A 144179-nucleotide genomic window follows, 5' to 3' on the forward strand; every position below is an offset into this window, starting at 1 on the left:
AATAAGGAGCTCACAGTGGAAAGAGGGAGGGAACACGTGTTGATGGGTGCAGGAATAAGGAGCACACAGTGGAAAGAGGGAGGGGAACACGTGTTGATGGGTGCAGGAATAAGGAGCTCACAGTGGAAAGAGGGAGGGGAACACGTGTTGATGGGTGCAGGAATAAGGAGCTCACAGTGGAAAGAGGGAGGGAACACGTGTTGATGGGTGCAGGAATAAGGAGCACACAGTGGAAAGAGGGAGGGGAACACGTGTTGATGGGTGCAGGAATAAGGAGCACACAGTGGAAAGAGGGAGGGGAACACGTGTTGATGGGTGCAGGAATAAGGAGCTCACAGTGGAAAGAGGGAGGGGAACACGTGTTGATGGGTGCAGGAATAAGGAGCTCACAGTGGAAAGAGGGAGGGGAACACGTGTTGATGGGTGCAGGAATAAGGAGCACACAGTGGAAAGAGGGAGAGGAACACGTGTTGATGGGTGCAGGAATAAGGAGCACACAGTGGAAAGAGGGAGGGGAACACGTGTTGATGGGTGCAGGAATAAGGAGCTCACAGTGGAAAGAGGGAGGGGAACACGTGTTGATGGGTGCAGGAATAAGGAGCACACAGTGGAAAGAGGGAGGGAACACGTGTTGATGGGTGCAGGAATAAGGAGCACACAGTGGAAAGAGGGAGGGGAACACGTGTTGATGGGTGCAGGAATAAGGAGCACATAGTGGAAAGAGGGAGGGGAACACGTGTTGATGGGTGCAGGAAGAAGGAGCACATAGTGGAAAGAGGGAGGGGAACACGTGTTGATGGGTGCAGGAATAAGGAGCTCACAGTGGAAAGAGGGAGGGGAACACGTGTTGATGGGTGCAGGAATAAGGAGCTCACAGTGGAAAGAGGGAGAGGAACACGTGTTGATGGGTGCAGGAATAAGGAGCTCACAGTGGAAAGAGGGAGGGGAACACGTGTTGATGGGTGCAGGAATAAGGAGCACATAGTGGAAAGAGGGAGGGGAACACGTGTTGATGGGTGCAGGAATAAGGAGCACATAGTGGAAAGAGGGAGGGAACACATGTTGATGGGTGCAGGAATAAGGAGCTCACAGTGGAAAGACGGAGGGGTGGAAGGAGATAGCAAAGGGTTAGAAGCGGGAGAACAAGTAACATCAAGGGGAAGGATAGAGAGGCTGTGGGAAAGAGGAGCACGAAGATGAACACCTCAAAGTCACAGGAGGAAGCCAAAAGGAGCCAACAGAGAAAGCTAAAGTTGTCAAACTGTTCATTACAAACACTACTTAGGAGGTGGATAAATGCACGCTGACACTGCATAGCATCAGGAGATGAGCATACTCCTCTGGGCTGATCCAAGCAGTAATTGACAAGTTCTCAGGCCAATAACTGAAAAAGGCTGGTCAAATAAGCCCGTGGTTGAAGGGGGTAGAAAAAAGGTTTTGTTTGAGAGCGGAGTTTTCTACACAGATTAAAACGTTCATAGCACAATGCAAAAGGGACAGAGGAATGAACATGCAAAAGTTGAAAGGCCCATCATCTAAGACATCCGATTTCCACAGCAGCTATGTGCGAGTGGAAGCTGACACTTACGGAAGTCAGTGACCTTTCAATGCTTAGCAGCTGCACATCGGCGCAGGTTGCTAGGAGTGGAGGATACCCATTTCCCTTCCCTTTACCTTCTGACTTTTGATGCTGAAAGTTATAATGTCACGTCTGTACATTGCATTGTGGGTTTTTGCAAACTCATGCTCATGGGGAAATCCGGGCCACAAACCTTTATTAAAATGCTAGAGGGTGAAAGACTGCCTTCAAATTTCATTAAGTTGGTCCATTTTTTCTTTTTAGTACTCGTACTTCATAAATCCATTTACCACATCTTGGGACGAAATCTTAGTAAACAGGAAACCAATGGGTGTTAGCTTCTACCAGGCCTCTTCAAGAGCAACGGTATGTTTCTGTTAGAATTGCATTGATTGAGGCAGGTGATTTTGAATGATCCCTCCAATAGAGCCCCGCGATGCTGCTCCCAGGTCTGTGGGGACTGAGTCAAGAGATTAGAATACAGAGCAGTGTACGCCATCCGGCTCTCAAAACATGTCTTAGGCAGCGTGTGACATTAACAGATCTCCTGGGATTCATAAGAAAACCGAAGTCATCATAGAACATCAAACTGTGATTTACAGGCAATGCAGACATGCAGTAAGTGTTACCGCTGTCGAAGGCAGCCTGATTGATGGCAATACGGACCAGATTTCGCCACCCATGGAAGGGATACAGGACTGGCAGATTCAGAGTCGGATCAGACGTCATAGCACGCTCATGCCAAGATGCTATCTTGTCTGTGACTATGTTAATTACTTTGAAATCTGTTTATCTATCAGTTTGACTGTTGCATAGGGTGTTTGCTAATATACAAGATGCATGTGGCTTCACCCTCCTAAATTAAATTGTTTAACCTGCTACAGATTGACACAAGCCGAAAACATACAAAATACACGAGTGGTATGACAGTCTATGGGACATATTTAAAAGGCATTTTCAGCCGTAATGATACATTTACAGCCGAAAATACCCCATTAACATCTGGCAGGAATTCACAAAAGGATTACTGGCAGACGTAAATGAATTTACAACCGCGCTTTTCTCTGCCTTGAGTGAAGAGAAATCTGCAGTTGTAAATCCCATACATGAGAAGGGAAGTGCAGGGATTGTTTTGTAAGTTTTGTAACTGCCCACACACTTATACATTTGTGGGCAGTCACAATCTCCGTTCGAACCGTTTTCCTCCCTGCAATTATTTTGGTGAGAAAGATACTCCAGCCCCCGACAGAAGAAAGTCCTCTTCTAGGATGGTAAAGGGAAAAGGGTCACCAACATGTTTGTTCGGAGTGTGGGGGAAGGGCTTTATTACAGGAAAAATGATTTTCCCCGCAGAGAAAAAAAAAAAGAAACAAGCATTTGCAATGCAATTGGTCTCACCTTTGGGACCTTATATGTATTTAGCTATGCAGCACATTAGCCTGGGTGATGAAACATCCACTGTTCTTTAACATGGAGGGAAAGTAAGCACCAAACTGCATGACACACCAGGTATGGGAACACATGGAGAGAAATATTGCCTTTCAGCGGAAAATGGTATAGTCCAAAGCGCCTTTTTTTAATATAAAAGCAGGGCCTTCGGTGGTCATATCACTGAAAATACAAGATTTGAAAAAAATATTATTGTCTATGGGTGCTTGTGGAAGACAATTTCTATGGACTGGAATCTAGAGAATGCTAAAGTGAATCTGGTATTTTACTGACCTCTACTGGTCGTTTTCTATCAACAAAGTTATATAGATGCAGTTGCCAGAAAAATAAAAAAAATAAAGTCCCTTAGCAGAAAGCAATTCTCACATTTTACTGACCTCTACTGGTCGTTTTTTATCAGGACAGTTAAATAGAGGTAGTTGAACAGAAAAAAAAGTCCCTAAGCGGAAGCAGACAAATCCTAGGGCTGATCTCCAGAGCCCACATAGTACATACACATATAAGTATATGCTAAAGTATATACTAAAGTATACATATACTAAAGTATATACTAAAGTATTTACAAGTGGTCTTGAATGCTCACCCTAAAAATGCATTTGTACAGCATAATGAAACGTGCTGTGTAGTTTTCTACTCAGCGGGAACAGGAACCTATGGGAGAGGTGACATGGCATACCTTACTTTTCCGGCTTATTTCTGGGAATGCTTTCCCATTGAAAATAAAAACGTAAAAGTTTGTTCAGGTGGAGACGAAAATATGATGCACTCATACGTTTATGTTTTTTTTTTCTTGGGAATCAGTCCCAATGATTGTCTGGACACAAGAACACAGCAGAGAATATTTGTATAAGGAACAATGCAAAACTCATTAGCGCTTCTTGGACCAAGCTTAGAAAATGTATGATTATTTTGTTAAATGCTGTACTTGTTATAAATATTACATTCTGTAAATTTTTGTAGGCGTCCTCATTTATATAAGCATGCCAGGGTATTAATCATTCAAACTGTAACAACGAGAAGTTTGCAACAATTGGATTTTATGGCATAGATGACTTCAAAAAGGAATTTCTCAGAATCTTTGACAGATGAAAAGCATTGCAAGCAACGGATAATGAACTGTTGGAGATTAGACAGGGCAATCGGGATCTAATTGCATACTTGGCCCACTTCAACAACTTAGTAGTAGAAACAGAATGGTCAGAGAATAAACAAGCAGTGGATTTAAAGAAGAGTTAAAGGATGTTTTGGCCCAAGTACCAAATAGATCCACAGCGATTTCAGCAATAATCGCTTTAGTTCTTGAAATTGACTTTTCAACAGAATGAAAGAAGAGGAGAGAATAGGAGAAATTTCCGCCCAAGTATACCAAGATTCGATCGAGTGGAAACAAAAGGTACGAAAGGAAATGATTCCCAAAATGGTGTTGAGCCCATGCAAATTGGTACAATACGAGGACCGCTATCTAAAAAAGATAAGGAAAGGCGGAGAGTTAACAAGCAATGCCTTTATTGCGGTAGCAGTGGCCATTTCGTTCGAAACTGTCTGAAGAAACCCAAGCAGACACTGTCGGAAAACTATCAGCACCATCAGTAAATGGAGTTGGACTGGTGGTTGCAGAATTTGAAAAAACTCCAAAAAATCAATAATTGCCGTCCTCTTCACCACATCTTGTAATGTTTATGACCCTTACGTTCAGAGACACAACCTTGAAAAGGAAAGCACTTATGGTAGTTTCTGGACCAACGGGCAAGTTTTGCGGCCTAAAGTTTGCCGAGAAAATTGGGTTTAATGTAATAAAAATGGAAAATAGCGAAGCAGTACAAGCAGTGGGTGGGAGAAATCTTTTATCTGGGCCCATTGTAAGCCATACAGAGCCAGTGGAATTGGAATCTGTGGAAGGACATCATGAAACCTTACAATTTAATTTAACTGATGCTCCACAGTTTCAATTGATATTGGGTTTGCCTTTGCTTACAGAGCATAATCCTACCATCGATTGGAGTGCTCAATCAATTGTACTGAATTCAGGGTATTGCAAGGAGAAATGTTTCAAGAACAACAAAAAGGACCACATGAAGACACCAGCATTTCATTTATGTGAAGGAGGATCAACGATCTGTGTGATTCTCACCACAGAATTGCCTTCAGTTTACGCATAGTATCAAGATGTTTTTAGTGAGACAGAGGCAGAAAAACTTCCTCCACATTGAGAGTTTGATTGTAAAATTGAGTTGGAACCCGGTTCCAATCTCCCCTGCAGCAGAATATATGCATTAACCTAGAAAGAAGACAAACATTTTAAAGAGTACATACAGAAATACCTTAGTAATGGATTCATCAGACCCTAGCAATCCCCGGTGTCTTTGCCACTTTTCTTCATTCCTAGGAAGGATGGGAATTAAGAACTTGCATTGATTATAGGGCAATTAATCGGATATTTTTTTATAAACAATATGATTCTACCCTATATAAATGACGAGTATAATTGTTTATTACTTTTTAGTTTTTCTAGTGATTCTAAATAAGGTGTATTAGTGATCCATGAAATGTCACGGAAAAGCACTAAGTGTTTTTAAAATACCCCTCATACACTATGAATCCCATAGTGTCATGCTTCATCATAGGGGTATTCCTGTCCCTCTGCCGGGCGGGGCGTGCTACAACCTGCAGATATGCGGGAGCACTTTCATTGTGAAAAAATAGGCCATGTGTAGTGTAGGAATGAGGGTGGTAGGATTAGTGAAAGGTACAAAAAAATAAAAATTCCCTGGCTAGTGGAAAAAACTATTTTATTCATTTCCCTGGCTGGGAACGTTAAGAAAGGGGATGTGTAGGGGGTGTACCTTAATGTGATACCCCATACTGGGTCAACATGTTTCGTAAGCAGTCCCCACTGCTTTACCCATCAGGACCTAGTGTGATCCCTACTGCACTCAAAATATAATACTTGTTTATATAGATTGCATGCCTATTTTTCAGAATCCAAATTGCAAAAATGTGCAAGTCTGGAAAAAGATTATAAGGGGTACAATGGCCCCTATTGTTTTCTATAACCGAATATGTATCTAAAATGATAAGAAAACATGGAGTAAACAACCATCACCATACTGTGGAATCGCATTGTTAAACTACATTTCGTGATATATATCTTTCACAGATTCAGCAGCATTGGTCTCTATTCTGAAAACCAGCGATTTGCTGCCTGCTCATTGTGGAACTTAATGTCAGTTTGTTATAAACATGTACTTAAATAGACAAAAACAGTCACACACACTCACACATATGATCCCGTTTTGTTCCGCATTGTTTAAGATATAATGAGTCATACATCCGGAAACGCAGACATGCTGGAAAAGATAGGCTTGTACTTGCTTGTTTCAGTCGTAATGGAAAATACTAATCACGTAAGAATGACTTTGTACATACACTATTTGGAATGATAGTCAGGCTTCATGAGCTTGCACCGGAGGGGAGGATGCCTTGAATTAATCACTGTTGGTAAAGTAAGAAAGCACATAGCGTTAGCGTTTAGCGATCGTGCCGTGTCTTCATGGCGGGATCGCAAAGACTTCTGTGTGTTAGGTAAGCGAGCCCGGTTTAAAGACTTGGCTTCAGTCTTACTCACATAAAGATGGATCTGTCCTCACCTCTGTATGCCTCTGTGCTGCTCCGTGGAACGTACTAAATGCATTGGCACAGAGTATTTAACTGATGTGAAATTGGAAAAAAACCATGAACCGGCTTTTCTCAAAAAAGAGACTAGAGCGTTGAATTACTTCAAAATGGCTACTCTCTTTGTGCCGAGGTACAGATACGAGAAGCGTTACTTCCTGGTTTGCCGGGGAATGGTCAATCAGATTAAAAAAAAGGGGTTCACCTGAAAAGCGTAAAACTGAGGTCTGTGTGAAGACCAGATTAATTATTTAAAAAGCTGTTCATTATATACAAAAAATATCAAATACATAAAAAACAGACCTTCTTGATGGTTGAGAAAAAAAGGAATGAGTTATCTTCCATAGTTCTTACACCTCATAGCTGAAAATGTGTGCAATGGCAACAGGCTGCCACATATATTTTCTTCAGATTCAATCAGTTATTCCTCCACAGCGTTGTTAGCGTTATTAGCGACACACCAAACGATGTTAATTATGGTAGTCTCTAACCGAGGTTAACAAAGTGCAATAGCCAGGCAAGTTAGGTATATATAAAAATTATATATATGAACATAGAAGGAGAATAAAAGCAAGCCCCTGTTCTATAAAAACGAGGTTCCTAAATGTTCAATGGAAGGAAGAGATAAAGAAACAGCAATTTTGTATTATATTATGATCATAATTGACCCCATGGGATTTCATCGTTCAAGCCTCCGATATTTGTCCTTAGACAGAACACCCATCTCTGTTCTTTTTCGAAGAGGTACCTCTCGTTTAGGACTTGTTCAATCACTGTCCAGGAGATATCCTCTGGTGTATGTCCTTTTTCTAGGAAATGCGATGCAATTTTTGTGGTGCTTTTTTTGCCACTAGCCAGGCAATTTTAACTTTTTTTGCAACTTTTACTAACCCTACCACTCTCACTCCTACACTACACAACGAAAGTGCTCCCACGTTTCTGCAGGTTGAGGCACACCCGCCCTGTCGAGGAATGGGAAGATCCCTATGAAGCATCACACTATAGGATTCATAGTGTGTGAGGGGTATTTTAACACACTTAGTGCTTTTCCGTGACATTTCATGGATCACTAATACACCTTTTTTAGAATCACTAGAAAAACTAAAAAATAATAAACAATTTTACTGGTCATTTTTATAGGGTAGAATCATCTTGTTTATAAAAAGTTGAACAGGAGGTAGATTCTATCTGTATACCTCTCTACTCCCTCCCCCTTTTGTTATCTTTTTTCTCAATAAATCGTATAACCATCAAAAAACGTTATACTTTTTTCTTAATCTTGGTTCTTTTGGATCAAGTAAAAGGATCACAAACCTACACCAAACTAGATTTGAGAGGGGCATATCATCTTGTTCGAGTCAAGGAAGGCGATGAATGGAAGACGGGTTTCAGAACCAAACAAGGGCTTTTTGAATATCAGGTGATGCTCTATGGGCTCTGTAATGCTCCAGCTGCGTTTCAACATTCCATCAACGATGTATTGAAGGAATATATCGATCAAAGCGCAATAGTTTACATTGATGACATATTGATATATTCCAACTCAGTGAAGGAGCATGGAGAACACGTGATGGGAGTTTTACAGAAATTACGAGAAAACTGTTAATTTGTCAAACTGGAAAAAGGTGCCTTTAATGTATCAACAGTAGAATTCTTAGGATTTGTGCTGTCACCAAATAGAATTACCATGGATGAAAATAAGATAAAGGCAGTAAAAGAGTTGAAATCTCCAAAGACTGTAAAAGAAGTCTACAGTTGCATAGGATAAGACGTTCATCCAAGATTTTTCTAAAAAGTTGATTCCCTTAACAAGATTACTAAAAATAGGGGTCAGTTTCTATTGGTCCAACAAAGCGGAAGAAGCCCTTATGAAATTAAAGGAGGATTTCACCACAGCTCTGATTTTGCTGCATCCAGATCCCTCCGAGCCTTTCTTTGTTGAGACCGACGCATCTAATGTGGCTTTGGGAGGAGTCTTGTCTCAAAGACACAAGACTACGGGTCAATTGCATCCAGTGGCTTCTGTTCATGGAAGTTAACGCCAGCCGAGGTCAAATATACCATAACGGAGAAGGAGTTGTTGGCGATAAAGGACACATTCAAGGAGTGGAGGGATTAGTTGATGGGTGCCAGACATACAGTCACTGTCTATACAGACCATTGGAGCCTGACATTTTTAAAGTCTGTAAGAACATTGACTCCAAGGCAATTTCACTGGTCCTTGTATTTCACTGACTATGACTTTGTCATCACATATAGGCCAAGAGCTCAGAATGGTAAGGCAGAAGCTTTATCCAGATTGGGTACCAGAAGGGATCAAAAATCAAAATATCATAGCGGGGGGAATGGTCATTGGAGCAGTGGTGATAGAATCCATGGAAGGAACGGCACAAGATTCAATGGGTCTGGAAGAAATGAAAAAGTGGGCAAAACAAGATTCCAGACGGGAAATTAGTTGGAATTTACCATATCATGCCGAGCTCTCCATTTACTGACCCAAGTGTTGCAGCAGAAGGCCTTAAAAGAGTGTCATGATAATATATTGGCAGGTCATAAAGGAATCCTGAAAACAGAAGACCATTTAAAACATATTTTTTGGTGGCCAAATATGACCCAGGGTATTCATCAGTATGTGGTCACTTGCAAAGTTTACCCTAGGGGAAAACCGGAGAGACAAGCTCCTAAGGGCCTATTGCAACACTTGCCCACTCCACCTTACCCATGGCATACAGTAACATTAGATTTAATAGTGAAATTACCATCTTGGTCAAGGGTTTGATACAATATTAGTTTATGTGGGTGCATTTACAAAAATGGCCCATTTTGTTCCTTTAAAAGGGGTGCAAACAGCGAGAAAATTAGCACACACCTTTAGTCAGACCATAGTACGAGATCATGGGATTCCCAAGGTGCTAGTGTCCAATCAGGGTTCTCATTTTTTATCTCATTTTTGTAGAGTCTTCACAAAGAAATGTAATATAGAGACAAGGTACACAGCTATTTATCACCCAGAATCAGATGCCCAAACTGAAAGAACAAATCAAGAGCTTGAACAATATCTCAGATTATATCTATTAGATCAAGAGGGAGACTGTCCTGAATACCTTTGGGCGTCAGAGTTTGCACATAATAATGCAAAAGAAGTACCCACTGGATATTCCCCATTTTATCTAAATACAGGTAGACATCCAAATCAATCCATAAACTTTCAAAAAGTAGAGGTCCCTGCAGTAAAAGATTTAGTAGAACATATGACTAGGGTTCATATTATAGCAGCAGAGAATCTAAAAAGAGCTAAGAAAAGTTTCAAGCAATATGCAGACAAGAGTAAAAGAAAATAACCGTATCTCCAGGTTGGAGAAAAGGTTTGGTTAAACACCAAGAATCTTAGACTCAAGGGAAACAGGACTTGTCGGCCCCTATTCAATTGACAGAAAGTTGAGCACTTTGACTTATCAATCAAAGCTACCAAAGAGTTTGAGAATACATCCAGTATTTCGTGTTTCACTATTAAAAAAGGCACCAGGAGAATTAAGAATAGTCAACCCCCCAAAACCAATTCAAACTGAGAGAGGAGCAGAATTTGAGGTAAAACAAATACAAGAACTAAGGGTCAGGTTTACTACTTGTTAGACTGGAAAGGTTATGGTCCTCAACAAAGATCGTGGGAGTTGTTCTCAGAAGTACATGCTCCTTGATTTTCTCTATTAGCCTAATTAGCCTCAAGTCAAACATGAAGGCTAGGAATGGCCACTACAGGCATAAGTACTGGACGAGGAGAGTATCTTAGATGGCCACCTGGAAGCGACCTTTTGAGGAGCATGCTAGTGTTTATGCAAACCAAGGCAGTTTAGAATGTCCAGGTGAAGCTCGCGCTTTAGTGTGCACTTCACCTGAAGAAATCTGAGGAGGACGTACCTGCACACGGCGGCGTGAGAATTTAGTCAGGGAATATTCGGTGCACTGTTAATCGACGTATTTCTCGTTACGCTTTCATTTCCAGCCCGGGGGAGTAGTGTTCAATTACGGAGCAAGTCAGTAAGCCTAATTTATTTCTTGTGAGCCTTGAGCATGCGTTGAAGAGGGACGTGAAGCCTTATCGATTCCTGGGTTTGCGCATGACTGTAGAGGAGACTGAGCATTCAAACTACTGAGGGGTAGTGTTAAAAAATCAAGGGTAGAGTCAGCACAAGTTGCGCTAGGTATTTTGTTTAACACTCGTGAATTACTTCATAGTTTTGTTCCTGAAAATTAACAAGAAGTGTTTCTGATTTTAGAACTAGCAGTCTGGCAGACAAATACCAATTTTCTGTAAATACTTAGTGAATTGTTGTACAGGTGAAGAAGGTTGATGGCCAGTTAAAACTACACAATAGATCTTCAAGAGAAACCAGATTAATACTTACCAGAGCCAAAGTGGGTGTTTCTTGGAGTTAGCTGCTGTACTGGAAAAGGTGAGAACACTAAAACAGAAGAGAGAGAAGACATTTAATGATTTTAGAGAAAGAAAGAAAAGGTATAGCTGCATAGTAATAGTATTATAAGTATTGTTATACAGTTACAGCAAGCAAGAAAATAAACCACAAAAGAAGAGGGGCATAGGTTACAAGAGACTTGGGTAGGTACAATTAGAGAAGTGTGGTGATAATCAAGAAGAAAAGAATTGACAATACATTTAGAGTAAATGTTAAGAAGTTTAATATCATTTTTCTTGCAGTTCAGCTTCCAGTAAAACTTGATCTCACAAGAAAAGAACACGCAAGAAGAGTGAAAATATCAGAGGAGGGACCAGAGAAATAAGAATGACTGTATCTTCTCTGTCACATCCCCTTTCTCCCCTGTGGGTTCTGCAGCGATTCACGTGTTTACAACTACTTGTTGACTGGGAAATTGTAGTGGGGCATTGGGAACTGACGCTGTTCTGCTCCTGTGCATATCAGTGGATTGCACCTTGACACCTCCTTAAGGTCCTCCTCGCTCTAAATTTAATGATCTTGTGAAACAACCAGAACCCTGTGTCTGCCCTTCACCCTGAAAAGAATGGCCAGGACCCTCGATTCAATGTGTTTCACTACCCAATCAAGGACATGAAGCCCTATTTAATAGCAAAAAAACAATGCAATACAGGAACAGGAAATGATTTGTTTTGGCTGTTATTTCTCATTCATACTCTTACTCAGCAAAAATGAAAAAGGTCTTATATCACAGGGATTTATAGCAACTCTCAAAGGTCTCATACAGGTCGTCTGTGACTATCTTTATCCATTTGTTATAACTCCTTCTAGGTTTGGACTTTTCTACATAACTTTTTCAGCACAATGGTACATTCTCAATCTAAAGATCCTCATAGACAAATCCTGTGAAAACGTCTGCATGTCCTTGTACTCTAGCACCGCTAAGTTATCCTGGAGAGATTGACTCAGAAGTGAATACTTAGACAGGAAACAACAATGTTAAGTTTTGAGGAATTTAATTGGAGAGAGAGTTCAGGCTCGGGTAGAATTACAAAAGGAATTTTTGGGTTAGATGATGTGTAAACGCATTTCCAGATGTTTAAATTTCAATACTGGAGTTTCCAGCCAGCTTTAGAGTGGTTCTTGGGACTCACACATGCTGGAATGTCTGTAATGCATCTACATACAGCTCAACTTTTTGAAGTCAAAGTGATAAGCACTTGGTGAAAGGTTGATATGGGTTATATTTCGAGATTGCTATTGCTTGACTCTGCCTCCTTAATATGCTTATGTGGTCTTGTTGTTAGAATCAAGGATGGAAGTGGGGCCTTGGGTGAACTGAGTCTTTTCCTTCTGGCCATCAATGAAAAGAAACGGGTTCATGGTCCAGTTCTTCAGTGTTTTAGAGTGATAATGATGTCCTTTTACATGTTAGGTGACTGATAATTTCAAGACGTTGGTACCCTGGAAATGAGAAAATGACCCTTAGTAAAAGTAAAGATCTAACAAATTTGACCCAAGTACCCTTCTTACTTACCAAGATGTTATCAGTACTGCTCACGATAGGGTAGCTTGACTGATCTCAGTGACTAATAGTGAAAGAGATTAGGGTGATGCAAGCCAAATAATAAATTGCTATTAATAGCCACCCCTTTTGTCAATAATGTCATCCCACACAGCTATACATAAAATACCATTTGGAACTGAAGGCTAAAGGCTCAGAGCCTGATTTAGACTTTGGCAGATCGGAAGTCTGTCACAAACATAATGGATATCTTGTCTGACATATTACTCATGCCATAAGATATAATGCAGTTGTATTAAGGAGGACGGGGTATCCGTCACATTTGTGACAGTGTATCCCATTCACCAAATCTAAATCAGGCCCTAGAATGCTGTTGATTCTAGAGAACTGATTAATTAGTTGGGAAAAACACTTGAAAGATCTTGATGAAAGTCCTTAGTGGGTGACAGCTTTAGGAAACAGCCTGTCTGCCAGGTGGAGCTACATAGGTTGTGCCAGCAATAGGTGAACAGAATTACATTCTCACATAACTGTTTTCATTAGAAAGTTTGCATCTAGGTGGGTTGATGTGATAGGGGAGCATGCAAATATTGTGCAATCTTTTAGGATGTGCTTGGTATTCATTCTTATCATGCAAGTTGAGACATAGATTTTTCTTCAGTCTTGCCACATTGCAGAGAATGTTCATCCTCGGTTTGATGAGCAAAAGGCAATCAGTCAAATCTACATTCAGATTTAGTTTGTGGCATGGAAGTTTCTCACACTGAATTCAAATCCTCAACATTTTAGTGAATAATTGTAACAATTATACTATGAAATATAGCTTTTCCCTGGATTTAGACATGTTGTATGGAGTGGTACTCACATATAGATTTATTAGAAATATGTGTGCCTCCAACTTCCTCATCTCCTTGTTTCAAAAGATGAGTTCCTCCCTTTTTACTTCATTTGCTCGTCTTCTAGCTGTTGCTAACGTGCCTTCAGTGTACTCCATTTGCTTGAACCTTGCATCTAGCTCACTCAGTGCTGAGACTGTTTCTCCTACCATGCTATAGTTTCTCTTTATTATGAGGTTTTCTCGGTAAGGGATGCTATTTTGCAAACCAACTGGGTGGCTACTCGTAGCACGAAGGACTGAGGTTCCTGCTGTAGGCTTTCAAAAAATCCTACTATGCAGCCTACCATTTTTTAAATATGCAGTTAAATCCAAGAAGTCAACCTCTGTTTTACTTATAGTATCTGTCAGTCTGATATTGAGGTTATTTATGTTCAATTATTTTACAAACTTTTAAACACTTTCAACCGTATCTCTTCAAATAGTAAACAAATCATCAATAAAACAAAGCCATAAAAAAAATATTCTCTGACCACTCTTTCCCGAACTTTTGATGTAGCACCTGTTCCTCTCACCAGCCCATATACAGATTAGGAAGGCTGGAGGCAAAGACCATGCCCATCACAGTTCTGGTAACCTTTTGAAAGATTTCAAGATTAAACATAAACTAGTTATTTCTGAGGCATCACTCTGTCATTTCCACTATCGTTCTATTGTGCTTCAACAGACTCATTGGGCATGCTCCTGAAATGTGTTCAATAGCATTCAAACGATCCTTGTGTACAGTGATGTTATGTCTAATGTCATCAGCACATTTTCTTTATCCTATGTCACATCATAAATCTTCTACAAGAAATATCCAATCTCCTTAACATATGAAGGTTAATGCCTTAACATCATCCTGTAAAAAGTGGCCAACATATCATGATGTGTTCTGATAGGGGCCATCACCAGGTGATATTATAGGGCGTCCAGCGGCATGATTTCATTTAGATGTATTTTGCAATGCAGGTATTCTTGCAAAATCCTTTTCCCCAAAAAATATTCCTCTTGGCTTAGCAGTCCTTGTTTTTTCCAGTTGTTGAGTGCTATTATCTACTTTTCTTTTATTGTCTATATGTTTTGGACTGTGCTCCTTCCGTAAAATTACACATCATTGAACTGTTTATAGGCTTCTTCATTATACATACTCCAGGGCCATAGCACCATATTACCTCCCTTCTCACAATGACATCATTCTTGTCGTGGAATTTGTTAATGGGATTATATTATGCCTATTGTCTCTCTTCATGTTTGTAGGATATTTCATGCCCTACCCTATAGTATAACTTCTTGATTTTCTGAATGACTAAATCTAAGAACACATAAATATTGTCTCTAGGTAGTATCGGATAGAAAGTCAATGCAGATGTAAATTTGGCAGGGGCTTCCCCATACACTTCTAATCCATTTCTTCAATCAGTTCATTTTCAGTGAATAGCTGAGATATCCCACTACTCTTATCTTCAAGCTCTTTAAGGTTCCTCAGCAGTTCACTATCAGGGACTAACATATATATATATATCACTGAAAAAAACACAGGTTTCATGGACGTTATAGTTAGAAAGTAGCATTTAAAAAACCTTAGAAATTTACAGAAAAAACACAGATTACAGGAACATTATAGTTAGGCTGACATTTCACTCGTACAAAACCTGTGCAATTCAGCCGTTATAGGTAGCTGAGCTAACTATAACTCACACCACTGCAATGCACTGCTGATGATGTCACACATTATATCACTCATGATATGGTCAGTGACATCACTCATGACATCACTGATGACATCTCAGATGACATCACTGATGACATCATCCAGTGACTGTGAGTGTTTCTAGAAATTTTAAAAATGTTATATATTTATCAGCCAAGGTGTATTGAAGAATGAGTGGGTGTATGAGTGTCTGTATGAATGATTCAGTGGGTGCGTGACTGACTGTATAAGTGAGTGATTAATTGGGTCTCAGTGAATGAATGGGTAAGTGAATAATCTGCGTGTATGTCTATATCAGTCTGTCGGTTGGTGAGTGTCTATATGGGTTATTGATTGGTTGTCTGAGTACCTTTATTGGTGCTTGAGTGTCTGTGTGGTTGGGGGTATGTGTGACTCCCTGCATGGATGTGTGAGTGGGTGATTCACTGGGTGTATGGGTTCATGAGTGTGCCTGAGAGTTGATGTATGGGTGATTGAGTCTGTGTATGGCTGTGTCGGTCAGTGAATGGATGTCTCAGTGATATATAGATGAGAAACTGCATATGTGAAAGGCACTATATGTGAGTGTTGGAGTTAACAAGTGACTGTATGGGAGAGTGAGTGATTGTGAGGGTAGCTGTATGGATGAGTGTGAACTTGTGTCAGTGATTGTATAAGAGAGTAAGTACGTGTAAGTATCTGTATGAATCAGTGAGGCAGTGTGTGCATAACTGTATACATGAGTAAATGGCAGTGTGATTTACTCTTTGGGTGACCGACTAGGTGTGTGAGTAGCTCTATGGGTAAGTGGTGGTATGTGAGTTTTTGTATGGGTGTATGAGTAGATATATCAGTGGCTGTATTGGTGAATGACAAGGTGTATGAGTGGCTGTATGGATGAGTGACTGGATGTGTGTGGAGACCTATGAATCAGTGAGTGGGCATTTATGTACTGTTATTGGTATGTCTATGGTTTCGAGAATGGTAGTCTGAAATTTGGATTGGGTGTATGAAAGATTATATTGGGGTGCGATTAGGTGCATCAGAGATTATTTGGATAATGTCACCAGTGATGTCATCCGTGATGTCATTTGAGATGTCATCAGTGATGTCATCAATGAGGTCACTGACCATGTCATGAGTGATGTGACATCATCAGCAGTGCATGGCGGGGGCACGAGTTATAGTTAGCTCAGCTATCTATAACAGCTGTGTTTCACAGGTTTTGTACGAGTGATATGTCAGCCTGGTTTTTTCCATGAATTTCTAAGGTTTTTTAAGTGCTAATTCCTAACTATAAAGTCCCTGAAACATGTAGTTTCTTCAGCAAATTTCTAAGGTTTTTTAAATGCTAATTCCTAACTATAACGTTCCTGAATCCTGTTGTTTTTTCAGTGAATTTCTAAGGTTTTTTAAATGCTAATTCCTAACTATAATGTCCCTGTAACCTTAAGCTTTTTCTGTGAACCTCTTAGTTTCTTTTAAGTAGTAGTCACATTTGCAAACTGATAGAGAAAGGGGGCTGGGCCTCCGACCAGCTCTTAGGAATTCCGTTGTGTAAGAATTACAGGAGGTACCAGGAGGGCTTCTTGGCCCCAAGGTCCCTCAGAGGTAAAGTGTACTTCATCCCCCAACCAGTAGTGTGCCAGAGAGAGCGTTTGCAGAGTGGGATAGTAGCATAGGCATGGCCTCTGACGACCTCCTAGTAATCCCACTATGTGGGACTTACTGGAGGGAAGAAGAGGGGTAGTTGGCCCCAAGGACATCCTTGTGGGCCAACAACCCATCCTGTTACCTCCAATAAGTCCCACACAGAAGGATTGCTGAGTTCTGATAGCAGGCCTTGCCCCCTTTCTCCACCAGTGTGCAAATGCACCTTCTGGTATGCTCTTGGTTGGGGGATAAAATCCCCTTCACTGCTGGAGGTCCTTAGGGGCCAACCACACCTCTTGTTAACTTCAGTAAGTCCTTCACAGTGGGATTGCTAAGAGGTTGTGAGAGGCCACGTTCCCCTTTCTCCACACCTCCTGGCACACTACTGGTTGGGGGATAAAGTCCACTTTACTCCTGAGGGACCTTGGGGGCCAAGAAGCCCTTCTGCTACCTCATGTAAGTCCTACACAGTGGAATTCCTGAGCGCTGGTTAGAGTCCCAGTCCCCTTTCTGCACCACTCTGCAAACAGGTCTGCTAGTTAAAAAACCATAGAAATTCACTGAAAAAACCACAGGTGTCAGGGATGTTATACTTAGAAGTTAGCATTTAAAAAACCTTAGAAATTTACAGAAGAAAAACACAGGTTTCAGGAATGTTATCATTGGGAATATGCATTTACAAATCCTTAGAAATTCACATAAAAACAAAGGTTACAGGGACATTATAGTTAGACTGACATTTCACTCATAAAAAAACAAAGAATTTCAGCTGTTATGAGCTAACTATAACTTGTACCCCTGCAATTCACTGCTTATTACCCCACATATTATATCACTCATGACATGGTCAGTAACATCACTGATGACATTTCAAATGACACCACTGATGACATTACTGATGACATCATCTACAGCACCTCTGATGCACCCACTCATACCCCTATAGAAACTTTTAACCACTGTTGGAAGGCGAACCCCGAGGAGTCGGTGAGACCACCAAGGGGGGCCCTCTCACTGCACGAAGTAGCCGAGCGCTGCCGAGAAGTCTCCTGAGAGATCCTTCTCCTATCACGTACTAGCACAGTAACACCACCACACCGGACTCAAGGAGGTTGTCTTGTGACAAGCAATTCTTTATCAGCAATAAAAAGGTTACGAGGTCAATATTTACACGAAGGGATCAAGGGATCCACCAAAAGTCTCAGTGTCTCTTTGGAAGGGTCGGGGTAGCGGGACAGTCTTTGGCAGGAATGCGGTACGAGGGTACCTGGGGCCCAGTTCTTATCCTCAAGCTGGAGGACCTCCGGATCTCGGAGGGGTCGAGCCGCGACGGCGTCAGCAGGGCTCTGGTGTACAGTTCGTGGAGAGCCGCGATTCAATCAGCAGGGCTCTCAAGATGGTTTCTGCTCAGCTCGAGCCGCGACGTCGTCAGCAGGGCTCCGAGGAAGGTTTCAGCGAGGTTGGGCCGCGACAGCGTCAGCAGGGCTCCGATGTTCCAGGTGGTTCAGAAAGGGTTCACAAGAGGGAGCCGCGACGCAGTCAGCAGGGCTCGTGATGGTTCCGACAAGAGTTCTTCTCCGTAGGGTCAGCCGCGATTCAATCAGCAGGGCTCTCGACTCCGGGATACAACTGCCGAGCTGTGGTGGGGTCGCCCCAGATATAGGTCTGGAGCCCTTTGATGTCCGGACCTATGCGCCCGAGGGGGCGGAGTGGCCGGGTGGAGGTGGCCAGACGCCCAGCAGGAGAGGCGCCAGGCCCATGGGAGTTGCAGGGCGATCACACCTCGAGAGGGGAGGACAGTTGGGGGTCCCATCGATACTGTCCTCCGCCGGGGGCGATGAATGGTTCCTGCGGCACCCCCTGGCTAGTTCGTGGTGCCTCGATGTCGGGGCTTCGCTGGGGTCGAGGCCGGGTTGAGCGGGGTCGCGCCGGCTGGTGCACGGTGTGACGTGGATGCCAACAAGATGGCGGAGCCACGAGGAGTATGCGACCACGTGCAGCTCCGGGTGAAGGGCCTTGGTGCAGTTCAGACGGGTGGCCCGTGACGGCCGGGGCGGGGAACGGGCACAATCCATGGGGTTAAGGACCACGCCACGAGGCCGGGTCCAACAGGCGTCCCCCCCAGCCGAAGGCATGGAGAGTCACCCATCTCCTTGGGGATTCTCCTCGTCAAGGCGGAAGAAGCGGAACAGGCCGTCGGCGTTGGCGTGGTCATTGCCGGGCCGGTGTTCGACATCAAAGTCCATCCCTTGTAGCGAGATGGACCATCGCAGCAGCTTGGGGTTCTCGCCCCGCATTCGCATTAACCATTGCAAGGGCCGGTGGTCGGTCTGGACCCGGAAGTGGGCGCCAAAGAGGTAGGGCCGGAGCTTCTTGAGGGCCCACACCACAGCGAAGGCCTCGCGCTCAATAGTGCTCCAGCGTTGCTCTCGGGGCAGTAGTCGTCGGCTGATGAAGGCCACTGGTCGGTCGAGCCCCTTTTCGTCGGCTTGGGATAGGACGGCCCCGATCCCATACTCGGAGGCATCCGTCTGTACCACGAACTCCTTCTGGTAGTCCGGGGCCTGCAGCACCGGAGCAGTGCACATGGCTGTTTTTAGGGTGTCGAAGGCTGTTTGGCAGCGGGGTGTCCAGTGTACCTTCTTGGGCTGCTTTTTGGACGTTAACTCTGTGAGGGGGCCAACAATGCTCCCATAGTCCCGGATAAACCGCCGGTAGTATCCGGTGAGGCCCAGGAAGGCCCGGACAGCGGTCTGGGTAGTGGGGGGTTCCCAGGTCTGGATGGCATCTATCTTCGCTTGGAGGGGGGCCACCTGCCCGCTCCCCACTTGATGGCCCAGGTAGGTCACGGATCCGTGGCCGATTTGACATTTGCTGGCCTTGATTGTGAGCCCGGCCTGCTGGAGGGCGGCCAGGACGGCCTTCAGGTGGAGGAGGTGCTCGGCCCAGTGGTTGCTGTACACGGCAATGTCATCTAAGTAGGCCGCGCTGAAGGCCTCAAGCCCGGCCAAAACCTTGTTCACCAGTCTTTGGAAGGTGGCCGGGGCGTTCTTCATTCCGAAGGGCATCACCCGAAAGTGGTAATGCCCATCCGGAGTCGAAAAGGCGGATCTTTCTTGGGTGCCGAGGGTGAGCTGGATTTGCCAGTACCCGGCGGTGAGGTCCAGCGTGCTCAAGTAGCGAGCGGCCCCTAGGCGGTCGATGAGTTCGTCGGCCCGGGGTATCAGGTGTGCGTCTGTCTTGGTTACTGCATTCAGGGCTCGGTAGTCCACGCAGAATCGCAACTCCGGGGGGTGACCGGGAGCTGCGGCCTTGGGCACCAGGACGACAGGGCTGGCCCACGGGCTGTCGGAAGGCTCGATGACCCCCAGGGCCAGCATCTTCGCTACTTCGGCCTGGATGCAGGTCCGCACTCGGTCAGGCACCCGGTAGGCGTAGTCCCGCAGTAATTGCTGGCAGTCGTTGCGCTGTTCCGGGGTCAGGGACGAGGCGAGTTGGACCCCTTCGATCGATCCATCGTGAATGTCGGATTGCAAGAGGTCGGGCCAGGGCTCGGAGTCGTCCTCGCCCCCCTCGTCGGTCGCCAGCAGCAGGCTCAGTTCGGTCCGGGCGAAGTGGGGTTTTAGCCTGTTAGCATGTAGGACCCGGAGGGGGTTCCGGGGGGACTCCAGATCGACCAGGTAGGTGACGGGACTTTTCTTCTCCACCACCTTGAAGGGCCCGGTCCACTTGTCCTGGAGGGCGCTGGGTTCGACCAGGGCCATGACCCACACTTCCTGACCTGGCTCGAATTCTACAGTGGAGGTGTTGCGATCGTACCACCGCTTCATGTCCTCCTGGCTGGCCTCGAGGTTGGCTTCGGCCATAGCTCGGAACTTGCGGGTCTGGTTTCGGAGGGTCAGGAGGTATCGGTAGACGTCAGGAGGGGCGCCTCGGGGCTTCATCTCCCAGCTCTCCTTGACCAGGCTGAGCGGTCCGCGGACCGGGTGTCCATATAATAGTTCAAACGGGCTGAACCCCAGGGACTTCTGCGGGACCTCCCGATAGGCAAACAGGAGGCAGGGCAGCAGGACATCCCATTTCCGCCTGAGGGGCTCTTCCAGGCCCTGGATCATCCCTTTTAATGTTCGGTTGAACCGCTCAACCAGTCCGTTCCCCTGAGGGTGATAGGGGGTCGTGAACTTGTATGTGACCCCGCACTGTTGCCACAGGGACCGCATGTACCTGGAGATAAAGTTCGTGCCGCGGTCGCTCACCACTTCGCTGGGGAATCCCACTCGGGAGAAGATCCCCATCAAGGCCCGGCCTACCACCGGGGCCGTTATAGTTCTTAGCGGGACCGCCTCCGGGTACCTGGTGGCGTGGTCCACGAGGACCAGGATGAAGCGGTGGCCCAGGGCGGTTTGGGGGTCCAGGGGTCCCACAATATCGATTCCGACCCGTTCGAACGGGGTGCTGACGGCGGGAAAGGGCTGGAGGGGGGCCTTGACCCGACCCCCCGTCTTTCCGCTGGCTTGGCAGGTCTGGCAGGACCGGCAGTGGTTGTCCACATCTCTCCGCATCCGGGGCCAGTAGAAGTGGGTCACCAGACGACTGTACGTTTTGTCTTGCCCCAAGTGTCCGGCGAGGGGCACATCATGGGCCAGGTTGAGAAGGAACTCCCGGAAGCGGAGGGGGACCACCAACACGCGGCTGGCCCCGAGTTCTGCTACTTTCTGTTCACTGTACAACAGGCCCTCGGCCCAGTAGATCCAGTGGGTGCCGGTCTGGTCACCGTTGGCTTGCGCGGTCGCCTGTTGTCGGACCCCTTCGAGAGAGGGACAGGACTGTTGTTCTTGCTGGAACTGCTCTCGGGTGGGGCCCCCTTCGTGTCGCCATTGCGTCAGCTCTGGTAGGGCGCTCGGAGAAGCCATCTCTTCGGGTGAGGATTCGCTGGGCCCAGGGTCGGTGTCCGCCTCCTCCTCGCTGCTGGTGGGAGGGGGTGTGAGCCCCTCGGGTTGGGCGGTCCCGGAGGTCGAGGATGAGCGGGGGGCCTGGGCGGTCATGGACCGGGTGATGGCGCAGGCCCAATCAGCCAGTCCCAACATTCGGAGGTGCTCTCGTCGCTCTACTTGAGCCCAGGGGGAACTTTCCAAGTCGTTCCCCAGGAGGCAGTCGACCGGGGCGTCGTCGCGCACTGTCACCTTCAGCAGGCCCGTCACCCCTCCCCACTCGAAGGGGACCAGGGCCATCTGGCATAGGCTTTCACTGTTGTCGGCCGTCCGTACGGGGCACAGCACATTCGGTAGAATCTGTTCAGGGGTCACCAGGTGGCAGCGGACAGCGGTGATGCTGGCGCCTGTGTCGCGAAGGGCTTCGGCCCGTTGTCCGTTGACCGTGACCTGCTGCCGGTACTTCTGGGTGTTGGTTGGGATGGGGGTGCAGGGTACCATCTCTCGGCTACCCAGGCAGACCAGGGACATGGCTGCCGGCTCCCACTCAGTGTTCTCTCGGTCGAGGGCCTCCTCTTCCTCTTCTCCTCCCCCCAAGGCGGCGGCTGTCAGCTGCCGGGGCGGGGGCCCGCCAGCCCCGTTTCTTCGGTTCAGAGGGCAGGCCGGATCGCTAAGTGGGCGCGCACGCTACGAATGGCGTAAAGTAACTTAGCATTTAAAAAAACGTACAAATTCACTGAAAAAACCATAGGTTTCACACACGTTATAGTTAGGAATTAGCATTTAAAAAACCTTGCAAATTCACTGAAAAAACCATAGGTTTCACACATGTTATAGTTAGCGGATATTTTACTGATAAAAAACCAATGAAATTCCCCCGTTATAGTTAGTGCAGGCAACTATAACTCACGCGACCGCAATCTTCTGCTGATGACATATGTGTCTTTATGAAAAAAAAATATTTGTAATATATGTATAGCTAAAAATGTATGGAAGAAGACATGGGCAAATAAGTGCCTAAATACAGTATTAGCATCAGCAGAGGATTGCGGTCGCGTGAGTTATAGTTGCCTGCACTAACTATAACGGGGGAATTTCATTGGTTTTTTATCAGTAAAATTTCCGCTAACTATAACATGTGTGAAACCTATGTTTTTTTCAGTGAATTTGCAAGGTTTTTTAAATGCTAATTCCTAACTATAGCGTGTGTGAAACCTATGGTTTTTTCAGTGAATATATATATATATATACCCGCTCCACTTGCACCAATTTCTCGCACTCACGAACGGGTGCTGTTCGGCGGGGGGTGCTCCCGCCAATATTCACGCTGCACGCCTCCTCTCACTCCAGAAAAGACACAGCACTCACGGGGGAGAGTCAATAGATTTATTTTGACTCACAACGCTCCAACCGACGCGTTTCGGCAACGCCTTCCTCGGTGGTATAAGGGCGCGCCAGAAACTGCCATTTTTTATATATTTGCATCTGACCACATTTCCTGTTTAACAACATCAACAAAGGACTAATTCATACATGTTGTTCATCAGCGCCATATTGGAATGGTATATACATCGTTTTGTCGATTGTAGTTAAATGCTTCAGGTAAATTCCCCGATAATAGCATAAATGTTTGTACTCATATAATTCATATTTCCAAACATACATACACTGTATCACGCCCTCGATGGGCCATTGTACCTACATATACATACATGGGATTATCAAAGCAATCTGTTTCGTACCCCTTCTGCCCTGAATGGGCCCAAGCGCTATAATTACATGTAGTCCTCCTAGATTTTAGGATAATTAACACCATCACTTAAATCATAATCTCTTTCATGATGACAAAAATGACAAGAAAATGACAAAAAAAGGACAAAAGTCCACCAGGGGTCTTAGTACTAAGATCTATGATGTACCTTGACTCTAACTTTCTCAATTTTGCTACTCTATCCCCTCCTCTTATGTTTACAGGCACATGATCTAATGCAAAAAAAGTTAATAGATCACTGTTACAGTTATGATGTGCTTGAAAGTGTCTTGCAACGGGATACGTTGTATCCCGATTTTTTATTGCTCGTGTGTGTTCTAAGATGCGGATTTTTGTTTGGTGAATGGTACTTCCAATGTATCTTAAACCGCATGGACATACCAGACAATATACCGTGTATGGGGTGCTGCAAGTTAAGAACTTTCTAATCCACCATGGCTTTTTAGTTCCTGTAACTTCATATGACAGGACCTTCTTGCTGTTCCTACATGATTTACATCTACCACAAGGGTAGAAACCATGCGGTGCCTCCCCAAATGGTCTAGGGACTGTTCGTATAAAATGGCTTTTAGTTAAAGTGTCCCTCAATGCTCTCGCTCTTCTAAAAGTAAGCATAGGATGTCTAGGTATATCCATCCTAATGATGGTATCTGTTCTCAACAAGTTCCAGTTTTTCTTTAGTATTGTTCTTAGCTCTCCTGCTCCACTAGAAAAGGTTGTTATCATTCTAAACTGGTCTTTTTTCTCTACAGTCTTTTTTTGTTTTAAAAGATCTTCTCTGGACTTGGACTGCACTTTTGCGAGGGATTCCAAAAATGATTGTTCACCGTATCCTCGTGCTTTGAATCTCCCTATACTAGCTTCTGCACTGGAAATAAAATCTGCCTCACTAGTGCAGTTTCTCTTTATCCTGAGCAATTCACCATAGGGAATGCTCAGGACCAATCTAGGAGGATGACTGCTTGTCGAGTGTAAAATAGAATTCCCAGCCGTTGGCTTTCGAAATAATCGTGTATTTATCTTCCCCGCATCAATAAAAACCTCTAAATCAAGGAAATTCACACTTACAGAGCTTATTTCAACTGTAAAGCGCAGATTATTCTCATTGTCATTTAAGATATCTGTGTACATCAAAGCTGATTCTTGTGACCCTCTCCAAACTAGGAAAAGATCATCTATATACCTGTACCAGGCTACTATATTCTGTGTCCATTCCCCATTGGTGGACGTCCAGGCCACCTGCTCCTCCCACCAGCCCACGAAAAGATTTGCGTAGCTGGGGGCGAAGCAGGTGCCCATAGCTGTAGCTGTAAGTTGTTTGTAGAACTGATCCTGGTATAGAAAAATGTTGTTTTCAAGACAGAAGGTAAGAAATTCCAACAGCATGGTGCTATGTTCCGTGAATTTCACCGAACGTGTGTCTAAAAAAGATTTTACAGCTTGAATCCCATCAGTGTGCGAAATATTGGTATACAAGCTAGCTATATCCATAACTAGCATGCAATCGCCTTCCCGCCAATTAATCTGTTCCACATGTCCCTGAAAATCCTTAGTGTCTCTAATATAACTGCGTAGATTCTTCACAAAATCAGTTAAAAAATAATCAATGTATACAGACATATGTTCAAGCAGGCTACCTTGCGAACTCACTATGGGTCTACCTGGTGGCCTATTCCTGTCTTTATGCACTTTCGGTAAATGGTAAAAACTAGGAATCACCGGATTCAAACACCTCAAGTACAAATATTCTTCAGATTCCACCAATCCTTGCTCATACCATTTTCTAAGTAATTGGTGGCACTTTGATATACTTTCAAGGTAGATTTTCTTATCAATTTTCTCATAACAACAGGGGTATGCTAGTTGTCATAGTGCCTCCTCATTATAAGCCTCATAGGTTTGGAGCACTACATTACCCCCCTTGTCCGAGGGTTTCACAATTACATTAGTGTCTGCTTTGATGTTTGCTACAGCCTTAATCGGATCTTGAGTCAAATTCGATGTGTTTCCCATGAGTCTCGTTCGCCGCTTCATCAATTCCTTAGACACTATCTCCACAAACATGTCAATATTGTCATTGGGCATCTGGGGTAGAAATGTTGACACTGGTTTAAATGGACTGCCACCTTCAATTTGTTCTATTCCTGTTAATGCAGAAATATCACTTACACCTACACCATCATTCTCCATTCCCAGTTCTTTCAGGGTCTGTAATACTGGTAAGTCTCGTCCAGTTAAGATGTCCGTTTGCAGTTCTGTTTGATTAATTGCTGTTTGTTTCTTTGGCCTTAGCTTGTAAAATTTGTGTAGTTTTAGTTTGCGGGCAAATTTAAACAAATCGATTCTCGTCTGTGTATACTCTAGATGTTTCTGAGGACAAAAGGATGATCCCAATTTTAATACTGATTCTTCATTCTTCGTTAGATTCTTGGGGGTTAGATTTATGATTGTTAAGTTGTTATCCATCTCTGAACTCATTTCCGTTTGTTGTAATGTTTTCTCCTGGTTGTGGGTGGTGAGTATTTGCTTTTTGCGCCACTCACCTCCCCTCCGCGTTGGCCGCCTCTTTGATTCTCGGGTGGCTTGCCTCTTGCGCCCTTTTGCCACGATTGCCTGATTAATTAGAATTCCTCGTGAAAGGGGTCTTCCTCATTGTTGCTGGACCTGGAGCACCTCCCTTATCCGACAGTTCTGTTTCTGATACTTCTGATTCCGTTGTATCCCCTTGATCGCTCACTAATGGCAAACTCTTCTTGTTTTCAAATGCTCGCCTTGGCGCTTCATATCTCTTGGCAAAAGTCAATACTCTTCCCAATGTGTAATCGCGTTCATCGCGCTCAAACTTTTCCTGCTTTCGCTGTCTTATTTTGCCTTCCTATGCCTTTAATCTTTTTATCATTATTGTTCTTAGTTCCTCCTGTTTCTTTTTGTCATCATCTTTATTAATTTCTTTCTCCAATTCATCAATAGCCTTGTGAGCCTTTTCATGGTCACTCCATGCGAATTTTATCAAAATCATCAGCATCCCTTTGCATGAACCCGCAGTGTATTCAGCCCATTCCTCTAGAAGCTGGGGATCAGGGTTTTCATATGCAGGGATCGGATATATGCGGAGGCCTCTGGGAACTCTGTTGACCTCCACATAATTCTGTAGGGAAGTTGCTTCCCACCATTTGCGTACTTTGCGTTCGTGCAGTTTCTCAAGGCTTGTGAATTGCGCATGCAGTGTTGTTCCTTCTTTTAACTCGCTAGATCTACTAGTTGTTCCACTGGATGGTCGTTTTTTAAATACTTCTAAGGCCGCCTCTTGACGATCAGTATCGCTATACATCGTATAGCGTTGCCCAGTTTGCGATCCTCAGGAACCCAATCGAGCTCCTGAGTACCCCCTCGTTCATGATCTTTTTTTGCATGTGCCTGTAAACATAAGAGGAGGGGATAGAGTAGCAAAATTGAGAAGGTTAGAGTCAAGGTACATCATAGATCTTAGTACTAAGACCCCTGGTGGACTTAATAGTAACGAGGAACTTACTGTGCATCTAGGGTAGAGGGCTCTCTACCATAGGAATGGTCACATCCTATAGGTTACTCCACTATATTCAGAAATTCAGAAATATGGATATATTTTAGAAATGAATTTGGGTCTATATGAAATTGTTGAAAATTTACTAAAGAGGTATTGAGGAATATCCAATTATGACTTTGATGATAAATGCTCTATAATTTCTCTGAAGAGTGCTTAATTAATTAATTAATCAATTAATTAATTTTTAATTTAATTCTTATGAGGTTTCATTTTTTTGTCATTTTCTTGTCATTTTTGTCATCATGAAAGAGATTATGATTTAAGTGATGGTGTTGATTATCCTAAAATCTAGGAGGACTACATGTAATTATAGCGCTTGGGCCCATTCAGGGCAGAAGGGGTACGAAACAGATTGCTTTGATAATCCCATGTATGTATATGTAGGTACAATGGCCCATCGAGGGCGTGATACAGTGTATGTATGTTTGGAAATATGAATTATATGAGTACAAACATTTAGGCTATTATCGGGGAATTTACCTGAAGCATTTAACTACAATCGACACAACGATGTATATACCATTCCAATATGGCGCTGATGAACAACATGTATGAATTAGTCCTTTGTTGATGTTGTTAAACAGGAAATGTGGTCAGATGCAAATATATAAAAAATGGCAGTTTCTGGCGCGCCCTTATACCACCGAGGAAGGCATTGCCGAAACGCGTCGGTTGGAGCGTTGTGAGTCAAAATAAATCTATTGCTTCGCCCCCGTGAGTGCTGTGTCTTTTCTGGAGTGAGAGGAGGCGTGCAGCGTGAATATATATATATATAGATATATATATATCTACTGGCAGTCGCCAGTAGGTAGTTATAGTTAGGACCTATTTTCCATAGCAAATCTGCAACATTCTATTTGGAATAACGTTGGTGCCAATTGACGAATCTTCGCGAATTTTCCAAACTTTTGGCCACCTGCAGTCGGCTCCTATCCTGAAAATTTCACGGGGATTCGCCAAGCTCAGGCTGACAAAAAAGGGGGTCCCAAAACGCGTTTTCCCCATGCATTTTCCAATAGGACCTGTTGACGCAGCTACAGCCCGAACTGCTGAACGGAATTACACCAAATTTGGCAAAGAGGTAGTCCATTGATGTATTTGAAAGAGGGGTAATGCAAGAATTTTCGAAATTATCCAGAAAACGTTGGCATGGTAACAATAATTTATCTGACACCCAAATGAATGCTATTGTAAACCTTAGAAATGATCGCACCATTGTCATAAAGAAAGCTGACAAGGGTGGAAATGTGGTTGTTTTATCACGTGAGATGTATGTTAATGAAGGTTTGAAACAGTTGATGGACCCAGAGAAATATGAGGCAAGCAGTAAAAAATAATATGAGAACTCTGTTCATTCTTATCAAACACTATTATCAGTCTGGTATGAGAGAGGTATTCTAGAGAAAGATGAGTACAATTTTCTGGTCTGTAAACATCCCAAATTACCGGCATTGTACCTGCTCCCCAAAATTCATAAGGACAAATCAAATCCCCCGGGCAGACCTATCGTTTCATCTAGGGGAAGCTTTCTGGAGAACACATCTAAATATGTTGATTTTTTTCTCCAGCCTTTCGTGCAGAAATTGCCATCCTACGTCAAGGACACAGGGGATTTCCTTAGACTCCTTAGTACAATACAATGGGAAACTCGTTATAACCTTTTATCCCTTGACGTTGCAAGTCTTTATACCTGCATCCCCCATGATTGGGGTATAAGAGCTTGCGAACACTTCTTGAAAGAGAGATCAGACTCATTTACTTCACACACTGAAATGTTAACCTCAATGATGCTCAGTTTTTTAACACGGAATTTTTTCATATTTGAGGAGAAAATCTATAGGCAAACCCTAGGAACTTCTATGGGTAGTTGCTTTGCTCCTTGCTTTGCGGGTCTCTACCTAGGATTTTGGGAAGAGACCATAGTGAATAAAATGGAAACCAGAAAGAGAAATGTAATTGTCTGGGCACGCTACATAGACGACATTTTTGTTGTCTGGGATGGCAGCGAAGAAGAGGCTATGAATTTTGTTGAAGAGTTGAATAGTAATGATTTCAACTTGAATTTTACTAGTCAATTCTCAAGCTCAACACTAGAGTTTCTTGACCTCAAACTGACGGTGGTAGAAGGCAAATTAGAAAGTATGCTGTTTCGTAAAGAAACAGCAGGCAATAGCCTTCTACACGCAAGAAGCTGCCACCCAAGAAATCTGATCCACAGCATCCCCTTGGGGGAATTTTTGCGCGCAAAACGCAATTGCAGCACAGACTATAGCTATCACCTGGAAGAGGAGGCTATGACTAAACGTTTTCTTGAGAGAGGTTACACCAAGACAGTCATTAGAAAAGCTAAAACTGAAGTCAGGGCCCGCAACAGAACTGATCTTTTGACTGAAGCCAATGTAGAAGCTGTCATCCCTGATGATAAGATCAGATTTATAACCACGTTTAGCAGACAGGCCCAGCAAGTAAGACAGAGTCTCAACAAATTTTGGAATGTACTTTCCACTGACAAAGACCTGGTTTCACAAGTGGAAACCTACCCACAGATCACGTGTAGAAAGGCTAAGTCTTTAAAGGACACTATTTGCAAAACATTAGAGCCATCTAAAGAGAAAGGTTTCAATATCAAGGGTTTTTTCACTTGTCGCAATTGCAAAGCATGCAAATACAGCAAAAACTGCAAAGAATGCAAATTATCACCTTCATGCAAACCATTCACAATCCAAAAACTTCTATCCTGCAACACAGATCACGTAGTGTATGCTCTGCAATGTCCATGCAAAAAGACGTACATAGGAAGCACACTACATAAAGCCAAGAAACGAGTACTAGAACACTTGAGAGCCATAAGAAATGGCGACAAACAATACCCCATGGCTAGACATTTTCAGGCAGCCCACAACAAAGATGAAAGATTATTATCCTTCGTGGTGTTGGATTCGGTTAATGTGAACATAAGAGGAGGCAATCGTGTACAAGATCTAAGACGGTTAGAATCAAGGCTTATTATCCAATACCACACGATGGCCCCTGAAGGGCATAATTGTGACGAAGAATTGTCTGTGCATTTAGGATAGAAGTCCACATCACTCTCGCCTTTTATTCCTGCTAGTTTTTTCTGCATCCATGCCTCCACAATTGTCAATGTTTTAAGTAACTAAATGTGATAGGTATTTTCACAAACTTTAATGAGCTGTATTTACTAGACTTTTCCAATAGTACAACAAACTTTCCTTAGGGATTGTATTTAACACTGTTTTTTTAGCATTCTTATTCTAAGTAGCAAGATCTTTTTTATAGCCTGTAACATCACACATTTTTGTATGTTTATGTGTATCTGTTTGACATGTGTAATTTATGAAACTTATTGATCATTGTTGGTTTTTGTTTAGATCACAGATTTGTTGGATTAGGAAGCAGTCATGAAAAGGATGGAGTTCTGTTCAGTGTTATAGAAGATCAGCCGATTTTCCGTCCAAAACCCTTATATATAATCATTTTGAGAAAGATAATGATTGCCCACTGGGGCTTTATTATTTTCTTGAGCATGACTCAAGTTATGATTCATTAATTTAAGAGAGGAACAATAAAGTTTTCCTAGGGTTCTATCGAATGGACAGATAGCTAATAATGACATGTTTAATGAATTTCAGACCTATCCTTGAGACTATTTATCTTTCCATTGTGAAGTTAACACTGTGAAAAACAATTTAAATCAGCAATTATTTTGTTTCCAATGCTTTGAAGAACATTTCATGTTTTTGTCACATTTATTTAATTTTAAAACAACTTTTGGAGTGATGGTAACTCTTCAAGTCTGTTTTCCATTATTATTTGTCACATGATGGTTTGTTTATTTCAAGTAGATTGGCCAAACGATACCTGTTACTCGTGATCAAGGGGTTGTCCCCGAAACGCGTTGGGTTGAGTGCGAAGCGACAATAAATCACCGCTTTCTGCAACAATATGGTCTTCGGCTGTTGATTGAATGAAGAAAAATCGACAATTGTTTGGATATATATATATATATATATATTACCTACTGGCGGTCGCCAGTAGGTAGTTATAGCTAGGACCCCTTTTCCATAGGAAATTCGCAACATTCTATTTTGAATAACTTTGGCGCCGGTCGATGAATCCTCGCGAATTTCTCAAAATAGGTGGGGCGCTATGCTCCGCTCCTACCCTGAAAGTCTCGGGGGGATTCGTCAAGCGGGGGCTGAGATAAAAGGGGGGTCCCAAAATGCGTTTTTCCCATGCATTTTTCCATAGGACCTTTAGACAGGGCTACAGCCCGAACGGCTGAACAGAATTACTAGAAATTTGGCAGAGAGTTAGTCCCTAGGTCAAGGAAGTGCCTTTTGTAGGTTTGGTGTAAATCTGTTCAGTAGATTATGCGAAAATAGCCTTTAAATCAATATATATATCTGAGCCAGCTTACGGTACGCTTACCGTAAGCTTACCGTACGCGTACGGTGGCGTGCGCGAGCGCGATTCTGATTGGCTGTTAGATCTTAGTAAACATTCGAATTGGCCGAAACCAGGAAGCGGCGGCCGCCATTTTGTGTGTTTCACTCAGAAAAAAAAGAGTGAAAACAAGAAAAGGGGGCAAGGAGGAGAGTTACAGACCCCCTTACATTTGTGAGGGGGTCAAAGAAGGACTGTAAAGTACAAAGAAAACATTTATTGATTTTTAAAAAAATCACGGGGTACGCGTACGGTAAGCTTACGGTAAGCGTACGGAAGAAAAAAAAAATTAAAAAAGAAATGAAATGCAGATTTAAGAGTTTAGATATTAGGGGGCTCTAAAAAGAGCCGTTGTGTTTATGAAGTGATTTTTTAAGTGGTACCTACAAGTAAGTACCGATGCAGAGTCTAAGGTTCAAGAGGAAGACTCTGTTCCCTTCATCATTGAAGTGCACACCATCTCCTCTATAAATGTCTTGCATGTCATAACGCAAGTTGTTGTGGTAAATGGCACCCATACCATAGTCACGGAGGAAAGCAGAAACAGATTTGTTGACGTGCTTTCTTGCTTTGTCAATTTGCGGACAGAAATGATTGGACCAGTTCCATTTTTGCCTTTGGCATATGTTGGAAAACACAAAGGCAGTTTTAGGGAAAAGTGAAAACAGTTGTGCAAAGGTGTCCTTCATAAGCATTTCCAGACCTACCCCAGTCAAAGTGCCTAGGTCATTGCCACCACAGTGCACTATTATGAGGTCAGGGTGTTGGATTTGCATGAAGGATTTCACCAATGGCATCAATTGGTGCCACTTTAACCCTCTCTGACCAATCCATTTAATGTCTACATTTGGCAAAGCAAGGTCTCTCACCATACCTGTTTTCTCTGCAAACTTTTCACTCCAGAAGACATAGCTGTGCCCTACAATCCACACTGTGAACATCTTCAAAGGAGAACTGGATGCACTCAGGAGGTGTCTTTCAGTAGAATGGCAATATGAAAAGAAAGACAGTTTGGAAATGGAGGCATACATATTTTTTTCAAAACAAAAAGAACTGATTGGCTGTTTCATACCATTCTAGAATAAAAACTAGGCTGTATGTGTAAATTAATAGAAGCATGTTTTGTATTGGTACAAAAAAATGTGTTACCAAAGAACAGTACTATGGATTTGCTGTTAGGTTTGAAAAGTCAAGCACTCTTGCTCTGTGGAATTGAAACATTGTGTGGCGAACTTCTGACCTAACTCCACACAGCAGTGTTCCATGAGCTGTTGCTATGGTAGCAGGCAGAAGTCAAGTTGGGGGAAGGGTACTAGGCAGAAGTCAAGTTGGGGGCAGGGTACTTTTGGAAAAGGGTTGGTTTTCAACCAATAGAAATGTGTGATTACATTTGAAAAAAAGGGGGAAGCACTGAGATTTGAAACTTACATGTATATGTGTGGAAAAATAGAGGGAAACTTTGCCATTTTCTGGTTCTGCTGAGAGGAGAGAGGTGTAGAGAACAGAGATCCTGGCTCTGATAATCTGCTGTTTGAGTGCCACATTTCTTTCACAACTAACTAATTTTAAAGGTGAGTTATGAGTTTGAGAGGGGATGTATATGGTAAATTAAGAAATGAATAATAGAATTGGAATTCCTTTTTTAGAAGTTGTGTTTATTATTTTCTGTTTTGGGAGAAATTTAAATGTGAGGAACATGTAAAATAATATGGACTATTTTTTCATGATAAATTAAGGTGTACTGGTAAAAATAAGGAATACTTTAAGGGTTTGAGGTTGCAGTCAGTAATGCAAATACATTCAGCATCACTAAGGCTGGTTGCCCTTGCTGGAGCGTAGGCAGTCACCGAGGATACACATGGTGGTGGTCTGAAAAAGCAGTTTGGACATGGGCTTTTTAAAAAAAATCTAAAAAGTGGATTCATAATGTGTCAGTCTGTAAAAGTGATTTTCACTTGCCACAAAAAAAGAGCAGTAAGTGTGCATTTAAATTGGCAAAGAAATTTCGTTTTGTGACTAATGTGAAAACATGACTCTGTGTGCAAATAGGAATTACAGGCAGAGATTTATTGTGTTTTGCTCTGGTGATTTCACAGTTGCATTAGTAGGAAAAAGGGGGAGCGATTTTTTGGGGGAAGAAGCAGACTCTTAGTACACACCCAGCTCCTTTCCATGTATAATCATGCACAGTATTTAGAAGCGAGTGGGGTTTTCAGGTTTCAGTCTGTAATGCAAATACATTCAGCATCACTAAGGCTGGTTGCCCTTGCTGGAGTGTAGGCAGTCACCGAGGTTACACATGGTGGTGGTCTGAAAAAGCAGTCTGGACATGTGCAATTAAAAAAATCTAAAAAGTGGATTCATAATGTGTCAGTCTGTAAAAGTGATTTTCACTTGCCAAAAAAAAAGAGCAGTAAGTGTGCATTTAAATTGGCAAAGAAATTTCGTTTTGGGACTAATGTGAAAACATGACTCTGTGTGCAAATAGGAATTACAGGCAGAGATTTATTGCGTTTTGCTCTGGTGATTTCACAGTTGCATTAGTAGGAAAAAGGGGGAGCGATTTTTTGGGGGAAGAAGCAGACTCTTAGCACACACCCAGCTCCTTTCCATGTATAATCATGCACAGTATTTAGAAGCGAGTGGGGTTTTGAGGTTTCAGTCTGTAATGCAAATACATTCAGCATCACTAAGGCTGGTTGCCCTTGCTGGAGTGTAGGCAGTCACCGAGGATACACATGGTGGTGGTCTGAAAAAGCAGTCTGGACATGGGCTTTTTTTAAAAAATCTGAAAAGTGGTGTCATAATGTGTCAGTCTGTAAAAGTGATTTTCACTTGCCAAAAAAAAAGAGCAGTAAGTGTGCATTCAAATTGGCAAAGAAATTTCGTTTTAGGACTAATGTGAAAACATGACTCTGTGTGCAAATAGGATTTACAGGCAGGGATTTATTGCGTTTTGTTCTGGTGATTTCACAGTTGCATTAGTAGGAAAAAGGGGGAGCGATTTTTTGGGGGAAGAAGCAGACTCATAGCACACACCCAGCTGCTTGCCATGTGGAATCATGCACAGTATTTACAAGCGAGTGGGGTTTTCAGGTTTCAGTCTGTAATGCAAATACATTCAGCATCACTAAGGCTGGTTGCCCTTGCTGGAGTGTAGGCAGTCACCGAGGATATACATGGTGGTGGTCTGAAAAAGCAGTCTGGACATGGGCTTTTTTTTAAAAAATCTGAAAAGTGGTTTCATAATGTGTCAGTCTGTAAAAGATAAATTTTACTTGCCAAAAAAAAAGAGCAGTAAGTGTGCATTCAAATTGGCAAAGAAATTTCGTTTTGGGACTAATGTGAAAACATGACTCTGTGTGCAAATAGGATTTACAGGCAGAGATTTATTGCGTTTTGCTCTGGTGATTTCACAGTTGCATTAGTAGGAAAAAGGGGGAGCGATTTTTTGGGGGAAGAAGCAGACTCTTAGCACACACCCAGCTGCTTGCCATGTATAATCATGCACAGTATTTACAAGCGAGTGGGGTTTTCAGGTTTCAGTCTGTAATGCAAATACATTCAGCATCACTAAGGCTGGTTGCCCTTGCTGGAGTGTAGGCAGTCACCGAGGATACACATGGTGGTGGTCTGAAAAAGCAGTCTGGACATGGGCTTTTTTAAAAAAATCTGAAAAGTGGTTTCATAATGTGTCAGTCTGTAAAAGTGATTTTCACTTGTCAAAAAAAAAGAGCAGTAAGTGTGCATTCAAATTGGCAAAGAAATTTCGTTTTGGGACTAATGTGAAAACATGACTCAGTGTGCAAATAGGAATTACAGGCAGAGATTTATTGCGTTTTGCTCTGGTGATTTCACAGTTGCATTAGTAGGAAAAAGGGGGAGCGATTTTTGGGGGGAAGAAGCAGACTCTTAGCACACACCCAGCTGCTTGCCATGTGGAATCATGCACAGTATTTACAAGCGAGTGGGGTTTTCAGGTTTCAGTCTGTAATGCAAATACATTCAGCATCACTAAGGCTGGTTGCCCTTGCTGGAGTGTAGGCAGTCACCCAGGATACACATGGTGGTGGTCTGAAAAAGCAGTCTGGACATGGGCTTTTTAAAAAAACTGAAAAGTGGTTTCATAATGTGTCAGTCTGTAAAAGTGATTTTAACTTGCCAAAAAAAAAGAGCAGTAAGTGTGCATTCAAATTGGCAAAGAAATTACGTTTTGTGACTATTGTGAAAAGAAATGTAGTAACATATTTAAATAAAATAAAGGAATTTTTTTTTAGTTTTTTTCAGGTATTGCTGAAGAGCAGTGGACAAAATTTAAGATGCCTACAAAATCCAGAGTTCAAAAAACGCACACAAAAAAACCTATATTTGAAGACAACTAGAGGACCAAAGTTAGTAGAAGATGCTCATGTTGGGAAAAAGAAAAAATCTTCTGGTAAGCAGAAAAAACAATATATAAAAAATATATTCAAAAGAATGAAAAATGTACAAAATGTCTGTACTCGAAAGGATGTTTTGAACAAAAAAGGAGAGGAAAAAATTGACAATTTAGTTAATGCAAATATACCTTCAGCAACTGAAAAGATTTATATAAATAGGAAAACAGCGTTTAAAGAGATACGTAGAAAAATGTTTCAGAGAAGAGTTATGTCCAATTTGATGAAGGATGTGAAGAAATATAAGAAAAAGACAAAGTTTTATAAAAGAAAAAAAGAAATAGAAGCCATTGCAGCAAAGGCATTAGAATTAAAAAGGAAACTATTCATTTTAATTTTGAATGGGATGCGTACATTAGACAAAATGGTTAATGTACTGAAATCACATAGCAAAAGGAAAAGAGTAGTGAACAGAACAAACTTTTGTAAAGTGTTTTTAGGAAAGTGGATGCATAGTTCAAGTAGTGAACCTTTTTTAATGAAGAGAGCTATTTTCAAAGTAATAGTTTGCTGCATGCAGTTGACACCAGAGGTCGTTCTTACGAAGTAAAAAATGGTTGGATAATGGAGAAGGAGATAATGGTTCCAAGAGATGAGGTACAAGTGATGGCAGATGAGGCTATGGGGAGACGTCCTAAAGCCCCAGTGTACACTTGGAATTGTAGTAGTATTTGCACTGTGCGTCAGGAATCTATTGACAAATTTCGAGAGTTTCTAAGAGAATATAGTAAAAAAAGTATAAAACAGAAGATTAAGGTGCTTCAAAGTCTGGATCCATGCAGAGTGAGAGAGAATACTGGTTTGCAGGGTCATTCTCTGGCTTGTCTATCTAGAAAAGTGTGCAATAGTGTTTTCCATCATTTTAGGATGCTGGCTGTTCATCATACTGAAATGAGAAAGTTTGTGAGACGGTTGTATTTAGTGCCAAAAGTCCAGCAATAAAGTTAAATGAATTGAATAGGGCTCTGTTCCGAGGAACGGTATCAGATGTAGAGAAGGTTGTTGATGAAATTCAGTTTTGTTACTTTGGTCCTGAACAAAACAGTGCAGAGAAGGACACAGTAAATGAGGAAGAAGTGGAAGAGAATGTAGAACCCTCTGTAAGTAACACATTTAATGATCACATAACAAAATTTGCAATAGTCTCTAATGAAAGACCAAATTTTACTTGTATTTGTTGCCGCAGAACTCATTATAGAAAACAAACTAGGAATGTTGATCTCTACAGAAAGAGTGAAAATGAAGATAATTATAAGTGGAAGGATTTTGCCACATATATATTTCTAGAAAATTGTTTTGATTTGGGTGAAGATCAGCGTATTTGTAAATACTGTTACAACACGTTAGAGGAAAATAGAATGCCGACCAGAGCTGTACATAATAATTTAGAATTGGATGCTATTCCTGCTGAACTTTCTGAATTAAATACATATGAGTCTATACTCATTCAATGTGTTCATCCGTTCCAGACCATAGTACGTATGGAGCCCAAAACTGGTAAATTACCTCCTTCTGATTTACTGAGAGGTTTAAAAGGAAGAGTGGTGTATTTGCCCTTGGATTTGAAAAAAAATATGGAAACTATTGATGCGGATACTTTGGAAACTGAACCATTAGTTATTCTGGTTAATGGTGTACCTACAAAGAATAAGAAGATTTGGCAGGAGCTGGTAGATGTGCGGAAAGTACAAAGAGCAAATTTGTATTTGAAAAGGAATAACAAATGGTATGAATCAATTTATATAGAAGAAGAAGAAGAAGAAGATTTACAAGAAGACACAGAAACACCAACTGGACAAATTGAAAAAGTGGACTAGTCAAAGGAAGAAGAAATTTATGAACATTTTAGCATACATCCTCTTCATTCAAAAGAAGTTATGGGAGATAATATTGATCTCTTTCAGATGAAGAAAGCAAAAGGAACTCCCGTGAGTGTATGGGAGGAGAGCTTGGAAGCTCGATGTTTTCCCCAGCTGTTTCCTAAAGGAAAAGGAGGACGATACGATGAACGTCCAGAACAGATTCCAGCTTCTGAGTATCGGACTACAAGACTATATGCTGAAGATCCCAGATTTCGACAAAGTATTCCTTATTTGTTCCATCTTTTATTTGAAAGCGACTTTTCTGCACTGTCTTATGCAGTAAATCACATTTTAAAAAGTGGAGTACATTTACAAAATGTGTCTGCTAAGGATTTTATGGAGAAAGTGCAGCACCGAGATGATCATTTGGAAACACAACTGATCAATCTGATGGCTTGTCAGCGTGGGACAAATGAATATTGGTACCGACGCCATGGTGAACTAAAATGCATGTTACGGAATTTAGGAACACCAACATGGTTCGTTACCCTAAGCTGTGCGGAGTACGCTTGGGATGATTTACTGGATTTTCTACGAGAGGCAAATTCAAACATTAAAAACATCGAATACAAGACAGCAGGAGAACTGTGCTCATTGGATCCGGTTAATGTTTGCAGATATTTCAATCATAGATTTGAGGCTATGATGTCCTTCATCTGCAATAAAAAAAATCCACCTCTTGGAGAAGTAGTAGATTTCTTTTGGAGAAAAGAGTACCAGGCAAGAGGTGCTCCTCATATTCATATGCTGTTGTGGATCAAGGATGCCCCAAAGTTTGGAACAGATACTGATGAAGCAGTGTTATCTTTCATTGAAGAATATGCAACATGTGCTATACCAAAAAGCACAGAAGAGAAAAAGTTAAAGGAGCAAGTTTTACGTTTCCAAAGTCATCGGTGTGGAAAATACTGTCGACGGAAATACAAGAGCAAAGATAAATACTACACTAAATGTCGATTTGGATTTCCTAGACCTGTTCTTTCAAATGGAAGAGTCAACAGTTTTATGTCAGCTGTGAGACATACTATCACAAGAAAATCACCTAAGAATACCTACAACCTAAAAAGAAAAGAAGAATCAAAAAATATAAATGACTACAACCCAGTCATTTTATCCATGTGGAACGCTAACATGGATATACAGTATGTAGCTGACAATTCCATTGCTGTTGCTCGATATGTAACGTCTTACATTACGAAATCAGAAAAATCAGAATTGAAGGAAATGTGGGAAGAGATTTCTCACGAGAAGACTGTCAGTAAGAAGCTGTACAGTTTCAGTTTGAAGATGTTATCGCATCGAGAAATTGGATCCTACGAATGTTCAGATAGGTTATCTTCTGCAAGTCTCTACTCGAAGTCAAGAAGAATAATTTGGGCAAGTTTAGGCCTTGCAGCAATGAGAAATCGGGTACTGAAATCTGTTGGAGAAATTGAATATTTGGCCGAGAATGACCCAGAAAGTACAGATATTTTGAAATCAAACATGTTGGACACATATTATCCCAAGAGAAGTCAACATCTGGAGAACATGTGTCTCTATGAAGTGCTGCAGAACTACATTTATTCACGGAAAGCCGCAGAAGACATCAACAATGGAAAATATAAAGTCGTTGGTGAGGAAGGATGTTTGGTGAAGCAAACAAAAGGAAGTTTGATAAATCACAGGAAGCTGAGTTGCGACACTACTGACAAGAAGGAATTTTACTACTTGGCTCTTTTACAGTTGTTTAAACCATGGCGTACAGAGGATGAACTACTGGGAGAATTTCAAAGCTATGAAGATTCTTTTAATGCTTGCAAAGACAGCATACAATGCAGTACATTCTCAAGTTATCTGGAAATGTTAAATGAAGAAATTGAACAGGAAACTACAATTGCAGCAGAAATAGCTAGAGACAGTTCTCAGGACAGCCAAAGTTCAGGAACACTCAGTCAAGATCCCCTAGGACAACCAATCGTTGAAAATGAAGCATCAATAGCCATGAATGAAGTGGAAACGGCTATGAATCAAGCTCAAGAAGAATTTATAGACTTAGAAAATTTGGAAAGACAACTGAATCAAGAGCAGCAACAAATTTATGAAGAGATCAGAAACAAAATTGATCACGGATTTCTACATGAAAAAAAAGAGTGCTCATGCACATCATTTCATCCAATCAGGATGTATGTAAGCGGACAAGCTGGAACTGGAAAAAGTTTCCTTATAAAAGTCATCAGAAGCTACCTACAGCAAAAAACAGATTCTACTTTGTCTTGTGTGGTTACTGCTCCAACTGGGTTAGCAGCATATAACATAAAAGGAATCACTTTACATCGTTTGCTAATGTTACCAGTGGAGCATGAGAACAAAATACAATACAACACGCTAACTGGAGAAGCATCCTTGGAAGTTTCAAGAGTATTGAAGAAGATGCAAGTTCTCATTATTGATGAGGTGAGCATGGTATCAAACTTAATGCTTGCCTTTGTGCATTTAAGAATGCAGCAAATTTTGAAGACAGACTATGACATGTTATTTGGTGGAAAACACGTCATAGTTTTTGGAGATCTTTTGCAACTTACTCCAGTTAAAGGACAACCAGTGTTTAATACTGTCACACATGAAGACACGAAGAAGTCATTGGGAAGCATCGGAAATACAAATATTTGGTCCTTCTTTGAGTACAAGGAACTTACTACTAATATGAGGCAAGCTAGCGATGAAGAATATGGAAGTATTCTGAAAGATATCAGAATTGGACTACTCACAGAAGTTGGCAAAAAAGCATTACAGAGTCGGCTGCTACATAATTTATTTCCAAAGGAAGAAATAGTTGCAGAGAAAATATACAAGAACATTGCAGAAAACAAAAGTGTCATCTGCTTAATGCCAACTCTACGTGAATGCTCAATATTTAATGAGGAGCTTTTGAAATTGGAAAAGGAAGAGATCAGGAAATTGGAAGCAGTGGACAAAATTGAGGATGGAAGAATTACTGTCACAGTAACAGGCAAACTGAAAAATAAATTGGACTCACTAGAGAAGAACATCTCCAAAACAGCTGGATTAGAAAAAAATCTATATGTTTGCATGAACTGTAGAGTATTTTTAAGAAGAAATTTGGATGTTGAAAAAGGTTTAGTTAATGGAGCTAATGGAAGAGTTGTGGGTTTTATTAATTATCAGAAAAAAGATGGAATTGAATGTTTAAAAATAAAATTTGATCAGATAGAAGAAGTTAAAGATATTTGTCGTTGTACAGTTCGTTTCATGCTTGTGAAAGACTTATATGTACGTAGGAAGCAGTTTCCATTTTCTCTAGCATATGCTGTAACTATTCACAAGTCTCAAGGATTGACTGTAGATTGTGCATTTGTGAACATTGGTTCAACTGTGTTCAAAGAAGGTATGGCATATGTTGCTTTGTCACGAGTGAAAACATTATCAGGTTTATTCATGATAGACTTTGATGATTCAAAAGTTAGTGCTGATACAAACTGTGTAAAGGAGTATAATAGATTAAGAAGAAGCTATGCTCCTCATTTAGGTCAGTATCCTGTGTTGGAGAAACGTGTAGTTTCTCGTAAAAGAATAAATGAGAATATCTGTAATGAAGATGTAGAGAAGAGGAAAAAAAAGAGGAGTGATGTAATTGCAAGCAAAAAGAAAAAGGAAAATGAAGAACAGATTGTAGGATGTCATTTTGAAAATAGCTCTGGTGTCAACTGCTACGCAAATGTAGTGCTGAATGTTGCATTTTATCTGGAAAGTTTGCAAGAGCAGATAATAGTAAATCAGGGAAAAAGATTTTGTTCTGAGCTGAGTCTCCTTTTTCAAAAGGTGAGTAAAGATAAAACTCAAATAGAAAGTGCTACTGAAATTAGAAAACTTTTAGATATATGTTCAGGACGAACACAGTTTTCTCAAAATGAACAGCAAGATGCACACGAATTTTTGATGTATTTTCTTCAAGTACTGGAAGTAGAAGAAGTTGCAATTGATATTTTATGTGGTCTCTCTTATAAATGGGAACATAGTTGTGAAAACTGTTATAATATATGTGGCTCTAATGTTGATAATGAAAGGTTTATTTATTTGACATTGCCAGAGAGTAAAACAGTCACTTTTGCAAAATTAGTTAAAGATGCTAATCATAGCATGAAATGCGGTGAGTGTAAATCTGACATGTTTTCAACATTAATTTTAAAGGAATAAGGACAGTATGTAATTTTAATGATGCAACAATGTAGAGCTGATGGTTCAAAATTGGATACTTTAATAAAGAAGTTTACAGGACAGCAATTATCAATTTCAGGAAAAACTTTTGTAACTGTTGCAATAATTTTCCATGATGGACCTACTGTTACTTCTGGACATTACACAGTTTATCTTAAATGTGAAAAAGGCTGGACACTGTGTAATGATTCCCAATTGATTTTCAAACAACGTTTGCCTTTTGATTTAGCAAATTCCTATCTAATCTTCCTGAAACCTAAATTTTAGAGAGACTTGGCAAGATCTGGACAAAATAATTTTACCATTTTACTGGATTACCATTGGAATTTTCTAAAAAAAAGATTTTTTAAATTATCATTTGGCCTAATGGAAAGATAACCAATTGTAATGTGGACTTTTTTAATTTTTAATGAAACTTTCAAAAACCAATAATTTAGAGATAATCGGTAACATCTGCACAATTTAAATTTTGGAATGTTATTGGAGTGCCATTGGAAATTTTTTCAAAAATGATTTTAAAAATTACTATTTGGCCATGCAGAAAAGTAACCAATTCTATTGTGGACTTAATAAATTATTCAAAAATTTTTCGTGAACCAAAATGTTACAGAGAATCGGTGAGATCTGGACAAATTAAACTTTAGAATTTTATTGGATTACCGTTGGAAATTTAATCCAAATTTTTTTTTTAAATTACTATTTGGCCTAAAGGAAATGGAATCAGATGTATTGTGGAGTTATTTGAGATATAATATTGTGATTATACTTCTGAAACAAACATATCAGACGGTATTTTAAAGAAATAAGTATTGGTATTAGATGATATTTTTTTAGAATATTATGTATTTTTTATAATGTTAAGTTTAAGTAAAACGAGATTCTGGGCTTTTTTAATACAATCTTTGAGATTGTTATTTTTTTTTGCCCGCTGTAAAATGATGAATGCAATTGCTTTCACAATTTATAGTGAAATGCAATATATTCTGAAAACAGCAAAAATAAGGCAAAAAATTTTTTTGATAAATATGTAAATATGTGTACTGTATTATAAAATGTTTTAAAAATATTAATACTTTTTTCTTTTTTTTCAGATTGATATAGAAAATTTTCGAAAACTAGAACCATTTTTAAAGCAAAAGTTGTGTTTCATGATCACATGACCTACCGTACGCTTACGGTACGCTTACGGTACGCTTACGGTACGCTTACGGCAAAAGTGCGCATGCGCGTAAAAAAGACACGCGCTTGCGCGCATGCGCATAACAGTCACTACCCCACACTTCCGTGTAACTATACGCAAACAGCGTAGATAAATTACGGGCGTTGCGTAAACCGTACGCTTACCGTAAGCTTATGGTACGCGTACTAAAAAAAAAGGAAAAAATGTACTGGAAAAAATTATAACATGTTTATTTTATGAAATATATTTAAAAAAACATATTAAAGAATTTTAAAAATTTAACCATAGTCTTTATAAAAGGTTAGAACATTAAATTAAAAATATGTTTAAAAAAATAGAAGAAAAAAAAAAATTAGCATTTAAAAAACCTTGCAAATTCACTGAAAAAACCATGGGTTTCACACACGTTATAGTTAGGAATTAGCATTTAAAAAACCTTGCTAATTCAATGAAAAAACCATAGGTTTCACACACGTTATAGTTAGGAATTAGAATTTAAAAAACCTTAGAAATTCATTGAAAAAACCAAAGGTTTCACACACGTTATAGTTAGCTGGACATTTTACTCGTAAAAAACCATTGAAATTCCCCCGTTATAGTTAGTTAAGCTAACTATAACTCGCGCGCCCGCAATGCACTGCTGATGACGTCACATATTACATCACTCATGACATGGTCAGTGACATCACTCATGACATCACTGATGACATCTCAAATGACATCACTGATGACATCACTGATGACATCATCCTTGTGATAGAGTGGCAGACCTCCTCTCACCCTAATATAACCTTTGATACACACATTTATAAATAGAGACTACAATTTTCAAAACAGTGGACATACCAATACCAGTTACAACAACCTCTTCAGTAATTCTAAGATCCACATACACATCCACTCATTCACCAACAGTCCTATACAGTCACTCATACATGTACTCACTCATCATATGTATTCATACACCTATACATCCTGTTACACAATGCTACTCATCCGTAGAGTTACTCACACACATAGTCACTCATGCTAATAAAGAATCAAACATCCATTTACTTGCATATACAGTTATACACACACCACCACACTTACTTCTACGGACACTTGCACATACTTAGTCTTTTAAACAATCACTTATAGAAACACATACTTATTCACACAGGAACTCTTTCAATCTCTCACTCTCACATATACTCACTTATATACACCAATAGTCACATATACTAGTTTAAAACATATGTAGTTACTCATAAAGACACTGTAGAGACAGTCATTCACTCACTAACACACCCATACACACACTCATCCACCCATGCAGTCCTGCATACATACTATCTTCAACACATACAAAAAGTGAGTCACTCATTCATGCACCTATGCACTACGTAATACCCCCCACCGAACCATATAGACACTCAGACTCATACTCAAAAAAACAACTAATAACCTATATAGACACCCATGTAGCTGCTCACCAACCCATGCAGCCACTTATACACAAAGTGAGAGACTGATACAGATATATACATATTTAAACATTACTCACTAAGCCATGTATTCACTATGATACACCTAATCAGTCAGTTACACAATCAATTTTTCAAAAACAAATCATCCATTTAGACACTTATATACCCATTTATTCTTCCATCGACCTTGAGATATACATATATAAAACATATTTAATTTTCAGAAAAACACACATTCACGGGATGATGTCATCAGTGATGTCATCAGTGATATCATTTGAGATGTCATCAGTGATGTCATGAGTGATGTCACTGACCATGTCATGAGTGATGTAATATGTGACGTCATCAGCAGTGCATTGCGGGCGCGCGAGTTATAGTTAGCTTAACTAACTATAACGGGGGAATTTCAATATTTTTTTACGAGTAAAATGTCCAGCTAACTATAACGTGTGTGAAACCTTTGGTTTTTTCATTGAATATATATATATATATATATATTATCTATCTACTGGCAGTCGCCAGTAGGTAGTTATAGTTAGGACCTATTTTCCATAGCAAATCTGCAACATTCTATTTGGAATAACGTTGGTGCCAATTGACGAATCTTCGCAAATTTTCCAAACTTTTGGCCACCTGCAGTCGGCTCCTATCCTGAAAATTTCACGGGGATTCGCCAAGCTCAGGCTGACAAAAAAGGGGGTCCCAAAACGCGTTTTCCCCATGCATTTTCCAAGAGGACCTGTTGACGCAGCTACAGCCCGAACTGCTGAACGGAATTGCACCAAATTTGGCAAAGAGGTAGTCCTCAGTTCAGACTCATGCCTTTTGCTTAAATGGTGTAAATCCGTTCAGTAGTTCCTGAGAAAATTAGAGTTAAAAAGATATCTGGGCGGAGCCTAACCACACATCTCATCGTGAGATCTAATTGGCTGTCAGTACTTCATCCAAGAAGTGTTGGCAGCCATCTTGGGACCAATATACATGATAGCACCTCATTAAAAAGCATTGCAGTTAATAGAAGGTTTTAAGACTTTAGTTACATTATAAATCATTTGTTGATGGTACCATACTCATTTTAGGAGTTGTGGTGTGTTCTAAGGTGATTTTACCATGTGAAAAAGCCTTCTGCTGTGATATCATGAATCATGTTTGAGAGAAAACTATTTTCTCATGCTTTTTCCACAGAGGTTTGGAAGGTGATCTATAAGCTAAACTGAGAGCATATTTTCTGTAAATTCACATTATCTTTCTCAGTCATGTGAGAATGAAGTCTGACATTCTCAGTAAAACATGTACATCCAACAAGGGCAGAGACTGTCAGTTGATTCCTTGGTGTTCTACTGCAGCTTCCCAGAGTGTTCTAAAGAACAACTAGAGCGCTAACAGTCCTACTTATGACAAACGTATTGCACACCTGAAGCCATCTTGATTGGAATAAAGTGGTAACTCTTAAAACATTTAATCTAAAAAGAAACAAAATGAGGGGATTCATTTTGCCACAGAAAGTATGATTCGTGCTGCAGAAAGAAAAATTAGGGCACATTTTGAGTGACTTCTCAAATCCTCTTCAATTTCATTAAAAAATTCTGACATGCAGACTGAAACATGCACTTTCAATACCAGCAGCAGACTTTCCTGGTGAGCAGTAGCTTTACTACAGTGATCTAATGAGCAACTAGAGTGCTAACATTCTGAATTTATGGCAAATGTGTGACACATCTGAATGCCTTCTTGAGGGAATCAAAGTAAAAAACTGAAAGTATATCCTACTGAGGAGACTGTAGTAAATGAGGAAATTAGGAAACTTCATAACAAATAAGTCTCCCAAAATGGCCACCAGAGACAAAAGAGCCCAAATGTAGCACAAATATCACCCAGATGTAGCCCAAATGTAGCCCAATGACAGAATGTCCCAGAGTGTTCTAACAAACAACTAGAGCGCTAACAGTCTTACTTATGACAAACGTATGGCACACCTGAAGCCATCTTGATTGGAATAAAGTGGTAACAATTAAAACATTTAATTTACAAAGGAACAAAATGAGGAGGTTCATTTTGCCATAGAAATTATGATTAGTGCTGCAGAAAGAAAAATTAGGGCACATTTTGACTTCTCAAATCCTCTTCTATTTCATAAAAAAAATTCTGACATGCAGACTGAAACATGCACTTTGAATACCAGCAGCAGACTTCCCTGGTGAACAGTGGCTTTACTACAGTGATCTAATGAGCAACTAGAGTGCTAACATTCAGAATTTATGGCAAATGTGTGACACATCTGAATGCCTTCTTGATGGAACCAAAGTAAAAAACTGAAAGTATTTCCTACTGAGGAGACTGCAGTAAATGAGGAAATTAGGAAACTTCATAACAAATAAATCTCCCAAGATGGCCACCAGAGACAAAAGAGCCCAAATGCAGAACAAATATCACCCAGATGTAGCCCACATGTAGCCCAATGACAGAAGTGTGTAAAACACTTATGTTTTGTGTAATTGCAGTTTTATATAGTGCAGACTTGTCAGGTATTGGAGTGCTTTACATGAGCATTGGTTACATGACACAATATCAAATTCATTTTGGTTGTAGACATGGGGAGATTAAGTGATTTGACCAGAATCACAGAATGTTGAGCTGAAGCAGAAACTCCAACCTGGTTCCCCAGTTGCAAAGTCTGCAGCTCTGGAAGTAACACCACATCCTCTCCCCTAAGTGCAACATTTAATCAAGTGGTCAACTGGATAAAAATAATTAAAAAGTTCTTTGTCGCTATTTGAAAACTCAGAAAATATGTCCTCATTTTAGTTTTTTAGAGCACTAACCATAATTTTGATGCAAATAAGACCCTCTCATATATGTAATTTCGAAAGGAAATGCTCTAGGTATTTCAGTTTTGATTACATCAAGATGACGTCAGGCGTTCCACACTTTTGTAATAAATATAGAATGTTAGCAATCTAGTTGTTCATTGGGATACTGTTGAGAGGCAGAGGCCAGGGGTACGGACTCTGAAATTGAAGGCAGGTAGGAGAGTGCAGAGGCAACACATTGACCACACTGGGCAGGCAGGAAGGACAGTGGCAGCACAACAGACTATGGAGGGCAATGGAAAGAGGGGCAGGGGCAACAAACCAACAATACAGGACTGGCAAGAGAGGCTGTGGCAATATCATAGACCATTGTGGGCAGAAGGAAGAGGCAGTGGTAGTTCAACTATACATGCCAACAGACCCGTTTCAGCCAGGAAACGTCCAATGTTTTTAATTTAAAAAAATGGGCTTTATTTGATCTGTCTCCTGTCTACAATCTCCTCTTTTTCAATGTAACTCAAAGGGGAAAATCAATACCCCAGTTTTTTTTCAAAATCTCCCTCTTACCAAGTTCAAAATGTTCGCAAGTATGGTACATTGGATCACGGTAGGCAGGAGGAATTGGGGTAGGGACATGGACTCAGATAACAGAGGACAGGAGGGACATGGAGAGGTGCACCTAACCAACCCTACAGGGCAGGCATCAGGGTTTGCAGCAGCACAATACACCACACAGGGCATGTGGGACAGAGTGCAGCACAACAATCCATAGAAAGCAATAGGGAGGGGACAGGACCATGCACATGGACAACAGAGAACAGAGGGGAAAGAGGCAATGGTAGCTAGCTGACCATAATGGGCAGACAGGAGAGAAAGCTGCAGCATAACAGACCATAAAGGGCAGGAGGGACGGATCTGGGGCATTACAATGGAACATACAAGCCAGGAGGGAGGGAATAGGGGTCTGCACATAGAAACAGAGGGCTGGGGGCAATGGGGCAGGACAGGAGCAGCAAGATGACCATGGAGGTCAGGCAGGATGGGCACTAGAAACAAGACACGCCATGGAGAGCAACAGTGAGACTATGATGGCATACACACAGACCATGGAGGAAAGGTGGGAGGGGGCCAGGGGCAGCTAGCTGACCACACAGGGAAGGTGGGAGGGGCCATGGCAGCACAGAAGACCATGCATGGCAAGCGGGAGGGTTAGTGGCAGCACAATGGCTATGATGGGCAAGAAGGAGGGTGCAGGGGCATGCACAAAGGACCATGGAGGATAGAAGGGAGGGCCAGGACCTGGGCACCAACAAGAGAGTTCAGGGGAAGGGGCCTCATAACAGACCGCGCGGGGCAGGCAGGAGGAGCAGTTGCAGCACAACAGACCAGGGAGGGCAGAAGGGTGTGGCAGTAAAATGGAGGACAGAAGGAAGGGGATGGGGCATTTCATGTGGACAGGCAGGGTGGAGGTGGCAGGGACAGGTTACAGTCATCTGACAATGCTAGGCAGGTGGGAGGGGAGTGGCAGCTCAACAGAACATTCAGAGTAGATAGGAGTAGCAGGTCCGTGGAACATTGTGGGCAAAAAGGATGGAGCAGGGGCATGCACAAAGACATCGGAGGGCAGGGGGAAGGAGAATAGGGGCAGCAAGCTAAGCACAGAGGCTAAGGCGGAGGTCAATGATGGGCCATAGAATTGGGCAATGGAGGGCAGGAGGAGTGGACTGGTACATCATGCTAAATGGAGGGCAGTGGCAGCACATCAGACCATGCATGGCAGGAGGGAGGAGGCTAGTCCATGGATTCAGACAACAGAGGATAGGGAGGAGGTGGATGGGGCAGCAAGCTAACTGTTCAGAGAAGGTGGGTATTAGGAACTTTATTGTTTTTAAAATGTGTGTCTGTGCGAACTACTTAAAATATGAACAAGTATGCAGCATAATCTCACTTTTATTCACAAAGAAGAGGACGTTTGTGATTGTGACTCCGTGCTCACTTGGCAGAAACACCCCCTGACCCTCCACCCCCATCGCAAAATGTAATGCCCGTGAAAAGGGTAGGTGGATACAGTGTTATATAGAACATAGTCCTGAGAGCACGATTGAAAATGAAAACTAGATATAGTATATGGTATAAACTATGCACCAAAAAGTGTGATATAAGATGAACTGCGGAGTGAAATATAATATGCAATACATTGTGCACAATGACAGATTCATTGGAGAGCGCAAGGTAGCACAGGCACTAGCGCGTGCTATGGGATATGCGCCTTGGAGTGTAATATGCACAGGGCAGTGTTGTGTAACCTAACTAGTCTCTAAAGTTGTAATATAAAATATGTGCTGGGGAGTGTAACATTGCATATGCACTGTGACAAAGATATGGATCCCAGATTGTAATATGTATGGCATAGCGCTGTTCGTTATAACATAGGCATCGAGGAAGGCACGTTAGATGGGGCAATATAACCCGTGCAAAGGCAAGTGTGGCATGACATATTCACGGGTGGTGTTACAGTGCACATGGGCTAGAGAGTGTCATAGCATACGCAGTAGCTGGTGGAATACAACACAGAGGTGTGTGGCACTCAGCGGGCACTGGTGGGTATAACACAGCATTGGGCTCAGCCAGGAGCACGCTGTGACTCTCAAGTGAGGTTCGTCTCCTTTCCAGAGATTAAAATAAAAGGTATTACACATCCGGCGGTGGGTGTGTGTTTTATTAACCGTGAGGGGGGTTTCTTGCATAGTTTGGTCGAATTTTTGTTGAATCCCCTTTGAATGGCTTGGTGTGCGTGTGTATTAAATGTGCCCGTCAATAGCTACCCATGTTTGTATAAATAAACAACAAGGGTGTCTACTTGGAGAGTACCTACCGGCGGGGGTGCCGGGATTAGGCCCGGTAGGGCGTCAGACACGTCAGAGCTTCACTATCGGTGTAAATACAGTCCACGTGGATTCATTGTATGCATAGTCGCCTTTTAATGAATATCACGCAAATCGTCGTGGTGATAGGTACATACGGTTTGTCCAGCATGTCCTAGTTGTTTCTATAAATATATATTTTTAAAAATAATAAACAACAAAGGCCGGCCCCGGGGGATGGGGTCCCCGGGGCCAATAAATTAGAAAAAGAATGGGGGGCCACACAGCCCTCCTTCTTAAAAAAATAAAATAAATAAAAGACCGGCATCGTGCCGGAGGCCACACCCCCTCCTTGCTGCACTCCGCAAACGCGCCCCCTGGCCAGTTGCAAGTTGGGGAATTAATTCCCCTTCAATACTGAGGGTCCCTGAGGGCCAACTAGCCCAACAGGTATCTCCAGTATGCGCCAGGGAGCTGAGTTGCAGACAGGTGTTCTGAGGCCACGCCCCTTTTTACACCTCTATGCAACGCAGCTCTGTGGTGCTTACTGGAGGTACCTAGTGGGCTAGTTTGACCCTAGGGACCCTTAGGATTCAAGAGGACTTAATCTCTCAACTTAGAACGGCCACAGGGCGCGTTTACACAGTGGTGAAGGGAGGGGACGGGGCCTGAGGTGACGTGTGCAAACACGCCCTGTGGCACGTTTTAAGTTGTGGAAATAATTTCCCTTCAATCCTGAGGGACCCTGGGGACCAACTAGCCCACCAGGTGCTTCCAGTAAGCGCCACTGCGCTGCGTTGCAGAGGTGGTCTAGGCCGTGCCCCTTTTTACATCTCTCTGCAACGCAACTCTGTGGCGCTTACTGGAGGTACCTAGTAACCCTGGGCGTAGTTCGCGAAGTAGCACTTCGTGAAGCTACGCAAAGTGCACTTCGCACTACGCGAACTACGCGTAGCACTTCGCGAGCTGCGTAGTACCTTGTTCGCACTGTGGTAGATGTCGTTTTCAATGATTGCACAGTGCGGACAAGCAACCGGCACTGTGCAATCATTGAAAATGGCATCTTGCACAGTGCGAGCTGTAGTTTTCTGCTGCTCGAGTAGATTTTTACTCGAGCGGCAGCTTTCTCAACGCGAACTGGTAGTTTCTCATCGCGAGCGGTCGCGAGCATACGCGACCACTCGCAATGAGAAACCTGACCTCCTTGCGTTGGGAATCTCGCCGGGAGGTTGATTTTCCATGCTCGCGATCGCCAACTTGATGTTGCTGATCGCGAACAAGGAAAAAGTCTCGCCGGGATGTCATTTTCCTTGCTCGCGTAGTACGAAGTAGCGCGAACTTCGCAAACTACGCGAGCGTAGCGTAGTGCTTTGCCCAGGCTTAGTACCTAGTGGTCTAGTTGGACCCTAGGGACCCTCAGGATTCAAGGGGACTTAATCTCCCAACTTAAAATGGCCACAGGGCGTGTTTACACAGTGAGGAAGGGAGGGGACGGGGCCTGAGGTGACGTGTTCAAACACGCCCTGTGGCGCGTTTTAAGAGGTAGTTTTAATCCCTTGCCCTATTATATACTAGGGGCTTACAGAGGAGGTCATGCTAATCACAGGGGGACCCCAACTCATAGTGTTCCCTAGTGTATGTAGGTGTTTTCACTGTATTCTGAGTGTCTTTTAACATAGCAATGGCTCTAGGACTGGTTAGTCAGACTCAGTTACCACCAGTATCCGTCTGAAAAAGTTGAGGGTACAGGATGATTTTGCAAAAAGGCTTCTTTCTGCTCTTCTTTTTGTTCTTTCTGCACGTTATCCTTCTTCCTGCACTTTTCTTCGTCTTTGAGGACTTCTGTTGCTTCTTTCTGGATTTCTTTTTTTTCTTTCTCTGCGTTTTTTCTTCTTTCTTCACATGTCCTATCTCTGTAGGCATAGTTAGAAATTAGCATTTAAAAAACCTTAGAAATTCACTGAAGAAACCATAGGTTTCAGGGGCGTTATAGTTAGCTGGACTTTTCACTCGTACAAAACCATTGAAATTCCCCCGTTATAGTTAGTTCAGCTAACTATAACTCGCGCCCCCGCAATGCACTGCTGATGACGTCACATATTACATCACTCATGACATGGTCAGTGACATCACTCATGACATCACTGATGACATGCCAAAGTGGCAATAAAAATATTTTTTAGGAGCAGACTGTGATCGCATGAACAACTGCCTACTCTTAAAAACTGAAACTGGAAAGTTTCAATTTTCTTTTTTAAATGCCTCCGTTTTCCTTTAAGGACTGCATTTAAAAAAATAGACTACTGCTTTATTTAAAAAGGAGTCACAGACATGGTGGTCTGCTGACCCAAGCAGTGCACCATTCCTAAGAGTGCGAGCCATTCCCAATGAGGCCGTATATTGCACCTGCCTCATGAATATTAATGAGGCAGGCAATTTGTCTCTCCATTTGGAATCACAAACAGTGTCTGACACAGTGTTGTAAATTTCAATTTGCGAGTCGCAAATTGCGACTTGCAAAATGATGCAATTTGCATCTCGCAAATTGGAATGGTCGTACATCTGGCCCTTGGAGTTCTTTTCCAGCCCTGCGATGAACTGTATGGTTTTGTATGAACTGAAGTCACAGCAGTTCATAGAAAGCGATTTAAAACGTTGGTGTGCATCCGCCATTGGAGACTGGCGCTTCAACCAAACTTTTTCTCTTCCAAAAATAAACCTTCAAAGCTAGAGTTTGTTGTTGGGAAAGAAAACAGAACATCGTATGAGTTTTCTCCCATGGTGTGGGGTTCTTTTTTTTAAACAGTACCTCACCATCTGTAAATACCTGCCAGTGATGAATAGTAAAAAAAAAGCCATCTGACTGCCCATTCTAAATAGGGTAGCTGGCTGGCCGACTTACTGCCAATGACTCATACTCCCTCAGGCCACCAGAAGAAGATTTACACTGATGACTAACAATCAGGGAGGCTTACTGAGAGTTTGTCAGACATGATACTTTCCATTGCTCCTGTGATGGTGTACACAATCTGCCAAACTCTAAATCAGGTTCTTAGTTATGAAGAAATAACCTTATAAATTCATTTAGAAACTGGTAAGATTTGTGTGGTTTTTGTACTTTCACATAATTGATGAGCGTTTTACTCATGTGAAAGATATCTATTAATCACTCAGAGTAGTTTGGAATATGTTGCAGTTTGCACAGTGTACCATACAGTTCAAGTCTAGGTGATGCACATGTTCTAATAATGTTAAATGGTGCTCTTCTGTGAAGACCTAGAAATACTGTCGGAACAAGAGGAAGCCCCTTTATACTTCACTTTTCTCAAGTGCAGCCTAAATTCCAGGAGTCAGCAAGGTCCCTGCCATGCCTCATAATAATTTTAAAAATATCTATGATTTTGCCTTTCACAATATCTATATGTAGATTCCGGAATTTGATCATAAAGAGAGTATCTGCACAAGTAGTACTGAAGTACCGTTGTTACTGACTAATCCAGATCTCAGTGGTAGCTCCAGTAGTAGCCCATTCATTGATTTCACTGCATTTACTATCTCTAAAACACTCATGTGCTATCATTAGCTGCTCGGTTTCCTGTTGCTTCTACCCTCCTTTTCAAAATCAAGGGCAGCATAATCTACAATAGCATGAGCCCTTCTGTTGTGTTGGCTTCTAAAAACTTTAGAACCAGGAACATCCTCAGATATAGAAGAAACCCAACGGGATCTGTTGAAGGGATGTTTGAAATTTGTGTAAATTGCTTTAAAGTAATTTATGGGAAATTTTGGGCAAATAGGGCCAGATGTGTGACCAGTTCTTTGCGGTCACAAACGGGAGGTTGGTCCATTTGCGACTGCAAAAAAGGGTCCTGGCATGTACAAACACAATTTTGAGAGTCATTGACTCGCAAAATAGCATTTGCAACTCTCGCTCTTAGGAAGGGGTGTCCCTTCCTAATAGCGAGTGCCAAAGCAATGTACTATTGTTTTGCAAGCGCATATGCGGCCGCAAAACATTTGCAGTTTACCACCTACTTCAAGTAGGTGGTAAAGCACTCGCAAACTGGAAGGGACCCCCAGGGGACCACTTTCTCCTTCTAAGTGTGTGTGATAATATTTTTTAAGAATAGGCAGTGGTCCCAGAGACCCTTGCCTGCCCTTAAAAAAGTGAACCCACCAGGCAACCATCCCTGGAAGGGCTAGCAATTTGCGACCCCATTGGGAATCACAAACAGTTTTTGAGACACTGTTGTGCATTACATTTAGCGAGTCGCAAACTGCGAGTCGCAATTTGCGACTTGCTAAATGCAAGCGTCATACATCTGGCTCATAATGCAAAATTATGTGTAATACAAATTCCTTTTTCAGTGCTTTATTTTAGCATGAAATGCACCATCTAGTCAATTTTAGGAGTAAGATCATATTTAGCTGTAAAAATATAGCACAAAAAATAAAAGAGGTGTGAGCAACAGACTCATGCTCTGGCTGTTTGGGTCAATCGTGCATGTTTGCTGTAAACTTTGACTGTGAATGGCTCATAATCACGCAGCATATCTTAATGGAGTAATCTGGGGCATTTTGCATATTAAGTGCATTGTGAATGTTCTGAAATTACGCATATTAAGCCTGTGTAATTTAAAATTTGCACATGCCTATATGGCACACATTCTTTGCAGCCTGCACATTAACCCTCTGCTCTACCTTATGAAGATTCAAAAATTTCCCCCAGTCTAAACTTCCACTAGACAAAACTTAGTCTCTCTCCAGGAAGAACTTCAATCACCAGAGGTATCTTGACATTTTTATTGTTGGCTGAAAATTGCTGGAGGCCAGGAACACTGCAGCGTGTGCTTTTAAAAACAATATAAACTAGCAGGCAGGCGCCCCCACGCAAATTTAGCACCCGGTGCGACAGCACCGGTCGCACCGCCCTAGAGCCGGCCCTGGATGCAGATACAGCTTCAGGGAAATTAAGATAAAATGGACATTGTCCTCTAAAATGTATTTATCGTAATGAAAAAAGTAGAAAAAAAATAGAATATAAACTGATCCAATTTGCACTTTAAAAAACATTTACTACTCCAAATACAAATCGAAGCTAATGAACAATACTGGTATGCTTAGAGTTCATACAGTTGCCTTGTTGGGTATTAAGGACATAGTTATTGTGATCTAGGGGCCATGATATTATCATATTTAAAGCTAAGGTCAATAATCCTATGCAAGGAATGTGGGCGTGTACAATTGCCTCTGCCACTTTCTGATACACTAGTGCCAGTTCATTAGTGTTAACAACAATTCTTTATTTTTTGGCCATCACTAGGGAAACCCAAAACCAGGTTAAGAGCAAAACACAATATTGACACCCCAACCAAGTCATTTCATGCTCATAATTCTTTTGTTGCAGATTAAATGACCTGCTTGCTTGGATCCTATGGTAAAGGAGAGGCACACAATTAAGGATTATAAACAGGTAACTTGGAGGACTTTGTGATTCGGTCTTCAACTGATGATTTAGTTCTACAATAACTGAACTGTAACCCACAGAAACTTTTGTTTAATTTTTAATTACTTTAATAATCAAACCACATGCTTCATGCATAGGGGTGGTATGTGATATATCTGACTTTATACATCTAAATATATGCTATAGTTTATATCAAAAAGGCATGCTCAGTTTTACATTGCGACCTTATTACCATTGTTTATCTAATATTCTTCTTCTCATTCAAGTGCTCTTTTATGAAAAGGTGAGAATCCTTTCTTAGGGGTCGATTATGAGTTTGACAGTAATGCCATCATCCTGCAGCGGCAGCAGGACTGAGTGCTCTACAGACCAGGCTGCCTCCATGTCAGCAGCATTATGATATTCCAGCGGGCTGGCGGAGGCACTGAGGCAGAAGACGGTTTGCGGTATGTGTCCAGTGCCTAATTTCTAAAATATTAAGTGCCAGGGCTCTGACCAGGGGGCCACTGCAGCTTGCACCACCCATCGCCCTTCTCATCACTGCCAAAACAGCTACAAACCATCTCTCTCGCATGTAAATGCGACAGTTCAGATTATTCCAGGTCCCAAAAGCTAAAGGAATGGCTGGGGAGACAGGTATTTTTAAATGTATATTGTATTCCTAAACTACTGTTGTTCTGCTCATCTCTAAATTGGATGAGCAGCGCCACCATGTTGTGGACTGTTCTAAGTATGGTGTTGAGAATTAGGTGCCGGTGCCAAGCACCAGAAACAAATTAAGTGCCGGTGCTTAGCATCGAAGAGCTCTGGCTCAAATTAAGCACTTTATCTGTCACTGCGAGCAGAGAACTGTTGGTGGTACATGTCGCTGCAAGTTGCACCACACTGCTTGCCAGACTGCCCACTGCTAGACATGCCCACGACGTGGAACCAGTCAGTCTACTGTATGGAGATACATTGGAAAACTCTGTCTACCCGTTGATTGGACCTGTAACGAAAGTACTGGAGCGTTGGTGATGTGTACAAGCACAAGCAAAAATGGGCACGATTACCCATGACATTCTTTGGGGTACCTTTCATACATGGCAGTATTCACGCCAGGAACCCGTCAGCAGAAAAAAACATTCATAAATGGGGGCAGCGGCAAACATGTTGGCATCGCCTCCATGGCCTGCCTACATCTCTCCTGCTGTGGTAGCATTATTGGCGGTGTACGCATTGTATGGAGGCAGTCCTACCAATGATTTCATAATCCGACAGTTGGACCTCCAGGGAAGCAGGCAGGAAGACCGCCAGAAAGAGGTGGTAGTTCCTGGACTGCCAGGATCGTATAGCTCCCCTAACCCTGCTGCTCCAACCAAATGTATTATAGACTATTGCATTATTAAATGTAGAAACCAAATATTTAGGTAGCACAAAATATGTGTTACACAATCCTAAAGCATAGGCCAACAAATCAAAATGGCTTTAATTCAGGAATGGAAACATCAACAAATATATCAGTGAATTAATTTTTTTATTTAAAAATACATAAGTGCTCACAAGTTATTTTATGCATGTTTCATCGATTTCGAATAAGCTTTTAATAAAGTTTCAAGTGATTTAATGGGATATGAGGGATGGGCAGAAAATAAAGCGGTGAGGCCGTATATGTGTCTCAATTTTGGCGTTTGTATTGCAGGAAGACCCTAATCCAAAATTAAACAGTGTGCACACAAAAATAATGTAACTGTTCTTTGTTTCGGTTAATTGGGTTTTAGGTGTCTGTACGGTCTTTTCTTAACCACTGATATTCTTCTCTCTTTCATTTCTTCTTCTTGGTTACAGGTTTAGTTTCCAGTAGCGTGCCGTCCCTGGGTCGTCAAAAGAAAGAAAACAAGGCAAGCACTGTAAGTATTCTGGCCTGTCTATTGGTTATACGTGATAGAGATCGTCACCACACCCGGTAGTGGACATTTATATTTGAACCTCTTAGTGTAGGGGAGTTTTCAACTTTTAGGAAGAAAGGGAAAAAAAGGAAAAGGTGGGAGGTGGAATAAAATAAGTTTAAAAAAGAAATATCATGCCGTTTGTTTTGGTTGGTGTATCATATTACTTAGTTGCTTTTTGTTTCACTGTGAATACAAATTTTACAAAAACTCCCTATCCCTCCTCGTCCACGTACCGTGAATGGAGAGTTGCGTCGGGGAGTTCAAATTTCCCGGGGCGACCACCACTCCTCGCTCCATGTCTCAACTGCGTCATCGTCCTTATGCGTTGTGCTCTGTCTCCTGGCTTTTGGAATCCGCTGTCTGGCTCTGCTGTCAGAATCGGCGTCTTTTACCTCCTCGCCTCCATCGCGTCGAACCTCTGCTTCACCTTCACCTCCTGAGTCTTCCTGTTCCTGCCCTTTTACCTCCACCTCCAACCTGAGTGTTCCCCACTCCTGGATCGTGCTTCCTGGAGATTGGTCCTGCCTGACCAATTGTTCGTCAGTTCTCATTGTTGGGGCTTCTCTTCCAGATTGTTTACTTCCTTTCTCTTCTCGTTTGCAGGAGTCGGGCCATCGGAGTGATTCTGCAGGCTGGAGAGGAAAAGGTAAGTGAGGGTGTGTCATATATGTCAGGTTGGGTTCCGAGGGGGTGTGGACTGGGCTGACTTCGGGAGGTATGTCTGACCCTTCCTTACATCCCCCCACCCTGTCTTGCTTGCAAGGGGGGTTTCCATGGGATAACGAGACAAATAATCAGAATTAAGTTGTTTTTTCCCTTTCCTCTGATGGGTACTGAATCTGAAAGGTTGTAGCGCTAAAAACCATCATAATATTCGGTCATTGTGTCCCTTGTTGCGTGATAGCCACTCTAATGGGACATGATCTGTATATAAGATGAATTCTCTCCCTTCCAGATAGTATTGTAGGGACTCAATAGCCCATTTAATGGCCAGGGATTCCTTCTCTATTAAGGCATAGTGTTTTTCTCGTAGGAATAATTTCCCGCTAATGTATAACACTGGTCTTTCGTTTTCACGGGTGTCTGTTTGGGAGAGAACTGCCCCCAAACCATGCTCTGATGCATCAGTTTGTAAAATAAATGGTTTATTGTAATTTGGGCTGAGAAGGACTGGTTCAGATGTGAGGGTGCGCCTTAGTTGGTGGAAGGCGTGACGAGTCACAGGGGGGATTCTTTAGCTCTTTTTCTGTTTTTCTGTCCTTCTTTTATAGGTCTCATAGAGGGGCTGCTATTTGTGAAGAGTCTTGAACAAAGCGTCTGTAATATCTGAAGACACCTAGAAAGTCTGTTAGATCCTTCTTTGTCTTGAGAAAGGGTACGTCTGCAATTGCTGCCACTTTTTCCCTATGGGGTTTTATGTAACCCTCTCCTAAAAGGTATCCCAGGTACTTTACTGATTTCGAGGCAATGTGACTTTTTGTTGGGTTAATCGTTAGCCCTCCTCCCTGCAAAGCTTGGCTAATCCTAGTTAGGTGTGTCAAATGCTGCTCCCAAGACGCACTGTGAATGGTAATGTCGTCTATATAGGCAGCTGCAAACGTGCTACACGGTCTTGGTATAGTGTTCATAAGTCATTGAAAAGTTCCCGGGGCCCCGTGTAGACCAAAGGGTAAGAGGGTAAAATGGTATAACTCCACCCAGCGTGGAAAAGGCTGTCTTCTCTTTGTCTTGTGCCCTTAATGGCACCTGCCAATTGTCTTTACATAAATCGAGGGTGCTGATATACTGGGCCTCACCTAACCGTTCTATCATTTCCTCAACCCGTGGGAGTGTGTACGTATCAAATTGTGATATCTTATTGACCTCGCTAAAGTCAATACAGAATATTATCGACCCGTCGAGTTTAGGAACGATGACGATTGGGGAGTTCCATTCTCTGGTGGATTTTTTTATAACCCCCATTTTAAGTATCTGTTGTATTTCGTTTTCCGCTTTTGGACGAGATTCTGGTATTCGATAGAGTCGCTGTTGTACCTTTTTCCCTGGCAGAGTGCGGATTGGGTGTTCTATAATTGATGTTTTCCCTGGAGTTAGAAAAAAGGCTGATTGATATGGTTGTAAACATAAGTCTGTTTCTCTTTTCTGACCATCTGTTAGATTGCGGTCTATGCTTTGTTGATATAGGGGTGAGGGTTCCTCACTAATACTCAATGAAGCATGGTTAGGTCCATCCCATTTCTTTAGCAGATTAATATGGAAGACTTTTGTATTATTTTTCTTTTTCTGGGTCCATCTCTAAGCGGTAGCTGACCGGAGTCACTTCCTCTATTACCCGATATCGGCCTTGTCATTGACCCAATATCTTATGGTCAGAGGTGGTCATCATGAGCATGACTAGGTCTCCTAAAGCAAGAGTCCTTTCTTTAGCTTTGTTGTCATAGTGTTTTTTTTTGGTGGCTTGGGCTTGTTCTACATGTGATTTCACGATTTTGCGTATTTGGCTCAACTGGTTCTTTAAAGTAAGAACATATTTGGGCAAGGGTTTTCCTGTCTCCCTTTCCTCTTCCCACTCTTCCTTAAGAATGTCTAGCAATGTATGAGGTTGCCTTCTGTATAATATTTCAAAAGCGGAATACCCCGTACTGTTTTGCTGTTTACACCGAATAGCAGAAAGTGCAAGGAGCAGCATATCTTACCATTTACTTGATTACAGATTCAACAGTCTTTTAATGTTGATTTCAGTGTGGCAGTATATCTCTCCACTAACCCATTTGTCTGTGGGTGATAGGCAGATGTTCTTATTTGTTTGATATTTAGCTGCTGGCACACTTGTTTTAGTAGTTTGGAGACAAAGGGGGTACCCTGACCGGTCACGATCACTCACGGGAACCCTACACGAGTAAAGATAGCAATCATGGCTTTAGCTATTTGGGTAGCGTTTGGTTGTCGTAGGGCTACTACTTCAGGGAACCGTGTTGCATACTCAACCAAGACAAGGGCATATCGACATCCTCTACGGGAAGGAAGAAGAGGACCAATTATATCCAGGCTCACCATTGAGAAGGGCTCTTCTATTATTGGGAGAGAATGTAACGGAACTCAAGACGGTAGGTTTCGGCTGTTTTTATGACAGATCGGGCATTCCTACAGTACCTACATACTTGCTCATAGATCCCTGGCCAATTGAATTTCCCTAGTATAGACTTCTCTGTCTTTTCCCCTCCAACATGGCTCCCTAATGAGTGACTATGAGCCAAAAACAACACCTTTTCCCTGTATGGGCCAGGTACTAACAGTTGTGGGCTACAGTCCCTTCTCCCTTCTCTGTACAGTAATCCATATCAATAAAGAATTGGAGACATACTTGGTCTGGGTTTTCGATGGGAGTGGCTTTACTCCAGGCTTCTCTCAGGGTTGGGTGTTCCTTTTGAGTGGTACAAAATCCTTGATCCCCTTCCCACATATTGACTTTATTGGTCCGAACTAGGGCCACCTGATTCCACTCTTTTTTTTTTCTTTCTTTCTTTGTCTTCGACTTTTCTTGGCCTTGCTTGTGGGCCATTCCTCCTCCTGCATCTGAGAAAAAGGGGCCATCTTCCACCAGTCCTCCCCATATTTCCAGGTGTCCTGCAATAAGCTGTCCATGTACGGATAATCCCTTCCCAGCATCATAGGTTCAGGCACCTCGGTATTAGTCCTACCCACAAGGGTACTAGTTTTATTGAAGGGTTGTGTTGAACCTGCACTTCGGTGGTGGGGTAGTTCCTGTTGTCTCCATGTACACACTGAATGTTCACCATATCGGTCATTGCCCATGCTCCCCCAGGGTTCGCCTGAGGTTGCATGACACTCTGTTTACATCCGGTGTCTATTAAGGCCTCCCTAGGTTCTCCATTGACGGTGACCCAATGACGATAACGAGGTTTGTTTCTTCCTGTGTGCCGTACAATACCTTTGTTAAGCCCACATCCATCTGTTCCTCCTTTTGTGGACACACACGTGCAATATGTCCATACAATCTGCAATGAAAGCATTGTGGTCTGGGAGGGGGTGGCGGGCGAAAAGAGGGGGTTAGAGGATCTGGCATCATGTTAGCAGACTCTTGGTTTCTTCGATGGTATGGTCTCTTCCCTGCCTTTCTGTGTTTACTGGGCCCTATAAAATGCACTGGCTATTTCCACTGCCCTTTCTAGGGTCAGCTGTGCATGTTGCCATACCCACCTTTGTATGGGTGGGTGTAGGGAAGACAGGCATTGTTCCAAATAAATCTTTTCCACAATATCTTCCTTGGTTGCTGTGGAGGGTTTCAACTATCGGTCTGCTAAGTCCCTCACTCTGAAGTAGAAGGCTCTGGGTGTTTCTTGGGATCCTTCTTTTATCTGCTGGATCCTATATGTTTCATCGTCCACTCCCATTCTTTCTAGGATGCTTTTCTTTACTTCTTCGTTAGGTGTAAGGCCAAGGGGATTGGCAGCTTGATAAGCCTCTTGAAGATCACCGGAAAGGAGTGGTCCGAGATATTGTCCCCATTTTTCGACTGGCTAGGCGGCTGACCTCGCCATCCATTCAAAATTCACAAAAAAGAAGTCCGGGTTTTCTCCAGCAACATATTTTTGCATCACTACTGAAGGGAGTGCCGCCGCCTGTGGCCTCTGCTGGCTGAGTGCTTCTGCTAATCTTCCCATTGTGGACTACCGGGTTTGTCTTTGCTCTGTCAGGGTCCTATGTAGTTTTTCCCTGTCTTCTTCCACAACGGTCAAAAAACGTTCTATGATTCTCTCTAATTTGTCCTGGCCTCTGCCATTTTGTAGACAATGGCCTCCATCCTTTTGATCCCACTTCTGACACCAAGTTTGTGAGGGATGGGTGGAAAATAAAGTGGGGAGGCCGTATATGTCTCTCAATTTTGGCGTTTTTATTGCGGGAAGACACTAACCCAAAATTAAACAGTGTGCACAAAAAAAATAATGTTTAGGATAATTGGGTTTTAGGTTCTTTGTCTGTCCGGTCTTTTCTTATCCACTGATATTCTCCACTCTATCTTTTCTTCTTCTTGGTTTCAGGTTTCGTTTCCAGTGGCGTGCCATCCCCGGGTCATCAAAAGAAAGAAAACAAGGAAAGAACGGTAAGTATTCTGGCCTGTCTGTTGGTTGTACATGATAGAGACCATCACCACACCCGGTAGTGGACAGATATATTTGAACCTCTTGGTGTAGGGGAGTTTCTAACTTTTAGGAAGAAAGGAAAAAAAAGGAAAAGGTGGGATATACAGCCCTGATGCATATACTGGCAATTCCTTTGTGTCTCCTCACAAAAATATACCTCAGGCATTCCCATTTAGTGCCCGTTCTGATCTCCAGGTAGTTTATTCTTCTTCCTGGCTGGTCCTGTACCCCCCTTTTTGCACTGTGAATGCAAATTAAAAATGAAACTCCCTATCCCTCCCCGTCCACATACTGTGAATGGCCGCAACTCTCCAGAGTTGCCACGGGGAGTTCAAATTTCCCGGGGCGACCACCACTTCTCACTCCGCGTCTCAAAGGCGTCATTGTCATCAGGCATCAAGCTCTGTCTCCTGGCTCCTGGAATCCACTGTCTGGCTCTGCTGTCAGAATCAGTGTCTTTTCCCTCCTTGCCTCTGTCACGCTGAACCTCTGCTCCACTTTCACCTCCTGAGCCTTCTTAGTTCTATCTTTTTACCTCCGCCTCCTAACTGAGCATTCCTCCCTCCAGGACCGTGCTTCCTGGTGATTGGTCCTGCCCTACCACGTGTTTGTCAGTTCTCGTTGTTGGGGCTTCTCTTCCAGATTGTTTACTTCCTATCTCTTCTCATTTGCAGGAGTTGGGCCATTGGAGTGATTCTGTAGGCTGGAGAGGAAAAGGTAAGTGAGGGTGCGTCATATATGTCGGGTTGGGTTCTGGGGGGGTGGACTGGGCTGGCTTCGGGAGGTATGACCCTTCCTTCCATGGGCAAAAGTAAGTAGCTGGGGTACAGCCCTGCTGATCCTAAGAGCCAGGAAGCGAAGGCTAGCGTAAAGCATATGGCGAACCCCCCGCATGTCCTCTGCATGTTGAGCCCGGTTTGGGAGTGTTTAGGGGGTTCAAGCTGGTGCTGAATTCCTGTGCTGTGCGCTGTTTAATGGTGTTCCACGTTGTGTGCTGTTTGCAAGCAGAGGCAGGAGCACAGATACGGCGAGGCAAGGTAGCCCCGTCATCAATTGTTCAATTTTCACAAACACCATCTCCACGCTGACTCCACGACTTTACGCTTAATTCTACATTTATACCTATGCTGACCTGACAGGAATTGGAATATCCTGGGAGCTGGTTTCAGGGCAACAAGTATAGTGAAGGATTGAGGTTAGGAAATTGTTAGCATTATCTCCCCGTTTCCGCTTTGTCTCTGCAGATTCTTGTTAAGGCAGATAGATAGCAGGCATCTCACAATCTGCCATGCAGCCCTCATACAAAGTGAACACTAAAGTGAATATTAAAAGTGACAGCCAGACACCAATAGTTCATAACAGTGAGGAAATACTGCAAACAAGAGACTGACAGAGAGAGAGAGAGAGAGAGAGAGAGGCCCCAGTTATTGTCTTGCCGCAGTCCCTAATAATCTCAAACCTGCCACATTGCTGCAGATCCTGCCCGGAGGCAGCCGGGCAGCAGTCTCTGGATCCAACAACTCTGCAGGTGTGCTCGTTCCCTCCTAGTCTCTCCTTAGGAGAAGGCGGTACTGAGGTAGCCATTCTGATACCAGACCAGGATCATATTGGAAACATAATTGGAATAAAGTAATCAGGGGTAATCTATATTCTGTCAGACTGCTGCAGATGCCGCCTGGAGGCGGGCAGGCAGCAGGCCTTATATGTTGCAAATTTCCTCAACTGTAACTTTATTATCACTAGTAAGGAGGGAAAACCTGCTATTCCATTGCCATTGGAAATAACACGTCATGAGGTTGGGAAAGGAAAGGCTCCCACATACTGCAACAAAAAAGAAGAAAATGCTCCAAATATCGCAAGATGCGCTAAAAGCAAAACCAGCAAGTGATAGCCAGTCACTAATTTCACTGGTATCTCGTCTGTTTGAAAGATCTCATAAAATCCCACAATGATTTGATTTTTTAAAAGACCCACCTAGTGACTCGAACATTCTCCCAGACCCTACACTACCAACAGAAATCATTAATTGTTTACCATAGACTTCAAGAATTAAACTACTTGTTTCTGAAGATAGAATAGACCAAAGTCCAAAATGGGAACAGGGAGAAAGTAAGGAGTCTCTGTGGTAAACACTTAGTGATCTGGAACTCTATTCAATAATTCTGATATCACCTAATTGGTACCATCAAGAACAAGCTCAAACATATGTGGATCTGACGACACACCTGCTAATAAATGGAAATTCATTTCCAATCGAAGCTGAAGTTGAAGTGAACAGAGGAACGATTCCAGTAGTGTTAGAACCAAAAACCTTCGAAGATATGAGCAAGTAGTCCTGGAATGTGTGAACACCAAAGTTGTAAGGGATGCCCTTCTGCCTACTGGAAAAAAACGAGAGGAGAAAGGAGAAAACACTGTGGGTTCCCCTCGTAACAGAATCCATCATAAAGGAAAAACCTAGCCTCTGTATGGGACATCTGTTTAGGGCTTCACAATTAACACTGGATGCCCTGTCCCATAAATGAAAGAAAATTGATGTTCAAATTGAATTATTAAATATAATGGCAACTTCAGTATCGGAAATTGACCAGAAAATGGCCAAAATAAATAATTTGACAAATCGTGCACAAAAATATGCTGCCTCAACTGCAATAGACTGCACATGCACTCCAGTGGTAAATAAACTCGCTATAATTCCATCATATCATGAACAGAGGCAATATAATTAGCCTTCTGCAGACAGTCCCTCACTAATGGAAATTACCTCAGTTGATGTAGATTTAATTGAATTTATAGAACCACCAGATACAAATTCTTGAAAATCAACCCTTGTCACTTGGGTATGTAGCGCTACAGCTAAATTGATACTTCAGGTAAAAGATCACTTACACTCCTGAGGTATCCAAGTCGAAATGGTCTCGCCTCCTGCCGATCCAGCAACGTCTAGCTCAGTAAATTCCGAACAAATGATAAATAATCACAGGAATGTCAGACAGTCTTATTCAATTCTGACTAACCCGGTTGGGAGTACTCTAAGCAACTCATCCCTGTATCAACAAATTATAACAATACCAGATAAAATGGGACGGATAAAATTAAATAGAGGTTGGATAACTGATGCTTTGAATCGGAAGACTGGATTATTATACCAAAAGGCACTTGAACTAGAGGGATCTAACATTGCTAATAAAAATTGTTCTAACAGTTTGCTCTTGGAATATCAATGGTGCTTTAACCAAAAGCCATGAAACAAAATCTTATGGAATTACTGGGAAAAATCATATAATATGACTTCAAGAAACTTGAGCACTACAATCATTCCCTATCAATGGCTACGTAGATTCCTACTATCCAGCTATAAAAATGAACAAAGCCGGTCCCTCAAAGCAAGGTCTAGCCACAATTGTAACAATTGCTTTACAAATCGAAATAGAACTGATTGATACAAATGATGAAAACATTCTATTAATAAATCTCACAAACTGGCATACAGGTGCAAAAAAATCCTCTTTTTCTGGTAAATCTCTATCTGTCACCAAGTTCAAGAACAAGGTAAAAGATGATCACTCAGCTACTTAAAATCATTCTTGATATTCTAGTAAAAGGGGACTTCAATATTAATTTCTTAAAGTCATTTCCGTAAGATAAGCAGATAAGCCAGCAGGACTATATGTGGACAGTACCAACACAGATCATGATAGACACAATCAAAAGATTGTGTGGTGCAAAGTGAAATTCACTAGTATGAGACTTTGAATCCCTTGGCCTAAGAATCATAATGGGAGAAATCAAGAAGACACCCCCCCAGAATGGACTCATCACACCACGTCCTCAAACTCCATCTTAGATTACGTGTTAGTAACCCTCTCGCTCTAGCATTAAGTGGCATCCTTTAGAATACTGAAGACAAGCAACAGCGATCATGTTTAACAGATAATAGAAATTTGTGTCCAAAACCATTTCTATCAGAAGGGGCCATCTCTACCTGGAGAACATGGAACAATCAATGACCAGAAGCTGATATGGTCAGGACACACACATTTAAGAATAAAAGATATAGCCAAAACTCCAGAAACAATAGTTTTAGTAAAGATGCATTAAAGGTAAAGTGGCCTCATTTCACTGAAGATATAATTGACAATTATCAAGTTACCAGGAGTGCAAAGTCAACTAGAAACAATTGCAGCTTGAATGAAGAAAGGAAAAATAATCAGCATACTGTCGTGTAATCATAATTGAGCATAATCGGTTGAAGAGGCTAATGAAGAGATTTTCAGGAAATCAAGAGCATCACAGAACCTTTAATACCATAAACAAAAGTTACAGAAGGACAGTGTGGGAAGAAAAATAAAAGGTAAAACAAAATTTTTGGGTGAAGGTTCTATCACACACTAAGAAAAAAAACTCAAGAGACTTCTGGCAATTAATTAATGGCCTAAATCGTGCACCATTCAGGGTAACAAGCTTGAACCTAACTGAAGAGACTTGGGAAAAATTTGTGACAGAACACTTAAAGCTTCCTGTGATACCAAGTGCATGTCTTCATTAATTAATTCATTGTACTTTATTTTGCCAGTATAAAAATAAACGGCATAAAAAGTATACAATACTATAATGCTAAAACTTCCGTTCATTAAAATACAAACACAAAATGGGTTTTGAGATAAAAAGTTAAAACATACCAAAATTATTATCATATTTCCCCACGCCATGGTCTTTGCTTTTTGTCTTTAAAAGCGTAGTGAAAAAATAATGCCAAACAGTAATAAGTAAAATGATCAAGTAATGAATTTAGGAAGTACAAGGCTGGGCGACATCGTCTGAATTATAGTCTGTGCTTTAGCCAGGCAATATAAATCCTCCTTTCCTCATTATACAGACTACAAAAAAACAAAAGGTGAAGATCTGTTTGGGGCGAGCATGAGTAACATGGGCAAGTCAAAAGGGCATCCAAAGAATATGTTTTAGATGGGTAACCGAACATAAGGGGGATATAATTCAGCCGAAACCTTGCTCACAGAAATCTATGCTAAGGATGAGTTACAAAAGTTAAATTTAATAAAACATTTGGTTCAATTCTAGGTGTTGACAAATATAATTTAGCAGTAGGCTTGCTATACATAGACTCCCAGTGCTCATTCCTTAACTTTTCAAATAATAGCCCTTTTAAGTTCGACCTTAAAATGTTATTACATGAGGTCGGATCATTAAATAGTTTAATTGACTGATGCTATAAAAGCTATTTCTAACTAACTGGAGCCTCTTTGCTTTCCATAGCCCACCAAGTTTAAGAAGTCATGTAAGATTTCTTGTGTGAGCTTCAACTGGTCCCACCTCCACACCGAGTGCCATAATAGGGGAGGGGCAGATCAAATCTTATCCAATATGAACGGAACCTCTACTTCAAGATGGCAGTTAAAGGAAGAAAAAGTCTTTAGAGCACCTATCAGACGCTTTAAGAAGCAGTCCTCTACTTGTTGTAGACTAGTTATACTAGCGGTTCCACAGAGCAGCCCCATAGGTGGCAACGTATATCGTTTTTTTAATAAATTCAAATAGTGCACCTATGCTTCTTTCGATTGTTGTTCCTCTATTGACCACCATATTTTCCCATGTGTTTTGGAAGTCAAATAATACCCCTAAATAGCCGAAGGTATTTACCACCTCCAGCTTTCTTCCCTCAATGTTCCAGATAGGGGTTATTTTTGGCCGCTCTCCTGCCACAAGTTCAAATAATTTTCTTTTGTTAAATCTAAGTTCAAGGCTTTTCATAAAACCAGTGTATCTCATGATCAAAATCTGAAGTGCTTTGCCAGGCCGGGCCAGAAGCACAGCATCATCTGCATAGAGAAGCAAGCAGCCGCGGCCTGTGGAGGGAGTTCCGTGGGGCGGTAAGGCGGGGCGGGGGAGGGGCAGGGTGGGGGGTTCTAAAAACCGGAAGATGTATAATTGCAGGTAAGTAAACAATTAAATAAATAAAACAAATTTCGTAGCGCACGCTGCATCGCAAAATGTGAGGCAGCGTACGGTACGACATTCGTTTTTATTTATCTAATTGTTTTCTTACCTGCATTTATCCATCTTCCGGTTTTTAGAACCCCCCACCCTGCCCCTCCCCCGCCCCGCCTTACAGCCCCACGGAACTCCCTCCACGGGCCGCGGCTGGAAGCATGGGTACTGGGGTAGAATTTATTATTGGAACATCTGGGGTGGACCCAACCAGGGCTGCTTCCACACCATTACAATAGAGAGAGAACAAAAAAGGAGCCAGTAGGCATCCTTGCCTTACACATATGGTGATATTAAAGGGTCTAGTACTTTCGCCCTCTCTCCCGAAGTGGACACAGGCAGTAGCCCCAGAATACATTTCACGGATAAAGTTAATGATGGTTTTCAATATGCCAATAGCTTCCATTATGGTCCATATTTTTGTATGTGCCACGCAGTCAAAGGCAGCTGTTGGTTCCATAAAGGCCATATAGAGATGACTCCCTTTGACAACAATATATTTAGAGATGATCAAATCCAGGTTGAGGCATTGATCGATCGTCCCTTTACCCTTACTAAAACGATACTGTGCATGCAATAAAATATTCCTATGTTGTATCCAGGCCTCTAGTCTATTCATCATTAATTTTGCTGTGCTATCAAGTAAGGATATGGGTCAATAGTTTGTAGTTAAGATCTTGTCCCCTTTTTAAAAATCAGGATAAAAATGGACTTTTTCCAGGATGGGAGAACGCCCACTTCAACAATAGCATTAAAACATTAGTACGAACAGTGGCCCATAATTCATGGTTAGGTAAAAGGAAGTCTATGGGTAACCCATCAGGGCCAGGTGCTTTTGCTGAACTACATTGTTTCACAGCGGTTTTCACTTCATTTAAGTTTAAGACTAAATAATCTTCTGAGGCGGTTGCAAAAGAGCTTGAAGGCAATATTCCATCCACCCCATGGTGCTCAAAAACCTCTCCAAAATATGGCCTCCTCACTAACATGTGAATCAGTGCTAATTTTCAAATCATCTTTAAAGAACGGGGCATTCATTATACTCCAAAAATACCTCCTGTTATTCAAGACTGATGCCCGGGTTAGCTTATTCCATGCCTCCTCTTTCAAGGCCCCTAATCTGTTTATTCTTGTTGTTTTATACAGGAAATGTAAGTGCTTTACTATACCCAAGTTTCTTGGTTTTTCTCCTAACGCCTAGTGAAGACTTTTAAGTGCTTTGGCGCAGGCATCATCGACCCAGCAAACAGCACCCATTCTCTTAAGGGCATTCAGGTGTTGTAAATTAGCACTAATTTCTGCTAAAATTCCTTCAAACGCTGGTAGAATTGTTATATTTAAACAGTAGGGCTCTAGACAAAATATGATTTCTTTCATCATCTTTGCTACAATATTACATCTGAATTTAGTTGTGTCAATTTTTCCCCATTTTAGCACTATGCCATTTTACCTCGCAATCACAGGTTTTGGAAACCCTTGTCTAGGAGAGCTATGGTTAGGAGCCCAAAGTAATTGACAGGTCATCGCAGCATGATCACTAAAAGCATAAAATTTGGCCACAATTTGTAGCACTTGACTTCTTATGGGTTCTGAAACTAAATATAATCTATTGTCGAGCAGTGAGAACGGGATGAAAATGTGTAATCTAATTGACCCGTATTACTATCAATTGAGTTAGTTATCATGAGATTATTAATCACTAGTAGTCTATTTAGTGCATTGCCATACCTGTTATAACAAAATTGATATATTTTTTCCCCAGAATCATCCACCAAGCCACATACGCCAGAATCTGCCCCACTACAACTATGGGCATTAAAATCACCCATCCAAATAATGTCAAAGGGTCTATGATGGAAGTTTGTTAGCTGGTCGCTGTCTTTCGCATAAAATCTATGACTGAATCCATACTGCCTGAAAAATTGTTAATATAGTAATTAATTAAGAGCCAGTCCCTCCCCTAGAGGCCCTCATTTGAAAGGACGTTGTTCTTGGAGGGCGCTGGGCCGGAAGAAACGCGGTGACGCATCGGCGTCAGTTGCCTGACTTGCCTCACCTTATTGTGACATGCCTGCCTAAGCAACGCGTGACCTGGAAAAGCGTTTAGCTGGGAGCACGGTGACACGTTGGCGTCAGTTACCAGGCGGCGTTCAGATAACTGGTTAATACAGCTGGCAATGCAAGAAGCGGAGATCCAACCTGTGTACTGATTACTCTGTGTGACTGCGTACTGCTACTGTGTGAAAACTGAATAGAGATTTGTGAGCAGACATGGCACACTGGCAATAGTGTGTACTCAGAAGTCATCTAAATGCTGGAGCATCAGAAGACTGGCAAGTTTTTTTGTCGACGGTGACTACTTCTGTTGTTTTGATTTGTTGTGTTACAAAGCTGAGCAAATTGTGTCAACAGTGACTACTTCATTTGTTTTAATTTGCTGTGTTGCCAAGTTGTTCATGTTCCTGTGTGATTTTTTTTCACTATAATCTTTATCTATGGTCGTTGAGTCAATTGCATTGTAGATGGGTAGTGTCTTTGTGTCAGTCCCATAGTTTATCAATGTGAAAGTACTCATTGCCCATGTTATTTTGCATTACCACATTACATATGATTTATGATGGATGACACATCTGTGTTAGCTCCACCCAAATTTCTACAAGGACTAGGGATTCCAGCCATAGTATGGAAATATTGGTGTGAATCCTTTGAGACCTATCTTGAAGTAATAGGGGAAATTCGCATTACTAAAACACAATCTAGGTGTAGAGGGTTGGAAGGTGTTGAAAAAAACACCAAAACCTTTACGTGTTACTTCCACCAATCATGAGGGTGAAGGTGAGGGGGATGAAACTAGTTCTGATGAAACAATGATTGATGAATACCTAGAAGCCTTAAAGGCGTTGGAGGACAATTATGGAAAAAACTAGCATAATTGTTGAGAGACACAGGTTTTTTTCAAGGGCTCAGTTAGTGGGTGAAAGTGAGGAACAGTATGTTGCAGGTTTAAGAACTTTGGCGGCCACATGCAAGTTTAGAGATTTGCATGAAGAGATAATTAGAGATCAGTTCATCAACTGGACTAACAATGTTAAGATTAAAGAAAGATTGCTAGAGTTAAAGGATCTGTCATTGCAAAAGACTATTGATATTGCAAGGAGAGTAGAGAACAACAATTTATATGGTAAGAAGCTCAGCAGCGAACATGGAAGGGACAAAGCTGATTCAATTAATGTAATTGTGGTTCACAAAGCTAAGAAAGTTGCAGATGAGGTAAAGACTTCTAATTGAGTTAAACCATTTGTGGGAAATGCACAACTAATTTAAAACAGACACACATGCTAAAGGTGCGGGAGTTTCAGACCCACTGCTGAAGCTGATAGATGCCCTGCCTCGAAGGTCACTTGATTCAAATGCAAAAAAGTGGTTCATTTTTCCAGAATGTGCAAGTCAGGTAGTAATAAGGTTTAGAGACGTTCTGTAAATTTGGGGAGGGATTATGAGGACGAAGAGTATTCGGAGGGTGAACAAGACAACAACATTGAGGTGTTGATAATTTGTGATAATAATGTGAATGAAATATCAGAGGGGTATCAACCACCCAAGTGTACACTGTCAATTAACAGAGTTGAAGTATCATCGTGGCAGATTCATGTTCTCCTTACACAATAATCGACAAGAGAATATGGGAAACCACAGGCAAATGTAAGTTGTCACTACCAGAAGTTGAACCTGAAGGGTATTGTGGCACAAAACTACAGCTGTTGGAGTACTTTATGTGTCATCTGTTTTACAAGGGCAGTACACACATAGTAAGGTGTATGTGGTGGAACAAGGCAGAGCTCTATTGGGTTGGAGAGCAAAAATGAATTTGGTTATGATACTATATCCCAATCAGCCTGACCAAGTCTTGTTGACCCAAGTTACTGCAAGATCGAATTGGCATGTGAAATACCCTGAGTTATTCAGCAACAAACTGGGATGTTTGAATAAGTTTGAACACCGCATTGTATTAAAGGCTGGTTGTGTTCCTATTTTCCACAAGGTCAGAAGTGTACCATTTGTTCTGCGAGCACAATTTATAGAGGAATTGGATAGGTTGTGTAAGGCTAATGTTATTGAACCAATAGAAGCACTAGAATGGCACAGTCCCATAGTTTTGGCATCCAAACCTAGCGGCAATTTGCGCATGTGTGTGGGCTTTAAGGATTTACACCGTAACATCTGGGTAGATCGCCGTCCACTACCTAGCATCAGTGAGATGGTGGCTAGCATAAAAAATGCCATGTATTTTTTCTCTATCAATTTATCAAATGAATACCACCAAGTAAAGTTACGTTCTGATTCCAAACATTTGACTTCATTTATAGCACCTGAAGGAGCGTTTCAGTTTCTACGCATGCCATTTGGTCTGGTATCCGCTTCTGCTGTCTTTTCAAGACTCATGAGTGGCATTTTGAGGAGTTTTGCAAATGTAAAAGTGTTCCAAGACAACATTTTTGTTTGGGGCTATGATATGAATGTGAGAAGTTGGCCTGATATATGCTGTCCACTAGTTATAGTGGGCACCCTGTATCAGTCCAAACAACCCCTTATTGGTTATAGGTTAAAGACAACCTTTATTGAAAGCTATCCTAGTGGTAGCAATGGAGAGCAACCTTCAGGCTAAGTCTTGAAGAAATGTTAAGCAGCTTGTTTTACCAGTCTTTAATCTCTTGAGTCACTAAATGAAAGATATCCACACCAGGTATATATATAAAATATATGTATGTATTACTAAACACACCCTCCTAGTCTCTTTATGAGACTAGAGGTCAAAACACATAAGTTACACTTCAATAATCACAATAAAATAGCACAAATACATGTCAGGCCCTAGGGGCGAGCCAAACCATATACTAAAATAGTGGTATGAGAACCACGACTTAACTAGACACAAGGTCTAGAGCCTGTAGAATCGCTGGGACCCCAAGGAACCACCCTAGATAGTGATACAGGGGACCCACGGGGGCCGTGTGTGAACACAGCCGCGGACTCCCGTTAGCTTCTATGGGGAAAGTCGCGGTTAGATTTTTAAAGATTAGGGACACTTAGAAATGAGTCAGGACCAAACCCTTTTGGTCTTAGGAAGTTCTAGGGCTAGCACCCACGGGAGCACTGGAGTACTTGTGTTACCTCACCCAGGGAAGCCGAGAGCACATATGTCTTTTGGTGTCGGGTCGCGTCATCAATTTCATTGGGAGCTGGCGAAGAAGTGCTGCTGCCGTGAAGATGCGAAGTGTCCGAAGAGATCCAAGCCTGGATCGAAAATGAGAAGAACCTGAAAGCAGAGGGGACAGAGTCTGGGTCAATTGCCAGTGACCAGGAAGGCGATGAGCAGATGCCCACCGATGTTGGGTGAATTCAGGTGAAAGAGGTGAAGCTTGACTCTTCAGCCACGAGGACGAGGAGGCGTCAAGGACAACCAGGAGCTGGATTCTAGCTGTCCCACAAAGGATGTCGAGTGCTGCAGCGTCGGTGCCCGGATTGGACACAACCAGCCTTGGCAACAGCAACCCACAGAGACACGAGAAAGATGCTTTGGTGCAGACCAGCAAGGTCTGTGGGACTCACCACTCAGTAGGGAGTTGGGGCACGTCTGGAGCAACCAGGAAAGCCCAAGGAAATGCAAAGTTACCCCCTCAGGGACCCACCAGTCGACGGACCAGGGATCGCGAAGGGCCCTCGAGACAAAACACAAAATGGTGGCCCACGGGTCACTCGGAATGACCAGACCAACAATCTTCGGTGGATTCAGTGCTCCAGGTTGGGGCTACAATTAAGCCTAAGCATGGCTTCAAGAGATGTCGAGAAGTCAATGCACTTGCAGAAATGCACGGTAACCAGGAGTTCTGATTCCACACTACTCATGAGGGCTGCGGGTCTCAGCTTTGTTGGAAACTCGGGTCAGCCTCTGAGATGTCTGGAAATCCTCTTTCTGGGCTGCAAATACTTCGTAGTCAGATGGGAGCTTCGATAATGCAGACTGGCAAATTGCTTTGTTGGTGCTTGCCAAGCAGGGGAGTCACTCCTTTTTTTTTTGCATCTTTTATATAGTGCGAACTCGACCCGAAGGTATTAGAGCACTGTACATGAGCACCGTATTTACATTACATATTCAGGCACTCCTTGACCCCAAGGGAGATTTCTTCAGTCCTCTGGTCTTGAACAGAGCGTCGAAAGTCCAGGATTCAGCTTCAGAGTTTCATCCAGGGTAATCTAAAGTCCTAAGGACTGGGGTCCCATACTTATACTAAGGTAGGTGGTTGGACATACTCTGGGAACCCACCTATGGGTGGGTTTGGAAAGAGGGGTGGCTACACCCATTTCCTATGTCCAGTTTTGCACCAGAGCAGGGGCTGGAAGCCCCTGAACCGGTTTGAGCTGGACTATGCACAGGGACACCAAATGTGCCCCCAGTGCAGGACTTCAAAGCACTCAGAGAGTACTCCCACCCAGCCCCAATACACATAAGCCTGTCTGGGAGGTGGTTACACCTCCCTGTGACAGGAAACCTATTGTCCAGGCCTCCCCTGCCGGAGTTTCGATCAGCTGCAGGAGGCCAGACCCGTGTCTGTGGCTGCAGCATCCATTTTGTGATGCCAGGGCTCTATTAAGTTTCTACCGGGTATACCTGTGCTGTCATGTCTCTCCCTCTAGAAGGGTGGGATCATACTTCCATACCAGTAACTGGTGTGGTGGTATGATTCCAAGGTGTTTGACACAAAACGCGACATGTTTCCGAGCAGCCAGTCCAAAGTTAGCATTTACCGTTGGGTTATAATGCACTTAAGAGTATATGGTCAGGCTGCACTACAAACAGCATCAGAGAAAGGTCTCCGAACCCTGCAGAGGGGCTCTGCTCATGCAGGAGCACCCTCTCACATAAGAACCAAGCACTCTGCCTTCAGGATTGATAAGGCCTGCCATAGGAGTGACTAATAGGTTTATATGTGTGTATATATAGAAAGGGGTGCATGCACCACCTTACCCAGGCTGCAGTAGCAGACCTGTGGTGTCATTTTGGGTGGATTTCCAGGGGTGGCATAATACAGGCTTCAGCCCCTGGTAGGCCTCTGGAGTACCTATGCCATGGGTACATAGTATACCATATACTAGGGACTTATAAGGGCACCTCAGATCCAATCTGAACTGTACCTAAAGCACATGGAATCATTTTAGAGAGGAAGCAGCTAGGCTGGGGTCCTGAATAGCAGGGTCCCAGCCAGACTAAAGTAAAAAAAAAGTGAAACACCAGCAAAAAGTGGGGGTAAACATGTGAAGCAGATCTTACTCTCCTACAATGAATAAGCATGATGATATGTTGAGTCAATTCCTGAGGAGGTTGTAAGAGGCTGGTTTGACTGTGTGTGCTCAGAAATGCAAGTTTGGAGCTAAGCAAATAGATTTTCTTGGGCACACGTTATCAAGGGATGGAGTCAAGAATAAGAAGAATTTACTTGAGGCAATTGAGAGAGCCCCTGCACTATCTGAGAAGGAGCAATTGTGTTCCTTGCTTGGACTGGTCGAATATCACTCAAAATTTGTGCAGCATTTTGTGAACAAAGTGCATAATTTAAGACTTCTAATGAAAAAAGGTACACCTTTTGCAAGGTCAGATAAATGTCAAATTGTGTTTGACGGTTTAAAGGCAGACATAGTGAAGGCTGTAGCTCTTAAACCATACGACCCACGTGAAAAGTCAATAGTGGTGGTAGATGCTATCACATATGGTTTAGGCACTGTGCTCATGCAGAAAAAGGAGGGTGTTGAGCAAGTAAAAGCTGGGTGCAGAGGCAACTTATTCTGTAATTGAAAAGGAAGCTCTAGCCTGTTGCTGGGGAGTCAGCCATTTTAAAACCTATGTATGGGGAAAAGCATTCAAACTTAAGACTGACCACTGACCCCTTATCGACATTTTTACCACCAAGGGTGCAGGAAAAGCAACACCTAGGATTGCAAAATGGTTATACCATTTGCAAAAGTATAATTTTCAACTGGAATATGTACCAGGGCACAAAACATCAATGCTGATTGTCTATCTCGGTTGACCTTGCCACATTGAGAGGAAGGTGTGCACGAGGAAAAGGAGGAATGGCTAGTGGCCAATGTAGAGGAATCGTGCAAAGGGGCTGTGAGCGAGTATGAGTGGAAATGGGCAGTGGCAGGGGATGATGTGATGCATCATATAATGTTGTGTTTGACAAGCAACACAGGACAATAAGCCTTGGTGAAAAGGGAACTCACTGACTATAGGATGGTGTGGGCAGAAGTATCTGTTGTGAATGGTATCATTAGGAGGGTAGACAAATTGGTGGTACATTTGGGACTCCACCCCAGACGTTTGGAGTTGTTGCATGAGGGACCCTGCAGCATGTCTGGCATGAAGAGAGTCAGGTGTGACTTTTGGTGGCCTGGCATGGATAAAGAGATAGAAAGATGCATGCGTAATTGTGTGGAGTGCATGTGCAGTGATAAATCTCACCAGTCAAAGGAAACAGCAATATCATCCACCATTAGGCAAAACAAACCCTGGGAAAAATATGTGCTCGATATTTGCGGCCCCTTTAATGCTAGGGGCATTAACAACAAATATGCCAATGTTCTGGTGGATTATTTTACCAAATGGTCTGAGGTTGCATTCGTGAGGGAGATCAAATCTTCCAATGTGATTGACTGTTGTGAAAATGTGTTTCGCAGGGAAGGATATTCTGATTCAATCTTAACTGACAATAGGCAACAATTTGTTGCCGGCTAATTCGAAAGATACTTGGGTAGGGTAGGTGTTACACACTTTACCACAGCAGTTTACAATCCCAGAGAAAGCGGTCTTGTGGAAAGATTCAACCGTGTTTTAAAGGAGTGTGTACAGTTGGCTGATGCGTGTGAGGAAGAATGTAAAAACGCTGTGAAAGAGATGTCATGGAGTTATCAGAACACACCCCACTCGGCCACCAAGGAAACCCCTTTTAGTTTTCTTAAGGGCCGTGTGGCGGGTACCAAAGTGACACCGGCTTGGATGTGTAATTTGATTCCACAAAAGTAAATAGGGATAGTTTGGTGGGCAGGGTGCAAGATTATCAAGCTAGATACACAAGCAGACATAATGGCAGAATAAAGAGCTATGCCCAAAATTTTAGTATCGGTGACTGGGTAAGGACACATCTTAGTGGAAGTCAGAGAACAAGTTTATCAAGATGGTCCAAACCCAAGCAAGTCACAAAGGTTGAGGGCAACAGTGTGTGTGGATGGATGATGGAAAAAGATGGAATGTGAGGTGTGTGAGTAGATGCAATGATTTGGAGCATCGTGTATGGTTGAAGGACAGGTTTTCTGTATCCCCGCACACTGATTCTGCAAAAATGCAGGAATGTAAGAAATCTGTGCGTGTCAGATCCAAACCTGTGTGGCAGAAGGATTATATTTACACGTTGACTTAGTACATTAAGCATCCTTGTGTATTACATGCATGCATTGTATTTTTGTTTCTCATTATTGTTGATTTGTTATTAGGAGGGAAGATGTGTTGTATCTTAGCAATGGTATCTTAGTTACCCCATCATCTGGCTGTTATCTACAGTGGATTCTGGAGTGTGGAAACCAAGGGACAGAGAGCAGTCAGTTGCTGAGGGAAAAGGACCTTGGTGTCCCGGGGGTTGTTATGCCTACAAATAAACTTCTTCCTGACACATAAATGGTCTCTCGTGTGGACTTTAAAAACCTAACACATCACCGCTGTCCACAATTCCTTCTATGATTCTATTCATCTGATTCTCTTCCACCACCCTAAGCTAAAGACTGTCTGAATTTCAATATATAAACTTAAAGGACAAATTTGCCTCAACTGGAATCCCTAATCTCCAGTCTTCCAAGAAGGATTTTCCGCAGTTTGATCAACTTAACACTGAACCAACCCACTCAAGTGGGCAACCGTCATCATTAATTTTTACAGACCATACCAGTGCAGCTGTTTGTAAGTTATAAAATAAAAGTCAAAGTAAAATATAGCTCGATTGCCAAATGGTATTTCACACACAGGCTAGCTGAAAGAGAGGCGTACCTTAATGTGATGGGTTCATTGAAAAATGTACCATCTCTTTTATGCGCAAATGAACGCTATTTTATTCCATTGTATCTTTCACATCATCACCTGGAATTATCTCCCAAACTTAGAGCAGAGGATGTTTTTTCAGGTTTGCTCATCACACTATAGGTGTCAAGAGCCTTAGATGCAGTGCAATATTCTACTCAGGCTTTGTAGCCATTCACAGCTATATACACAGTAATCACCTTAATGGATCTCATCTTTTGTCTCTGACCAAGAGAAAACCGCCTCTCTCCATACTTACCTTTCTCCTCTCACCCTACTTGTTTTGGAGTTCTGCAGGGTTACCTCATATCCCATCTTCTGTTTAGTATCCATCTCTGCTACCTCCCCTGCTTCTTCCAGTTCTATAGTCTACGCTATTACAACTATTCAGACAACAGCGGACGCCTTCCTGCTGGTTAGGACTTTGCCTCCTTCCATTTAATGATTGAATAACCAAAAACATCTGAATGGCAGAAGGAATAGAATCTGAAATGCAGTAATTATTCAGGCCTCAGGTGACCCTCAGTAGGAGTACAGAGATCAGCCCTTTCCTACCATAAATACATGTGGAACCAGGACCATGACTTCATCCTGAATTCATCCGTCAAGTGAACCTTCTGTCTCCTGGGGTGACTCCTTCCTTTTCTCGGATTTTTCACACTAGGTGAGGCCTCCACAACCCTTTCACTTTCTCAAGTGGACAGCACTATTACACTTTACATCAGCACAAGACTCCTTCTGCATCTCCAAAGTGAGACAACATGTTCCAGGTCTTACAAACACTCAGCTCCTGGTGGTCACTCGGATAGTCTCACAGAGGCCCTCTTCATTGCACACAAAGCTCTCTGACGAATTGGAGACATGTTTTGACTGTAGTCAGTTACAAGTCTCTGCAAAACCTACACAAATGGTGCTGGAGCAGTTTTATGAGTACGGGCGCCGGACAGCTGGTCAATTCTCTAAAGACAAAGGGTTGTGAAAAATCTAAATGCTATTTAAAGACCATTTGTACTTTATGGGTGGTAGCCATTGAGAGTGCAGAATTCCGGCGCACATGCTAAAATGTGGAGTGTAGGTTATTGTGCTCACATTTGCACTTGAATCGGAATTCAACAGTATGTGAAAATACTGCACTTTTTCCTAGCATAAATGGTATCACGTAAAAACTGGCAGATTGTATATGGAGACATTTCACAATATAATTTGTTTTGCTGCTCAGAACAGAGAAAAACATGTGCAAATTGTCCCTCATTCCGAGGCGCAGAACTCAGAATAAGTAGGTTATGCCACACCAAAAAACACCTCACTGGCTATATTTACAGGGTGCAGCATTATTTCCTCACATACTGTGAAGTTTGTAAACCAAGTATTTGTTTTATTTACATGTGAGCTGTAAAACACTGACAAGCTTCAACCTTCTTCTTTCTCTCTCTCCTGTACCACAGTAAGGGGCATATTATCAAGACAATTATCGCCGCTTTAGCGGCCGTCTTCGGCCGAAAAGCGGCGATAATTCTATTGCAGTATTAACAAGAACACGCTAACAGGCTTTAGCGTGTGTTTCCTTGTGTTAGCACCCGTTTCACTAACGCCTTGCCTCTCATCGCTAATGAGATGCAAAGTAGGCGGGCCTCACATTCACTACATGGGAAAAAACATCGCTATGGGAAAAAACATCGCTAACGCAGCTTCGAGCTATTTACAATGATGCCCCATACCCGCATTTCGCTGCTTTCGCTGGAATTTTTATCGCCTTGGAGATAGCCATTGATAATGATGCACTGTTTCAGCGATAAAATCCAGCGATAGCCGGCGATGACTAAAATCACGCTAAGCGCGCTTAGCGATATTTAGCGCTGTCAGTTGATAATATGCCCCCAAGAGTGTGAGTGTTACTTGTGCCAAGTTACAAAAAATGCCCTCACTCAGTAGCCTGGGATAGGAAAAGTAACAGTATTTTAAAAGAATTATGAGCAGCTGATGAGATGAAGATGTTTGACATGACAGAGTATATTTGAAAAAATATTACATTGTACAAGACAAACATGCAAAGGTATCTTTATTTTTTACCCTTAGAATGAACTTCTTTCATATTATCTAGAGATGCTGCAGTACCCCCAAACCCCTTAGTTCCTGTAGATTTGCTGATATTTCACCAAAGGAAAAACACTGATGCACTCTAGACATAGATGCTTCCCCCCTGTGATTGCCTTGTTATTTTTTTATTGGCGGGCCCCGCCCCTCCCCGCTCTCTCTCCCTCGTTGCCGGGCGCATTTTGCCGCCAACATCTGATGCGCCGTCATTTATGCTGCGCAGCAGCTGCGGTCGGTAGTAGGAGTAACTGCAGGGCGGTGACGTGGGGAGGGGCAGGGTGGGGGGTAGTAAACTATGGATTCCGGAGGTTTACGGGTAAGTTAACATATAAATTAATAAAACGAGTTTCGTTGCGTGCACTGCATCCCCAAATGCGATGCTGTGCTCGCAACGAAATTCATTTTATTAATTTATATGTTAACTTACCTATAAACCTCCGGGAATCCATAGTTTACTACCCCTCACCCTGCCCCTCCCCCTCCCCACGTCACCGCCCTGCAGTTACTCCTACTACCGACCGCGGCTGCTGCGCAGTGCAGGTGGCGAAATGCCAGTCGGTAGGCTTGATGGGCACTTGTCTACCCCTAAAGAAGAGGATTATTGGTACAGTAACATGTACCAGTGACTTAGCTTCTTTAATTGATGGTTCTTTCCGAGCTAAACACCTTATTCATCAATACTGAAACTTAAATAAGTATTACATCTCATTGAAGAATCCTGCGAGGTCTCACTGTTGCATGCACCAAAATGCAAGCTACTGCTAAAATCTGATGCACAGTTCTGACACATACATATCCAGCGTCAATGTGAAATGCCTCATGACATGATGGGAGCTAACTGTGTCAAGAGGCTTGTAAAGCGCCCTCTATATCAGCTTCAGCGGCGGTAGCACTGGCGTAGAGTACATTGTTTTCATGAGTGGAAAGTCACAAGACGGGAGTAGAACTAAAGGCACTGCGAGAAGGTAAAATGCTATGTCACAACTTCTGTTTGATGAGGCACAGGAGTGGGAGAGCAAAGACGCCAAACAGGAATGACAGAGAAGTGATTGAAATGGGAAAGAAACGATTAGATGCAAATGGAATGAGAGAATGCAAAGAAGGAATTGAAGACGCAGGCAAAGAAGAAATATAGAATGAAAAGGAGCGGGTGGGATGAAAATAAGGCGCAAACGAAGATTGGAAAGAAGGAAAGGAAGCAAAGAAGAAAGGAAAGAAGGAAAGAAATGAAAATAGGTAGACGCTTTGAAAATAAAGAAAGAAACAGACAAAAACGGAATGGGAGATGGAAGCATTGGCAATGAAAGCAAGGTAAGAAGGAAAAGAAGTAGTAAAGGAAGGAAAGAAATAGGAACACCCGTACTCATTCGGGATCTCTCACTCTGCTGATTCACTTAATGCCATATGGTTCAAAGCTAGAGTAGGGAGGGATTCTCTATTTTTCTGAGTATGCTCTTGCACTATCACGCTCACCACACCAACCATTCCTACTCCACACACGCTTCTGCCATGCACTCTTCCAATCATGCATTCATACTTTGGCTTGCCACCACTCTAATAAATGCAAAAACAACAGTTGATGGACAGAATGCAGAATAATGTCATACATTCACCCCAGTACAGAGATCTGGGCCTAATTCCATCGTTTTTTTGCTCACCATGCCATTCCAGTTTGAACTCAGCCATATGTAAATCAGTCTTGACCCTGTGCCTCATGGGAACAGTCCAGCTGGAACTGCCAAGCCAGGTCCTCCTTGGACTGGAAACAAGCATCCTAGGACCGGTTTCGGGGTTTCACCCCTCTTCCGCCAGGAAGGGCTTGATTTCAGTGGCATGAAGAGCACGGGACTCACATCTGAGCATACCCGTCCCACTCGGGGTGACAAATGCAAAAACAACAGTTGATGGACAGAATGCAGAACAATGTCATACATTCGCCCCAGTACAGAGATCTGGGCCTAAATTCATCGGTTTTTTGCTCACTATGCCATTCCAGTTTGAACCCAGGCATATGCAAATCAGTCTTGACCCTGTGCGTCATGGGAACAGTCCAGCCCGAACTGCCAAGCCAGGTCCTCCCTGGACTGGAAACAAGCATCCTAGGACCGGTTTCGGGGTTTCACCCCTCTTCAGCCAGGATAGCTTGATTCCAGTAGCATGGAGAGCACGGGACTCACGTCTGAGCATGCCATCCCAGGATGCTTGTTTCCGGTCCAGGGAAGACATGGCTTGGCAGTTCAGACTGGACTGTTCCCATGAGGCACAGGGTCAGACTGATTTGCATATGGCCATGTCTGAACTGGGGTGGTGGAATGAGCTAAAGAATGATGAAGGATTAAACCCAGATCAGTTGACTGGGGTGAGTGTTTGATTTGCTCAAATGCTCCATCCATCATCCCCTTTGGTATCACCACTCTAATAAGGCAAGCATGATATGATATGGTTGGACGTGTCACTGTCTGCAGGGTCATCCCCAAATTTTTTGCTTTCACCCTCCTGTCTTCTGAACCCATTTCTGCTCGCTTTGGGACTTTACGCACTTGACCACTGCTAACCAGTGCTAATGTGCTCATGCTCTCTCTTTTAAAACATGGTAGAAATTGGGTTACACCAAATTTTCGCATTTAATTTACCTTCAAGTCCCTAGTAAAGTGGTACTACATGTGCACAAAGCCTGTAAATTAAATTCTACTAATAGGCCTGCAGTCCTGGTTGTGCCACCCACTTGAAGTAGCCCTTTAAACATGTCTCAGGCCCGCCAATGCAGCCTGTATGAGCAGTGTTTAACTCAAATTTTGAACTGGCCAAATAAACCCTTTGTCAGGCCCAATCATTCCTTTTTGATACATATAAGTCACTACTAGGGCAGGCCCTGAACAGTCCAAAGGGGAAGGAGCAGTGTATCTAAAAAGTAGAACATGTACTTTGAAACTTTACATGTCCTGGTAGTGAAAACCTCTTAATTTGTTTATCACTACTGCAAGGCTTGCCTCTCCCATATGATGCCATCTGCGTTACCTTATTCCACTTTTAGAAAGTTAGCATTTTCTTGTTCACAACAATTCGTGCCTGCAACCTGATCCTAGGTAAAGTGACTAGGTGTAGCTGGCAAATGGTACATGTGTATTGCTCCCAGACAGTGAGACAAAGGGAAGATAGGTGTTGGCACGGTGGGTCACTCCAAGTTAACGAGGGGGAGTAGCTGACAATTACCACACTTGCCCATCACAATGGGTCTGCCTGAGCACCCTCACAAAGGGTTGTCACTTGTATTTTGTGACCCTAGACAAGCTGGGACCAGGACAGGGAGAAAAGGGATGCCTGACATCTCAGGGGGTGGGAAAGTCTAGAAGCTTCTTCCACCTCAAAGTGGGCACCAGGGATAAACATTGGACCATAAGACCTAGCTCTTCATTACACTTATGAGCCTGTGGCCTCTGCCAGGATGAAGGACTGCTGTGCTGCTGAAAGGACTGCCACTCAGCAAGACTGCTTTTCTGAAGGACTGCTGCCCTACTGTGCTGACCTTCTACACTGTTGTCATCTTCCCTGAGTGAGAAGAAATTACACTGCATCTCTTAACCCAGGACCACAGAGTGACTCCATGGGCTAGTTTGTTGGCCTTCTGATCAGAAGTCTTAGGGACATGACAGGATTCCAACAACCTTGAACTCAGCACCTGGACTCTGCCATCTGTGAGTCCTGTCCTCCCAATGCGTGCTACCCTAGCCCTAGACTCTAGCAAACGGGCCATAAGGTGCTTCGCCAGTCCCTCTGTGGATCCAGCAGAACTGACATCTACTCTGCAGTGCAGCACATCTCCTCCTTAACTGGTGCATCACCTTTGCTGCTCGATGCAGTACCCTCGGCAACGATGCATCACCTGCTGCGCGGACTTCCCAGGCATAAGGACTTCACATCACCCATCGCAAACCAATTGGAGCTGATGAATAACCAATCAAGGACATCACCTTGCCCAATGCAGCCCATTGGAATCGCCACAGTGTGATGCATCTCCAGACATGGACATTACCTTTCACTTCGCAGCTCACCGGAACCGCTGCTGCATTACTCATCTCCTCACCCAGACCTTACATTGCCTCTGCTGCGCGATGCATCCTTGACACAGGATTCTTCATCTCTTCACAATCAGGATTTAATTGCACTTGTTCAGCAGGCCTAACTGGATCCCAGTAGCTGGCCCGCGCTCCATCACTGTCAGCTTAACTTCTCATTTTGTCCCGGTCTTTGTTCTTTTTGGCGCTATTTTCACTGAAATCCTTAAACTTGCATTTCTCTGATTCTGCTGATTTGATTTTTGTCATGTTTATCTTGATTTATGTATTAAAATGTACCCAAATGTTCTCAATTGGTGTCATAGTTTTATTGTGTTGTGTTTCCATTTTATTACTGTTTGAAGTGTTGCATAAATACTTTACACCTTGCTTGTGACTTCACCCTGACAAGGTTTGTGGTTTCTGCTTGAGTAGGGTTTCAACACCCCCTCTGCCCCTGCAACCAGTAACCCAATTTCTTACAGATACCATAACAGTGACAGGTATGCACTAGGCAAATATATAAAAGTCTGCATCCTTTTAAGAGACCGTGACTGCTAAAAAGTTGTTTTAATCAGTCCTAGGAACGCCAGCAATAGTCACACATTATTTGGGCTTGGATGATACTGTATGCACCACTTTTGTGATGTTTTTAATATGTATGCATAATGCATATTTTCTAGCACTTAACATGCATCCTCAACGTACAGTCCATGTGGCAAAGTAGACTGTTCTTAAAACCTTCTAAAGTGTGCAAACCTAATAATTAGCAATATACTAATGAATTCCGCAAACAGATCAACACCCTTTTAAGGCTTAATGATTCCATTTAAAAAGCCTCTCTGATGTGAAAATTAGCATTTAAAAGAACAAGTTCCTTCATCTTTCCCCATTAAAAGCAGGCCCTAATTCATAGGTGCCATTTTTCTCCATGCTGGATTCCACCAGACTCAAATGAGCACATTAGGTTTGATGTATGGCTAATAATAGCTATTCAGATTCCCAGCGAATTTAATCCTACTTTAAGCCTTTCTTAAATTAGACCCCAGTCATTAAAAGATTGCTGGGTAGTGAATGATAGTTAATCAATGTGTTAAAGTCGTTCCCACTATTTCTTTGATACGCTCTGCTCCGTGAGGGCTATTAATCACGTTTTCTCCCATCGGCGAGCCGCCAGGCTGGATTGCCGAGAAGAATGTATATAGACTTTTCAAAACTGTTTGAAAACTTTGTCCTGATATTTACACATCGACTCGTGTACAATTTTTTCACAACTATGTCACAGACGGTATTTCCCATCTGCCTCCCACCTACCATTGGCCTCTTATACTCACCACCACCCCCCATCCACCACCGTCTTCTATTTAATCTCTGCCTATGCGCTTTCATTGCAAATTTCCACGTAAAATTCTGCTGTGATTGGACTCGGTTCTCACAAAAAGTATATGTCGTAGTTGCTGCATTTCCAGCTTTTTAGTGAACAGCAGATTGTATTGTGAGACTTGTAGTTTTACTTTTTTTTGTAAGTATTAGTTTAGAAATCCAAGCGTTCAAACTTCTGTTTGTAAAACGCAAGGAATGAGTGATGGTGTCACACATGCTATGGAAAGACTTGGCAGCCATGACTTTGTTTGCCATTTTAGTGATTGCCCTCCATGTCACACAGCCATTTGTGCGTTTAAGATATTGTTAATAGTGCACGTTTTGCCTTTAGTATTGCACCTCACTGGTCGTACGAATGCAAAAAACCTGTGTTCCCCAAATGCAAGCAAGTCATGAAAATAAAACCTAGCAATTACAAACACTTCCCCTCATGCATGATTTTGCACCACAATGGTGTAGCTTTATGAGAGAATAAATCCACACACAGAGTGGAGAGGGTCCATTTCAAGGCGCGATATGCCTGCTAAGTTTGTGATCACCCACGACTGAGCAGGCTGAGTTAATATTTTACACAATTACACCGGCGGAAATGCCGGTTCAAAGGACTTCACAAAATTCTCCCTGAAATGCACCTTGAAAGTAGTGACTGGCATAGTTTCCAAGTGGAACTTGAATATCAGGGAGTCCATACATCTATTTTTTTATTTATTTATTCAAGGGTATATTCACAAGAACGTGTGATAACTACCGCAAGTGTAACGTAATGCAACTTTCAATATCGCAGCACATCGTGGTAAAATAACCCTGTGACAACATGGGATTCACAACAAGGCGGTACCATGCGATAGTCTGCCGAAACCGCGGCAAATTTCTGCGATGAAACCAGCTCGATGGAGATAAAAACACAAACCACAACACCAAAAAACCCGCGATGGGCCAAAGCGCGATGAGGAAATCAGCGATAAGCAGCGCCAGGCCTGCTACACACACCTGCCGGGTGGCAAAAATCTCAGTAAAAGCAGAAAAACCACCCACACACAAACTGACCCACACCCAAGCACCATGGAGGTAGCCGGAGCAGGCGCAGAGGATAAGCGCAACCCCACAAGCACCCCGGACGACCAGCCTGGGACCTCGGGGACAGGAAAGGGCAAGGACAAGAAGACGAGGAAGACAAAGTTCAGTCCGCAGGTGAACAGGATCATAGTCACGGAGGTGATGGAACACCATCAACAACTCTTCGTCACCTCCAACGTGTCACTGGGCACTAAAACTGCAATATGGCGGGACATCGTCGACAAGGTGAATGCCGTCGGAGAGCACAAGCGGACAATGGACAAGGACAAGAGGCCATGGAACGACATCAAGCGGAAGACCAAGGAGAAACTCTCCGCCAACCAGAAGGCAGCAGCGCAGACCAGAGGTGGGGCCCCAGCGCCACAGCTGGAGCTGGATGACATGGAGGAGCTGATGTCGACAGTCATCAGTGTGGAGACTGTAGCTGGAGTTGGGGGACCGGACACTGCTCAACAGGACAGAACACAACCGCAACAGGGTGAGTGACCACCAGGTACTAAGGGGACGGGTCGAGATGGACAAAATGGCACACATGCACAATCAAGCAGGCCACAGTGCACACCCACAATGACACTGGGTCATCGCCCAGATCCACAGACTGTCACAATGTGCAATGCCATGCTGTAAGAATGTCAACCTGTACCATGCATCTACACACATGTGGACACATTGTAATACACCATCTCCCCATCACATTGCAGGGGCACCGTCAACACTTCCTGCAGAGCAGTCCCAGCCACTTTTCACGGATGACGAGGAGGACAACGCTAGCATCGACACCTAAACCATCCAAGACATCATGTTTCATCCGCCACTCACCTCCAGGCTCAGGGCAGCCCAGCTACATCGATGAGACCCCACCCACCACTCAAACCACCCAGCAGGAGGCACCCACAGCCCAGCACCCTCCCTAGACCTCCAGGAACAACACATGGCCTTCCAACGCCGTGTGCTGGAGTGCCAGATGGAGATGGCTGAGCAGGTGCAGGTGGGCTTCGGCATCATGGCTGCCACACTGGATGCCATCCTTGGGTGTCTATGTCCGCCCCATGGTCTCAAACGAGCCCTGACTGACATCGCTGGAGTCATGACCGGGAGAGAAGAACACCTGTCCGCTCAAAGTGGCTCCAGTGATGCCAGCCGTGAGCTGGCACACATACAGAGGCTCATGGAGGACATGATGCGGATGGAGGCGGAAAGGATGGCAGCCACTGCTGTAAATCATCGGAATGTAGCTGGGATCTATCATGCCCTACTGACCTCCTCCATGGCATTGCCGCCTCAAGGCATGGCAAAGATGAATGCTGCTGCCCCCACACCATCCACATCCCCGCCCCCTGGTGTGTCAGTGCCACCCAGTGCGGCAGCCAGATCCACTCAGGCCCCTGATGTGTCAGTTATAAAGACAATGGGGTGACCCTGTGTTCCTCAGAACCTGGGTATAAATGATAAGAAAGACAATGGTTCTGTCGGATATAACCAAACAATCACTTTGTTTACGGTAATTAATGAAAAAGAATTTTTTGAAAATGATTACATTCAAAGGACCACATAAAGCCAATAACAAAAATATGGTATAAATCACAAAGACCTCCGATTGGCAGGGTGGTAAAATGTTCTTTTTTATATATAAATTGCTTCATTTATATAAACACCCATAACAGTCTTCTTGCAAATTAAGGCTGCCAAAGTTATAAACATTGAGGTGAATTGGTGAATAAGTGACAAAGTGATCAAAGTGACAGGATTGTTGTGCAATATATACAAAGTGAATACAAAAGTTTCTATGTACAAGATAAAAGTCGGCCAGTATTTGAAAGAGTACAATGACGCCGTTTCCCGGGGATCTCTGGTTCTTATGGGAAAGCGAGTCTTGGACTGGTCCTAGGTACTGTCGACGTTTCGACCCTTTATGTGCGATCTTGTATCGTCACCTGGGTCTTCATCAGGACTTAAATGTTAACAATGGCAACCTATAAAAGCAAGTAAAGCACGTGTCAACAACTAATTGTACAAAAGTCACACGTATATGGTCCCGAATAGGCCAACAGAGGCCATGACTCACCTAGCCAAAAGGTCTAGGATGACCCAATATTCAAATTTGGTAGATCCGATGTGTACATCCACGGAGTATCTAAAAATTAATTAAAATGACGGTCAATGGATGGAATCATCAACCCATCACCATTGATTGCAGAGCTCATCACCCAAAAGTGGGACGTGAAATAACAACATGGACTCATTAAGTCTCAGCGTGAAAAATAGATCCAGAAGGATTCTAACGGTAAACATGGTCAAGCAATGGGACAGGAATGACCATGAAGCTTAACGGTGCAGGCCATTTCAGAATTAACGTAGTGGCGGTGAAATTTACAGCTTGTTAGGAATCAATTACGGGACCCCCCGTGAAATTCGTCCGAAAAACCGGTGGCACAAAACACTTGTTTGCAAGCTCTAATCGTGGCAGGCTTAGATATTCTAATGGCATAGAGAAAGGTATGCTCACCTGAGAAGTCAATTATTAGCGGAAATACTTGACGGTACGTAAACCGGTGATTCGGTTGGGAGCAATGGCAGTCGGGAGGCTCAGACTGCGTCTGCAAAGGAAGCCACACGGGCAAGCTTAGTTAAAAATGCCACGGGGCCAGAACGAAAAGGAAAATTATTCCGTCGCGCTACTGGGACGACTTACTTGGGAGGAGAGTAACAGACTTCTGTCCCCAGCGCAGTGCTAGTTCCCGCGTCTCAGTCCACATTTCGTTGCTATTGGAAACCAGCGAGAGGCAGATCAGCCGGGATATATAGTGACAGCCCAGTTCCTCTCTAATGTGACGTAGAACGTATAGAAACGCCTGCGCGGTTGCTTAGCAACTAGAGAGGCGTTCTGGCAAATCAAGCAAGCCCGCCAATGGAAAGCGGTGGCTCTTTACTGACGAAAAGTGTGTTTAGCTATTAACATGCAGCGATAAATTGAAGGCCGTCAGAGAGGAAAAACAATTCCTAAATAAGTTCCCGTGTGTCATTGGTGCATCCCGTTTTTTATGCAACAAACTATGGACACGAACAAAAAATGATGTCACATTGCAAACCGTGCCAAAAATATGCCAAAAAATAATAAATGGTCATGCGTAAAACTATTCTGCATTCTTCGTGAGACATACTGAACATTGTACACAACTATTTTCTTGGCAGATAAAATTGGAACATTGAAGCAATGGGTTACATGAAATGTAATGTTTGGAGAGCAGTACATATCGATATCACACGCAATCCTTAAGTTGTATCAAACCTGAACAGACACAACAATTTATCAAAGGATAGTCATGTGGATGTACAAACATGTTGCAAACGACATAGTGAATTGTTTTACAGGGAGCAGATAGAAATCGCACATTGTGTACAGCAATTTGAGCAATAAAAAAAAAAAAGGCTGTGAGCAGAATGGCAACCTGAGTTAGGAACCTGAATCAATCAGAGTGGTAACAGGTGGTAACTTGTGGATAAGTTGTAAAAAACCAACATGATACATGGAAAATGAGCCTTTCAATGAAGTTTAAACAACATGACATATAAGAACGTGGATTTGAACTGAATCAGGCTGACATTCAAATGCACCACATTGCCTACTTAAAGGGAACGAGAGTTCAATGCCCAAAAACCTTTAAATTAGTTAGAGGGAAGAAGGAACCAATAAAGCCGACGGTTCCAGTTGAACCATCCATCTAAGGATTTTCTCTAACCCAATCCAAACTGTTGTATTGTGTCAAAGGATTGTATCTATCTGTATTATTTTCTTTTTGAAAGAGCATGGAAAAAGAGAGAAGTGTTAAAACCCTTGATTACAGTTGACCGATCTGTCTTGAAGTTTCCTCAAACTCATTCAAACCTTGTTGTACTCTGTCAAGGGAATGTATCCATTTACATTCCTTTCTTTTTAGATTGAGTGTAATTGAGCCCCCTCTTGGAGCCAGAGTAACCTTTTCAAGCACACCCCATTTAATGTCCTCAGGCAGGTGGTTATGTGTGAGATAATGATCGACCATGGGGGCCCCTTGCGTTTTACATCTGATGCGGCTCATATGTTGGAGCACCCTCACTTTTATCTTTTGTGTGGTTTGGCCCACATACAAAAGACCACAAGGACAAATTATTGCATAAATTACGTTACAACTGTTACAATTTGTAAAACCGTATGATTTGCAGGTTCTGTTATGATATGTGAATGAGGGACCTTCCAGTGTCAAAGGACAGGCTTTGCATTGGCCACACTTAAAATGGCCCACGAGGGGAGGCAAACCGAGGTAATCTCTGAGTCCGGGGGTTTTGGGTGGTTCAAGATATGCCTTGACGACATTGTCTTTCACATTTCTCCCTCGTTTGAAGGCAAATAGGGGTTCCCCAGTGGTAGGAAGCTCACTCGAAACCAGGTTCCAATATTTTTTCATGATTTTCTTCATGGCATTGCTTTTACTATTGAATGTGGTGACGCATACAATACTCTCATTTTTGGTTGTTCTCTCCTTTACTTGCAGTAGTTGGTCCCTCGGGCAATACCAGGCGCGTTTCCGTGCACGTTTCAATAAGCCAATGGGATAACCCCTTTCCTTAAGGCGAGTGGTGAGGATGTCAGTTTCTTTAAAGAAATCAGTTCGTCTTGTGCAATTTCTTCTTAGTCTCAGATATTGGCCGTACGGAAGGTTATCCCTAAGTCAGTGGCACACAGTGCGGCAGCCGGTTCTTCAACACCCAGAGGTGGGGCAGGGCAAACACCCGGGGACAAGGAAGCAGATGGGATTGGGGGCTGAAGGACCAGGCACTAGCATTCATTACCGCCACCTGGCCTGTTTCTGCTTGGCCCCGCACATGGTCTCATGAACTTACACTGACCCATGACACACTCCTATGCACTCACCTTGGACCGCGACATGGACTTCCACTTCCGGATTGGTGACCAATGACATGGCGACCAGGCTGCAGATTGTAGCCTTCCCTTCAGCAGGACTTGTCATCCCCGGATGGACTCTGGATGGCCCTCCACGGGCACATATTGTGTAGTGTGCTGTGCATTGCCCTGAACTGCTCCAGCTGCCTAGCTGCACTGGATGTGCAATAACCATCCATTGATGCACTGCTGTGTCACCTCTTTCAGCAGTTATGTATGCATGTGTGGATGAATATAGGGACAGTGATTACCATTGTGCCAATGATGTTCATCCTGTGGGATGCCAGTCAGAGGGGTGCTACATTGCATTTTGTGTACCGGGTCCCGTGTACACTACAACAGGGACACACGCATCACTCACTTCCATGTCCGTACATGTACTGAATGATGCCCTGAGCCCACGTGTCATTGTGGCAAGCCCTGCGCTGGTCCGGCGTATGGCAGGCCAGACCACTCCGCTTACGCTCAGACGGGGGTGCACACATAGCTACCTGTCGCAGGCATACTCGCTGGTGGTGTGCAGGTCACTGGTCTAGTTTTCAGCATGTCACAGCCACTCCCTGAGGGCAGGTTTGCGTGCACACCATACCCATCCAGCACAGGTGTCACAGGTCATGTGACTCCGCCAACAAAAGGGTCCTACGACATCACATTCTCTGCTGACTGTGATGACTGGATGAGGGACTCCACGGTTCACAATCATGAAGGGCCCAAAAGTTTTATTGCGCACAGGGTTAGTGGCAACCCAGGCCTGCGTACGGCAGGGCCGACCACCATGTGGCGCTGACTGCGGTTGCACAGGGTTAGTCGCACCGGGCACATTGCGGCATGCACAGGCACCCTGCCACGGGACGGTGACTTTGGGTGCACTGAGTCAGTGGCACCTTAAGCTGCTGAGTGGGTGGGCACCCTGTGATGATGCCCCATCCCGGCGGTCCGGGCAACTCGGGTTTCATGTGCCCTGCTGGACTGAAGTGTAGGCCAGAGCCAGCGGGCAGCACGGGCCTACCGCCTCATAGCCTCGCTTCCAGATCACAGACTTTGTGGCACCCATTGGGCTGATCGTGTGTGCAAAAAGTACACGATTGATGTATGTAATGCTGAACAAATCAAAACTGAGCGGGTGTGCATCCTGCGATGTTGCCGGGGGCACTGGTATGTCCTCTGCCATGGAGTAATCAGGACCCAGCACCAAACTTGAGACCTGTTGGCCTGCGTAGCGTGGCTGCATGGTGTGGAGGGTGCCATGTCCGCGGGCCCCGGGCTTGTGGCTTGCAACAGCACGTGGTGGGACATCCAGTCTACATGCCAGTGGCGGAAGGTGAGCAGTAAGGCCTGGGTGTGCATGAGCGGGCATGCTCCATGGGCGGCGGGTGCCTTTGTGATGCCTCTGCCTGGGTGTGCATGGGAGGGCGGGCGCTGTTGTCTTGTGCAAGTGTGTGTACTGTGCCAGTCATGTATCTAAACTCTGTTTCAGATGACGGCTCTGACTGAGATGTGTGTCCTGGTGTACAACTCTACATACCGGCATGTGGTTCGAGACACACCGGTGGCAGCAGGTGAGCAGTGTGGCCTGGCTGCGCAGGGCCGGCTCTCCCTCTTTCTCTCTCTCTCTCTCTCTCTCTCTCTCTCTCTCTCTCTCCCTCTCTCCCTCCCTTCTTCTCTCTCTCATTCTCTCTCTCTCTCTCTCTCTCCCTCTCTTCTTCTCGCTCTCTCTCTCTCTCTCTCACTCTCCCTCTCTTCCTCTCTTCCTCTCTCTCTTTCCTTCGCTCTCTCTCTGTCCTTTGATGTGCGCAGGACACACCTTTTCATCATGTTTTTTGTCTTGCAGGCTTTGACCTACGGACTGTCCCGCGGGGAGCTGCCATGTGTCTTCATTTAATTTCGGAGTTCATGTTAATAAAGTTTTATTTGTTTCTTCGAAAGAGAATGTGTGATGCTCATTTCTGTGACAACAGTTGCATTTCAACTGTTGTGATTGTGCAACTTCATGCAGAATATATTGTACATGTTTTTGTGTAGCTAATGTGGCATGTCTTTGTTGGGGGGGCCAAGGAGGAGTGGTCCGGGCGGTGGTGTAGGTGGGTGTTGTGGCCCTCTTGGGTGTCCGGGCCGCATGATGTGTGGCTCCATGGCATCTGTAGCCCTTCCGATGTGGCCCTGGGCTGGTCTCCCTTTTGTGGTGCTGGCTACCGTCCAACTTAACACCAGGTCAGAGCAGGTGTAGATTTCCTGGTGCTAACGCACCGTATCGCCGGTTTAGTGTTTTTATTGCTGATCTGTCTGGTCGTTGAGAATGTTGAGGTGTGGTCACGGCTATTGGCACGGGAATGCCTACTCTGCATCTCAGCGATACTTGCGGTGATCATCTGTGGCGATGTTTTTGCAGCTGCTATCGCAGGTAAACTCGTGCTGTGGGCTGTTAGCACCAGCTTGTGAATGGGGAGGTAAACTTATTGCCACTTTGGCTGCGATAAAGTGCAGATGACTCAGTGATAAATCCTTGTGAATATGCCCCTCAGTGTTTTATATAGAACGGACATGACCCTAGAAGTGTATCAGAGCGCTTCACCTATACATAGCCTTAAACTCAGGACAGTAGGTTGACATGAACTTTAAAAAAATAACAAGCGTTCAATAAATTGCGAGAGACAATAGAGCTAAGAGATCAAATGAAAAAAAATACATCAATTTGACAGATAAACATTTGTGCATTCATACTCATATATGCAATTCCAAACGACTACTAGAGGTCAATTTGTATTACAGGTGTTTTACAGGAAAGTAACCTAACAGTGTCTAGGCTACTGTTATAATGGGAGGAATTTGCTCATAAAAAAGGACTTGGCTTCTTTCTTGAAGGCAGAAATGGATGATATTCTTCTAATGTTCGGGGGGAGATAGTTCCAAATTCTTGGTGCTGCACCATAGAAAGCTCGGTCATAAGTTCTTTTCTTTCTGAAAAGGGAAGGTTTCAGTAACAGATCGCCATGGCTCCGAGAAACTCTGCATCCTCCTGATAATGTGATTTTCTGGGCTAGGGACATTGGTGTTTTCTCGTGTATCGCTTTGTGTGTGATACATGCCATCATTATTTGGATTCTTCCTTAAGGTAACCAATTGAGCGCTTTCAGATGAGGGGTCAAATGTTTTGGAGCCTGTTATAAGTCTTGTGGCCGCATTGAGGCAAGCTTTTAGTGTGGCTGTTGAAATCTTGGGTAGTCCTCCTAGAGTTGTGCTTCCCTACTCGATCCTCGATATGACTAATGCCTGGACTGCTGTTTTAAGGTCTCAGTTAGTTATGAAAGGTTTCAGTTTTCTGAGGCAGCCTAAATGGAAGCGGGCATTTTTTACTATCATATTGATGCATGTTCAGGTTTTTGTCTAGCATAATTCCATGGGATTTGGTTGAGTCTACTAGCCTCGGAGTACAGTTTAGCACAGTGATCAGCTTGGACCACTCCATGACACTCGTATCGCTTTTCTGGGAGGAAATCAGAAGGAATTTTGTTTTATGCGGGTTAAGCTTGAGTTCATTACTAGTTAGCCAATGAACGGTCCTTTTTAGTACCTGGTTCATGATACTGATCTCTTCCATTGATGTAATCTTGATATAAAGCTGTGTGTCATCTGCATACATGTGGAAGGAGATGTTTGCCTGCAGTAAAATGTCTGTTAATGGTTCTACGTAAAGATTTATTAGAGAAGGGGATAGTGTTGAACCCTGTGGTACTCCAATAAGATTTGTGGATGATGTAGATAGGGTTTGATTCACTATGAATCTTTGCGATCTGTTCTCTAGGAAGGATCTACACCACTCTAGGACTATACCCTCCAAACCCATCCTTTCTTTCAGACGTTCTAGTATTTTGGCATGGTTTTCAGTGTTAAATGCCCACAAACGGTCGAGCAGAATTAGGAGACACATTGTGTTGCAGTCTAGGGCCAGTAGAGCATCGTCCAATATGTGAAGAATTGCTGTTTCAGTACTGTGATTTGGTCTGAACCCTGATTGGTAGTCATTCAGCAGTTTAAATTCAGAAATGTGTTGGCGCAGTTGTTGTTGAACACATTTTTCCATAACTTTGGGTAGCATGGGAATGCTTGTTACTGGTCTAAAGTTGTTAATGTCTGAGCGATTCTCTGTAGGTTTGTTTAAGATTGGAATGACTTGCCCTGTTTTATTGTAGACCAGCATTTTGCAGCTAGAGGATCATTAAAATGATTGTTTGGTTATATTGTCAAAATAATTTGCTCTTTAGGATCAAAAAGATCTCCGCAGCCTTTTTGAGCTCCACCTCCATGGATTTGGCTTTGGCTGAAAGAAGGAGGAGAATTCTTCGCTGCTGGTGTTCAGTTTTGAAGCTTTTGGCGCGGAGTTGGCCGAATTGGTCTTTTGGCTGTTCGAAGAGGTTCCTCAGTCTGTTTTTTTGCATTATCCAGTCCTTTTATAAAGAAGTGTTTTTTTTAAATTTTAGAATACTTTTATTGTAGGCGTTTCTGGCATGTCTTAGTTGATTTAGATGGGGTGAGGATGGGTGTTGTCTCCATTTCCTTTCTGTGAGTCTGAGTGATCATCTTTCTTAGTTGAGGGATCTGTTGAACCAAGGGTTTTTATCTTTGTCTGGAATCCTTTTGAGTTTTAAAGGGGCTATGTCCTCAATTATTTGCGTCATCGTAGTGTTGTAGCATTCCGTGAGTTTGCTGACATCTTCCAGGTTCTTAGGATGTTGCAGTTTTTTCTCACAGCGTGCTACAAGATTCTCCATATTGAGCCCTGTGGTGTCACAAATACATTTTCTGCGTTTTATTGATTGTGACCAAGTTTTCCTTTTTATGTAGGGTATTTGGAAGGTAATGATGTGATGATCAGACCAGTCGCATGGGATGATCTTGATTGCATTGACAGATTTTTCTTTAAAGACGTTTGGTTGAAGGGGTGACCCTGATGGTATGCTAGGTGAAGCTGTCTCATGGAGATTGAGGTTACTTTTTGTCTTTTCTGTATTTATTTTCCTATTCATTAATGTTATCTCACGGCTCTTATTACCGACCATATGAATGCATCTCCAATTGTTCTGGGCAATGACTGCTGATTCCATCCTACCGACTTTTTCCAATAAAGGGTATGAACCAGCGTTGGGGTTCGGCCTGGGACTAGGGGCTCTAGGGTTGGTGAGAGGTAATGCTATTTTAGTGTGCTGCGGGTTGCAGGCTGCTGATCTTAGCTTCAGGAATTCTGTACTCCTGTTTCAACTGCTGGAGCTCTTTGGCGGTGGCAGATTCTATCTTAGCAGATTGATTTATGTGTGGAAAACGGCTTGCGAGTTGTTGTTCTGCAGGGTTTTTGAAGGAGGGCTGTTGAGAATGTATGATTTATGTGTGGGGAAACGGCTTGTGAGTTTTGTTCTGATGGGGTAATAATTAATATTCCCACTGCAGTAATTGCAACAGTAGGGAAACTGTTGGATGGCGTAAGGATACAAATTACTATTCCAACTCCAAACAGTGGAACAGTAGGGAAAGTTTTGGATAGCATAGGGGTAAAAAATACTATTCCCACTCCAGTGAGTGCAACAGTCGGAAAGTGTTGGATAGCGTAAGGGTAACAATTACTATTCCCACTCCAGGGACTGCAACAGTAGGAAAAGTGTTGGATAGAGTAAGGCTTAAAATTACTATTCCCACTCCAGTTAGTGCAACAGTAGGGGAAGTATTGGATAGAGGATGGGATAAAATTACTATTCCAACTCCAAAACAGTGCAACAGTAGGGAAAATGTTGGATGGCGTAGAGGTAAAAATGACTATTCCCACCCCAGTGTGTGCAACAGTAGGGAAAGTGTTGGATAGCATATGGTTTAAAATAACTATTCCCACTCCAGGGAGTGCAACAGTAGGGAAAGTGTTGGATAGCGTATGGGTAAAAATTACTATTCACCCTCCAGTGAGTGCAACAGTAGGGAAAGTGTTGGATAGCTTAGGGGTGAAAATTACTATTTACACTCCAGTGAGTGGAACAGTAGGGAAAGTGTTGGATAGCGTAGGGGTTAACATTGCTATTCCCACTCCAGGGAGTGCAACAGTAGGGAAAGTGTTGGATAGCGTAGGGGTGAAAATTACTATTCCCACTCCAGTGAGTGCAAAAGTAGGGAAAGTGTTGGATAGTGTAGAGGTTAAAATTACTATTCCCATTCCAGTGAGTGCAAGAGTAGCGAAAGTGTTGGATACCGAATGGGTAAAAATTACTATTCCCACTCCAGTGAGTGCAACAGTAGGGAAAGTGTTGGATAGCTTAGGGGTAAAAATTACTATTTACACTCCAGTGAGTGCAACAGTAGGGAAGTGTTGGATAGCGCAGGGGTAAAAATTACTATTCCCACTCCAGTGAGGGCAAAAGTAGAGAAAGTGTTGGATAGTGTAGAGGTTAAAATTACTATTCCCACTCCAGTGAGTGCAAGAGTAGGGAAATTGTTGGATAGCGAAGGGGTAAAAATTACTATTCCCACTCCAGTGAGTGCAACAGTAGGGAAAGTGTTGGATAGAGTAGGGGTAAAAATTAATATTCCCACTCCACTGAGTGCAACCATAGGGAAAGTGTTGGATAGCATAGGGGTAAAAATTACTATTCCCACTCCAGAGAGTGCAACCGTAGGGAAACTGTTGGATAGCGTAGGGGTAAAAATTATTATTCCCACTCCAGTGAGTGGAACCGTAGGAAAAGTGTTGGACAGTGTAGGGGTAAAAATTACTCTTACCACTCCAGTGAATGTAACAGTGTGGAAAATGTAGGATAGCGTAGGGGTTAAATTAACATACTTATTAATTGAATATTGTTTGTAACATAAATAACATATTAATAATTAACAAAAAAATAATTAATAAAGACCAATAAAATTAAATTAATATTTACTTAAATAGCATTAAATTAATTCCCACCCTATTCCACATAAACACACAACCCGCTACACATAGAAAATAACACAATTAATGTAATTGTCAATTAATCAATTAATAAAAATAATCACCAATGAAAAATTAACTAACAAAAAATTCATAATCAATACCAATTATGAAAAATCTATAATTTCTTAATTATAATAAATTACTTCCCACCCGCTACAAATAAAAAATAATATAATTAATTTAATTATCAAGTAATCAATTAATAAAAAAGAATTGACAATTAATAATTAATTAACAATAAATAATTAACAATAACACTAAATAAAAAATTATAAATCATTCATTATAATTAATATTATAATATTCCCCATAAACCCACAAACGCTCTGATACTAAATTGCAAAATTTACTTTAAAAAAATTACTAATTTCTAAACATTTAATACATATATTTGAAGATAATAAAAAACATTACAAAAAATTTGAAACATACATATAAAATACATACTAAAATACATAACACTAATATAAATATCGATATTCTTAACAACAATATTTTTGCTAACGATATTACTTACTTCGATATTACTTACGTTGATATAAAAAAAACAATATTACTTGCCTTAAGGTCGATATTCTTGTCACCGATATTCTTGACATCGATATTCTGTCCCTACGATATTAAAAAATCAATATTAGTGTAGGTCGATATAAAAAAATTGATATTTTGACTGCGCACCCTGCACAATATAGCACACATACAAAGTAGGAAAAGGTATTAAACTTGTCTATTCATACTATTTTCTGCAGGAAGGGTACCCTACCTGTACAAAACCTATGGTAGGCACACACTTTAGCACTGTGGCACTAAGGTTTGTGCATGGCACATGGCAGCTGAGATCAGCGCTGGCGCTAGGGAGAGGGGAGGCGAGAGCCATATCTTTATAGTTTGGCACTCTCCTGCTCCTTCCCTGTCACGCAACGCAGCACAGCATTCCATGATTCTTTTTTTCACTTCAGAAATGCCACCTGTGAAACTCAGATTCTGTGGCACAAATGGGTGTACCGAGGAATTTAGCTGTGCAAGAACTAGTTTAAATTTTTCTCTAAGAATGGCTTACCCCAAATATTTTTGAAAGTTAATAATATTTGAAAAGATTTCATCAGGAAATGTTTCCTGCACTACTGTATGATCTCACTTCTGGGAAAAGTTAATTTACGGAATATTCTGCAAATAAGTTTCAAACTTGTCCCAGAGAAATGGAACCTGTTGTACCTGTTCTGTTTGTGAACAATCCTGTTACCATTCAGCATATGCTCTGACCCAGGAATTGATATCCTGCAGCTGTTCCTTACATTACGTGCAAATCCACTGTTTATCCTTGGCCTCATACTTGTGTTGGATTATTCTCATTTTGTTATGTAAAATGTTTCCTTTTTATTGGTTTACCAACCCATCTGATATTGAGATTACCTGGCTGATAAAGATTTCCAGAGGAGGAGGGCATGTCTCGACTCATGCTTGTAAATTGTTGTTAGACCTGACATCATTTGTGTGATATTCCCCAAACCTTTTTCCTTCAGTCACTTACATTGCTCAACTCATTTTGTTGGAATTAAGACTTTACCCCTGGCAACTAGAGCTAAAGTGCTTGTGCACTCTCCTTAAGACATGGCAACATTGGCCTACACCTAATTGGCACATTTAATTTACTTGTAAGTCATTAGTAAATTACATTAATTGTACCTGTAAATTAAATGCTACTACTGGGCAGCAGCACTCATTGTGCCACCCACTAGAGTAGTTCTCTAAAACATGTCTCAGGTCTGTCACTGCAGCCTGTATTGATGTTTTGAAATTGCCTCAACTTAAATATGCACTGTTAGAAATGGGGGTCTCTAGTTGGCAGAGGTATGTACCTTTGACCAAAAAGGGACCCTTGCTTCAAGTCAGGGTAAGGGGGATGCACACTTTAGATAACCCCTACGCACCCCCTTGGTAGCTTGGCACTAGTAGACAGGCTTATACCAAAGGCAATGTGTAAAGTATTTGTACCAACACTCACAATAACACAGTGAAAACACCACGAATGGACACCACACCAGTTTAGAAAAATAAAATATCTTTATCTAAACTAAACAAGACCAAAACGACAAAAATCCACAAACAGATACTCAGTAGAATGTCTTTGAAAAGATCGTTGCAAAAATAAGCTTTTGGATGGTAAATGCGTCACTTTACTCTCAAAGTACCTTGGATGCGTAACGCAGAACAAACAAAAGGGTCGCCGAGAAGGCGTTGCGATGATTCTTTCTGCGGTCCGGTTACGATGCGACAAGATGGCACCTCGATGCTTTGCGACGATCCAGTGTGATGCGAGAAAATGGCAAACAACAAGTACAATATCCCTATATATAATTTTCAAAGGGGTAATATATCCACATATTTATGTAACCCACAGACAAGTATTATAATCAAAAAAAGATAAATGTATTTTTTTTTTAGTGTAATATAAAATATTGAGATAAATGACACATACAAATTACATCAAAAATGAAAAAGAGTTAAATATCAACAGTTATGGAGCCCCACCATCATAATATATAGACCAAAGAGCAATATATAATTACAAAACTTCAAAACAGAACACAAACAAGAAACAGTAAATCAAGTGCACGAGAAATGACTAAACAAAAAACATAATATCATATACAAAACTTGTACACTACATATACATACAAAAACACAGAAAATGCGCCGACGCGCGTTTCGGAAAAGAAAAATAGTTTGCCAAATCCTTCATCAGGGCGCTGTAATATCAAGTAGGGTGGTGGTTAATAGCCATCCTGGGTAAAATTACTGTTCCTCAATGTACTATAAGCGGGGCTCAATAAAGATGCATACTACAAACGTCTGTGGGAACAACAGCAACAAATAGAAACCTAATAGTACAATAGCATAATGGAATTAAAAATAGATCGGAGCATATAGAATAAGAAAAAGAGAACCAAAGTGTTAATGAAGAGCAACTGCCATGTTGACACATAGTCCCCTAACCATATAGAGCAAACCTAGAGTGATGCTATAATAGAGTGAATAGAAGGAAGCAGCTAACTTGCCAAAAACCAGTGTGGAGGAAGGTGATGTGGAATGAGAAATAAAACCACAGACTCGGTAGTAGTGAAGTCATCTGGTATAGCAGAAAAAATTAGGCTGTTACAGGGCAATATCGAAAGTGCCTCTCTCCACATGACAGGATACTACGAATAGCTACGCTGCTAAAACACAAAATGCATGAAAAAATACCATAAGATGAAGTAGAGAAGCGAGGGAAGACTGTTGTAGAAAAACTAGAAGAATGAATAAATAAAGAAACTAATAGATACTCTCACAGGAATGAGTGTTCAGGCATAGTAGACCAAGTATAAGGGGGCCTCTACAGGGGCACGATAACTAATGAGACGCTTACCCTTAACCCCTTCGCTGCCAGGCCTTTTCCCCCTTCTGTGCCAAGCCTTTTCTTTGGCTATTTGGGGTAGTGCGCGATGAGGCCCCTGTAACGTTTTGACCACAAAAGGTATCCACGCCGAATTTGCGTCCTTTTCTTCCAACATCATGGGGATTCTAAAGGTACTCAGGGTTTGTGGATTCCCCTGGAGGGGTCACAGAAATTAGCCAAAATACAGAAAAATGTTGGTTTTTTTCGGAAAAATTGGAAAAACGGGCTGCAAATGAAAGCATCTGGGTTTTTCCCAGCAAATGTTATCAAAAAAGGGTTTGTGGGGTTGAAATCACAATTTTCTCAGCTTTTAGCGGATACCAGACTTTTGTCAGAAACCCAACATTTTTTACACAGTTTTGGCATTTTTCTGGGACATAGCCTATTTTTGCTATTTTTTGTGCTTTCGACCTCCTTCCAGTTAATGGTAGAAATGGTTACAAAAGCAATAATGGATCCTGGAAAGCTATACATTTTAGAGAAGTAGACAAAATTCGGAATTCAGCAAGGGGTCATTTGTGTAGATCCATCAAGGTTTCTTTATAGAAACTAACAGTTAAATATAGGATAAATTGAAAATTAGTTGAAAAAAACAGCCTTTTGTGTCAACGTTTTCACCTGTAACTTCTTCTAATTATGACAGCTCTTTAAAAGCAATATACCGTTACATCCGCTGGACATTACTGGTTGTGGGGATATATAGGACTTGTAGGTTCACCAAGACCCCGACGAACCCAGAGCCAAAAACTGAGCAGCAACGTGCAATGGTTTTTTAATATGTACCGGGTATATAGTAATTACTCTGTAAAAATGTGTACATGGAAAAATTGGTAGGAAAGACACCTATGTATTTCTGAAATGGGAACAAAATATAGAGTTTAGAAACAGTAGATATTTGCACATTTCCGAGATTGGGAATACTCATACTAGCATGAGAATTATCAGTCAATGACTTTTTTTTACACAATGTCTTTCATTTGGAAGGCAGAAATGCTTTGAAAATCAATAGGTAATAACAGTTCCTTTGCAAACCTGAATTACCCTAAGTCTCCCGATAAAAATGGTACCTCACTTGTGTGGGTAGGCATAGTGCCCACGACAGGAAATGGCTCAAAACCCAATGTGAACACACCACATTTTCACAATGAAAATGTACCCTTTTTGATGTCGCCTCACTACGTTTTGGGCCCTTGCCTGTCGCGGGTACTTGGGCCTCCAAAACAAGTAAGGCACCATTTTTACCGGGAGACCCGGGGGAACACTGAGTTGTGGGAAATTTGAGTGAGCCTGGTGATGCCACAACTTTCCGACACAAAATTGTGTGAAAAAAGTGATTTTTTCAGCTACAATTGAGGTTTGCAGGGGATACTGGGTAAGGAAACGTTGGGGGATCCACGCAAGTCATACCTCCCTGGAAGCCCCTGAGTGTCTAGGTTTCAGAAATGTATGGGTTTGGTAGGTTTCCCTAGATGGCCTCCGAGCACCGGGCCAAAAACCCAGGTGACCCCCCATTGCAAAACCAGGTGGTTTTGAGATAGGCAATTTTGATGTCGCCTCACTACGTTTTGGGCACTTGCCTGTCACGGGTACTTGGGCCTCCCACACAAGTGAGGCACCATTTTTACTGGGAGACCCGGGGGAAAGCTGGGTGGTGGGAAAATTGAGTGAGCCCGGTGATGCCACAACTTTCCCACACAAAAATGTGTGAAAAAAGTGATTTTTTCAGCTAAAATTGAGGTTTGCAGGGGATTCTGGGTAAGGAAACGTTGGGGGATGCACGCAAGCCATACCTCCCTGGAAGCCCACGGGTGTCTAGTTTTCAGAAATGTATGGGTTTGGTAGGTTTCCCTAGATGGCCGCCAAGCACCGATCTAAAAACCCAGGTGACCCCCCTTGCAAAACCAGGTGGTTTTGAGATAGGCAATTTTGATGTCGCCTCACTACGTTTTGGGCCCTTGCCTGTCGCGGGTACTTGGGCCTCCTACACAAGTGAGGCACCATTTTTACCGGGAGACCCGGGGAATATTGGGTGGTGGGAAATTTGAGTGAGCCCAGTGATGCCACAACTTTCCCACACAAAAATGTGTGAAAAAAGTGTTTTTTTCAGCTAAAATTGAGGTTTGCAGGGGATTCTGGGTAAGGAAACGTTGGGGGTTCCAGGCAAGCCATACCTCCCTGGAAGCCCCCGGGTGTCTTCTTTTCAGAAATGTATGGGTTTGGTAGGTTTCCCTAGATGGCCGCCGAGCACGGGCCAAATTGACAGTTGACCCCTTGCAAAACCAGATCGTTTTGACATAATTAGTTGTTTTTTACTACAGCGTGAAAATTTCGGCACAATATTGCAAGGAAAATGTGACAGAAATTTTGAGGTTTGCAGGACATTGTGGATAAAATAACTTTTTGGAATTCAAAGAGAGACATCACCATGAACTCCCATGGGTTTACGACAATATCTACAGTTGGTGGGTTATTCTTACATGGAACATACACCTTGGCAGAGAAACTAAAAAGACAAAGATTCCTGCACAGCCATCTATTCCTCAAACACACACACATACTGGTTGGATTTGGCACGAGGGCTAGTGATGGTTCTGAATATTAAATTTTATTAACAAGAGATTTCACAAAAATGAAATGCACTGTCAATAATTAAATGGACAAAAAACTGAACCAATGACTCAGCTCGTGAGCTGTAAAGCCACGGCAAGGCACCATCCGCTTTACAGGCCATTCACACACCTTTCATACGTGATACACACAAGACCATTCACACCACCAGGCACAAAACCAACACATCACAACATTCACAAAAAGGGACAAGGTACACCCTGCTTCATGAAGACAAAAAAGACAAATATTACTGCACAGCCATCTAATCCTAAAGCACACACACATACTGGTTGGATTTGGCATGAGGGTGAATAATGGTTCAGTATATACAATTGTATTAGCAAGTGATTTCACAAAAATGAAATGCACTATTAATAATTGAAAGGACGAGAAAATGAACCATTGACTCACAGCTTGTGAGCTGTAAAGCCACGACAAGGCACCAACCTCTTTACAGGCCATTCATACACCTTTCATACGTGTGACACATACAAATCATTCACGCCGCCAGCCGCGGGCCCATCACATTACAACACTCACACCAGCAGACATCGCCATTCAAGGGCCCATCACTTCCACACGACCACATTCCTGACACAGCATCTACACCAACTGATGGATTGCGTGGAGTGGCGCTCAGCTAGCAGTGTGTGTAGTGACCACCACCAAGTCACTACTCACACACCGCCAGCCGAGCGCCAGTCCTCACATACCACCAGCCAAGTGCCAGTCCACGCACACCTCCAGTCAAGTGCCACTCCACGCACACCGCCAGCCAAGCGCCACTCCACGCACACCACCAGCCAAGCACCAGTCCACGCACACCTCCAGCCAAGCGCCACTCCGCGCACACCGCCAGCTAAGTGCCACTCCACACACACCACCAGCCAAGCGCCAGTCCACGCACACCTCCAGCCAAGCACCAACCTACACACACCACCATCACATTTAGGATTTTTTATACAAAAAAACACAAACAAATTGCAAATAGATACACATCTTCTAACACAAAATCTGAAACTAAATACATTGCACTAATGCCAATCTTGAAAGAGAATATTTTTTTAAACAATACAGACCAGGCAGGTCACTTTACCACTCATGGAAGCTCCCAAAACTTCTTTTTCGTGTGGTACGCTCTAAAACAAGCAGGCATACACAGCCCAGGATTAGAAGGACACCCGGGACAGAAATAACGAGACTCCTTCCACTTATACCTTCGCCAACAGACTCTACATCTCCTAGTGGGAAAATCTTTTGAAGGTGTGGGAGGGATGTAATCAGGAAAGTGGCGATCTTTCAATCGAGCCACATCCTCCACCACTCCAAATCTAGGAACACTTGCCTGTTCCACAACAAGAAGGCTAGCTATCACAGAGTGCTGAAACTGAAGAAATGTCAACTTTCATGCAGGAGAACACTCCTTGAACACAATAAAAGCATTGAAATTTGCTAATTCGAAGAAATGAATGGCCAACTTCTTATACCAAACATAAGCCTTCCGAATAGCGGAATAAGGTTCTAACCTCTGATCTACTCTGACAACACCACCCATGTGCTTATTGTAGTCTAGAATGCACACAGGTTTGCGCACTTCAGCAACCTGACCCCAAACAGCCACAGGTGAAGAACTCTCATCATGGATAGTAGTCAGCATGTACACATCCCTCCTGTCCACAAATTTTACAGCTAGTAGTTCATCACTACGCAAGGAACTGCACTGCCCCCTCTGAAGTTTTTTGCAAACAAGCTCTTTCGGATAACCTTTACGGTTAGAGCGGATTGTGCCACATGCAAAAGTGTCCACTTTATACAATTCCTTAAATAATTGCACAGCAGTATAGAAGTTATCAAGGTACAAATGGTGGCCTCTGTTAAACAGTTTTCTAGCAAGATCCCACACAATTTTCTCTGAAACTCCAAAAGTGGATGGACAACCTGGGGGGTCAATAGTAGAATCTCTACCAGTGTACACACGAAAATTAAAAACATATCATGTCCTACTCTCAGACAACATATACAGCTTAATTCCATAGCGTGCCCTCTTGCTAGGGATGTACTGCCTAAAAACCAAACGGCCCTTGAACAAGACCAAAGACTCATCAATAGATATTTTTTTCCCTGGAGTATAGATCTCAGAAAATCGATCTACAAAGTGATCAAGAACAGGCCGAATCTTAAAAAGACAGTCACAGTCAGGGTGATCTCGTGGCAACGCCATAGAATTATCAACAAAATGCAGCATACGTAGCAAAAGGAAATACCGATTACGAGTCATAACTGCAGGAAATATGGCAGTTGCCAACAAGGGGCTAGTAGACTAATATGAAGCCAAGGTTGGCTTCCTTACCACACCCATCAATAAAGTCAAACCCAAAAACTTCTTAATCTCTTCCAGATATGTGGGAGACCACCGGGTAGCTCTAGACTGGGGCCTAAGTTTGTCACTGTTGTCCCTCAAAAACTGTTCAGCATACAAATTCGTCTGCTCAACAATCTCACCCAAAAATACATCATCCATAAACAACTGAAAAAACTGTATAGGCAAAAAGTGTTCAAAATCCACTCTACACCCTGCATCACCGCTAAAGGCAGGCAACACCGGCTGCACCATGTTTGGATCAACCCAAAGTCCAGCACTTCCAGTAGGAAGCCTAGCAGCAATCCAGATGCCTCTTGCTCCATCGGCACAGCAGTTCCTCCTCTAAGACAGGCACTTTATCCGCACTGAGAGTTGCTTCATCCACACCAAGAGTATCTTCATCTGCACTGAGAGTACCTTCATCATCCGATGATTCCATGTGGAGAGAAAACTCACTGCCAGAATCTTCCCCTCCCTCCTCTCCCTCAGACGCACTGTCAGTCTCATAATCATGCTCAGAGGAAGATTCAAGAAACATACCAACCACCTGTTGAACAGTCATTCTACGGATAGCCATAATGCTTATTAATAAAGGTAACTTGTCAAACAAGTCAACAACAACAAACACTTTGTAAAATAAGTAATAAACAAAAAGCACCTTTATCAAAAACACATATATACTACAAAACAATACCACTCACTTGCCAGAGGCAGCTAAACTACTCACCGCCACCTACTCTGCACAGACACAGTATGGATCAACAATATCCCACTAAAAAAGAAAGAGAAAAGAAATTACACATAAGACTATGCAAAACACATTGCAAAGAATTTCATGCTCAAACCACTAACTAAATATGCTGCCATTATGACATCACTTGCAAAAAAATGCATTCAAAAATTACAATATTACTCATTTGGAGTAAATACAAAAAAAAAATTCTTACCAAAAAAATGCAACTACACAAAACTGCAGAACAACCACTGTCGAAACTGGAAACAGGAATCAAAAGCTTTAGACTAGAATAAAAACATTAATGTCACAAGCATATAATGCTCTAGACCATCACATACTGCACAAAATTTATTGCTTGAAACTCCCACTTTCAAGAAGGAAAGATCGATGGCCCAATCCTTTACAGGCAACGCGGCGAGAATCTGGAACTCAGCCTCAGCTCCGGACCACCCCCTCTTCCCAGTCCTTCAAAACTGACCTCAAGGTTCTCCTCCTGCAAAGACACTTCCAAACTTAATTCACACCCTCTCTATTGTCTGAAGGAAGTCTTTACATTATAGGAAATTCTGTTCTCCATGCCTATAGAAGTGCCTTCCCAGTGTGTTCCTGTGTTTTGAGTGTCTGCCATTTATTGCACTTTTATACCTCTACTTGTACTTTGTACTCTTTTGTAACTTGCACACATGTCACTTTTCCTCTTGTAACGTATTGTTTGCTACCTCTTGTATTTTGTTTGCTTTTGATACATGCACAATTACCACCATTGCCTCATGTAACGTAACGTTTGCTCTTGTTTTCTGAGTGTCTGCCGTTTATTGCAGTATTTTACCTCTACTTGTATTTTGTACTCTTTTGTAACATGCACACATCACTTTTTCCTGTTGTAACGTATCGTCTGCTACCTCTTTGATTTTGTTTGCACTTTAAAATATTAAAAAAATAATGTGGCCATAAGGGGAGCGACCCTTGCCTAAGGGGCCACTCCGACAAACAACCCCAAACCTAAAAAACGAAAGAAAAACCTGGCGCTAGGGGCCATTCCTGCTGCACGATCGAACGATCGTGCAGCAGGAATGCATAAAAGAGACATCGGGGGCAGAGGCGTAGCTAGACCTTGTGGCGCCTGGGGCTATCTCTCAGATTGCCGCCCCTGGGGAGGGGGGGGGGTTGCTGGGGAAAAAGGACGACGACCACTTGAAAGAGGTCCGAGAGACACTTAGTATCGCTGCTAATAGTTACCTCGATCATGCAAGTTACATGCACATACATGACACGGTCCAAGGCTACACAGTTGAATACACCGGTGACTGGCAGTACAAAAGAGAACACACAGACTGCATGATCTATCTGGGGACTCAGAGAAACCGCATGTGACATCCATCAGAGAGCTGCGTGAATAATTACCTGGTAATCCCCTCCGCATAATGCAAACATGCACATACATGACACTGTTCAGGGATCCATCATCTACAGCTGACATTAAATGACAATTCATCATGGTTCCCCCATTAAAGCAGTGCACTTTGTGATCTGCATGGTACATGTTCTTTACAGCAGGCACATTAACCCTCTGTGCTACCTTTTCAGGAGTCAACCCTTCCACTAGACAAAACTCCATCTCTCTCTAGGATGAACATTAATCACCAAAGTTATCATGACCTATTTATTGTTTCTGAAAATTGCTGGAGGCCAGGAAGGAGGCAGCAAGTTTTTTTCAAACCATAATATACTTGCAAACACTACGCACCCACCCAAAATAGCTACCCAGTGAGGTCACACCGTTCGCATTGCCCTAACCTGCTCAAGGTTCATGTGACCTCAGTGACAGAGTCACAGCGACTGGATCACTGTTGCTCTAGGGTGTGCTGCTTCGTAGGCCTGCCCGCAAGACTGGAGATGAACTTCAGTATGGATTGTGGTGGACAGGCCTTCAAGGTTAACCCACAATTGACACCACTGGGGTACACCTGCTTGTGCTAAGATATCAAACCTTCTAAGGTCTAGTGGGGCCTTCTAAGGTCTAGCATGGGAATGTGCTCCCTCAGTGCAGTGGTCTGGTGGACTGGTCATGAAGGCTGAACCCGGTTCCCCAGTTCCAAATTCGACAGCTCTGGCCATAGTGCCACATCCTCTCCCCCACAGAACACCATACTTGCCCACTGAGAGAAACTCGCACTGCCTTCAGCTATAACCTAATTGTGCCCGCTATAAACACTTGGATGTGGCTCAATTCAAATTATGCACTTGATAAGAGTAATATGCTGCCTAAAAAAAAATGCAACTACTCATAGGGAATGCAAAGCATGTGAATTGTAAGCAGAAACAACATGGTTACCTTAACGATCTCTCACTCACTATTCAGAAATCAGCGAGTGGTTTTACCTGAAAAGTTATGTACTTCATCATCAGTCTTTATTCGATCTAAAATGAATCATAAAAGACACAAACATAAAAGCAAGAGCACAATTATTGTGCCCACATTGATACCGGACACCAATAAATACATTAAAAAGACTATTAAGAGAAACATTAATTAAGTAGTATGCCGATGAATAGATCTTGAAATAGTAAAAAAAAGAAAAACACACTATCAGTTACACATTCTAAATCACTAGGCTGAAAGACCAAGCTCGACACACATTGATAACCCAGTTCCCATGTTCCCTAACAGAGCTCCTGGGGTATTCCTGATCGCTTTTCTCCGTAAAGACCATGCCCAACCCATATATTTAGTAGGCCTGGGCAAAAATTTCGTTCCGTTCGCGGAAATTGCGATATTTTGACATTTTTGCGTTCCGCGGAGAGCGCGAAAATGTCAAAAATTCCGGTTTCCGCAGCTTGGCGATAATTTGTTTCTTGCTCGCGCTGTAAAATGATACATTCTCGCGCGCGCGCGATCGCCTTACCTGAATCCCTGCGTTCGCCGACAAGTTTTCTTGATCCGGTCGCGTTCTCCATGAGATGTTGTATTGTTTTTAGCCATTTGCGCTGTCTCGCGACAGTTCGCGCCCGCAGTGACGTCATGCGTCGCGCGATCACGTCTTTCTTCTCGCGATCATGCACCGCGAGAACAACTCAAAACAAGATGGCCGCGCCCGCAAGCAGCCACATGGGTAAGTTGGCGACCCGCAACCATGCAGAAAATCGCGCGAACATGCCGGAAAAAAACTTCCGCATCTTCGCGATATTTCTGCTTGTTTGCGATAATTTTAAACATTCTCGCGATAATTTGCGAAGGTTAATTCCGCAAATTCCGCCCACCCCTAATATTTAGCTAGGGCCACTGAGACAATTGTTAGAGAGCTAGCAGAATTCGAAATGCCACAGCACTGCTCATGGTACCAAGTGTCTTACACAAAGGGGAAAGCCAGATGCGTCTTGGGGTAATAAGTATCGGGCAGGCAAACAGGAAATGAGCAATTGTTTCTGATTAGCCCCACATACAGGGCACGATTCCTCGAGTTTCCTATCCCATCTCCCTGTCAGGGATCTAAGGGGTAAGGTCCCAGCTCTAAACTGGAAATAGTGTTTCCTGTCCCCCGTATTAGTAACCAGGTCCCAGTATGACTCTAGAGCAGGGACAATTTTGGCCTCTAGAAAGTTAGCAGACATCCCTGAGGATCTATTCAATACCTGGAGGTCTACCCTATCCCAATATGCCTTTTTGAGGGAGTTCTTTGATGGAAACAGGGCTGTCGGCGGGTCATGCCATAACACCTCCATACCCATTCCTTTCAGTGTCTCATGTAAGCTCTTTAACCATACGATTTTATGGAAAACATCAGTTTTTATAATGTCCATAAGACCATTGGCGTAGTGGGAGAGCTCGGGAGTAGTCCAGAGTCTCCGCCAGTATAAAACCGGCCGAAGCTTTGCAATGTCCAAGATGGACCTCCTGCCTAAATCGTGTCTAAGTGGAATCAATGGAGTACTCTGGGGGAGACCAGTTATACTCCGAAGGAATTTGTTTTCAACACTAGATAAAGGGGATAACTGGTCAAAACCCCAAAGCTCCGCCCCATATAGCGCAGAACTTAAAGCCTTGGCTTCATAGACTTGCAGTACTGGGCTTATTGGTTTTGTAAATGACTTACTGAATTCCCTACTTAGAGCACCGGTCAGTTGTTTAAATCGCAGGGTGGCCAGTTCAATGTGTTTACGCCATTTGTTATCATTTGATATTTGGATGCCAAGGTACGTGAAATTAGTTACCATCTCCAAAGGTTGCCCATTCATAAATACCTTTTTTCCTCGAAAACTCGCATGGGGGTTAAAGGCCATGAATTTTGTTTTTGTCACGTTAACCTCCAGACCGTAGTCAAGGCAAAAGTTTCAAACAAGCACAGGGCTTTTTGCAGACCACTTGACGTTTAGGATACGATAAGCGTATCGTCTGCAAACATTAGTATAGGGATGGGGACTCCAGCCAACCTTGGGGCGTTAATGTTTGCAGAAAGCATGAGATCAACTATTCCATTGATATATAATGAGAATAGCGTGGGTGCCATAGTGCAACCTTGGCGCACACCACGCTCAACCGGGAACTCAGGGGTAACCTGACCTGGCCCGCCCCATTGGATCCTAGCGTAGTTGGACTCATGCAATCGCATAACCAAAGTCAGGATTTCATTAGGGAGACCGAGCTCTTCCAGAACTGCCCACAACCGAATACGAGGCACGAGGTCAAAGGCAGCTCTCAGATCCACAAAAGCTGCGTAGAGGCTGCCTTTGCCCAGTGTCACCACCCGCCAGTGGAGTTGGACAAAGCGGAAGACCTGGTCCACTGTGCTGATTGATTTTCGGAAACCTGCTTGGAAGGGTGACAAAATGTTATTGTCATCAATCCACTCCTGGATCTGATTCAGGACCATCCTCCCAATCACCTTCTGTATAGAGTCTATCAAGCTGATCGGCCTGTAATTGCATGGAAGTGCCTTGTCGCCCTTCTTGAAAACAGGGATTATGACAGCCCCCCTCCAAGATTTGGGGACAGGAGCACCCTTGGCCACAGCATTGGCCAAGAAAGTAACATACTTGCTCCAACTGTCTTTATCATGAAGGAAGACGTCGGGAGGAACCCTATCTGGCCCAGAGGCACGGCCACTGGTGACAGAGCCCAGAGCCTTCAAGGCATCTTGGATACAAAAGGGATCTAGGGAGAAGGGAACGTAAATTGGAACCCAAGCAAAATTAAACAGGGGATTACAGGCGTATTGGGGTTTGAAGTATCAGACCCACTCCACCTGGGAAACATAATTCGAGGGGCTATCAGGTCGCGCACCACTGCCCCACTTGATGATGTTCCAAAATGTCTGGGAGTCTTTGATGCTGCATGCGTCTTTTAGATCAAGCCAGTGTTGTTCGTCCCAGTTCCTTTTGGCCGTTCTTACAGCTTTTTTGTATAGTGATCTAGCTAGGCGAACAGAATCATTAAATCCACCAGAGAGAACGGTAGCCAAATTGGCCCTAGATAGCCTAAAAGCGTCGTCGTACCACCCAAGACTCTTGGGTGGGATCTTGTTAGGTTTTCTCCTAGGCTTCATAAAATACGAGCCTATGTCATCAAACAGCTTGTCATGGAGTTCTATGGTTGCTATGTAACATGGCTCAGAGGGCGACATACCCTCGAGGACCAATATGGCATCAGCTAATTTGTTGTCTATGTCGGCAGTGGCCAAGTGGTTTAACTTAAGCTCGCGCCACTTGAGTCTGCGCATATCGTTTGTGAGGACAACTTCCGGGGTCCGTAGGTCCGTGGCCTCAGCTACTGGGCGATTACGAGTCCACCATTGGTGGGTGACACAGATAGGGTTGTGGTCACTCTCAACTCTACCCTCGACCACCATATCTAGGAGAAAACGCCATAGTTTCAGGCTACATAGAACGTAGTCAATCCTACTGGAGTGGCGACCATTGTCAAATGTATTGGCCCCAAGTTTATCACCCAGCGTCCTACCATTCAAAGCCCTCAAACCAAACTCGTAACAGAAGGCATTGACCTGCAATATTGTCTCGGACCATCTTTTTATGGGTTTGAGGTCAAGCTCAGGCACTCCCCAGAGTTGGTCTTCCACAGGATCAATGCTCCACCCAAATTCGGGATCCAAGAGTGGTTCGAAGGTGACGTTCAGATCACCAGCGACAAGCACTCCCCTCCCAACTGAGTGCTGATCTATAAGGGAAGCCAAGTGTGCCAGAACCCGTGAGCCCGATTTGTTAGGGCCTCTCATATACAAATTGCAGATATCCAGATCGCCCAAAGAGCCAAGTGATAATCTGACTTGTTGGATATCGTCAGAATTGGTTGGAACTGCATTAGCTCCTGGAAATATGTCCTGACGAACCCAGGTCGTCAGACCTCCCATCGGGCGTCCCTTGGATCCCCGAACTGCAGGGACACAGAAATTCAAAAAGCCCTGCATAAACTGGGGTTCGCAGGACCAAGTCTCCTGGAAAATACAAACATCAAAGCCCCCAATAAAAGCTAACCATTCTGGAGATTCCATTTTTGACTTTAGGCCAGCAACATTCCAGGAGATCAGTGATCCCCTCGCCGCTCCATGGCTAGATGCATAAAATTGACTATCATAGCTCTGCTCGGATCCCCTATGGATTTCGACATCCAATATGGGGAAAGATGACTCAGTTACTTTAGACTCCCCATTAACTACAAGGCTGGGCTGCCTTTCCTCCCCCCTTTATATTACCTTTGGAGTTACTTAAGTTTGAAGAGGTAGTGGGGAATGATGTCCCAGGCGCCGGTCAGTCCAGAGCTAGAGAATAACGTAATTCGTTAGTTCCCCAATTTGTCTGTTCTACACTAGATCTCGCGGATGTATGGGCATTAATATTATAAAAATACCTTAGAGCTTGAATCCCGATTTTAGACTGAACGTAAACCGATGGATGGACACAAATATAGCGCACTATGCATCTATCATCGAAATTGATGATAATGGAGTCCCCAGGGACGTCTTTAGGTCTGGGACCCACCCAACTAACCCTTCTAGCGAAAAGGATCTTCCCGTCCAGATGATTCGATATAGGTCTATTCCTGTTTAGCCAGAATGTGACTTTATTTTTGAGTTGTTGATAGGATTCCAAAGTACCTTCTTTTAATTCGGGGACACCAGTCAGTACAGCTACATAAGGGGTAGATTCAGGAGGAAGATGAATATGGGCCCTAGGCAATAAACTAATTTTTGCCCCAGACTCCATATTAGCTCCATTACTCACGCTCTTTTTTGTAGTATGAATGTCAGAATTACTCATGGGATTATCCCTTTTATGGCCAGCGCCTTGTTTGGTGGAATTATCAATGGCCAAGGCCTTGGGAAGAACAGTCTCGGAGATGACCTTAGGTGAAACGTCAGGGTCAGTGGACAAAGATGGCAGGTCAGAATGAGAGGGATTTATCCTAGAGGGATTTTCTCTATCCTTGGTAGTTAATTTGATGACATTTTTCAGAGAGCAAAAATTGTCTAAAACTGTTTGTTCGAGTCGTTCTACTTTTTCGTTAACAATTTTTACCCTTTCCAGTAGTGGCAATAATAGGGAGCGCACCATTTTCTCAATCTGGGAGATCAGATCACTGTTTTGGGGTGGGTCAGGAGACCTGATGGAAGTCTCGGCCAGAGTCAAATGGTCATCGGCCTGAACCCCGCCCATCACAGGTGGAGGGATTATCGGGACATTAGGATGTTTTGCCTGTCTCCCTCCCTGGGTGGTCCCATCTCTTTTCTTCTTGAGATTAGGGGGTTTAGAAGGTTTTCTGCTAGCCCTTGTCTGGGGGTAGGTGGAAATAAGTTTAGGGTTATTAAAAGAACTATCAGTTATAGGTGCAGATTCGCCAAGAGCCTCGGGCACATTGGCACTTGCCAGTGTAATATTGGTGCTAACCCCCGAAGTCTCCCGCTGCACTGGATCACATAAGACCTGCCTTACTGGATTAGTTGGGGATTTCACTTGGGCTACAATTCCCAAAGATGAGCGTCTAGCTTGAATTAACTCTGTGGATAAATGACGCTCAGTAATAGCTAGCTCGTGTTCTAGAACTGAGACCGCTCTAGTAATAAAGTGGTCAAGAGTACCTGACACAGAGCCGCCCCCACCAGTGCGTTTCCCTCTGCCCGCCATCATACACTAAAACACACAGGTGGAAATGTAGCTCAAGACAAAGAACAATAATATGGGGAAAAAACAACGGAACAGATAGTAATAAGTTCAGCCTCTGTATTAATGAAGAGTAGTGGCCCAAAGGGTTCAATGGCAAAGACGTGACGAACACTTAGCAATTGTCCGACCAACCTGAATGTACACCTTGACCTTGGACACAAAGGCTCGAGAGCAGCGTTAGAGGGGTGGCCCAGTCCAGTCAGGATCGGTCAGGGACGGGCAATGACGGGCCCGCCCTTGGCCCAGGCTTCGCCCGGGCGCGGCCCGCGCGCGTCCCGCTCTGCAGGTTTCCTTACGATCCTTTATCCCTCCCCGGCGCTGCCTGATGATGTAATTGGCAGGCGCCCGGGTGAGGGAATGTTGGGAAATGTAGTTTTTTGTGGGCAGCACGAAGCGTGTTTAAAAAACGCCAGCACCAGAAATCTGCTCCAAAGCGCCGTTCCCCTCACGGCTGGATGAACACCAGACACCCTCCGTCCGATTACACAAGGTAAGGCAATGCGCGTCCCGTGCTGCGGGTCTCCTTGCGATCCTTTATCCCTCCCTGGCGCTGCCTGATGATGTAATTGGCAGGCGCCCGGGTGAGGGAATGATGGGAAATGTAGTTTTTTGTGGGCAGCACGAAGCGTGTTTAAAAAACGCCAGCACCAGAAATCTGCTCCAAAGTGCCGTTCCCCTCACGGCTGGATGAACACCAGACACCCTCTGTCCGATTACACAAGGTAAGGCAATGCGCGTCCCGCGCTGCGGGTCTCCTTGCGATCCTTTATCCCTCCCCGGCGCTGCCTGATGATGTAATTGGCAGGCGCCCGGGTGAGGGAATGATGGGAAATGTAGTTTTTTGTGGGCAACACGAAGCGTGTTTAAAAAACGCCAGCACCAGAAATCTGCTCCAAAGCGCCGTTCCCCTCACGGCTGGATGAACACCAAACACCCTCCGTCCGATTACACAAGGTAAGGCAATGCGCAAAAGTTATGGACATGACTAGAAGGGAACCGTTTTAATGTCCATTGCTTATATCCTTACAAAACGTAAGCAGTATGGTATAAAAAGACCACATCCATAAACACAGAGCCATGGTACACATTGTGTTTTCCAATCCACCCATCAACCAGGTATTGCAGTACCTCCAGGAATGGTACACTTTCCCACCTGGGAACAACAATGCTGTTCAAAGAAAGACGAGAAAACGAAAGTAGCGCTTCACTGGCAAAGTCTGTAAAGTCAGGCTGATGTATTTGGATGTAAATAAAACCAATCTGGTCACTTTGCAACCCCTCTGTCTTGCTTTATTTAGTTATGTATTTATTTTTCATATTTAAAACCTTCTATTTCTCTCCATCCTGCTGCACTTTGGAATAGAAAAATGTCAGAAAAAGAGCATTTCCCGCAAGTGTTTTTCTTTTTTGGATCCATTTCACAGGGAAGCAACTAAATGAAATAGGTTGTTAACTGTTTCAAGTTACGGTTTTCAGTGAATGAGGAGCAAGACCGAAAGAGAGGGAATAATAGGAAGAGAGGGGGGGACAGCTGCCAGCACAAAAAAGAAAAGGAAATCCCCCCTCCCCAGCCCCAAAACTCACCTTTCTTCTCCGTTGCGCAGGAAGCAAATGGCTTCCTGCGTGACGGAGAACAAAGGGGAAACCTCCAATGATGTCAGCGCGGCTCGCGTGCTGACGTCATTGATGACGCGGGGGTGGGGGGCGAGGTGAGGGAGGGGAAGGTCTTCCCCTTCTTCCAAGTAAAAAAAAAAAGGATCGACCACTCACGGGGGGAGCGCCAGCGCTTCCCCGTGGGTGGGTGTCATTATGAGCTGGACTCGTCATGGGCACATCGCGACTGTGCTCCATGACGAGTCCAGCTCGTCATGGGCACAGAACGGGTTAAAATAAAAGAGCAGCATAGTAGGAGGGACCGTGGTACGCCATACTAGTTAGAAGTGGCCACACAAGCAAGAATCTAGAAAAACAAGTTCCAAACACAGAAGTGATGAGTAATAATGATTGACTTACTTGAGAAAAGGGCGTCTTTGGTGTGATGCGACAATGTAGAGGCAATACGTGCACGCCTGATGGGCATGTGGTGAAATCGTTGGTTTCCTGAGCCGCGACATGCCCTGCGACACGCTCCTCCATTGATGTGACGGCACCCTCTGTGGCGGCGGCATGCTTCTCTGGTGATACAGAGGCAAACAGCGGCGATGCGACGGTGGATGCTACGGTGGCAACACGCTTCTCCCACATTGCGTCTCGCTTCCAGCTCCCAAAAACAAAGGCCTTACACACAGTTACAGACACCTCCTGGCAGGTCAGAACTCCCAGCAAAGAAGTTCAGGGAATCTGGGGGTAAAGTCCTTTTGTTCCTGGGACTTCAATAACAGGAGGCCAGCTCTTCTCAAGCCCTTGGGGACTTTTCTTCAGATGGATACAGCACACAGCAAAGTCCTTCTTCAAGCAGGGGACACAGCACACAGCAAAGATCCTTGGTCCTCTCCTCAGTAGAAACAGCAAACTGCAGGCCAACCCCTGACACACAGCAAGGGCAGGACTTCTCCTCAATCTCTTCAGCTGTCCTCTTTGGCAACAGGATCCTCTTGATCATGAAGTAGTCTGATGTACAGGGGTTTCAGCTCTCATATTTATACCCCAAAAGTCTTTGTTCCCTATGTATGAGGGGTCCTGGACCCAGTCCAAACCAGTTCTGGGTGCACTCTGCCAGTGCACAACTTTTTCCTTTGTCAGTGTGGGCCAGGGTCTTCAGACACACCGCCGGAGGTGGAGCCAGCATTTTGGAAGGCAGGCACAGCCCTATTCAGGCCCAGGTGGTACTCCTCCCACCACTCCAAATGCAGATCGGCCTATTCAGCCTAGTGCTGACTCACCCAGACTCCTGGAGCCACCCCAGCCCCTGTCACTCTCAAACCAGACAGTCAATCAACAAACAGGCAGAGGTTGAACAAGAAATTAGCCACTTTCTAAAAGTGCTATCTTCAAACACAGAATTTAAAAACCATCCTTCCTAAAAGATGTGTTATTAAATTCTGAGTTCAGGGATACCAGACTCCAAGTTTCTATCTCACTCTTATGGGAATGTATGCTGGTAATATGTTACACAGCATTCCCCATTCTGTCCTAGGTCAAGATAGCCTTTCAGTGGTGAAAAACGAAATTGGCAGTATTTCACTATCAGGACATGTTACGCACACTAGTACATGTCCTACCTTTCATACATACACTGCACCCTACCCAGGGGGGTACCTTGGGCCTACCATAGGGGTGTCCTATGTTTAAGAAAAGGGAAGGGTAAGACCTGGCTAGTGGGTACACTGGCCAGGTCGACATGGCAGTTAACAAACTGCTCACAGGCACTGCAGTGGCAGACCTGAGACCTCTTTTCAGCGCTACTCATGTGGGTGGCACAATCAGTGCTGCAAGCCCACTACTAGTAGCATTTGAGTTACCAGCTCTGGCACACTTTGTGCACTTTACTAGGGCCTTACTGGTAAAACAAATATCCCAATTATGGATAACCAATCACAATAACAATTTATACAGGGTGCACTTGCACTTTGGCAGTGATCAGCAGTGGCAAAGTGCCTAAAGCATCTAAACCAGCAAAAACGAAATCCAGCAGTGTCAAAAATACAAAGGGTAGAGACAAAAAGTCAGGGGAAACCATGCCAAGGATGCCAGGTCTAACACACACCAATAGATAACAGCAGTTGAATAAAATACATTGAATCCCATGGCTCACATGTCGTCACTGCTTTAGTGTTTCATAACCAATTATATTTATGGTGTCATTTTGCTGTACCTTTAAGTGACTATTTTACTTTATACTTAATAGTGAGGTAACGATTTATTTAACAGAGTCATGGGTTTACTGCCTATGGGTGACTACAGTTCCAGCTGCTGGCTTATCGGCCCGAGGAGGAGGGGCAGCAAAGCCATGGTAAGACGCCGGAGCAGCATAAATTTACGGGCCCATCTTAGACCAGAATAGGCTGGGCTGGGCAATCCCTCTGAAGTCCTTTATCTGAGTCAGCAGAGAAGAGGGTCTATAAATAGAGGTACTGTTTTATATGTTTTGGTCCTCTGGGTGTTCTAGGTTTCCTCCTGATTCATCTATCATATTTGTCCCGCCGCTGTTCAAATGGACATGGGGAAAAGGAAGGGCACTTCAGGTGCACCTAGCTCCCCACTACCACGCACTTCGCTCCACATTTGACAACTACCTGACACGGGCCGTGGACATGGTCACTAATGAGATTTCACTGGTGGAGCGCTTCTTTGCATCACTTCGGAGGATTTTGCACCAGCTTGACCCTCTGCCCAGGACAACTATTATGTCTCCGGTGGCCCCCTGAGCCTTCCTTTCTGAGGTTACCCATTGCTCCTGCATCAAGCCCAATAGTTGCTTCATTGCTGATTCTGGGGTTATAGGCCTAGTTAACAATGGCCTGCAAGTTGGTATTGGTGGTGTTTTACATTCTCCAGCAAAAGGCCAAGTAGATGAGTTACATCTTCTTTGTGCAGTGGTCCCAGACCAAGACACTGAGCCAGAATCTGGGCCAAAACCAAAGCGTAGAAGGAAAGCTGTGAGATCCGTGATAAATACACTTCCAGTAAATACGGGCAAACCTGCGCTCCGTAAATGGTCTTGTAATGAGTCTGTGCTACCATCCGCCATCTCAGAAAAATCTTGGAAGCTCTTTAGTAGCCTTTTAGGTGATCTGTTGGATACTAAACTGCATCTTATCATCGATCGTCTCACTCACATTGAGGCAGAACTGGCAGAGCTATCTGCTGCCAAGGTATAAACTTATTCTAAGGGAACCCAGTACTCTCCAGTGACTTCATTACTCCAAGCCTTCGACAATAGGGGTGTAAGGGCTATTAGTAACCAAAATTTCACTCCTGATAATGGTCTGAAACTGAAAGGAGCTCCACTGCACACTGAAGAGCAATCTTCAGCAATCAAGCAGGTTGCCAAGCAGGCTGAAAGTCGTCACCCCAGTTTGCCCCCCTCCTTCCTGTGATTGATCTCCCTCCTGCGTCTTCTCCCTATGTAATTGTTTTAGCTAATGTTCCCAGTGTCCCTGCTGACAGCTCAGAATCTACAAGGGTCCTCATGAACAAAATCAAACATTGGTTGAACACTAACGTACATTTCTATTGTGACTTCTCTGAAGAGATTTTGCCTGCAAGACATGTAGGGGGCATCGGTGGGATGGGCAAACGGTACAATGGTGATGTCATAGTGATTAACTTTCATAGCCCCTCTGTTGTAAAAAAATATTGGGTCAAGCGAGGGCTAGAATGGTCAAAACCTGTCCTGTTAAGATCTTGCCACTTGTTTTTTTTACAGGCATCTGGCAACCTCTATTGTTAACTCAGATGCGCCAATGGCACCAAATAGAGAACTCCTTAGATCCTCATTATACTCACCAGTACCCCAGGAAAACAGACTTATGGTGCTGGCAGGTTTGGAGGATAATGATTGACTGCATAGCAAGAAGCGCTTCTGCCCCAGTGCTCTGGTCAATGCCAGTGTGTTTAGCAATTGAGATACCCGTAGCTCACTTGTCTATTGCCCCACCTTTATCAAGCCATGGTAACCCGGATAGGGAGCAAGCCCAAGTCAATCTTCAGATTTTACAGGAAGGGTTTGAAGTTAGAATAAGGGAAGTAGCAGGTGGTGAATATCCCCCCTGTGTTAAACGTTTAAGTTGGAATGTTTTAGGCCTAGCTTCAAAAATCCTGATTGAAGGTTGGCAATCCCTTATTCTTGATTATGATATAGTTTTCATGCAGGAAACTTGGGAACTTAAAGAGGTAACCTTTAATGGATGCACATGCCTTACCCTGCCAGCGGTAGCGTCCCCAGCTGAACGAGCTAAGGGGGGCTATCAGACTGGTTTATAGTCAATATCGGTTGCACCATTTCTCCCCTTCTTTTAGATCAGCGGGAGGCACAGGTTTTTTTTCTTTGATGGAATGGTAATTATAGGGTCTACATGATGAATTTCTATAATAACAATTTTTCCAGCAAGGGTGATTGTAATTTTCAGGATTTATTCTCTTTCATTGACTTGTTAGTTAAAAAAAAAAGGAGGTCCAGGCTGAATGTCCCTTTAACCTGCTGGTGGCAGGTGACTTTAGCGCTAAATTAGGGCATCTGTCCCCTCTATCACCAATTATTTTTTATCCATTTGCCCGAGAAACTGATCATAATGCTATGGACGCTAGGGGATGCATCCTGTTCTCTCTGCTGGCTGAGCGCGATTTAGTCAACAAGGCCTCTAATTATGCTGTTCCAGAAATCCCAACTTTTATAGGAATGGGGGCCTGGAGCACCAAAGATTATGTTTTTACCTCCCGGTGTATGTCATCAACCATTATAAGTAGTGAAGTGCTTGCACAGATTTATAGTGATCATAATCCCATCGCTGTGCAAAGAGCAGCTCCTCAAAAGCGACATAAGCCTAAGACTTTGCCTCCCCAAATTCTAACTATGAAGGATGCTTGGCCTAGAGTGGCTTGGCGAACTGCGAACTTGAAGCATATCATGTCCCAGTTTGTCTGTAATAGCACAGCACTGGTAAATTGTTGCAAATTGGAAATATGTGACCTGGCTCTTATACTAAGTCACTTTATTGATCTTTTAATGTGGATTAAAGGGATGCTATCTAGACCCTATACTCAGCCCCATTCCTATGTTAAATCTTTGCTTGACAAAGAGTGTAGAGCTGCAAATGAATCTCTGCACAGGGCTCTGAAGCAATCCCCTAGAGAACAGTAAGCATAAAGACTTACCAACTGGCACCAAAGAAAAATAAATCATCCATGAAGGATAGAAATGGGAGTCTACAGTTAGAGCTTGCCAACTTAAAGACTCTCAAGCCTTTTGGAAGGCTGAGCGGTAAGTCTTATCTCCCTCGACTTCCCAAGACAAAGTAACAGTCCATATTATGGCAGAGGCTTGGCTGGTCCTTTTTTCTGGGATGTAATCTACTGACAAAAGGGCCGCTATAGAAGCGCCGGTGGTCAATCCCTCTTGTTCAAAACTTGTATTTAGAGGAAGAGGTGCTTAAGGTGATTATCGACAGCCGGTGCAAGAAGGGGCCTTGCTTGGACAGTATCCCCTTGATTTATTCAGAGAGAACTCAGGGTTTTGGACCTCTGTGCTCACCTGTGCATTTGATTCTGTTTGTTGTTTGGGTGTGCCTACAATGTAGCGCACTTCAACTATTGTGCCTATCTTTGAAAAAGGAAATGTGCACAACGTGAAGTGCTACCGCCCGATATCTCTCCTAAAACTCTACAGCTAAAACTATTGGGAGAGTAGTTTTGGGCCGCCTTCTCCTTGGGATAAATAAAAATAGCATTCTATTCCAAACTCATCATAGGTTCAGAAAGGGGCTTGAGACTATTGAACAGTGTCTCAACCTCCAGTTTATCACGGCAAAATACAAATATGCCAAAGGTGCCTCTACTCATCTGGCGATCATGGATTTGGCGAGTGCCTTAGACTATATATGTAGATCCTAGTTGTGGTCTACTTTAGAGAGTATGGGTTTTGATGGGGGTTTGGTTTCATTCTTACGACTCTTACACTATGATCTTACAGCATCTGTAAGATTCAACAATGCTGGTGAATGCACAGAACCCTTTAGAGTCGAGTGTGGGATGCCTCAGGGATTTGTCCTTGCCCCGATCTTCTTATATGCTCTATACAAATAACCTGGAAAGAACATTGGTATCTGTCGGGGCAGAAATTCCTTATGTTGAGCAAAAGGCCGTGCCCGCTCTCTTATACGCAGTTGATGCAGTTCTTCTGGAAAGGATGGCCAGTGGTCTCAAGAGCCTAATCTTCAGCTATGTTCATTTTATGAGAGGATTTGACTTGGAGATAAACCTTACGAAAATGGTATATGGCCCCAGAAGTACAAAAACCCGTACCCTAAATGTTGATGGCAAGAAATTATATAGGGTAAGCTCATTCTCTTACTTAGACATGGAGTTTGATGATAGGTGTACCTGGTCAACTTGCATCAATAATATGATTACTCGTTATATTTGAGAAGTAGGCACTACCTCTTCACTCACCATGACTATTTGCAAAAAACCTATTGCGCCAATTCTGGAAATATGTAACCGAGAATGTTTGCCAATTTGAACTAAAGGAATGGGTGCCTGGGAATGCAGGGATGTGGGTATTATTCAGATGGAGGAAAACAGATTTTGCAGCGGGCTATTAGATGTCCCTCCCTCGACCCCGCATTTTTCCTTGCATCAGGAGTTAGGCATAGAGTATGTGCAGGATAACATTAACGCTGCCTCTTTGGCCCTCTGGTGCTCGATATGAGCAAACAGGGAAGCTGACCTTAATTGGGCAGTCATTAGAAATTGCATGTTTTGTGAGCGTGGGTTGGCCATCCTGTGGCTAAAATGTACCAAAGATTGCTTTCTAGCTCTCGCTTGTGCTCATCTGTTTGAACACCCAGAGACCATCATGAAAAAGGACAAATAATGGGTTCAGGATAGCTCTGTTAAGCATAGACAGGCAACCAAGGAATTAACGGAAGTGGCCAAACCCATGGTTAGGGATTATTGTATTATCAAGACGGTGCCAACGGTAGCCCCTTATTTATTATATCTGGTAAATGTGTATGAGAGAACCTTATTGGCCAGATATAGGTTAGGCTCCATTTGCTGGCTAATATGTTTTCCGCTAGGCCAATATTCCTCAGCTACCATTGGTAACTATCCATGCGACGAGCAATCTAGCCAAACTTTACTACATTTTGTGTTCTTCTGCCGATATACGTTGCTGTGTAGACAATATTTCCCAAAGTGTAAGGCCGCTCTATTCTTTTTATTGCAACTTCACGATCAAGACACATGTTACTCAGTTGATGTTTCAATTGAAGTTTCTTTTTTTTATTTCAAATCATTTTTATTGAAATAACAATGACATTACAGTAACTCTTCCGTACAAAAAAGTTCAAATCAGTCTATGACAAACACATACAAATAACAGAAATAAATAACAAATGCAAATGATAGAAAGTAAATCAACTCCAGCTTGCATCATCAATATACAGGTACAGCTATATATATACAATGCTCAATGTGTGGGTGCGGCGCCCCTGGGCTCACGAGGGAAATCACGGCTGAACTCTCAACCAACCCCGATCAGAGGGACCAAACCACAGTATCAATCTCAAGGCGGCTCATAATGAAAGGAGGATGCCTCCAATGATTTCCAAAGCCTTCTATTGGAAGGCCTCCAAGTAGAAGCTTGCAGAGCCGGATTATTAGAACCTCTCAGGAAAGATAACCACTCCTGCCAGATTTTGAAGCTCACCTCACTCGCATTTTTCCATTTGCAAAGGACCACTTTACAGGCCATTGTTAGCATTAAGTCCAAAAGCTGACGGTCTTGAACAGTTGATATTTGTGGGTCTAGCGCCCCTAAAATAACGTATACAAAGTCCTGTACAGGCCTTATCTTGAACACGTGATAAATGCAGTCAAATATTCTCCCCAGTAATCCCCTAATGAAGGACAGGTAAATAGCATGTGTGCAAGATCAGCAGAGCCTGACTGACAGTTCCAACACATAGGAGACTCCCTTAATTTACATTTGAAAAGCTTGTCCGGCGTCCAGAATGCCCTGTTGAGCAGCATATATTTCGTTTGGAATAGGATGGGTGAGACTTTGTGTGTAAGGGCCAACTTATGGATCACATCCCAGTCAAAAGTTATGCCTGTTAGATTTGGCTCAGCCTCCCATTGTGATTCCACCCTTTTGTGTTTTGTCGTGGGTAAAGGCGATAATAGTTTATACACCCTCGAAACGAAGTGGCCAGCGTACACAAGACATGGGATATGAATTATTAACCATGGAGTATAAGGAGAGAAATTACGCGCGGTCAGCATCGCTTTGATTTTCAAGAAATCATAAAAATCCATCAGGGTAAGATCATACCTCTGTTGCAAGGTCGAGAACGGCAGTGGAGCCTTATCATCATACAGGTCCTTCACCAAGTTAATGCCCTTCTTGGACCAAGACTCCCAGACTAGTCTACTACCATTATATTTGAGGTGGGAATTTCTCCACACGGACATAAACGACGACCTGGCGAATGTCAACTTTGTTTTAGGTGTTTGGTCGAGTCTAAGCAAAGCCCTTCTAGTATTTAGCATGATATATTTGGAGTGTGGTAGATGTGACAGGTCCATCGTGAGAAGGGCCTCCAAAGGCGCGTGATCTACTAGCGCCTCCTCAATATTAACCTATAGAGGTGTATAAGCAGGGGATTTTATCAACCACTGAGCACCCTGTTTGCAGAGAAACGCTGTCTGATAGCTCCTGAAAGAGGGGAGACCCAGTCCGCCTTTATCTTTTGCTAATTGCAGCTTCTTCAGTGAGACTCTGGCTTTCTTGCCCTGCCACAGAAAACTACCAAACAGCTGATCCACCTTGGTAATAAAAGTATTCGAGAACGTCATAGGGAGCATGCTGGCCAGATAGTTGACCAACGGAGTTGACATCATTTTGAGCGTCTCCGCTCTACCCCACCAGGAGAGAAACTTTGGAGACCAACCTTCCAGCAGTGTAGATATCTTTTTAAGGGTCAAGTCTTCATTTACTCTCAGCGTAGAGATCAAATCTTTATCAAAGTCTAGCCCCAGATATTTAAAGCACCGAGGCTGCCATGTAAGACCGGAGTCCCCGATGATCCCTTTATCCCCAACATTGTTCAGAAGTTTGACCTCCGTTTTGTCTTTATTGAGTTTATACCCAGAGACTCTGGAAAAGTCCTCAATATCAGTCATGAGTGCAGGTATGGCCTCATCCGCTCTTTCTGACACAATAAGTACATCATCCGCGTATGCAGTTAATTTAACAGTGCAGTCTCCAAACGGTACCCCAGCTATCCTGGGATCATTCCTTATATGATATAAGAACGGTTCAATTGCCAACAAGAACAATGAAGGAGACAGGGGACATCCCTGTCGCGTGCCTTGCTTTAAACAAAAGGGGGAGGAGAAAGATCCACCCGCCCTAACTCTTGCCGACGGACAGCAATATAGGGACATTACCAGTCTTGTGAACGATTCCCCTAGGTTGAATTTACATAGGACTGCTTTAAGGAAGGACCAATCCACCTTATCAAATGCTTTTTCAGCATCTAGTGTTATTGCTGCAGTGGGCGTACCTAGGAGTTTCGCTTTTTCTAATACGTGCGCCAAAACCCTTGTATTGTCACTGGACAACCGGTTTTTAAGGAAGCCTGCTTGGGATGGGTGGATCAACTGGGGAAGAACCCTCTGGAGGCGAGTGGAGAGTATCATAGCCAAAAGCTTGCAGTCTACGTTAATCAGTGAAATTGGCCTATAACTTTTCGGTAGCGACGGGTCTTTCCCATCTTTAGGAAGTACAGCAATTATTGCTTCTGCCAGTGTACCTCTGACCTCGCCAGATTTATTAATTTCTTGAAATAAGTGTAGGAGGGGTTTGACTAAAAGGGAGGGAAAGGTTTTATAAAATTTCGCCGTGAAACCATCAGGGCCTGGTGCTTTCCCTATTTTTAGATTTTTAATTGCAGTCTCTATCTCTAGAGCATTAATTGAACCATTGAGACTGACCTGGTCCTCAGCAGAAAGCTGTGGGAGATCACACTCGTCTAAGTACTCCTTAATCCTGGATTCCTCCACTGCCCTTTTCTTTGCATAAAGGTCTTCGTAGAATACTCTGAACACCTCTGTTATTTTGTCTGGGTCTGAATGCGAGGATCCTAATGCATCTTTAATGACACTAATAGAGTTCTTCTGAACCTTGAACTTCAAGTACGAGGCTAGGGACTTGCCTGCCTTATTAGACTCACAAAGCTTAAACCTCCTACCCTTATCAAGCCAGACTCCCGCTCTCTCGCTAACTATTTTATTATATTCATATTTCCTATTCGCCAATGCAGCAAGAGACATATCATCCCTATCTTTTAAGTGTCTAATCTCTAGGTTCATAATTTCGGACTCCAAGGCCTCCAACTTCTCATTATAATTTTTGTTCATCGCTGACCTAATTTTGATACACACTCCCCTTATGGTACTTTTCAACGCATCCCATCTAATGAGATCGGACGTGTCACCCTTTTTATTTATCTGAAGGTAGGAAGAGATCGCCTCATGTATTGTGGACCGGTGCGTATCACTATTTAGGATTTCATCATTCAGACGCCAAGATGTCTGACGAGAGGATGGATTAACATTAGCAATTGATAAGGAGATGCACGAGTGATCAGACAATACACGAGGTTCTATGGTAGTAGACTCTAATCTAGGGACGCCGTTCTGTGTTATGAGGATATAGTCAATCCGGGAATACGAGTCATGTGGCGAGGAGTAAAAAGTATAATCTCTCCCAGTGGGATTTTGGAGCCTCCATGTATCCACCAAGTTGAAGCGTTGGCACAAATTGAGAAAAGCTTTATGTGATTTATTTGATTTGAAGGGACAGCGTGAGTCTCTATCTAAAGTTGCATCCATCGGAATATTGAAATCCCCAGCTAATACGTGTACCGCATTATCCGGAATAGTTTCAAGGTGCTTGTTCAGATCGTTCCAAAAATTCAGATCGCTAGTGTTGGGGGCATATATGTTAGTAACATAAAACTCTGTATTATCCCTACTCATTTTGGCCGTGACCCACCTTCCGTCTACACTCGCTTCGGAGGACAAGATCTCTACCTTAGATTTCCTCGCAACAAGTATCAGAACACCATTCTTTTTATTCACAGCCTCAGCACCCACAACCTCATTATAAAATGTATTCCTCAGGTGATAAAACTGCTTAGCCTCAAGCTTCGTCTCCTGAAGTAAAACAATATCGCCCCTCATTCTCTTTACATAATCTAAAATGTTTTGTCTCTTGACAGGCTGGTTCAGGCCTTTAACGTTAAAAGATAATATCTTTAATCTGTCCATATTACATACTCCCAACGGAGAACTAATTGAGCCATTTGGCATCAAAGGGTTGCACCATCATACCGATACCTATATATTCCACAAAGTAAGCACAGTTAGAGCAGTAGTAGAACCCATCACCGCCCTCACCCACGAGCATTAATGAGATGAAGACTATGCAAGCAAGAGGAAACAAAAGCAAAGAACATTGAACACATACCCCTTCCCAAAAAACCCTCAACCCCCCACCCTCCCCACCCCAACTGTACGTTGTAGGCATGGTGACTGGAAAGAGATTGCGTCGCATCCCCCCCGTGCTTGACCATTACAGAATAAAAGAAAACATGGAACAGAGGAACTAACACAGTCGATCTGAGGTATGCTCCCACCCACTGTAATATCAACAACCTACATCAAGAGTTCAACCTTCAGGGACCTCTTCTGCCGGTCTAGGGCCAGTAACCAAGCCAACAATAAGTCACCAGCGTGCTCTTCAGAACACCATATGTGAAGCATGACCATCAGTAGTCAGGGCCAAGAGAACTGACACACATCGTATTGAAAGGCATTAACGAAAACATATTATGTAACCAGGTATCAGACACAACTGCATTCAACCAACAGATCCCTCATTGGAAAGTGCCGTGAGGCAGAGAGTCGTGCTGTCGATAACCCACCACGTTGAGTAGATGAAGCACATATAGAATTACGAATGGCAAAAGAGTACAGGGATCGTTCACTTGTAACCTGAGGCCGAGGCCTGTTCAGCTGCACCCACAGAGTAACTTGTTTCCATGTCTAAGTCTTCCGGCCCATCAAGCATACGTTTCAGATTCAGGGGATCTGTAAAAAGGTGCGGGGAGCCGTGGACCATCACACGATATTTTGCTGGGCCCACGAACCCATATTGGAAGCCCCTTTTCTTCAGCGGTCGGAGTGCCAAAAACGCCTTCCTAACTTCCACCGTCTCTTTTCTGTAATCCTGTGAGATGTAGATTTTGACCGATTTCCACAGAATATGGTTGTTTTTCCGCATGAAGCCAAGAATTTGCTCTACATGCTGGTAGCGCAGTGGCTTACACACAATAGCTCTAGGACCTTTTTGATTCTTACTTATTCTGCCCGGCACTCTGTGGGCCCTATCAAACTCCAGTGGATGATGAAAGGACATGTTAGTAGCCTGGGTGAACCAAGACTCCAAAAAGGCCACACAGCTCCCATGCTGATCCTCCGATCCTTCCGGAAGACCAAAAATACGTAGGTTTCCCCGCCTGTTTCTGTCCTCCAACTCCGCCAGTTTCCGCGTTGTTTGATCCGTGGATATGCAGAGGCGCTTTATGGCAGCACACGATTTTACTTCTAGGTCCTCGAGTCTGCTAATCCTCGATTCTGCTTCTAACAATTTTGCGTTAGTTTCGCGATTATCTTGCCTAATCGCCGCTACCTCTTCTTTGGTCGCCTTCGCCAGCTCCCTTACTTCATCTAGCTTATTAAGTATCAACTCCATCGGGTCCGGATTGCTTTTCCCTCCCTTGCTGGGTGAACTTGGATTCGACTGGTCAGATTTGAGCCTCTTCATGCTTTTCACTGAGTCCTTACTATCAGCCATGGCTGCTAGTCGCGCAGATTCCGTGGTTGGTCTCAACTGCCTCCCTGTGCTCCAACCGTCACTTGTAGAGTGCCTTACGATCGCCGTCTCCTCCGTTGTCTTATGGTAGCCAATTCAGTGAGACGCACAATAATCCAATAAGTCTACCACACGTGATAGCATGAACGCATTACCTGGCCCGTTCCTGACCGCTGCCTGTGCGGTTGGTGGATCACCGTGAGGGCGCACGCACTTTCATATAAAGTCAGAGACGTGTATCAACATTGTGGAAGACAGCATATGTGTGCAAGGCTGGGTCGCGCAGTCACATGAGAGAACCGTGTATTAAGGCGCAGGATGTTCAGGTGGAATCACAGGATGGCAGTTTGGCAAGCCTAAGACCTCGCAGCGTAGTGCCGGATCTACTCGCAGCTCCACATCTCCAGATAAAGGCACCGAAATCACCGATCTAGAAAGGCAGACCTTGCTGCAGGTGGTATATCAGACTTGGCCGAGATAACTTGGATCTACAAGGGAAAGAGCAGACTTTTCACATTCTCGCCTTCACGCCGACATTGCCACCATTACAAGTGAAGCGTAGCGCCAGCCGTACAGATTAGAGCAAGACGCGGCTCTATTTCTGGCCTCCAAACCTCCCAGAACATGATCCAGATAGCAGTCACCGCTCCAATGAAGCAGAGTCCTCAATCAGCACGGTTCTCCCCTCAGGCGCCGTTGTAGTATCATGGAGGTTCCCCGTCTAGGGAGCGGGTGCCGCCATCTTACGTGCGCGATAGGCGTCAATGACTCCTCTCTGTTCTACGCTGTCCATCCACACCAGCTCAGTCGCGCTTCCTTCCACATACCGGCTTGTCACCGCATCGACCAGCAATCAGCACCGATTCCCTCAGGCTCCGTCGGGTGACTTCCAATCCGGCCGCCAACACACCGGCAGTCACGCGGTCTCGTCCCCTGCCTCACTCCTCGCAGTCATCGGGCGGAGCACTCGAAGTATCAGGAGAACCGCTTCCCCGCATCAAAAAACGTCCAGATTGCTCCTCGAATGCCCCCTCATATTCCGGTCGACGATTCTGCTTCGTGTAGTGTTGTTGGAGCGGCGAGACCCGTTCCTCCGCCCTTATTCGATGTTTGCACGGGCAGAGAGAATCACCGAGCCGCCATCTCTTTCAGCGTCCAAACCACGCCCCCTCAATTGATGTTTCAATTTCAATTTATATATATTTACATGTATCATAAATTGTCGGTTCTTCACCAAAATGTTGAATCTGAACCTATGCACTTTATTTCCCTTAAAGCAGTTGTCTGGGAATGCGAGTTGATCTGAATAAGTATCGCTATTGTTATACTGATCTTTTTTAACACTTTTAATCCTTTAAATATATGTTTTCAATTAATTTTATTGGAGATGTTTTCAACATTTCCATATTTTTTATTGTATGACCGTTTCTGTGTATCTTTCATGATCTACTCTTGGAAGATTGAAAGAAGATTATAATTGATTGATTGATTGATTGTTCATTCTAACTAAGTGTAAGATAAAAGCTGATTGAATATGAAAATCAGAAGACTCTTATTTCATGCTCTGCAGGTAAGCCTAGTTTACAGGACTGTAGCCTGATTTACTGATATCAAGGGGTGCAATATTTCCGCAGTGAGGTGTTCCTGTACAATTACAAGTTGTAACCCTGGACATGGGAATTACCCTTTCGAATCTGTGTTTTCACACCTATTCCTGCTGTTTTACACACATCCACACAATGACGCAAATCTAATCCAATCATCAAGCATATCAATTATGAGAATATATGCTACCAATTAATCCTTCTCAAAGGTAGGATATCTCCAGTTTGTATGAAAATACATACATAGGGCCTTATTTATGAGAAGTGACGCATGGCTGCGTGAAAGCAGCGATGCGTCACTTCTCAGTGCGCCCTCCTTGCGACATAATGGATGCGTCATATTTACTGTATGATGCATCATGTCTCAAGGAGTTACAGATACGTCAGTATTTCTGACGTATCTGTTAGGGCAAAAGTGATGCATTGCTGGAGTGTGTCACAAAAGTGACACAACTCCAGCAATGTGTCCTTTCACATGGGGCAAGCCCCGTGGGAAAAGGGCCTGCGTCAGTCTTACGCCTGCTGTGAGGCAGGCGTAAGATACTGACGCATTTGCACCCTACAAGTGGCGCCGTGAAATCTCGTAGATTTCACTGCTTCACTTCTATGAGGTATACTTACGTGGGAACGCCCACCCTGCATACATTATACCTGACGCAGGTATAATGTAGCGCCGGGGTTTACAAAGTGACACATCTGCTCAGATGCGGCACTTTGTAAATAGAGCGCAACAGGAGGCATGTTTTACGCCACGGATGCGTCAAAAAAAGTGACGCAACAAAAGCGCAAAACTTTTGAAATGGCTCATGAATGAGCCCCATAGTTTGTGGCCAGCCATTCCTCCTGTTTTAGTTCAGTGCATACAGACAAAGAGAAATCTGCAGACGGGGCAGTGAAATAGCAAAGGCTTAGTGCACAAGAACGGGACCGTCAATGCTGACATCAGTCATTGGGCAAAACAGAGTCAGTGCACAACCGTATACAAGACCATTGTACTGATTGGTAATGGGCCATCTACAAGTTCCTATGTCACACCAAACACTGCCCAGCCTTTTGATTTTTCTCACCACTAGGGAACAAAACATCTTATCGCCCTGTCAATGAGTAAGGAGTGAGGTAAACACACACAACCTAACCCCACAGTTTCATTTACGCTACTCCATGGGCTCTTGAGAGAATTGCGGAAGGAAATGTTTTATATTTGGATTCTCCATCTTGTATTGAGAGAAAAGGTCACATTACCCCCACCGAAGGGGGCTCACGGGGATACTCCTCTTGGAGGATATTGCCTACTTCCAGAGGGTGAAGAATATGTCTGGGTCCACAAACATCTACCGTGATGGATGAACAAGTAACTTCTGACAGCCATGATCTAGAGAAACACTATTGCATATACCCTCACCACCATAAGTTACGTTTGAAGCCCCACATTCCATCAGGATATCTTATGGTTAGATAGCGAAGGGCCGATCCACTCCAGACCTGCTTGTTATTACCCTTATTGTGCCATAATATCGGTAGACGAATGAATTATAATAAAGTCAATACGTTAAAACCCCCTTTTTGGCCTGAAAGTCTGCAGCTTTATCAATGCTGAAAAACATGGAAATGCCCATTGCAATAATTGTTTAGCTCTCATATTAGTCAAGCTAATATCCCTCCGAAATGGCCTCTTCAGTCCATGAGTGTGCGCTCAGAAGAAGGTGCCCGCTAATCCCCACAAGTGAAAACAACAAAGGAGCAGACTAATGCTGCAGCAGAAGGAGAAATGACTGTGCTGGCTCCCACGCAGCACAGGTGCTGCATGTGGAGAGCTGGCTTGGTTGCAGGGGCCTTGGGGCTTCTACCAAGGCCCCCAATGTGGTTGGAGGCATTGGGTTGTCCTGGGTGGGACTGGGAGACCATACAATAATAAAAAAGGGAACTCAATGAAATAAGAACAAGGTGATAGGCTGCAGAATGTAGACAAAGGTGCAGATTCCGATCTCGCTGGGAGAAGGCTCTCTCCAACTAGGATCCGGAGGGCTTTCCGACTGACTCATGCTCTGGGGCTCCGAGCACCCGAGTACAATTCGAACAAGGGCTGATGGACACGGGTCATTCAGAGCCCCATTGAAGTTAATGGGAGGCTGTTGTACGATGTGTACATAGGCTCCCAGTGATGAAAAAGGTACGTTGTGCACATAGGTGCCCCCTTTAGTGGGGATGCGTCTCTGCCACCCGCACCATACATGCATGTGTTGGACTTGTAAGGCTACTGGTGAAGGTGGTCTGGCGCGAAACCCCGAAGTCTGCTTTCCGGAGCGTTTACGTGTCAAATGCTCCGACTCGATCCAGCTGTCCGAATCGCCTCCATTCCATGGCACGGTTTGCTTACGGACGAGACGTACGGAGCGGTTCAGACCCGGAAACGATTCGGTCGGTGATTTCGCGTTTCTCACATCGTACTTGCTCACTCATACAGCTGTACGAGTTGGACTGAAAACTCGAGTACGGCTCTTACTTTTTCCGGCCGGATCGCGTTTGGAGCCCTTCCGAGCGGGATCGGAATTGGCCCCAAAGTGTCAGGGGCCACTCTTCAAATATTGCGCGGAGGAGCTCCCCATGATGCCCTTCTTTTGTTTCTGCAGTGCCCTAAAACGGGAAGGGGGACCTCCAACATATATAATTGGAATGTTTTGAGAGCAGCATTAGGGCAATAACCCTCTTGCAGTTGGCTTTCATAAGTCTCCCTACATTCCCGGGCACATGGATTTCTGAAACCCCTGGAAAATGCTTCATTATTTCAAATCACTCCAAGAGCTCAGCTCAGGAAAGTGGTACTCCTAGTAGTTGGTTCGATGGCTGCATTTTATGTGTTTTAAGTGCGTAAAAGGGAGACTCAGTCACATGATTATTGAATGGAATGCTTTATTTAAACATGCTTTATTCACAATGATTAGTAAAACGCAAAACATATCACCCCTTAAGGTTTGAAAGAACTGGGGCCCCTAGGGGAGATTAAGTGATCTATTGCCAAGAGTCACATGATGCTGAGCTGCCACTGGGGATCGAGCTGCGAGCCCCACGCTCTGTAGTCAGCCGCTCTGGCTGCTGCACCACACCTCTGCCACACACCTACAGAATTGTAGAATGGACTTTTATGCAAGGCTACTGCTCTCGTCGCAGCCCCCAGAGTCATCATCAATATGTAGGCTAGTGACCAACACCAAACACTCTACATGCAATTTAGAAGTTGGCCAATGAGGCTTATCAGGCATTTCCTCTTCAACTGATGCAGCTGTAGCCCTTTACTTTGCTCTCTCTCTCTCTTTAAAACAAGTATACTTCTACCAACAGTATGTGCTTTCCATAAGGGTGCCTCTACAGTCTCATGAGGCACCAGTACATACCCAGGCTAGACCACATAGGAATTCCATAGCCTGTGCTTAATTTGTGAAAAACATGTGCAGGGTCCAAGGTTTTGCTTAAAAGTCTGCAGCCAGTGCTATTGAAGGTCGAGGTGCCAAAACCAATGATGCATAGCCTTGATTGCACCTCATGCCTCTGTAGTCCACCACCAGACACTGCCTGCCTCATTATCTCACACTTGCAAGTTCTTTTTCATCCCTGCTTTTTCCTTTTGTCACTGTTTTCCCTCTTTCTCCCCCCCCCTTTCATGAGTCCCAATGGGCCCGACCTGCAACCACTTGCTCAACCCAACTACTGCCTAAAGTCAATACGGTCACGTCATCTTTCTCCCTGCTCGCTGGTTTTACAGAGGGAGACCCTTCTTCTCTACTGTTCTTATTGGACCAAGACTAATGCTGATTTGCATGTGACTGGTTCCTGTCAGAGATTTCATAGTGGCTAAAAAAATGGTGTACTAGATTGCGCCCATGGGTCCAGTGTCTGAGATTAATTAAGACAATTCACCCATCACTTTTTTGTTTTCCTCAGTATGACACCCTAAGTGTAACAGATATGCCCATACATGAGTTCTGTGGTCTCTGGCATTGTACTCATGCTGCTCACTACTGATCTTGCGCAAATAGGCAAAAAAAAGTCAGGGGTTGCTCATTTTCCTGTTCAGATGGGATTTGGCCCGAACATTCAGGCTGTATTGTTCCTATTTGAACATGAAAGAGCCTGTTTTGCATTTGGCTGGTTCTATCTGAGGTGGAATGATGGGCAAAGAAAAGATGGACCGGATTGCAACCCAAAGTAATTACTATTAACTGAGATTATTTTGAGTATTCCACCTATCACTTCTTGCATTTCCTTTCTTATAGGGAGCTCACGCTCACAGCTAAGATGGGGCAGCTCTGTAATTTTAGGTGCCACACAGCCCTTCTCCATCATCAATTGGATTTAGGTTGTCAGGTGTGGAAACCACCTCTGTCTCAATCTGATCTGCACAAGCAGCCCTTCTCCCCACCACAGGGAGTAGATGCTGAAATTCAGAAGTATTCCTCCCACCTCTGCAGCTCCTCAGCAACTCACAGGGCCAAAGAGGTAGACCTGGCAGCTTCCACATGAAACAAGAGGCTTTTCCTCAGTCTGCACAGGTTATAGGGGACCTTATTCCACCTTCACAAAGAAAAAAGTGAATACATCTTGATAGCACCTACAAGTTAGCTGGTCCCCCAGAGCCCAAAACAAGGTATGGGCTCCCTGCCTGGGTAACTTTAACATTTCTGAGCATGGTTATGGTTTCTTTGACCCGGCTGACCTAGGTAGCCACAGAGGACCAGCTTGATTAGATAAAAAGGTCCCATGTAAGCAGCAAAGTTAAAATAAAATAGCTCCAGGTCTGATGGGGCAAATCTGATGGGATTTGTAATGTCTGTCTCTGGTTCCATGATACAACCCACAGTCATGTCAAATTATTGTGGACTACTTCCCTTCTAATATTGTTTTTGTTCTAGATGATCTTTGAGAAAAGGTTTGAGAATCTGAACATGGGTGCACCTACAAAATCCTGAGATGCCATTTCACTAAGGTTGGGTGGAATTTTTAATTCCGCCAGAGGAATTGGAGGAATTTAGTTTTTCTGAGTTAGTCTTGTAATAGAGAATTACTACTAACAGAATTAATCAGTACTGTGTGGCACATTGGACCCCAAGACATAGAGTATACTGCACCAGCACAAACAGGATGTATAACTATTGCTTTTGACTTGAGCTAAGATTCAGGAAATGTGCAAGCGCACTGGGAGAGTGGTGCGCGCCCCCTGTCGCTCCTGCATGCACTTCACTCAGGTAGAAGCTGGGTTTCAGGTAAGATCATGCAGAATGTGATCCAGCCATGGGCAGTAAACATCAGCGTGCAGAGCCATTGACATACCAAAACCCTTTCTCATAAAAGGTGATGCATGTATGACCTGATCTTCACAAATCAAGTAAACTGTATTGTGCTGACGGTCAGTGCACAGAAAGCTCTGACCCCAAGCCCTCTCAGCTACAAAAATTCTGTCTCCTGGGAAGATTGGGAGGGGGGACTCAATGAGGGGCGGTGTTGCTCTCCAGATTCTCCAGATATGCTAATGTGATCATCTTCCCCGGGTGTGTTGGTGCCAAGGCAGGAAGAAGCCAGGCTGTCTCCTGTGACCTATGCCAGGAGAGGAGCTGAAATGCAGCGTTTTGTTATGGAACACGATCCCCTGATGTGGGGTTGAAATTATCATCAGGCTGCCTTCCAAACTCATTAGCATCTGAAAGAGACACAGAGGGTCCTGGACACTGCACAGTCCAGGCAGAGTCCTGAGACCTGGACCACATCTGCAGAGTCTAACCTGAACTTGCTTGAAATGGCAATTTTTACAGGTTTATCCCTAAACATTTTGCTTCTTCCTCCTTTGTTTTTCCTGACCTGTGGTTGTTGGATATAGTACTCTGGGCATTATACCACTGCTGGTCAGTGCTAAATTGTATATGCTCTCTGTGTAAATTGTTATTGTGATTGGTTATCCATGATTGGCTTATTTGTTTTACCAGTAGGTCCCTAGTAAAGTGTACTGAGTGTGCCAGAGCTGGTAATTCAAATGCTACTAGTGGGCTTGCAGCACTGATTGTGCCACCCACAGGAATATCCCTAAAAAGATGTCTCAGGCCTGCCACCGCAGTGCCTGTGCACCGTTAGTTAACTGCCATGTCGACCTGGCCAGTGCACCCACTTGCCAGGCCTTACCCTTCCCTTTTCTTACACAGAGGACACCCGTATGGTAGGCCCAAGGTACCCCCCTGGGCAGGGTGCGGTGTATGTGAAAGGTAGGACATGTACTAGTGTGGGTAACATGTCCTGATAGTGAAATACTGCCAGTTTCGTTTTTCACTATTGAAAGGCTCTATTGTCCATAGGACAGAATGGGGAATGCTGTGTAACAGGTTTACATGCATATCTTTCATAGGAGTGAGATGGAAAATTAGTGTCTGGTATCTCTGAACTCAGAATTTAATAACGCATGTTTTAGTAAGGATGGTTTTTAAATTCTGTGTTTGAAAATAGCACTTTTAGAAAGTGGCTATTTTCTTGTTCAACCTTTCTATGTGCCTCCGCCTGTTTGTGGATGGACTGTCTGGTTTGAGAGTGACAGGGGCTGGGATGGCTCCAGGAGTCTGGGTGAGTCAACACTAGGCTGAATAGGCCAATCTGCATTTGGAGTGGTGGGAGGAGCAGCACCTTGGCCTGAATAGGGCTGTGCCTGCCTTCCACGCAGTGCGTCTGATGACCCTGGCCCACACTGACAAAGGAAGAAGTTGTGCACTAGCAGAATGCACCCAGGACTGGTTTGGACTGGGTCCAGGACCCCTCACACATAGAGAACAAAGACTTTTGGGTTATAAATACTAGAGCTGAAACCCCTGAAAGTTAGACTACTTCATGATCAAGAGGAATCCCTGCCAAAGAAGATCGTCTGAAGAGACTGAGGAGAAGTACTTCCCTTGATGTGTGTCTGGGGTTGACCTGCAGTTTGCTGTTTCTACTGAGGAAGAGGACCAAAGGACTTTGCTGTGTGGTGTGTCCCCTGCTTGAAGAACGACTTTGCTGTGTGTTGTGTCCATCTGAAGAAAAGTTTCCAAGGGCCTGAGAAGAGCTGCCCTCCTGTTGCTGAAGTCCCAGGCACAAAAGAACTTCACCCCCAGCTTCGCTGAACTTCCGTGCTGGGAGTTCCAGTCTGCCAGGAGGGCCTGCAACTGTGTGAGAGGATTTTTTGCTGTTGGGGGCAGGAAGCGCGACGCAACGAGAGAGAAGCATGACGCAGCCGCAGCAGCTGCTGTCGCATCATTGAGGAAGCGTGTCGCCGCTGCTCACCATCGCATCACCGGAGAAGTGTGCTGCCACCACAGAGAGTGCCGTTGCATCACTGGAGAAGCATGTTGCAGGGTCATCGCATCGCTTAGGAAGCGCGCTGCCACTGATTGCTGCTGCAACACCGGAGAAGCGTGTCGCAGTCGCCAAGGGTGTCGTCGCATCACCGGAAAAGAGTGTCGCAGGGCCAGTCACGGGTCAGAAAACCACCGAGTTGGCCGCATGGCCATCGGGCATGCACGCATTGCCTCCACGTTGTCGTATCGCAGTAAAGACGCCATTTTGTCGCATCGCGCCGGATCGTTGCAACGCACCGAGGCGCCATCTTGTTGCATCGGAACTGGAGTGCAGGAAGAATCGACACATCGCCTTCTCTGCGCCTCTTTTGTTTGTTTTGCATTACGCATACCAGGTACTTTGAGACTAAAGTTTTGCATCTATCATCTACAAGTTTATTTTTGCAACAACCTTTTTAAAGACATTCTACTAAGTTTCTGTATGTTGGATTTTTGTCGTTTTGGTTTTGTTTAGTTTAGATGAAGATATTTTATTTTTCTAAACTGGTGTTGTGTCCATTGGTTGTGTTTTCACTGTGTTACTGTGAGTGTTGGTACAAATACTTTACACATTGCCTTTGGGATAAGCCTGTCTGCTCGTGCCAAGCTACCAAGGGGCTGAGCAGGGGTTATCTAAAGGGTGTACCCCCTTACCCTGACTAGAAGCAAGGGTCCCTATTTGGTCAACGGTACCTAACTCTGCCAACTAGATACCCCCATTTCTAACAGAACTATCTAAAACTTTCTACTTGAATGATTGGCCAACAAAGTTTTAAGTAAATGTACACACAGCACATGCAGAGCACGAGCCTTTAATGCATGGTCACCTTGGGTAACAAATTATACATGAAAACTGAGTGTTGTTCAGACCTTAAAAAACATATTGGACTGCTGTGTGCACACTGTACTCTGCACAAATGGTTTCATAATGGTGGTCCGCATGCACTATGGTCAGGTTTCAAATTGGGGAAGTGGTGCCTTTGGGGTCACGGCGATATAATAAAATGTCACTGATTGTTAGTACATTTTTCAAGCCATTCCATAAATATGTTGGAGAGAGCTCCTTGACCTCCTATTCCTTTCCTATACCTCCAGTCAATGTTTTCGGGCCCTCACACTGGCCCATACCCCAGCAACAGCATGTGCAGAAAACTACTCGTGTACTGTTCCTAGGCCTTACATTCTTGGTAAATCTTGCTTAGTACTTGTGTAAATATTTACCTAAATGGTTTTCCTATGGAGGTTTTCTTTTGAGCCATGTTCAGGTGTCACTTCTGAGAATCCTCAAATTCATCCTAGTCCCTTCTGTGTAGAATATTTTGCTTCCCTCCACTGACATTTTAAGTCAAAGAATTTCTCCTAATTCCTTACTGTGCTTTTGTGCATTTGAGAAAAAATATACTTGAAATAAAACTCAGAACATTATCGTAGGATTAATTAATTCTTCTTTTGGTGTTAGTTTGAGACCTAGTGGATAAAGGGATATTTTAAAATGATTTTCCACTCATTGAAGGTAAACTAAATGGGTGGGCGGAACTCTGCAGAATCTTACAGAGATTTAATGTAAGTTAGTGGAATTCCACAGAGTAAAACTATGTGAGTTCCACCCACCCCTGCATATCACCCCTCCATACCTAAATGACATTTTATAGAAGTGGCCCCTAGGCATGCTCCCACCCCTATAGAGCAATCTGGGATTCTTCAGAATGGCAGAATCAAATGATGGTCTTAAATTCCTCTTTCCTGAGTCTGGCTACTAAACTAGCTGACACTTCAAAAGTGTTTTCTTCCTTCCAAGGCTTTAAAGGGAACATCAGGCATGACTGGCACCAGCATTCTGTCTTTTGTCCCAACTTCTTCCATGTGAGAAATAAATTCTCATGCTTATCAGAGAGTTACTAGAACTCATCTTATGCAGATTCCTTCCTTGCCATCTTCCTCGCCAGGAGAGAAGGCTAATCCTTGCAAATGGCCCTGTTGCACATATGAAGGTTTTTGAACTGCCAGCTAGTCTGCAATGTTTTATGTTGACCCAGCAAGATAGTTCAAAATCCAAATCTCATTACAACTGGCTCAAGCAAACACCACAAATCTCAAATTGCACACAGGCCCCCAATCCTTGGGTTTTTTAAAGCCCTGGGGACCGCCACTTCCATGGGGCATATTTTTCATTAGTAGTATGGGCGGGTCCACTGGACTTGGCCGCAGCCTCCTCAGGGCAAATTTAAACATTTTGTCTTGGTCTCACGGACGCCTCTTGTCCCTGGTCCTACCACCTCCCCAGGGGACTCTCTCTTATTAATAATGTGAAGGAGGCCGCACAGCCTCCCCTGCTGCCCCAGGGACCAGCAACTCTCTGGGGCACAATTACACTAATGAAGTGGGTCATTGCCCTGGGGCAAATTTTAATATTAAAGGGGGCCGCAGCCCCCCTCCTGAAGCCCTAGAAGGTCCTCGGGACCACCACCCCCCGGGGCCAGCTCCAGAAATGTTCCAGGGTGCCCAACTCCGGGACATGCAATTTGCTATGGCATGGCGAGAGCGCTGCTACCACCATGCCATAGCAAACAGCGGCTCTGCTTTGAGCAAACAAGAACATTTTGCTCCTGCTTGCTCAAAGCAGAGCACACTTTAATTTTTACACACAGAAAGCTGCTTGTTAGCAGCTCCAAGGGTGTAAAAAGCACAGCCAGCTCCCGCAGGAGGCGGGAGCTGGCTGGGACTGCAGGGGTCTTGAGGCTCCCCCACAGTCCCCAACAATGTGGCCATGCCCCAGGGAATGGGGTCCCAGGGGCCAAAGTTGGCCCAGGGAGGGGGGCCACGCAGGCACCCCTCCCCATAAAAAAATATATTAAGGCCTTGCTGAAATCAGCCTGGGGGGGGCACATGACTTCCCTCCTTTTTTTAAAAGAAAAAAATAAATTTAAAAAAGGGGCAGGTCCTGGGGAATGGGGTCCCCGGCCAGAAAAGGCCAGAGAGGGCCACCACTCAGCCCCCCTCCCTTTGGTTAATAAAATTAATTAATAAATGCTGGGCACCTGGGGATGGGGTTTCCGGAGCCAAAATCAGCCTGGGAGGGGGGCTGCACTGCCCACCTCCTTTTTATTTTTTTTAAAATGAGCCAGCCATGAGGGATGGGGTCTCAAAGGACAAAAATGGTCCAGGAAGGGGGCCACATGGACCCATTCCTAAATAAAAAATGTTTTAAAGCTGCCAACTTACCGTAGGCCCCGCCCCCATTCTTCACTACTCTGGGGATGAAGTCCTCTTGGCTTCTGATGGTCCTTAGGGGATAAGACGTCCTCCTGTTACCTCCAGTAATCCCCACACAGTGGGATTACTGAGAGGTTGTCAGAGACCACACCCCTTTTCTCCACCACCCTGCAAAAGTCTCTCTTGGTGCACTGCTTGTGGGGGGATGAGGTTCCCTTGCCTCCTGAGGGCCTCAGGACTAAAGTGAACTTCATCCTCGAAGTAGTAGTGCACCAGGAGGTGAGTTTGCACAGTGGTGGAAAAAGGGGGCGTGGCCTCTGTCAACATCTCAGCAATCCTGCTGTGTTGAACTTAATGGAGGTAACATGAGGGGCAGTTGGCCC

The sequence above is a fragment of the Triturus cristatus genome, chromosome 10 (genome assembly GCF_964204655.1).
Source record: "Triturus cristatus chromosome 10, aTriCri1.1, whole genome shotgun sequence".
Lineage (NCBI taxonomy): Eukaryota > Metazoa > Chordata > Amphibia > Caudata > Salamandridae > Triturus > Triturus cristatus.